At 37.1% G+C, this 109,010-nt stretch overlaps 7 protein-coding genes across 11 annotated transcripts; 3 read left to right on the plus strand and 4 right to left on the minus strand.

The window, feature by feature from the left end:
• Positions 1-1,883: 1,883 nt before the first annotated feature.
• LOC149001619 (guanylate kinase 1-like) lies at positions 1,884-6,399 on the minus strand. Of its 4 annotated transcripts, none has more exons than XM_089138259.1 (11): positions 6,139-6,399; positions 5,604-5,639; positions 5,353-5,460; positions 5,141-5,217; positions 4,930-5,059; positions 4,383-4,745; positions 4,140-4,261; positions 3,913-4,048; positions 3,768-3,813; positions 3,549-3,654; positions 1,884-3,458 (listed from the first exon to the last, which is right to left on the minus strand). In XM_089138259.1, exons 2-11 carry the CDS (start codon positions 5,604-5,606, stop codon positions 3,272-3,274), a joined length of 1,278 nt encoding a protein of 425 aa, XP_088994385.1. In that variant the 5' UTR covers positions 5,607-5,639; positions 6,139-6,399; the 3' UTR covers positions 1,884-3,271. The 4 variants fall into 4 exon arrangements, with proteins under 4 accessions (XP_088994385.1, XP_088994387.1, XP_088994386.1 ...); XM_089138261.1 differs by lacking the exon at positions 6,139-6,399 and adding an exon at positions 5,765-6,132; XM_089138260.1 differs by having other exon boundaries at positions 1,885-3,458; positions 6,239-6,399.
• A 7,787-nt stretch (positions 6,400-14,186) lies between these two features.
• Positions 14,187-28,439, minus strand: LOC149001620 (translocation protein SEC62-like). 2 transcript variants are annotated; one of them, XM_089137950.1, is made up of 5 exons: positions 28,220-28,309; positions 24,998-25,312; positions 18,877-19,078; positions 15,480-15,708; positions 14,187-15,062 (listed from the first exon to the last, which is right to left on the minus strand). In XM_089137950.1, exons 1-5 carry the CDS (start codon positions 28,220-28,222, stop codon positions 14,834-14,836), a joined length of 978 nt encoding a protein of 325 aa, XP_088994076.1. In that variant the 5' UTR covers positions 28,223-28,309; the 3' UTR covers positions 14,187-14,833. The 2 variants fall into 2 exon arrangements, with proteins under 2 accessions (XP_088994076.1, XP_088994075.1); XM_089137949.1 differs by having other exon boundaries at positions 14,188-15,062; positions 28,206-28,439.
• A 2,761-nt stretch (positions 28,440-31,200) lies between these two features.
• LOC149001621 (translocation protein sec62-like) lies at positions 31,201-48,932 on the minus strand. The gene is made up of 5 exons (XM_089137993.1): positions 48,137-48,932; positions 46,388-46,702; positions 45,314-45,506; positions 31,914-32,142; positions 31,201-31,588 (listed from the first exon to the last, which is right to left on the minus strand). The coding sequence occupies exons 1-5, from the start codon at positions 48,215-48,217 to the stop codon at positions 31,516-31,518; spliced, it is 891 nt and encodes a 296-aa protein (XP_088994119.1). The 5' UTR covers positions 48,218-48,932; the 3' UTR covers positions 31,201-31,515.
• A 1,439-nt stretch (positions 48,933-50,371) lies between these two features.
• LOC149001622 (remorin 4.1-like) lies at positions 50,372-52,014 on the minus strand. Its single transcript, XM_089137426.1, has 2 exons — positions 51,191-52,014; positions 50,372-51,071 (listed from the first exon to the last, which is right to left on the minus strand). Exons 1-2 carry the CDS (start codon positions 51,824-51,826, stop codon positions 50,880-50,882), a joined length of 828 nt encoding a protein of 275 aa, XP_088993552.1. The 5' UTR covers positions 51,827-52,014; the 3' UTR covers positions 50,372-50,879.
• A 6,819-nt stretch (positions 52,015-58,833) lies between these two features.
• SVR3 (elongation factor family protein) lies at positions 58,834-80,757 on the plus strand. The gene is made up of 14 exons (XM_089136143.1): positions 58,834-59,224; positions 60,690-60,796; positions 61,428-61,631; positions 64,493-64,669; positions 64,767-64,919; positions 66,268-66,357; positions 68,669-68,803; positions 68,940-69,056; positions 69,287-69,438; positions 69,517-69,601; positions 69,813-69,907; positions 73,931-74,096; positions 74,211-74,406; positions 80,079-80,757. The coding sequence occupies exons 1-14, from the start codon at positions 58,972-58,974 to the stop codon at positions 80,210-80,212; spliced, it is 2,064 nt and encodes a 687-aa protein (XP_088992269.1). The 5' UTR covers positions 58,834-58,971; the 3' UTR covers positions 80,213-80,757.
• A 3,187-nt stretch (positions 80,758-83,944) lies between these two features.
• On the plus strand, positions 83,945-87,006 carry LOC149001624 (uncharacterized). Its single transcript, XM_089138997.1, has 2 exons — positions 83,945-84,397; positions 86,550-87,006. Exons 1-2 carry the CDS (start codon positions 84,094-84,096, stop codon positions 86,711-86,713), a joined length of 468 nt encoding a protein of 155 aa, XP_088995123.1. The 5' UTR covers positions 83,945-84,093; the 3' UTR covers positions 86,714-87,006.
• Positions 87,007-92,594: 5,588 nt separating this feature from the next.
• On the plus strand, positions 92,595-96,757 carry LOC149001625 (calcium-dependent protein kinase 8-like). The gene is made up of 8 exons (XM_089136961.1): positions 92,595-93,653; positions 94,566-94,689; positions 94,779-94,922; positions 95,183-95,335; positions 95,472-95,587; positions 95,672-95,839; positions 96,058-96,288; positions 96,379-96,757. The coding sequence occupies exons 1-8, from the start codon at positions 93,156-93,158 to the stop codon at positions 96,532-96,534; spliced, it is 1,590 nt and encodes a 529-aa protein (XP_088993087.1). The 5' UTR covers positions 92,595-93,155; the 3' UTR covers positions 96,535-96,757.
• Positions 96,758-109,010: the final 12,253 nt, after the last annotated feature.

Genomic DNA, 109,010 nt, shown 5'->3' on the forward strand with positions numbered 1-109,010 from the left:
CTAACTTTCCTTAGATCTTCGAATAAGGATGAAGAAGCAAGATAGCTTGACGGGAGTCGGATTCCATTTCAATAAGTCTACCCCATATTGAGAGCAATGTCCAATCCTTCCTTCAATGCCAAAAGTTAAGCTTCTAGAACTTCATTACATCGAGATTCTTTGAATTCTAGTTATATTTTAAGTCCTAATTTTAATTATTTTATAATTTAAACAAGTAAAATAATGGCAATTTTTCTATGGTTTTTTTTGAACCCCTCATTTATATGTTTCTTCCTTAACTTTTTTTTCTCATGTACTTACTGTGAATACAGCATTGTTCCTAGTGGAATTTATGATTTAGTAAAATAAAACAAATAATTAGAGATCTTCATTTCACCACAAGTTGAGTGTAATAATGGATATGTGGTGATTGTTTCTAGACAATAGTGGCAGTCTAGCCTTAAGACCAACAATGTCTCATGTTGAATCCCTATCCATACACATCTTCTCCTCTCCTCTCTTGAGCTTATGGGTTTCGAGTCTTGTGACGGACCAATATCAAGTCCATTTTCTTGCATATGGGTGCCATGTGTTTCAACATTACATCAGATAGTTGAAACTCATTTATCAATCACATCAATCAAAATGGACTTGATAAATTTCTGTCTTGTGACTGGGCAGATGACCCAAAATAAAAAAAAAAGTGAAAATAGATTAGTGTTATAATCAAAGAAATAATGTTGTCATGTTGGTTTGGCCCATGGGATTTAATTACTCTCAAGCTATTTATTGTGCCCCAAAAGCTCAAATCTATTCAAACCGTCGGCCCAAACCAATTCAATTCAACCCAAAACTTTGTTAATGATCCGTGTTTGAGTTAGACTGGAAGGTGGGGTGGGAAAATTCTTGAAAAAAACAAAATTTTCTTATTTTTCTTTTTCCAAAAGTGTAAATTGTTTGGTTGTTTGGGATAGAAAAGTGAGAAATCTAGGAAACTGGTAACAACCCAACTTTTCAACCCCAAGTCTTTTCAAAACTCTACAAATTTGATCGGACTTTGTGGAAAAGTAAAAAGTGAGACTCACCATTATCATTTTTTCGCAAAACCCTTTCATTTCCTTTCGTTCTCCATCACCCCGCTGCACAACTCACATATTTTTTTTCCACCCATTTTTTCGCACCACACTTCTGCAAACAAACGCAGCCTTAAGTGTTTTTGAGAAAATCGAGAAAGTGCAAACTAAAACCTCTTAGAGCAGCCTATTGACACGCAAAGGGCTGGGGTTTGAGATTTTCTTCAAATCTTTCCTTCCTACCCTATCTCTTTTCTGAACAGAGGCTTCCTCAGTACTTTAAAATGACTAACAAGTGATGACACATGATTGATATTCTTGTTCTTCAGAATCTTCTTTTCAAGAAAAATGATTTTGTCAGTGAGCCACTTACCCACTAAATTGCAGTCACGGAGGGGTGAACATTTCAATTTTTTCAGCATAACCAAACAACTTGAAACAAACAATTACTATTTGACAAGGACTTCTCACATCCAACTTGCCCATCTGAGCATCAAAACTCAACCGTTGAGGCAAGATAAAGCCATAACACACTATGGGCTGACACCACATATGAAAAAGGGCTACTGGTTGGAAGTTGGAACAGGCTTTATAAGAGAAGTGCAACTTGGAAGGGGAATATGCTTTTGCAGTTGCAACTTGTAAGTAAGAACAACTTGACAAGGTTACTGTTTTCTTTAGGCTCTGAAACTTGTAGGCCCTGTTTGGCAATATGTAAATTCAATCAAGTTAGGGACCTCCAAATGTTCCCTTGTTGCAAAAGATTTCTTTTTTTTTTCTTTTTTTTTTTCTTCTTGATGAAGGGAGGAGTGGTGGTATGAAGACTTTCATTCAAAAACCTGAGAAGAACACATGGAGACCCTGCCAAATCATCCAACCACGGACCACGGAGTGGTGTTGGCTAAGTTGTCTTACATGGGACTTTTTCTCCGTTGTACAATCCTACATGGGACCGACAAGTCCACCTTTGCTAGATTATCAGCCATAACATTGGCCTTTATAGAGACATGAAAAAATACAACTTGTAAAGTTAGAAATTAGGTACAGATCAAAGAGAGAAATTAAAGGAAGGAAACTGAGATCAGATCCAACTAACTTTTCATAATTATTACCTTATATGACTGAACTAGCAACCAAACTTGTGTCTGGTTGGATGGGGGAGAAGCCTGGCTCCCTCTGTGATCCTCTCAGAATCTCTCATATTACAGCTCATCTTGGTACATTTTTTCTTAGTCCAATGCTTCAACACCCCCAATAAATAGCTGTAAATTTTGACTTGGTTGTGTGTAGCACAGCATACCCCAGCTCTACCCCAGCTGTGTGTGTGTGTCTTCCCCTCTCTAAAACAAGGAGGAGCCATGCTTCCAGGACAGAAATCATTTCTCCTTCTAACTGGTCTTAATTTTCTTTTTCATGTCCTTTCAGATATAGAATTTTTATCTTCTTGGTCACCATGTTTAACCTCTTATGGAAACATCCTGTTTCTCAAATAATACAGCTCATCTTGAGTTTCACATGATATAGTGTCCTCAAATGCTTCAATATCCATATGAACATTGCTAGGCCAAGAAAAGCAAATGCATTATTCTCTGTTTTGCTTTATAAAGATCACAGACCAATAATCACCACAACCCTCCTCAACACCTTATGGCAAGACTGCTACTAATCTTTATCTACTGTTAGAGGTTTCTCACACCCACAAGGATGCGTGATCAGTTTTTGGCGAAAGCAACTAAACCCCAATTCGATTTATCGCTTCTCTGGAAATCGCAACTATTTTAGGCAGAGATGTCCACAGACCAAATAAAAGGATCTCAGAACCAGGTAGCAGGGTAGGCTAGCACCTTTCTGACTTTTTCCTTCATATGAGAAATGACCTCACTGCTCTCTTATGTACAATTCCATTTCGCTGCAACTCGTTGGTGAGCATGCTCAGAGAATGCTCTCCCATAAACCAAATATACATGATTATAGCCCGAAACTACGAGGGAACACAGGTACCCCTTGATCCTTTCAAAGTATCAAATTGTTTCTCTTCTAAAGATGAATGAATAATCATGGCTTCTCTTTTTCACATCAGCAAATAAATAAAGAATGGATTCCTCATATCTATTCATCATGAATCATCAATACAAGAGCAGAATAATATAAGAGTTCCAGCCAATGGAAAATAATAAGAAAGAGCTTTTGTCCACCATTCTTCTCTCCTATGCTAAGAATCAAAAATTGGGACAACAGGCCGGGTTAGTTGTGGTAAGGCAACGGGCTCGATTTGCTGAATAAACTGGATTTTGGAGCTGTTTAATCCCATTTAAACCATCTGCAAATGGGTCAATGGTATACATGTTAAGTCCTCTAGTCCGGCCAGGAGCCCCTCCTTTAATTGAAGACACATCGAGTATCAACCTGCTTAAGAAGAAATTATTGCATGAGATCATATGTTTTTTTCTGTCATCAAGTAATTTGTTGGACAATATAGAGATACAAAACACTTACAAGATCTTTGAAGTTTTTCCTTGTTCAGAAGTTTCACATTCTATCCAGACCTTCTGATCCATATCTGACACCAAATGGTCTATGGGAAGTTCCAAGGTTTTTGGAGCTGGATGACATATTTAACATGTCAATCAATTTTTTACCTTCAAGAAGATTATGCAGAGCAAAAATGAATAACTAAAATATGATGGATCTTAGTGAAGGAGGAAGACAGTTTACATGATTGATATGTGGTCTCCATGCTTTCATTGAGACCCAGGAGTTTCTACAGCGGAGAATTGTAGTATAAGGACAAATATTCAGAAACCACAGTATCATCACATGGCAAGCATAGATGAATGAAGAGGAAATTTTGAACAGTTACCTTAAGACTCTCATAGCATGCCTCGAGGTCATCATTTATCAATATATGATCAAAAAGGCCTGGTGACTTTCCTTGCTCAAGCTCCCCTTTTGCATTTCTCAGTCTCTTTTGGATCTGTTCCTCTGTTTCAGTTCCCCTGTTCAACAAAACAAGGCTTTGATTTGATTCCAGTGCACCAAAACCATCAGGAACTTAATGAAGCAGGAAATCAGAGAACTCGTGCTTACCGTGCACGAAGCCGCTGTTCAAGCTCCTCAAATGAGGGTGGGCAGATGAAGATGAAAATTGCTTCAAGAGAACTAGCTCTCACAGACCTGGCACCTTGAACGTCTATGTCAAGAATACATCTCTGCAACAAGATCATAAGGAACCAAATCAACCTGTCCACTCATAGTGATGCAAGTGGTCTAACTTATTGAGACAGTTGACAGATACTAGAAGGAATATATGTGATATAAAATTCCTTTTACCTTCCCTGCATCTGTGACCACTTCAACAGCTTCTATACTGGTCCCATAAAGATTTCCATGGACAGATGCAAATTCGAGGAACTTGCCCCCTTGTATTGCCTTCTCCATCACACCTCTTTCCGTGAAGTGGTAATGGATTCCATCCTTCTCCTTCTCCCTTGGAGCCCTAGTTGTGTGGCTCACAGAGAACCCAAAAGTGGAGGGAAATTCCTTCATCAACTTAGCTATCAGCGTGCCTTTGCCAACTCCAGAGGGGCCACTGATTACTATTGGTTTAGGACCTTCACCTTTCACACCTTTGCTCCAAGCAACCACCTCAGTTTCCAATATTTTCTTCTGTTCTCTAACAAATGGGGTGTCCACCTAACAGTGAAAGAGAAGAACAGTGGGTCACAAATGACATTGGCCTTTAAGTTAGAAGGGAATGAAACAAGACCACAGAATAGCCAACAAGATGACAAATATATGGGATCAAAATGGGGACAACATTGTGGAATTGATGGTTCTAAGGATTCTATAGAAGCACCTGAAATCAACTGATACCAACCTCAAGAAACCAGGTGCAGTCATCTGGGGTGGAGTCCCTCTTAAGAATCAAAATCCTTTCTTTATTTAGAAGTACTGAAGAGTGACCCTTGCATGGTGTAGGTTTTGTACCCAAAACAGTTGGAACATCCCTGTCAATCCCACCATGATTAAGGGATGAACATAAATTGGAACCAACACAAATAAAGCAATGCAAAGGTCAAGAAACTCACCATTTACCCGTAGACTTGTCAAAAATCCGGATGCTAATCGACAAGTTGGATCCTTCATCCGAACTCCCGATCACAAACTAAAAAAATCACAGGCGCTACTGCTAAGAAGATGGTTTGCATAGATATTCATTTTTAACAAGAACCCAGAAGGAGAGAAATAAATAAATTCGAAAGGAAATGCCGGAAGAAGATATAAATCTGAATCTGCTTACAATCTTCTCGCCAAGTTTGGTAATTGTTTGGTAGCCTTTGGATTCTGAATCAAGCCCAACCGGAAAGAATCCTTGCGACCCATTATGAAACATCTCTTGATCTTCACCCTGAATGCCAAATTCATATTCCAAACAAATTAAAACCCTCAAAGAATAGGATTCCAGCAGAATTACATTTGTTCCAAGATTAGCATTTCCTTCTATCCATTTCCCCACTACTGAGACTGGAAGTAAATAAACAAGCATCCTACCATGGAGAAATCCAGCTCCAATATTCAAGCTTCAACCTGAAGAACGAAAGATATGCAAGAAAAAGTATATTAGAACATTGACGCCATAGCTGTACCTGGATCTAGAAACAATATCGAAAGGGAATAACGAAAAATAAACAGAGTATTCATGGAATAGCCACCCAATAAAAACAAAATGTAGATCCTGAGCAACGTAGAAAGAAAACACAAAAATCCTCGGGAAAGAAGGAAGCCCAGAAAAATAAATGTAAATTAACCAGAGAAAAGTTACACCAGAGGATCACTGAGAAAAAAAAACAACAAAAGGAGGGAAACAGAGAAGAGGAGAGTGCTCGATGCCATGTCTGTAAATAAATAAGCGATTGACTTAAAGCAAAATCCAATAACAAAATTAAAAAAATAAGAAAGAACAGATCAAAGGAGCAACAGAGACCAAAACAACGCAACTAGATGGAAGAAAGTCAAAAAAAAAAAAATCAAGTAATCAGAAAGAAACAAGAACATTTAAGAAGGGAAAAAAAGGAAAAATGGAAACCTCTGCCATCTGGGTGTGATTTTAGATTCAAGAATTTGAAACAAAAAACAAATACCCTGTATTCAGACAGAATCTCTCGAAGGGTTGTATTGAAAATTACGATATGGGTTATTTGATATAACAGGACTCCTCTAGTCAGTCTTCAGACTCGCTCAAGAGTTAAGCCTTCATTGGAATAGAGGAATTGGGTTTTGGGTTGTCATTTAAACGTCGATGAGTTAGAGAAAGAATAAGAACTGGTCTCAAAGGTGTAAGAGAAAACGTAATATGCATTCATATATATATAATAGGGACAGACAGAGAGAGAGAGAGAGAGAGAGAGAGAGAGAGAGAGAGAGAGAGAGAGAGAGAGAGAAAGACTAGAGACCAAGAGAGACAGAAAGGGTAGAGGGTAGAAAGCTAGTTGGTGCCTTCCTGGCCACTTTTGGGTCGCATTCAACTCTCTCCAAACCAGAAAAAACTGGCACATTCATTCACTTGGACAAAGAACCGTACACAAGGTAGCTTCTCTTCCACTCTCCTTTTTAGTTCATGGGTACCCAAGATCATAAAAGAAATTACAAGAAGAATCATAGAAACAAAACCCCACATTGAATTGAAAACTGAATGCAACCCAGTCGAAATTAGCTGCCAAATTTAGTTTCCTTTCTTAATTTCTAGTTCATCATTAGTTTCCTAACTCCGAATTCCAGTTGGGAAATCGGATCTCAGTACAATTTTTGTCAGGGTTAGTATTCTATTTATAGTAATTTGACACAAATAATTGTACAGATCTTTAGGTTGGTTAATAGGGGTATTGTTTGGTTTAAAGACCCATCTTTGCCATTTGTTTATTGATGACTGGTTAGCAAATTCATCATCGTTACTCTTATTGTTTTAGGGCTTGAAAAGAATATGAAAGTTTTGCATTAAATTTCTTAATTAATCGAAGGTAGAGAATTGTGTTTTTCTCACATTCATTTGTATATTTAAATGGAGGTTCACCTTTAAAATTTAATGAGTTGAACCAAACGAATGAACAAGAAAGTGTGAGGAAAGCACAATCTGAGATTTAATACTTGAAAGTTTCAGACTCCCTAGTGCATATTCCCTCATTAGTTGAAGCAAATCTTGTGTGATGTTTTTGGCTTTTATGCCATTACATTCTTGAAAATAGAGAGTTTACATATAGTAGAATTTCATTTATATGAAAGTATAAATGTCAAGCTCATGAGCTCTATTCGGCATTAATGGTAACTTTATAGCAAACAATATCTAAGCTTAGCATCAATGTAGCCAGAAAAATCAAAACCATCAATTAAGGTGGAGCTACCCCATGGCCAAAGGACCCTGTGACTTCCCTCCCCAAACTCTTCGGATTTTTTAATGAAGGCCTCTTTAGTAAGGGTGTCGATTGTGTACCGAAACCGTTTAATCATACAAAACCCCACAGTCTAAAACCGCACCGTATTGCACCTTTCAAAATTCGGTACAGTACGGTACCAGTTTTCAGTACTCATACTGTTGGTATGTACAAAAACCATACCGAATTGGTACCGTACGTCCATACCAAATTAAGGGATATAAATATAATTTTACAATTAAAACAATTTACCTTTACCCTATTCCTAATTCCCTCTTTCAATCTTTCATTCGTCCTTCACTCCTCTTCTTCGACTCAAAGAGAGCAATAAGAGGCAGAGCGCCGGAACCCAAAGAGAGAATTATGTTTACAATTTATTTCCCAATTTTCTTGTCATCTGAAGCCACACATGAGATTTGCAATTGACTAGCCAACATATTCTTCTTTGTTGACACCTTGACGGGTTCAATCATCGATGGTTACAGGTAGATGATGGTTCATTTTGTTTTAAGTCCTTAACCATTAATGAAAAATAAATAATAATAATAATAATAATAAATTCATTTGTAGTCCAATTTCTATGATTCTACCCTTTTTTCTTTTAGTATATGTACTTGCATCTATAGAATGTGACTCTATATCTTTTACAATGCTAAATCTATGTGGAAAACGCTATATACTATTGACATATTTTACATTCCAATTGACAAATCGAGTAAATGATGTTTACTGCTTACTGATGGACATCCTAAAAGGAATTGATGATGCTTCTATAAACTAGAATTCTAAGCCAACTTGTTTGTCTATAAAGACATCCTTAAAAAAGATCCTACAAACTTCAATTTTCTTTTTTATTGAAAATTAACAGAGAAAGATCTCGAAAACTACTCTTCCGTGCTCATAAATGTCTATTCTATTTTTGCCCTAAGAATCTATCTGAAATTAGGATAGTGGAGTGGTTGTGAACCTCACCTCTCAGTGGAGAGTTTGTGGGTTCAATCTTTATTGGCAGCATATGTAATATCTCATCCCCAATTTCTCTATACATAAAGCACCTTTGTTACCCAAAAAAACCTATCTGAAATTAAGATTCGAGCATGGATTTGGATGATTCTATATATTAGAATTATCATTAAATTAACATAGGCGTGTTTGTTTCGTTGCTTACTTTTTCATATCAATCTTAAGCACAAAAAAGGAAGAATTTGCCTACACGGTCGTTCTTCTTTTCATGCTTCTATCAGAGCTTGGAGAGCTTTAAATTTCTAAATTTCTGTTAATTAGATTTACTTGTTTTGTCTCTGTTAATATTAGATTCTATTTATTGTTTGATCGCAATTTCATTAAGATCTTAATGAACTAGTAACAATAAGTGTCATGGGTTCGTTCGTACAAAAATTGTACCGCACTAGATACCATGTTTAAACAGTTTTTTCAACCGATTTAATACCAAAACTGTATTGAACCGTTTCTGCAAACATAAAAAACCGTACCGTACAGTGTAAATTCGGTATGGTAAGATTCTGGTTTTCAGTATTCAAAATTGATACCGTATTGAAATACAGAAACCATACCAATTGAAACTCTTACTCTTGCCCCTCCCCCCACCCTTTCTTAGGGTTACCGGGCTTTTTTTAAGTATAAAATATTAGTACTTGACTCTCCCTATTAGAGAAACTTTTAAAATAAAGACAATAATTAAAAGGTTATTGTGATCCCATGTTAAATCCTTGCAGTCCCTGACCATAGAAACCAAAACTAGAGTGACCTTCTAACACCTCTAAGTTGAGTAGGTTCTCAATTATTTCATTTTTTTATTTTGTCTTTGCTGGTGAGGCTTTCAATGATGAATACCAACAAATCCTGTTAGGGTTCTCTCTGTTGTCCAAGAGAGAATCTCTTTCATTAAGGGAACCTAACTTTGATTGGATAAGAGTATATCTAACATTTAATATAAGAGAAGACAACCAATAATGAGACCCACTATTTTAAGATTCTAATCATCACGACAAATGATCATGAAAGAAGAGATTCTCCCTTTACATGTAAATATGTAATTCCCCAAAACAAGTTGCCCTCTGACCTACAAACCTTAGCAATATTGTCTTTAATTATTTGTTATCAAACCAAATATGTGCTCTTTAGATTAAGATATCCATAAAAATAACTAGTGGAAAAGAAATTGATATAAAAAAAGAAGAAGAAAAGAGCTATGGCTCCTTATGGGACCTAAAATCATGGGTTTGATGTCAAGACATAAAACACCTTAGTAGTTGAAGGCCATGAGAGCCATGCTAGGTCAGTCTATATTCATATCATTGAAGGATTGATTCTATTATGTTGTGTCTCGAATTCTTATACCCAATTTTGAAGATGGACCCTGTACTGACATTTTGGTGGACGACCTGAACGATCTGTTTTTGAAGATCTATGGTGGAAGCAAAAGGCTTGGTACGATAAGACCCAACTCGATAGATTGACCTGTTTAGCTGATTGGACTCTATATATGTGTGTCTTATGTTTGCATACAGCATTATTGAAAGATTTTGGATTTTCAATTAGGGTTTTAGGTGAGAGTTCTTGTAATGCATTTATTAGCGATTAGTTGTAAGATCTCTTTCTGTTCTTCTTCTATATGATGAAAAACTCTTCCTCTTTGCCCGTGGCATAGTATACTAAAATGGTGAGTGATCCCGAGATCTTTTTACTAAGAAGTGTTTATTACTACCAATTGAATCTATTAAATCAAATATCACGAAATAGTAAATAGAAACAGAACGAAAATACACAAGGTCAACTAAGTAGGACTTGGTTAAACCCAATAACCCTACACATTGGCTCTATATAATGACCGATCAATATACTTTATTATTTTCATTTTCTTTTCACTAGTTCTCCTCATGTTATTGTGAGTGTGCTTTTAATTCTTTTATTTAGGTCTTGAATGCAAGCTACAAAAGAGATTAATTATTCCAAAAATTAGATCTTAACATAAACAATAAAAAAAAATACAAGTCCCAACATAACTTCAACAAATCAAAAAATAATATAATCTTTATTTACATGTAACTCTCCCAAAATATGTGATTGTTATGATACATTATAGTATCATCATAATATTTAAATAGTTAGGGGGAAAGAATCAACAATGAACATCTAAAATATTAATAACACAGACATGCTTCTGCATAGAAGTGATAGCTTTCTATATAAAGACAGGGACAATAAGATCTTTTAAAAGAAAGAAAAAAAAAAAAAAAAGTAAGATCAAAGAGGTCTTGAGTTTGAACCTACATCTCTTCACATCTTTCTCCGTTATCTTTTCCATCTTTTGGGCCTATGGACCTCAAGTCTTTCAGTTTAAGCATGAGACTCGTTTAGAGAGATGAGGTGTTCTGAGGGTGGTTGCCCCTCTTTGAGATTTGGATTTTTCTCAAATCAGATCCGATGATTCTGAAACTTAACAACCCTTCTCTCTTCTACCTCAGGAAGGTTCCTCTTCCTATGGTTTTTGGTTGATTTGTAAACTTGGAATTGGATCCATCTTTTTCTCCTGCCCACTGAATCTTTCTCTAATGGTTTCTTTCCTGTCTACCATTCTAAATATTTGATTTAAACTTTATAAAATAATTTTAGCAAACATTATGCTAACACCCACTTGTTTTAGAGAATAGCATAAAATGGAAAAGGTTTGCTTGTTATACCAAAAAGAAAGAATAAAGATTACTTGTTAGCATGGGAGGATTTGTTTTAGTGAAAAAGCTGGGTGCTAGAAGCTCCATTCTTGTGCCACCATTGACCACTTGTCTTCAACTTTTTCAAAACCTAGAATGGCCTAGCTTCCCTCAAATGATGCCATGATCCTAAGAATTTTCTAGGCTCAATTTGTATACTAGAAGTCAAAATGACCTAGTCCAATTTCTATATTTTATGCACCTACTATGTGGGTATTTATTTTCTATGATTAAAAAATTGATATTATATATCTAATACACATCAAATAACATTTTTATTTTATTTTAATAATGAAATTTATCATTCAAGGGTTATCTTAGCAATAATCAATATTTCTTAGTGAAGAGATAGAGTTTGAGTCTCTTCGATAGTACATGGAATAGTCCCCACCCCTGATATATATATATATATAAAATTGTCGATTTGCCATTGACGTAGCTACAAATAGAGACAAATCTGTTATTTTTAGAATTTGAAGGGTCATGTCCCCTACACGGAAACTTCCTATTAAGAGTATAACTAAAGTAGGTTGAGACAGGCTTTGAAAGCTTTGATTCTACTTACAAGACTGAGCTAGACTAAGTTAAACACTTAATCCGAAGTCTGACCTTAACTATACAGTAATAAAATAATGTATAATTTCATATTGTTGTCTTAATTTTATCGAAAGTATACTACCAAGAGGCAAAGTCGGGCTAAGTTCAACGGCATGTTTAGGTCGAACATTCAATCCTAATCCCTCTAAAATCGGACTTTGCTTCAGTCCTGCACATTAAATGAGTAGGACCGTCAAGCGAAACACCTTAGGTCATCAAATCAAAATCTTGACCATTGAAATTCAACAGTCGAGATTTCACGTAAGTCAAGGCTAGATTAGGGTTACTTTAGACAAAATTGCTTCAGTCATGCAAGATCTTGGTCAAGATTTCAATCTTAGGTCCATTTTCTTCTATCATATTAAATTGAATTAGGGATTCACCTGTTCTACACACATGATGGAAGAATTTTCTTTTTCTTTTTTGGGTAAACATGGAAGAATTCTTCCCCCATTGGTGAAGTGATCCTGCAATTTCTTGACCCAAAAAAAAAAAAGTGATCCTGCAATTAAGGTTTTGGGTTTTTCACCAAATCTGCACCTGATTGATTGGAAAAGTAAGAACAACTCGAAAGACCCATGGAGAGAGAGACAGAAAAGGACACCCCACTTTGATTCGAAAAGTGAAACCAAATCCATTTCCACCAAATTTAGGGTTCCTTTCACTTTCTTAATTTTTATTTCTTCATTAGTACCCATTGGATTGCAATTTGAAAATCAAATCCTACTAGATGTTTGGTTAAAGTTGGAAGAAATCTATTTATGGCAATGTGACACAAATAATTGAAGTTCACCCAATAAAAGATACAAATAATTGAACACCTTTTAGGGTTTTTAGGTTGGGTTATGGGGATATTGCTTGGTCTCAAGGAAGCCATATTAGCCATGTGTCTCTTTATGATTGAAGCAATTCTCACCATTATTGTCTATTCCTTATATAGCTTTAGGACTTGAAGAAATATGAAAATTTCAAATTTTACTTGAAGACTATAAATAAATAAAATTACAATCACTAGTGCTTCATAGTAAATCTCATTGGTTGTAGGGGGAAGAGAGCCCTAGAAGATATTTTGAAAATATATTAAAATTATAATTGGTTGGTGAACTGTAGTGTGATGGATGAACTATGGACTCTCTATAGATGGAGGTAAATTTTTTTTCCTGAAATATTATTTGGACAAAATACTTCTTTAAGAGAAATAAATTATTATTTAAGAAAGGTAGCAAGTTGGGCACAAGTCACCTTGTGATGTCTCTCATTTTCTAATAATCAAATATAAAAATCTAAATACAAATAATAATAATAAAACTCGTTGGTCAAAAGTTTCAAACAAAATAAGCAAGGAAATCCTAAAAGAGCAAAAGAAAACACGAAAGCAATTTATGGTAGGAAAAAGGGAAACTTGGTTGTTATTCTCATTATCTTTTGGCTATATAAAAAAAGCTCAAGTGGTTGGATTTGAAATTTTCTATCCATAAGATTAGAGATTTGTATTCTCCTCACACTTCTTCATCAAATGTTTGGAACAATAACACACTTGCAGTCGATTTTATCGATGCTCAAGAGTATCTCCTACTCAGAGTAGAAGATCTAAACTCCTTACTTATCAAATTAGTGCAAGCACCTCTTAGAAAAAATAAAAGAAACTAAAAACAATTGGAGACCTAACTTTTAATGGTTTTTGGCATGGTATGCATTGAATAAAAAAAATTAAGACATTAAATTAAAATGATAATTACTATTGAACTTTCAAACACTCTATAGGAGAAACATCAATAAACTAGTTCTTTATGTTGACATCATATGATTCAAGGTGAGAAGAAGAATTTTTCTTGAGTATGAATTTAATATAAGAACCCACTACCATTAAATAAGTGGAGGGAAAAGAAGAATGTGGAGACCAGGTCCATTTTCATCAACACCCATGTTCTGGCATTCATGATTACATATAGCTTTTCTTTTCTTCCACTCAATTAGAGAGCTTAGATGATTCATCACTGAAGGAAAGTTTGATCCTTTAGTTCTTATTGGAGATCATTAATGGTGTTGTTCTCCACCAAATTTGTTTGAAGTAATAATGATAATTAATTAAACTTCCATTTCCCACTAAGGTGTTCTATACCACACCATGTTTTCTATGACAGAAGTTCTCTTTTTTTTGTTGGGAGGGAGGGGGAGAGAGAAAGAAGAATCAGAAAGTTCTTATATGTCAGGGCTTCACAAGAGGTTAAATGGGTTCTTTTTTTTATCACCAAGAACAAGGTAGGGGTCAACCATCTATTATTATTATGTTGAATTAAGTCTCTGATAATTAATTTATGGTTGTAATGGCTTCAAAACTGCCACATCGCATCAGCATGCATGAAACCATGCTCATTGCTCAGCTTGGATTGTGAAAAGAAACTGGGTCAAATTTTGAACTATTCAAAGCACCTTAGGGTTTAAAACACAGATCATTTGGTCACTAATTTTTATACTAATCTAAATGCTAAATTCTTTCTGACATAATCACTTCCCTGAAGTCCTTTTAGTAATCAAGTTTTAGAAGACAGATCAGGGAAAGTTTGTGGTCCTCCCCATCTCAAATTTGAACTTTAAACCTCAATCACTATGTTCTACCACAACAACCAAAAGAAAAGGAAGATAGGAAACTCACCCAAGTAAGAAGAGATTATGAAATTTCAACTAAAGGGGTATTACCTAGCTCAGTAGCAAAGCCTTGTTTTGGCTGTTGATTATCAAATTAAGGATGTTGAGATTCACACTGTGTATCCCACCAGATGCAAGTGTGTCAGATTAAACCAATAAAGCAATTGTAAAAGTTGGGACCAGTAGCTTTACCAAGGAAAAAGAAAAGAAAAGAGAGAGAGGAGAGGGGGGGGGGGGGGTGTGTGGAGGAAATCAAAACAAGTATCTTAAAATGCTCATATATAGTTAGTTGAATTACAAATTCTACAGGCAGAAAACAGGCCCAATGTGAATATTTCATGTTGAACAACTTCGTATGTCATGGCTTGGGGAATTATACATGCTCATCTTGTTCACTAGGAATAATTTCTTCGTCTTCATGTTGGGCTGAACTTGTCTCCGTGCCTTCATGTTGGGTTGAACTAGTCTCCGCTCCTGTAGAGTGGTTGGTCTCAGTTGTTGCATTAACCACAGTCGGTTGTTTCTCCATCATTCCTGACAAAGCCAATCTCGGGGACCACTCCAAAACATCATCAATAATATTGGAGACCCGCTTTTGGTACCTGCAAAATTAGTATATTTGGTAAAGTGAACCACAAAAACTTCAAAAAAGAAAGCAAGCATTCAATTTATGTTCAGAAAATGTATAGGTGTAGACAGCCTAGGGGTTGCGACAGGGCTGAAGCACAAGGAAGAATGTGGAAATAGGACAATAATTTGCCTCTCTCTGATCTGGGCATGAAAGAAGATACAATTTGGTCATATTATACAGGCATTGATTGATTTCTTGGAACAACTCCATCAAATGTTCATGCCAGCAATCATGATTTCAAACATTTTTCTTTTTCTTTTTTTTCCTTTTTTTTGGTGGGCCTGGGGGGGTGTTCATAAACTCAATCATTCAGTGGCCTTGATAGGCTAGTTCAACAGGGAACCAAATTCACAAGTGCCTGGGAAATGGGATTTCAGAAGATACTGACCTGGCTCTGGCAGCCTCATCAGGAGCATGATGCCTAAGCAGTAATATGACCAGCACTCCCACCAGTGCATAAAAAAGCCTTGCAGTCCACTTAGGCTTTTCCTCTTCATCCTTCTTGGGCCAAAACCGGAATAATTCTTGCAACGTGGCTTCTTCAGCAAGGATATTTGGAAAAAACCAGACACGTTTCCCAAGAATGATCCACATTGTGCCAAAGATTAATGATCTAACTGCAAATAAATGAATGACCATAAGAAATGGAAACACATCAAACAAGCAGAACCAATTGAACAAAGTTTCCGCCTACTGCAAACTAAATATAAGAAACAATTGCAACTATAGAATGAACATTCGGGTTTGGTGAAATTGGGCTTCACCAATAACAATATGTACACCAAAATAAGTAATGGGTTGGCTTGGTAAGGAATAATTTGCATTAAGTTCTTTCAGGATGACAGGTGTTCTTTCTTGTCTTCTAGAAGTTCTGCCACAGCTCTAGAGAAGCCAAGAAACAAAAATGGTTGTTACTTTATACAATATGGGAGGGGCTGAACTTCCTGTCATTGTCTATTGGCTCAAATTACATTCATAATATCAATTCTGAAGCGACGGCAGAGTCCCATAATTTTCCACTGTAGATGGGTTGGATGCTAATGAAGGTACCCTGGCTAGGGATGCGAGAGGAAGTCCAAATGAACCCCCCCCCCCCGCCCCCACTTTTTAAGCCAACTGTCCAAGTAGTTGGCAGTCTCACACTTTTTTTCCTCCCTCGGTACTGTTAATTTTTGGTTAGTAATAAGAGTCATTAATTTCTGCCAAATTAAGCCGGCTGGAATGTCCTTTCAGCCTTTATTTATTTGTTTCTTCAGTCTGCATAACGGTCTCCACAATTTAGAGATTTTGATATTAGTCTCCAGTGTCCAAGTTTTGTCTAAAGTATAAGTACTAAAGTTCTCTATTCAAGTGCTATTGTACTCAACTTCAGTTGTCTACTCAAGTGGTACAAGCATTTACACCTTCCAACACCCCCCCCCCCCCAAAAAAAAAAAAAACACACACGCACACACACCAAAAAAAATGAAGAATTAGTAAGAAAGAAAGAAAAAAAAAGAAAGAAGAAGAAAGAAAACCAAAGCAGAAAAAACAAATTGATGGGAACAATACACACTGAACTAAGGTTGGTTGGCATAATAAACAATATCCAAAATGGTCATTTTTCAGATTCTTGGCGGGAGGCTGTGGTTTTTTATTAAACCTACACTAATCATTTCATCCTTTTCCACTCTTGAAGGCTCAGCTTCCCATCAAAGAAAGTTTGAAGCCAGCTGACACAAAATTCACCACCAAGAATCAGATTTACCCCCCCCCCCCCCACCCCAAAAATAAATAAATAAAAAAGTCTGGGATTGGATCATAAATGTATTTGGCCTTGCTTCCACAGGTCTACTTTGTAATTGGCCAACTTGAAGGGACTCGAACAAAACTAATGAAATGATCCCCTTTTCCTACTTTCCTAGTTAGTTTAGGTCAGTCAATAGGTTAAGGATTGGGTTAGTCCTTTCCTTTTCAGTATGTAAGTCAATTTCTGATTCCTTCTCTTCTTTTCTTCTCCTCGCTTCCTCCTAAGAATATATTTCGTCATTCAATCTGCTGTTCAAGAATGTCCTCAACAACAATAAGTTCAATTATCACCAACTCCAATACCAGTCCCTTCTAATCTTCAAACCCAAAACAATATTTATCCTTTTTCTATTCTTTTATTTTATTTTCATAGTACCTTAAAAATCCCAAAATTCATAACAAGGTCTAATCTTCCTATCAGCAATTTAACCTGCTGTTTTCTTCTAAAACTGTAAGTTGTATCACCCCCATCCCCAGTTGTTCTTCTTACCTTCTAAATTCCCCAACCCAAAAATTCCTTTTTTCCCCTTTCTTTTTTGGGAAAATTACTTGATTAGCTAGTTTTAAGTTTTTATTTACAAAAATAACCACTCCAAGTTTCACTTAACAAAACTATCTAAAACTGAGTTTAGGTTTACAAAACTAGCCAAAATAGTGAATTTTCATCCATTTGGACATTTTTACCCCTAAATTAATCATACCAATATGGGGGTAAACATGTCCAAAGAGAATGAAAAATTAGTGATTTTCCCCTTTTGAACAAAATAGTGATTTTCCCTTTTTAATGTGGTTAGTTTTAGGGGTTAAAAATGTCAAAGGAATGAAAAATCACTATTTTGGCTAGTTTTGTAAACCCGAACTTAGTTTTAGCTAATTTTGTTAAGTGAAACATTGAGTGGTTATTTTTGTAAATGAAAACCTAAAAGTGGCTAATCACATAATTTTCCCTTCTTTTTTCGTACTCCTGAAGAAACCCAAAATTCAAACTAGATCTACAGCAATCTGACCATTAGCAGTCCTAAACTTCATGGATCATCCCCATATATCATTACCTCAGTTCTTCGCAAGTTCCACCCTATTACCATAACTTTTTAATCCATATCTCAAAAGCCTGCCCCATCCATCAATACACTCCATTAATCCAAATCTCTCCAGAGCCATCCGACCACTATAAACTATGTCCTTATGTATCTCAATTCTCAATCAACTACCCAAAATAAAAGCCTAAACCCTTACTTTTTGAGTTGAGATAGTCATAAAACCGACTTCAATTCACAATTCTATCTGGTTTAGAGATATTCTTTCTCAACCATGGAATATTCAGATCCAAATCATATCCCACAACCTTGCTGAGCTAGCTTTGGGGCTTGTTCCAGTGGATACATATAGACATGTTACCTGCATCAAGAAATTTCAAAAATTTCATCTAGTCCGTCTATTATGGATTTAGCTTAGATTAGTAATATCTGGTTTTTTGTTCAGACATTCATTTGTTCTTTAATTTCTAGGAATCTCTGTTAGTTGTTATCCACAGCTTAGTATGACTTTAGTTTGAAATTTTACTGTTATTACTACATCCAATGGCTGTTTGATCATCTACATACAGTTTTGGTTATTTGTAGAATCAACCTCTAGTGGTAGTACACTATCATGACTTCAGATCAGACATTTAGATTGGACTCCATTAATAGTCCATTGACCAGTACTGCTTTCAAGTTTTTAAGAATTTCTCAAATGTGGTCTTTCTTCCATTCACTGCTATTCTGGTTTTCAAGAAAGAACCTAATCCTTTAGGATTTTCTAGAAACCCAACATTTACAAATGAAACAAATGAACAAAGCCATATTTGAGCAACTTTGTCCTTCATAGAAATGCATTTCATACTAGAAGTCTACAATGATACCTATGCAAGATGGCAGAATTTTCTCAAGGTTATGAGCTATAGAAACGAAGTCATCAACAATGTTATGAAAATTTTTAGAAAAACCAAAACTTACCAAACAGCAAGGTGAATATAAGTAGAAGAGCCCCAGCACAGGTGTAGAGTACTAGAATCTTGCACCCGTGAGGAAATACAGGAAACAAGCAAATTGCAAGTGTCAAAACAGGCCACAGAAATGAGAGAATTGTCTGCCACAGGGGCCGTCGTTTCACAAATGTCCATGCAAAGAAAGCATCATTATCTGAGAAAACTTGATCCTGCAAAAAGGATCCAATGAGAAGAACAAGTTACAAATCAAAATTTGATCCGCACACAAAAACCCCCCCCCCCCAACAACACAGACACTGGGGGGGGGGGGGAACACTGTTGATCTAGACAGAAATTTGGAATTACAGAAAGAGGCACATCAACAATGCCAGAAATAACTTAATATGTAACCTTTACATGTGTTACATACAATATAGGGAGAATATGAAGTTCTTGAATTGAATAAAGCTTCCAACTGCTTACATAAATTATTGATATCATCAATATCTTAGTTCACTAGTTTATACCCATGTAAAGGCAAGCGTTTACTGCAGTGACTGTAGGAATGGACCCAGCACGATTTTGTTTCTCCCGCCCTCTTTTTTTTTTCCACTTCACTCATGCAATGATTTCAATTCTCATGTCAACACAACCATAGTTATCAAAGCAGTAAAGTAACAGCGTTTGAGGTCTCCCCAAAGCACCATGGCAATTAGGCACTGCTTTGGCAAATAACATATTCTAGTTTACATTTATTTTATATGATCATTTTATGTGCCACAAATAGCTCATTAGAACATATACAGTTCTACTTATAAGCTAAAACAATATTAAAGTCGTAAAAATGCAAGATTATCATTTAAAAAAAAAGATTAACTCATCATAATACAATAGCAACATAGCATAATAACATATGATTATGATTTATCATTTATTTAAATAAGAAAATAGTATTATACTTATACTTGCCTCTATGATGTCAAATAAGTGTTGTGCGCCTAGGCCATACGACCATTCTACAGATGACCTCAGCCCTCAGTTGACCAAATTTCTTTAATATTAAAATGATCCCATGCTTCTCATTTCATGGTAATAAAATGAACCACCAAAACTAAGTGGTACTATGGATTAAATTTTGATTATTTAAAACCCCCAAGAAATTGAAATCCAAATATACATGTCAAAAAAAGGGACTTCCCAACCACAAGGCATACAAGGCGTTAGCTTGGTGTCGCTCAGAGACACAAAGCATGCATTTTTTTGCATACACAAGAAGTGGACCAGCCATGACCTTGGACCTCCTCAAGCACCAAGCTTTAACTATGAACCTGACCTCTCCCACAAGGACATGTGCAAGTCTACAACCCATCATCCATTTGTAACATGGAAAGTCTGGCCATCTTTTTGCATGTTAATAGATGTTTACAAATTTCCATAGGGATGGTAAGGTTAAAAAAAGATGACTAGCTTTTTTCCCATCTGGCCAAGGCCAAGGGGACTAATTGGGCACAAGGATTCAAAGTAAGATATCATGGAGGCTATTTACCTAATTAGGAGACTTATGAAAAGGTATAGAGAGTGTAGGAAAGACCTTTATATGGTATTTATTGACCTAGAAAAAGCTTATGGAGTTCCTAGAGCATTAATTCGGCAAATACTAGAGAAAAGAAGTGTTGCAAGTACATATGAGGACATAGTTAGGGATATGTATGATGCTTCAGTGGCAAGTAAGAACATTGGGAGGACAAAGTAATGAATTCCCATTATAGTTGAACTACATCAAGGATCAACTTTAAGTCCATATTTATTTGCACGTATAATGGATGAATTAACCAAAGACATCCAAGACGAGGTTCCTTGGTATATGCTTTTTGCTAATGATATTGTGTTGATAGATAAGGCTCAAGTAGGGATTAATACCAAGTTAGAATCATGGAGAGCAGCTTTAAGACTTTAAACTAAGTAGAACGAAGACAGAACGTCTAGTTCGTAACTTTGGTCATGATGGGCAAACGGTGAGTTAGTGAAACTTGAAGAAAATGAGATTACTCAGAGTGTTTGTTTTAGGTACCTTGGTTTGATCATAAATAAAAAATGTGATATATAAGATGATGTTTCCCAAAGAATTATGGATGAAGTGGAGAGGTGCGCCCAGGGTCTTATGTGATCGACGTTTTCCTCTAAAGCTTGAAGGTAAACTCTATAGGACCGTCGTTCAACCAACTATAATGTGTGGTGCATAGTGTTGGGCTGTTTAAAAAAATAATGTACATAGACTCAATGTAGCAGAAATGAGGATGCTAAGATGGATGAGTGGCAAAACCAGGAAGGATAAGATAAGGAGCAATATGAGTTTTGTCCACAAGGCTTATAGATGTGATCACAACTTGGACCCCTAGCCAAAACCTTAAGTGGGGCCACAAGAGGCTCTACGAAGCCCCCTAGGCTGGCCAAACCCCGCAGGAGGGGTATTTTGGGCTTTTTCCGCCCTAAGTAGTTGCTGGAATCATGGAACAAAATTCGATCAAAACCCTCAAAATTTCAGGCGAGCATTTCCAGGAGCTCGAAACAAAACCATGAGGGAATTGAAAAAAACCCAAATTTTGATCGAAACCATGCGAAACTGGGAAATTTCCCCCAACTAGGTCAAAAACTAGTTCAACCCAGCTGGACCAGCTGATTCATGAGAAAAAATTCGAGGGAAACCTGGGACTTTTTCCTACAAGTTTCACGGTTTCCCCAAATTTTCAATTTTTTTTTTCTTTTATGTTTCCCCAAATACCACGACCAATACCCCCTTCATTAGAACTTCCCTATCCAAATTGTGTATTCCCTCAAACCGGTTATCTTAGGCATGTTGATAACTAGGATTATAGAACTGCAGTTGTCAATTACCTTGACAACCATTGGCATAACATGTTATAGGATATCTAAATTCGTTGGTCAAAGGAGAGGATGTTGTAGGCACAGTACTACTCGACTCACAGAATGGATCCACCGAAGCACTCCTTTTGGCACTAAGTTGTACTTCCCTTTTATTTGATGTTTTGAACTTAGAACTTATATATTGAATGTTATGTACTTAACTTTATAGTGTACTTCTCGAACAACTCTACATTGATATTATGTACATTAAATGACACATCTACATTGATTTTTTTTTACCAAAAATGCATGTGCCAATGAGTTCTTCATACTCTAATTAGCTTAAATGCATAATCCCACCCCAAAATACTCCCTAAAACCTATTGAAACTTGACGTCAAAAATTGCACAAAAAATCTCAAGTTTCCTCGAAATTTCCCAGGTTTCCACCTAAGTTTTCCATTTTCACCTAGTCAAAACTTGAGTTTCCCTCAAACTTTTTCTATGGCTGGAATTTAATTCCAGTTCAATTACAGAGTCCAGTTTGCTAAGGAAGTCTATTTTGAGTTAGTAGTTGAGTTAGTTATTGAGTACTTGGTTCTTTCAAACTCTAGCACATGTGGCAATTGTAGTTTTAATTAAAATAGAATTCAAACATGTACCTATTAGAGTTTAAGTTAATTTAAAGTTTTATTTCAGCATGTGTCCGTTAGGGACCTTTAAATGTTTCGAATTTTATATTTCAATTGTCAAGATTATGTGGTGGGGTCCTAATCTAAAAGGGCCTGTTTGGTTACATGAATCCAAAGATTCCAAATCTCTAGATTCATGAATGCGAGATTTATACCTGTTTGGTTGTGAAAATCTCTGGATTCATGAAATCTAGAGATTCATCTTTTTATACTAAAAACGTGAATCTGTAGATTTATGGGCATAGGGTGAAATCCAGATTTCACCCCTACTATAAAAGCACTAAACATTTGTGCATTCACAAAAATCATGTCGACCAAACATTTTTTCAGGATGAATCCACAAGATTTCATTCCACAGATTCTGGTCAGCCAAATAGTTAATTTTATGAATTATGACTCCATAGATTTGAAATCTCGGGACTCATTTAACCAAACAGGCCCTAAAGGAATCCCACTTAGAGTCTAGTTCTTTTAGTAGGCTATAAATAGCCTATTCTTTCTTTGTAATTCTTCAAGTTTAATTGAATAAAATTAAAGTGTTAAAGAGAAACTAGGTCGTGGTTCTCTTTTGGAGGGCCACGGCAGATTCTAAAACCTTCTTCATCAACAATCAACAACTATTCTAAAACTCCAGCAGCCTTTAATCATCACAGCAGCCTCCACCAAGTAAACACCATAGCCCCCATCCCCCTCTCTTCCCTACCCACGCAAGGATCCCCCACCCCTCCCCTGCCCCTGCGCACCCTCTCTTCTCTTTCCCCCCTCCCCCTTGCTTCTTCTTTCCTGCGGCAGCAGGGTACCCCTTCCCTGTTAAACCCCTAATCCCCACCCCCTTTGCCTCCCCTTTCCCTCCTATTTGGACAACCCATCCCTACCCTTAATTTCATCTAAAACCTGAAACCATAACTCTTTTAAAAATTTCTGCAATTCCTCTTCTTCCCTAAATTTCTGCAATTCATCTTCAACCTCTTGAACTAAACCCTAGTTCATCCTAAACCCTCACTTACACTCTAATTCAATTAGAATTAGATCTGAAATTACAAAACAACAATAATAGTCCATTCTCCCATCTAGCCGAAATCCCAAAACCTTAGTTTTCAATCCCTCCTTGTTAAAAATCAGATCAGAAATCAACATTACAGCAAGATTTTAATTGTTTAAACCCACCCTAACACATCCTAGAATAATAATTCTCTTTGCTGGAAGATTCTGGGCAGCCCTTAGTTTTAGGGGAAATTCACAAAAACTCTTAACCCTAAAACTAGGTTTACATCACTTCTGTTCCAAGTATTTGGTAAGACAGCACTTTCCCGTCCCCCTCCCATCTCACCCTTTATTTTTATTTTTCATGAATTAACAGACTCCCTAAAACACCCCAAAACAAGCCATCCCTCATATCTTCTAATTTCACCATCCAAACCCAACCAAATTTTGGAGATCATATCTCTAGATCAATACCTACATTCGACTCAAGATTCAGCCCATTCGAACACTTGTAATACAACTATGATGTTCTATTTTATTAGAAACTAGTATATGTTAGGCTATAAATAGCCATCCATCACATGTAAAAGCCACAGTTTGCATATTAACTAAATCAGCTATTGAAGCCTATGTGTTTGTTATTCATGGAGAATAACATGCTCCAGCAATGGAAAAGTAGCTCCAGGTGCTCAAGGGAAAGGGTCTCTAATGAAGTCAAGCTGAGATTCCTCTACAGCTATGAATTCAACCATCCTTCAGTTTTGTCCGTCTTCATCGCAGCTGACCACAAGGCTTCTACAGTAATTTCCCATCCCCCTTCCATCTCACCCTTTATTTTTATTTTCATTTTTCACAAATTTTCAGACTCCCTAAAACATCCCAAACAAACCGTCCCTCGTATCTTCTAACTTCACCATCCAAACCCAACCAAACTTGGGGGATCATATCCTTAATCATTACCTACATTCCATCCAAGTTTCAGCCCATTCAAACACTTGTAGACCCCAATTCCTCATCCCTAAAATATTCAACCCATATCCCAAGATCAAGACACCCTTTCTTGGTCCCATTTGAGTTGGTTCTCCTAAAGATCTTGGAAGAACTGACCATCATTCAATTGAAGCTACACCGAAGAATGTCAGACAAGCTCCAATCTAGCCTGACCTCTAAAGGTTGAGGATCAAAAAACAAATCATACAATTTATTCAGAAAAGAGCTTGATTTCATTAATAATGTTTCAATTGTAAAGTCTCTTTGAAGAGAGACCACCAACAGAAAATACTGGGCAGGAAACATAGAGAATGGAGTAAAACAAGCAAAATACATGTGATACATCATAAGTCAAATATGTAAAAATAAATAAAAACCCCATCCAGTCATCAATCAATCAACCTAACAAAAATAACACTACCACTTGGATCAATAGAGGTCAAAATATTAAAAACTTCCTATCCAAAGAAGCAACATAAGTTGGAACTGGACTAAGTCAAGGAAAGTCCAACAAGAAGGCTGAATCAGTAAAATCAGGATCTCTAGAGCTCCAGATGCTAATGCTACTTGGATGAAGAAACACTTAAACAAAAGCAGCAATATAGAGAAGAGAACGTACGGGGTATAACTCTAAATGAGCTGGCCATGTTGATAACTTCTTCTTCCCAGGCCGTACAGTTTTCACTACACGATCACATCTCACTAAAAGACTCTTTCTCAGAAGAACGTTGACAATCTCATCCACTTCCAAATTTTTATCAGACTCCAGTATTTCTCTTAGCTCTGGATGGGCTTTCAAGAAGCTAACAAAACCCTTCCCTCTGAAATACTCCACCCGTGTTTCCTGTAAAACCGCCCATCTAGATTCTAGCTCCTTATGGTCCCTCACCTTCTCAGCAAACAACTGAAATAAATCCTTCCCAGCAGCTTGTTTCTGAAACATAAACATCATGAAGAAATCAGAAGGGGAGAAATTCAATACAAATTAATAATTAAAATAAAAAATAAAAAAAACTTAGAGAAGTGTTTATACTAAACATATGATGAGTATCAAAGACTAAGACAAGGACCTGATTTCAGTCTTACTGATGGTGTTCTCCTTTGCTGTTAGGAGTTCATTCATTGCTCAGGTGGTGGATTAGTTATTTTTGGATGCGCAATACCTATAACAGTGATTTAGTTTTATCTGCTATGATTTTTAGTGAGTTCAGTACAGCCCTAGTTATACTCATAAGCTGGGGAATAGCAAAGCAAGCACAGTTTTGGTTTTAGTTTGCCTATGACTTTGGAAAAGGTTCTGAGTCCAACGCAGTAATATACTCGGACAATCAACTCAGTAATATACACTTGATGCAAAAGTCGACCATAGTGAGGGATACCAGTGGGAGATCGACTGCAGCCCAGATAAACAAAATTAGGATAAACATATTACATAAATGAAACTTTTAATGCTTTGTTTTCTGTTAAGATATAAAAGAAGAATATCAAAATATATAGGACAAAAAAGAAGGGGTATGGAAGAAAAGGGGATAGGGACAATAGGCTATTTCAGCCACAGGCCTCTCACCTGCAGCTCTATCTGCTGCTGAAACAAGTCCTCTCACACCAAATACTTGCAAAGCAATAACATTTTCCAATAAGTTAAGGTACAACCGATGGGGCTATTTATAGCTTAGCCTAAGCTTCTCAACATTGAAACTTAAGAAAATAAAGACTTCTAAACAAAAGCAAAGCAACTAAAATAGAGACTCTGACTAGCTAAGCAACTAAACTATAAACTTCCTATAGATCTAACTACCACATATCAACAAAGAAACTCGTAAAAATGGTAACAAACTGCAATTAAACAGTACCAAAGTTTCTACTCCAATGAAATAAAATTGGACTTTCCAAAACTGAAAACAGAAACTAAACTTCGGCAGCATTATGGTAGATGTTTTCTCCACCTGTTAGGGACACAAGATTTTTCTAAAAAGAAAGCCCAGTCAAAACAATCATGGTTGTGCTACTGCTATCTGGATAAAGTCCATGAACAGCATTTTGGGCTTTCTTCTTCATATTTTGATCTACAAACACTTTTCTGTTTCATTAATCAAATTTCTGTTCAATACTTGCCCCTATTACAAGACTGAAATTAAACTCCTAACTAAAAAGGTAACATCTAATCCAATCCTTAACTTATTAAGTATCTTAAACTGCATAGGAAGCTGAAATTGACTCACTGAGTTCTTAGAAGATTCCATTAGTCTAGCAAAAGAAATTATCTTATGACTTACACTGGGCCACTGGTAGAAACTAGCAAAAACGGTTCAATCTTAAAAAATAAAGGAGAAAAAAAAAAGCATACAAGCTAATTTCATAATCACCCAACTATCCCTACTTTAGGCCCTCAGAGTGACCTATTACATTGGAAACCAGTAGGATCATGCCCAATTTGATAATGAATCTGCATCAAAGTTTGGGTGGTACGCTTTGGTTATTTTGTTTCTCTGTTACTGTTCTATACACAAGCTATCTGATCTCAAAGTTTATTCATCATCAAGAAGTTCAGATCCCCAAACCTTTAGAATGGCAAAAAGATGGAACGGGAAGCTCTTTACAAAGACGGGAAACTTCAGGAATACTTACCATTTCTTTCCCCATCCATACCCTAATATATTTGATTAATCATTGTTCTCTCAGTTCCCTCATATGAATTCTTTGCCCATCCATAACCTAATATATTTGGTTTCCTCATGATTTATTACCCCATCCTCCATAACCTAAATACCATGAAATCCTATCCTTTAAAAAGCCTTTTTTACCCTGTTTTAACCCAGAAAGAGATTCATGTTTTGGAAAAAGACCCCAGTCTGTCTTCTGGTTTGACTATTTAAATCTAAGACCACATCACTAGGATTCCTAGCTTGTAGCCTTATGCCAATAGGCCAATACGATCAACATTTAAATACGTAGGCATGATCAATTCAAAATAGATAGGCAACAAACAGTGAACCACCTATTAAGAGAGGATAACTACAACACGGAATGACAAGACCGGTTAACAAGATGCAATACCCCATACTTATATCGGTGGTGGCCTTTCCAAGTGAAGAACCTTTTTCCTTGAAAACTCAGGAACAATAGCCGATGAAAAAAGAGGCAAACCTAATGCTTCCTTATGATAAAGATTGAGAAACTTTACATTGGATATTTTCTAGCTTTACTAGTACAAGAATGTCAAGAATCTCAAAGAAACCAAAGCACAATCAAACTTTTGAAAATTTAAAACCAAACGCCCCCCACCCCTACACACACACAAGAAAAAGTCCCTTTGAAGAGAGACACCTCAGCATTATTGCCATTCTCCCATTAATGAAAACCCATTATTGTACATCAGTTACGTTCTTACTTCTTTTACATCCTCAGTTCAGTAAAATTATCGTCTCAATTCAAACCAACCACCAAACCCACTCCTCCTGTGTTGAACAGAAACGCAAAGGTTGGCATGGGAAACCCAACGGATTTGCATTCTCTTGCATAATTAATCAGACATTATCAAGAAATCAAGCAAAATTGTCAAAAGCAACAAGAAACAAAACAACCAATAGTCAAAGAAGCATAATTGAAAATTTCAGTAATTTGCGCATTTCATTTCGCAGATTTCTTTCAGCATGCAATGAAACAGAGCTCCATTACAGATCACTAAGGCCTAAGGAAACAAACCCAAAACCAGTACCCATTCAAAATGTGGAGTTGGATTACGATTGCTTCTATTTGAAACCAGAGAGTAAAGTAAATCTAAGATCGTGAGATCGAATGAGATTGAGAAAGACAAAGAGACAAACCCTGGGTGGAGTACCATTGTTGGAATCTCTGGGGCTGTTTTGAACGGCTGCAACTCGTCGGGCCCTTTTTTTCTCTGCGCCCGATTTCGTCATCTCGCTCCAGCTCTCTCTCTCTCTCTCTCTCTCTTCTCTGTTTCTATGTTTTCTCAAACCTAAAAAAGGCCTGTTTTTTTCTGAAAACCCTCTCACCAATTTTCCCCTAAAGTGTGCACAGAGAGCTCACACCCTGAGCACCAACGTTCCCGTCTTTTCAGCCGATTAAAACCGTTTTTTTTTTTTTTTAAATAATTATTTTCCTGTCTGTTTCCATCTTCTCGCTCGAACAGCTGTGTTTGGATGCAAGAAAATTATATATGTAACAATATAAAATAATGATGAAGACCCTTAAATCCAAAGTTAACTAGTTTTCCAAATTCTTTTCCGGTATCCAAACATAGCCTTCTTCATCTCATGTTATTTGTCTACCTCAACTAATTTGATGTATTTGTTTTAGGTTCTACCATTGATGTTTGCATTTTTGTAAAAAGTTCAAAGGCTTCAGATTATTGTATTGATGCCCTGGCTTGGAAGGACATGTCCACGCCGTATAGGACATTTTGGTCACATTTCATTCCCTAGTTGCAGGATCTTTCTCAACCAGGTATATAACATGATTTGCTTAATATACATTTATATTTACCAAAAAAATTGATGAGTCAAATAATCATAATTCTTTTTGATAAAAAACTATTATCTAAGAAACCATAAATTTATTTTTAGGTTTTTTTTTTGGTAAATAAAAGAGGGGATGCAGTAGCGGGGGCGCCGCAACCTAGCGGCCCCCCGCTACGCAATGTTTGAACTTTTTATCGAGTGCGACCTATGCAAGCATTAGCCCTGTGTTGAATTGTAAACAAGTTACACATTTTAAAAAGACAATAATACCTACTCTCAACTCGTTTACATCTTCTTCTACGGTTTGCAAGCATTCTTTTTTTCTATCCTTGCATCTTTATGATTTTTATTCTTAAATAGATTTTTTTTCTCCTCTTTTTTCATTTTTCTTTAAAATGTGGAAATAATATTGAAAGCAAATAAATAAAAATTCACTGAGACTATAAATATTAATAATATAGGGTTGAATTGATAAATCAGATAACACAATAGTGCCATTAATATTAATATTAAGAGAAACTCAGGGGTGACTCTGAAAATTCCTTGTTTTAGTGTTATAGAGTGTAAGGATGACAACTAGTTTGATTCTAATTACTCAACTTAGTTCCATTGCATAATGGCATATGATTCAAGTTTGATCTAAGAATCGAACCAAATCTAAAATTGGATACAATTTCAATTATTAATTCAATCCGATTTTAGATATTGTTTACTTAGCTACAAATCCCCATTTAATATAATACTAAAAATATTTACTACCATTGGCAAAAATATTTTGCGAGAATAATAAGGTATCAAAATGAATTAATGGGATTTCTCAATTGGCGAAAACCAGCACTTCATAAAATGATATACAGATTACAAAGTTTGAATATCTGATTCAAATCCATAAAATACTTAAGCTGTTTGTTTGCAAATGTGGGGTGGGAAAAAAACATGTGGATCCCATGTGTAGTGGTGTGAGGGAGAAGGAAAGGAAATGAAAGGATTTTGTGGAAAAGTGATAGGAATGGGTCCTACTTTTTACTTTTCCCAACTTTACCACAAAATTCCACCAAATATGTGGGGTTTTAAAATGGAATGGGGTGGGAAAGTTGGGCTGCCACATCAGCAGACAAGTTTCCTTGATTCAAGGAAACTTGCCTCCGACTTTCCCACGCCCCAAGCAACCAAACAATCTACCATTTTGGGATTTAAAGGAAAGTAAAAAATCTACACTTCTTTCAAGAATTTTCCCACCTCTTTTTTCCCACCCCACCTTTATTCCAGCAAACAAACGCAGCCTTAAGGTGCGTCTAGTAGAATACTTCTTTCATTCTCAAAACATCGTAGAAAGCCAAAAAGCATTTGATAAAATGGACTATTCTTTCATTTTCAGGAAACGAACTGACCCAAATTTTCATTTGAGAAGGCTTTTTGCAAGACAATTTTGATTTGTTTCGTCGTTCTTAAAAATAAAAAACCCATCAGAATTACGTTAAAAAATAATATTCAACCCAAACTTCATTCACGTGCAACTTTTAACTTATTCCCGCCTTCATAAGAATTTCTCTCCTTTTTTTTTTAAATATTCATCGCCTCAAGTGTTCTCAGCACAAATTTTACCAAATAGTCAAAATTGTGCTCAGACCACCGTTCTTTAATAAAAACATTAAATCACAATTGTCAGGCCCAAATCTTAATCACATTCATTTGGTTTGATCCGGTCTGGTTAATTTAACCCGCTTTTTGATTCAGTATTCAGTTGGTGTTACATTTTAGAGATAAATATTGTTGCTCCCTGTAGTTTGATTTTATTACTAATAAAACCCTGTTCTTTACGAAATTACTATTGCCCCCTTCCTTATAACGGTGTTAAGTAGCCGTTAAGTTTGAATATGTAATGTCTAATTTGCCATTCATTAAAATTAAGAAATCAAAAAACGATGCTACTCCATTTATAAAAACCAGATTAAATGTAAATTTTACCTTAAACTTCTATTTTGAATTAATGAAATGGACAAAAAATCCAAATCTGATTTGGTTTCCCACATTTACTAAACTTCATTTATTTTGAATTAAAAAAATGAGCAAAATCCAAATCCAATTTGGTTTCTCACATTCACTAAACTTCATTTATTTTAAAATATTTTAGGTGATATTCAATTTATAATTTGAGTTGAATTCGATTTTCCTTCCTTTTCGGTTTCTATTTGAGCTTTATTCAACCATTCTTTATTTGGTGATTTTTTTTAGAATAAAATGGATTATAAATATTTTTTTCTCCACAGTTAATTAAGGGTACTACTGTAACTTGACAAAATGGTAAATAAGTAAATAGATAAGTATATAAGGTATTTTGGGATTTTTGAGAAAATATAACGATGTCACATCATCAGCAAACTAACGGAACTTAACGGTAGAGGGCAATAGTAATTGTAGACAAAGTTAAAGGTTTGATTAGTAATTTTGAAAAGTACAGAGGATATAGTAGTAATAAAATCAAAGTACAAGGGGCAATAGTAATTATCCCTACATTTTAACACCCTTAGGATGAATGATTGGAATGGAAGAAAAGAATTAAAAAAGAAAGCAAAAACAAATTCAGAATCTTCTTCTTTCTCTCAAATTCTTCTTTGCCTTTATTTCATTCGTCATATTCTTATATCCATACCCATCAATCCAGAAACTGAACAAGGTTTGGAACGGACCTGCTGAGCTGCCACTCGTATGATACGCAGATTGCATACCTACAAAAGCAGTGAAGTTGGTTAATTAAGACGACAGTTCCAACAAAACAGAGCATCCAACTAAGATATAGCCATAAAAAAGCTGAGATTTTTTGCTGAGGAGATTGAATGATGATATTTTATGGCCTCTCACTGAATTGGGCAATAAAGAGAAACATTTTGACAAATTTTTACAGCAATTTGATGATTTCCTTGGGGACCATCTGAGACTCAGATTTTTGGACCAGCTCAATCAAGTGTTCATGGTAGCAATCCTGATTTCAAATATTTAGCTGCTTCTTTCTTTTTCTTAAGGCATGGATATTTCAGAAGATTAAGGACTTACTCGTTGCCAAAAGCCTCATGAGGAGCATCATTCCTTAGCAGTAAGATGACCAGCACTGCCACTATTGCATAAAAAAGTCTTGCTGTCCACTTAGGCTTTTCCTCTTCATCCTTCTTGGGCCAAAACCTGAATAATTCTTGCAGTGTTGCCTCTTTTCCAAAGATATTTGGGAGAAACCAGACACGTTTTCCAGTGATAATCCACAATGTGCCAAAGATTAATGGTCTAACTGCAAATGAAGGAATGAGCTTAAGAAAACAGAAACAAATAAGACAACCATAGTTTCATCTACTTCACACACCCCCCCCCACCAAAAAAAAAAAAAAAAAAAAACATCGAACAAAGTTTCAACATACTGTGAACATAAGATAAGAAAGCAATTGCAACTATGGACTAAAATCACTCTGAAAATAACATAATAGAACAAAATAATAATTTTCTTATGGTGAGAACAGTTCACAAAAAAAGAGAATGTCCAAAAGAAAAATAGTTTAACAGGAAAAATATGGAGTTGGGGATAATAATGGGGGTAGGGGGGATTACATGAGGAGAGAAGGAAACAACACAACCTGAGAAAACAATTTTACCACAATGGTCAACAAAAATTCAGGTTACCGGCTTAGCAGATCCATACAATACAAACATTAAAAAGGGGAGTAATTTTCTCTAAAATGGAGACATTTTTCCTTTCCTTCTGTGGACAAACAAAGATGTTAAAGTAACCTAGAAGGGGGGGTGTGTGAATAGGTTACCTTTAGTGGATTATATAAATTCTTCGATTAATAGAAAATTCAATATTGGCAAATCTAAAAATAACTTTAGGGCCTGTATGGTTACGTGAATCCAGAGATTTCAAATCTCTGGATTCACAATTGGAAGATTGTTACCCGTTTGGTTGTGTGAATCCCTAGATTCATGAAATCTAGAGATCGACCTTTTTACACTAAAAACGTGAATCTGTAGATTTATGGGTATGAGGTGAAATCCACACATACTATCAAAGTGTTAAACATTTGAACCATAATTCAATAAATGTTTTTTTTAGGATAAATCTACAAATTTCATTCCAAAAACTCAAGCTAACCAAACAGTTAATTTTATGAACCATGGCTCCAGAGATTTGAAGTCTATAGATTTGAAATCTCTAGATTTTTTAAATCTCTAGATTTTTGAAATCTACAGACTCAAGTAACCAAACAGGCCCTAGAGAATTGCAATAAATCCACAACACAAAAATTTGCAAAAAATTGTTGGACTTATCAAGTCTGTGTCCACTCCTCTCTTGGGCTCAAAAGAGATTTCCACTAATGATCTCTTTCAATACAACGGATAGAAAATCAAACCCTTACAAATCTTTGTTAGTCAAGGGCAATAACACCATTTAAATCTTTGTTCTAATAGGGCAAGAGCACTTTCTACAATCTTTGTTTATCCTAGGGCAAGAGCACCCTCAACAATTATAATTCACCTAGATTATAATTAATAATACAACAATTATAGAGTCAAGGTAAGATATCACCTATCAAGGGGTGTGACACTTTACCCCTTGAGTGAGTGATGCAAATGAGAATGGAATTCTCAAATGAATGCATGCACCATGTCACTATGTGAAACCCAGCGCTAACCTAACCTTGACCTTGACCCGGTAACCCGGTTGGTTTTAGGTCCGAAGACCCGGAGTAAAGGAAGAAGCCAACTATGGGCCATCTCAGTAGAAGACATGGTGTTTGACTTTGAACCCATGGATGTTGTTGATGGAGTTCCATACTTGGATGTCTGTGTAGATTTGGAAAGGAAGCTGCAGCTGTCTGAAGATGAGATTAGTTGAAGGACTTGGAGTATTATCTAACTTGGTTTGGAGGTATTTCCTTACACTTGACATGTCACTTGATGTGTATGCAAAAGCCCATAAGGTTTAAAGCCCATTTGATCCTCCAAATCCCTGTTTATTCCTTACTGTCTGCCTTGGTTGACTCCTTGGTCGAGTGGGCCACTCGACCAAGCACTCGACCAAAGGAGTGTGAAATCCGAGAATTTGTAATTTTAGGGTTTTTCACTTTTATTTAAACCCTACTTCGTATTTCTTTGTTACGGCTGCCTCCTAAACACTTTGTGAACGTGAGAACACCTCTCCGAAACTCTCTCTGGTGATTTCGAAAACTCCTCTGCAGATCTGAAGCCTCTCATCCCTGTTCTTACAATTCAAGGTTAGTAATCGCTTCAACATTGCGAATTTCTTTTCTTCGATCTTGTTCTTGATTGAGATCAAGAAGTAGATGCTGCATCCTTGCAACCATCCCTTCGTGATCTCCTTCGTTTCTTTGAGATCTATGATCATCATCATGATCTCAACCCTAGCCGTATATTTTTCTGGAAACCCTAACCCTTGCTTGATTTCTGGAAAACTTTGGTGACCTCCCATGCGAGGGAAACCTCATGGGTAATATTTCTAGTAACCTAAACTATAATTTCTATGATTTTCTTGTTATAATTGGCAAATCATTAATTCCCTTTCATTCTGTGATCATAACCTTTCCTGGGGAGCCATAAAGGTTGAAACCCTAATTTCTTGGGTTAAATCAAGAACCCATATTTTTACCATGACTTAATGATTTTATCTTCCCATATGATTCTAATACATCCTAGGAAGTTCCCCTTCGAATTTCGGATCAATCCGACTTCAAACGAGGAAGTTATGGCCAAAGTAGTCTGTACAATTCCGTATTGACTTGCTTGGTCGACTGGGCCAGTCTACCAAGCACTCGACCAAAGGAGTCAGTAGCTTCGTTTTTCGCCCGATTTGATTCGTTTGCTCTATGATCTTTTAGGCATCTTTCCTAATGTTGTATCTATGGTTATTAGGAGTTTATTTGCTAAGTTTGGAGTTGCTCACTTTGATCTTTGGATCACCTTCTTCGATAATCAAGGTAAGGACAGTTATTTCCTTAACTACATAGATTGCTTGTTCTCTGGTTTCTACCTTATGAAACTATGAGATTACTTACTGTTATTGTAATTTAATTCTGATCTCTTACTGTGAGAACAGTAGCACTTGTTTATATTATCTTTTTCATTATTCATGTTATATGAATTACTTATTATTACCTAATCTGATTTTGCTTTTACATTCTCTTGTATATGATGAACTATTGGTTGTATATGTCATGACTGATCTGAGAATGTGTTTGCTTAAGTTTGGTTTGGGATTGGGGAGTGTCCTTGGACATCGGAGGGAATAGTATGGGATGTTCTCCGAAGATGCCCATCGACGCTTTCCCGAATCATTGGTTGTCATACCTAGGGATGTCTAGCAGTGTTTGGCTAGGATATACCCCTGTTATATCAGACCCGAATCGGAAGGGTATTGAGGCCGAACGACCCGTGGTAGCAATGTGATTCACGGGCGCTCAAGACCGGTAACCAACCCGTGAGAGGACGGGAATCATATTGTGGGGGCCATTTATTGGAGGGTTGCATATGGCTAGACTTGGGCTCATGGGCGCTCAAGACCGGTAACCAACCCGTGAGAGGACATGAGAGCTTGACGTTTACCATATGTGGATAACCGATAGGGTTGATGAGTCCGTATTCCGAGTTGGTTGGTGCCATATGATACGCTGACTCTAGTACGAAGGATAGCGGAAAGGATCGTCAGGGACGAGGAATGGACGTATCTGGAACTGAGATGATATAACTGACTAGATGACTTGCATTGGGCTAGGCTTTTCCTTGACATGCGCCGGTACTTATGCCAAATGGTTGTGAGAGAGTGTGTTGACTAAATCCCCTACCATGGTTTGATGAGAACTTTACCCAATTACCCGGCAGACCCAAGATGCCAGGATGGCTGAGGGGGAGTGACTGACCTACCCGAAGAAGTACGGTGCTATGACTTAAAGCATGTCTACCATAGAGACCAGCATACATAGAGTTTAGATGCATTCATACTTTACCTGTTTCATATTGCATTGCATCATGTTATGTTTTGTCACATGTTATCTATGCTGTTATGGATTAACTTGCCTTACTGAGTTTCTTCGAAACTCATTCCTTTTTGTATATTTTCCTATTAGATTATCCTGCAAGTACAGATTATTATGACGAGCAGTACAGTGAAGCGCAAGCAGATGAAGCGTATTACACGCAAAGTACTGGCGACGATCAAGATTACTCTGATGATACCCCGGCGGATCAAGCTGTGTACTACTTTTGAAAACAGCATAGAGTTAGAAAGGATTCATTGGGTTGATGAAGTCCACACTTATGAAGACGTTATCTATAGACTAAAAGACTATTGTTCCTAGTTTATTTCTTAGTACATTTGTTTCAGTTGTTATTTCCTTTTTGACTTTCATACTGCATTCCGCTACGTTTGTGGAGTGAGTTTCCGCCTCACTTTACTTCTTTTGATATCTTCGGATATCTGGTATCATTTTTCCGCACTCTGATTATATTATTTATTCATTTCTTGAGTTAAACCTTTTGTTTATAATATTTAAACCTTGATTATTTCCTGTTTATGATTATGTTATTGTATATGTGGGAGGATGATTTCCTCGATACTTGATCTTCGGGGCTGTGGATCACACTCCCGGGTATGCCAGTTAGGGTACCGGCTGGGGGGATGTGACAGACTATGCCCAAAATGCCTTCAATCACCTCAATTTTGATTCTCGATGTTCGCTTTCTCTCCTTGGAATGACCTTCAAGGAGTAGATATGAGTGAGAGGCAATAACACAAGGGATTTTGTTGGTTGAGTTCTGTTAGGAGTTCAATTATATTAGGAGTTTTGGTTCATGTAATTTTCTATTTTCTATTGTTCAAGTAAGGGTATTTATATAATAATGTTATTTCCACTTTATTATAAAAAGAGGGCTTGGGATCACGCTAATCAATCCAAGCTATTCTACCACAATTGTCTTTCTAAACATGGTATCAAAGCCAAAGATCGATTAGGGAAGAAAAAAAGAGAAGAGAGGGAAAACAGAGAGATTGACTCTACCTAAGGAAGATCTTCCACCACCATTGCTACTACATCTACAACCAAAACTCATCGTTGCACTCTATCACATATTCTTCTTCACCAGAACCTTATCGCAAAGACTTGCTCTTCTGGCACAGTCAGAACCCATCTCAGAGATCCCATCGAGCTGCATTTCCATTGCCTGACCTGCGTAACACCTTTCCATCTATCACCTCAACCAGAACCATCACACCAGAAAAAACCACAAAAAAAAAAAAAAAAAAAAAAAAAAAGAAGAGAAAAAAGGAGGAAAGAACACTCTGCTACCGCCCATCACCATGCTTCCGCCTTCCTCTGCCTCTTTTAAAACCATCGATTGAACCCCCATTGAACTGAACCCATTGACCCAACGAACCAAACCCAATAGATGGTGAATTTAAGAGATGTCCATTTGACACTGGTATAATACACCCAGACTAATTGTGTTGATACAGTTGCCCAAAATGGGGTTACCGAAAGGAAGAACTGGCATCTATTAAAGATAGTCCGTTCTATTATGATTGCTATGAATGTCCCTGACCAATATTGAAGTGATGTTATTCTCACTGTCTCTTACCTTATGAATAGGATGCCTAGTAGGATACTTGGTTTTAAATGTCCTAATGAGATTTTCTAGCAAAACTCTTCCTTTTTTATTCCATGCCAAAATCACAACCCATCAGAGTAAGCTAGCTTCCCATAGCCTACACTACATGTTTTTGGGTATTCTGCTACTCAGAAGAGGTACAAATGTTATCATCCCCCTTTTAAGAAAACCTTTGTGTCCATAGATGTGATTTTTAATGAGTTTTGCCCTCACTATACACTTCTCCAGGGGGGAAATCCTAGAGGAGAGGCGTTCTTTCCAACTCTGAATTTTCCTACCATACCATAGACTGTCACACACCACCACAACACAACTTAGGAGTTCAGAAAGAGTTTCCTGACCAAGGCGAGACTTTCAACTAGTATACCTAAGGACTCTAATTCTCCCCCTCCGTTTTTTGAACCATGTGAAGAACCTAGTCAGGGGGAGACCACTCCTGTGAGGCACATTGTTGAGGTCTTTTAAAATAAGATTGAATAGAATTTCAAAGGAAGAATTAAAATCGATCAATGTAGGTGGAGCAAGGTGACATATTACCACTTCAGTCCCTTGCTCCAAAATCAGATTCTATTATTCCCCCTGAGGTATCTTCTTTCAATCTTCCTATTACTATTAGAAAAGGAGTTAGATCTTGTACTCAGCATCTCACAGTTAAACATGTTTCTTATAGCTCTTTGTCTGACTCTTACCGTGTTTTTATGTCATCTCTATCATCTGTTTCTGTTCCTAAAAGTTGGCAGGAAGCCTATGCTGATAAGAGATGGAAGGCAGTTATAATAAAGAAATGCAGGTAATGAAGAAAAATGATATTTGGAAGTTAGTTACACTTCCTTTAGGAATAAAAACCTAGGTTGTAAATGGGTATTTGTGGTTAAACAAAATATCTATGGATCGGTCAATAGGTTGAATGCCAGACTAGTTGTAAAGGGTTTTACCCAAACCTATGGGATTGGTTATCAGGAGACTTTTGCCTTTGCTACAAAATTGAACATGGTTAAAGTTTTGTTGTCTATAGCTATGAACAAAGACTAGAACTTGCACCAACTAGATGTAAAGAATGCCTTCTTGCATGGGGAGTTGGAGGAGAAAGTTTATATAAAGATCACACATAGTTTCTCTGATGCGAATACTGCAAGGGAAGTTTATCAACTGAACAGGTCAATTTATGGGTTGAAATAATCTCATAGATGCTAGTTTGGATGCCTTCAGAAGGCAATGACCTCTATTGAGTACAAGCAAAGTAATGTTGATCATTCACCGGTTGTGAAGAAGTCAGCGACTAATATCGCACTTGTCATTTTTTATGTAGATGATATTGTCATCAAAGAGAATGATGGTGAGGCAATACAAGGTTAAAGGACTTCCTTAGCAAAGAGTTTGAGATTAAAGATCTGGGGTAGTTACAGTACTTCCTAGGAATTGAGGTAGCTCGATTAAAGAAAGGTATATACCTATCCCTCAGGAAGTATGTTCTAAATTATTATTAGAAGTGGGAATGTTGGGGTGTAAAGTAATTAACACCCCTATTGAGCCTGGAGATAAATTTAAGGAGGAGGGAGAACCAATGGATAAAGGAAGATATCAAAGGCTGGTAGGGAAGCTTATTTACTTGTCTCACACCAGGCCAAACATTGCTTATGTCGTGGGGATAGTGAGCTAGTTCATGCATGATCCAAATTCAGCTCATATGAAGACTATCACAAGAATATTGCAGTATTTGAAGGGAACTCCTGGAAAAAGAATACTTTTGTCACCCATTGATAATCTATGGGTAAAAGCATACACTAATGCAGACTAGGTTGGGTCTCTTGACAGGAAGTCAATTTTCAAGTTACTATACCTTTGTTGGAGGGGAATCTCATTACTTTGAGGAGTGAGAAACATAATGTGGTAGCTTTATCTAGTACAGAAGTTGAGTATATAACTATGGCTCGTGGAGTTTGTGAGCTACTATGGTTGAAAAGTCTGCTAGAAGATATTGGAGTTCAAGTTCCAAGCCCTATAATGTTATATTGTAACAACAAGGCTGCCATTACTATTGCCAATAATCTTGTGCAACATGATCTAACTAAGCACATTGAAATTTATATATTTTTTGTCAAAGGAAAGCTAGAAGAAGGGCTGATTTGCATACCTTTTGTGAGGTCTGGAGACCAAGTGGCTGATGTTTTCACCAAGGGTTTGAAGGAATTCCTATTGTCGGCAAGTTGGGCATATATCTGTGCCTCAACTTAAGGGGGAGTGTTGGTTCAATTCTATTAGGACTTGTCGTTTATGTAATTTTCTATTTCCTATTGCCCCAAGTAAGGGTATTTATGTAATAGTGTTATTTTCACTTTATTATAAATAGAAGGCTTGGGATCACATTGATCAATCCAAGCTATTTTACCACAATCAACTTTCTCAACAGATTTTGCGAGCTTGAGAATGTATGTGAGTGTATAATTAGTTGCACTTCGTAGAGTAGCTCAAATGGGCGTAATTAGGCTTAAATAGAGTGCGTTAAAGCCCCTTGGTCCAAGTCCTAATGGCTAGAAAACAATCATATTCTGATTGAAATGGTGCGTTGGTTGGGCATATATAGCCATTGGAATATAACTGTTGGGCTATGGGTGGTCCAAACAGTGCATTGTTTGGGACAAGATGGTGTGCCGTTTCAGGATGGTGCACCATTTGGCCAAATGGACTGGTTTGTTTGGTCACTGTGACTGCATCAATTGCAATCTGTTCTCAGGACAACAAGCCTATTCTTGCATTTTCCAAGGGATTTTGGTCCTCCTAACCAATCCTATATCCACATAGACTCTGTTAGCATGTCCTAGGCCATCTAATGACATGACACACATGTTTTATATATGAGCAAATTGCATTGGCACCCAAAATGGAGGCCTTAAAGCACTGACCCACTTTATATTTAAAAAGCACAGAGACCCCAAAATTGGATTTTCATTGGATATATTTGTCCAATTTGTCACTGAAAACCTTTCAGACACTGTTTATTATAGGAATATTTTTGAAAATAAACAGTGATTTAACTATTTCAATGATAAATTTGACAAATATATCCAATGAAAATCCAATTTTGGGGTCTCTGTGCTTTTTAAACATAAAGTCGGGTGTCAGTGCTTTAAGGCCTCCATTTTGGGGTGTCAGTTCAATTTGCTCTTTATATATTTATGTGCATATAAGGTGTCCTCGACCCTAAGTGTGTCCTATCTTCATCTTGAGCTTAACTTGATCTTCATCTTCTTTCTTGAATCTTCTTATGATTTAAGCATCAAGTCCTTATGTCCAACTTGGCTCTGTCCTCATGTTTGACTTGACTTGGTCTTCACTTGGGCTTGGACATCCAATGTTGAGTTGGGCTTGTTCCGTTGCACTTGGCTTCGTCTAAGGATGCACAATTCAATGTAAAATTAGTACTTTGTGTTTGTTATCGTCAAAACCAATGAAGGCTGCTGATGTGACAATGATGGGGCAATGCTGATATGGCATTTCCAACAAAAGACTTCATTGCCGAAGGAAAGAGAGGGGGAGGAACAGGAAGGAAATATGAGCAAAAGCAAGGGTTAACCCAAACAAAGCCAACAAGTTACCTACCTAAGCAACAAAACTAAAAAGGAATAAACTGCCAATGCCAAAAGGGCTAGACCGGAAACTAATTTTTGCCCCTAGCGTTTTCTTCTTTTTTCGATGAGACTTGAACTCAACAATGACATCTCCATCCAAATTGTGGCATCCCTTAGTGGAGCGATTGCTTTCCTGCAACCGACACGATCAGGATCCACACTTTCCAAAATAAAGCCCGAATCTTCCATGGTTGGAGTGGGAAAGCAAGCCCTCCAAGGACCTCCAGATTAGTGGGCCCACCACTTGCAAACGACAAAGGAGAATCAAGAGTAGTCACTTAATGCTCAATAGAAGTCAAGGGGACGGGGAAAGAGAGGCCGAATGGTGCTCAACAAGGACGACCGGGGAGTAGGGGAACAAGTGGAGACAATTCGGCTGACCAAACTTGTAAGGAATTTAGAAATCCCTAGATTGGAGGGAAGGATAAAAGAGGAAGAGGGATTAAGGTTTGGAGTGGAGGGAGACCCATTAGAAGGGTTGGGCTCAGAAGGAGGAAAGGGGGGAGAAGAGATAAGGATTGGGCCTTGTGTGGAAGAAGGGGGAGGTTAGGTTGAGCAGGGGGGCCCATGTAGGTGGGCCCAAGAGAGATGAGCGAGAGGAGAAGAGGATTCAGGGAGATTTGAACCGGGGGGGGGGGTGAAGGGGCCAAGGAGGGAAGAAAAAGGAGAGAAAATAGAAGGATTAGAGGCGGGGTCCATGTGAGAGAGACAAATGATTCTGTTTAACCAGATGAAACAAAAATATTCATCTATATTATAACTGTCAAATATGTACTACATAGGTGATGAGTTATAATTTGCATTTCTCTCCTGATGACAGATCTTCTTTCTTGACATCTTGAATTTCTGCTAGAGCCCTAGAGACGCTAAGAAACAAAAGTTGCTTTGTGTTGCCATATAAACTATGAGAGAGGCCGAATTCCTTTCCTTGTCTATAGGCTCATTCAAAACATCAATTCTGTAAGTGATAGCAGTGTCTTGCAATTTCCACCAATGATAGGTTGGATGACGAGGAAGCCCCTGGCTAGGGATGTAGAAACAGATATGAAAATCTGAATTTTATTTCGGTTTGTACTCGTTCAGGCGTATCTGGGGGAAAAAACTCAAATAATCAGCGAAAAGATTTATCTGATCCAAATAGATATCCAATTCAAAAGGTCATACCCGGCGCACAAGGCTCCAGCATTTAGCAAGTTATGGGGAGGGTCAGATTTATGCAGCCTTACCCCTGTTACCAGAAAGGCTATTTCCAAGACTTAAACCCGTGATCAAACGTTCAACAAGTCACTACTTGATCGACGTGCTGAGACAACCTTCCGAATAGTTATCCAAATAATAATAGAAAATTGACCATTTAAGGGAGGAATGAGGAAATAAGAATTATAAGACTGTGACAATAGAGAGAGATGGATTAATGAGAGTGAATCCCATCACCTAAGGGAGGAAGTTCTAGGTTACACAAATGACGTAAGCAAACTCAAAAATCCAAATTAAATTCATATCCGCACCCACTTAAGGATATCCATAACCAGTAATGGAATAATTGAATCACATTTTATTCGTGTACAATCCATACTCAGTCCATCAATAACCCTAGCATTACACATTGTCAGAAAGGATGAATATTTGGCAGCCAATATGTACCTCAAATAATGGTGGCATGTTGAACAAAAATAAGAGGGAGATGATTATTCCATGGAAAGACAAGTTCCATAATTAATATTGGTGGTTATAAATTGCAATTTCTTACACATCCTTTTATAAGCTTTGTGTACAACAAGCATAACTATCATTCATGTTATCTATGGTTGCTTTCCAGTTTCAAGAACCAGTGGAATGGACTGGTTTTTCTGGTGAAGTAAAGGTGAGTTATTTAGCATTTGTGGATAATAAAAATAGCAGAGGAAGAAGCCAGGGCTTGGGACTGGGAAGGTTAGAAACAGTATCAAGATTAATTCATTGTAGTTGCACTGGAAGAACTAGAACAAGTACTTGAATCTTTATCAAAAACTTGAAGGTGTTATTCAACTGAGTTAAAGCAGCAACTTTAATTCAAACTTAACAGAGTAATGGGACTCACAGCATCAACAAGTTGGTTGGATCTCACAGGATGCCAACCAAACTTAGATCAAACACTAGTGGTGCAGTTCAGAATGTCCAAGTGGGTCAATTTGGCCTTAGAATACTTTATTTTAGCCTATGGTTGGGATCTACAGATATTAGGCTTCTTATTTTTGGATTTACTAATGTAATGGACCTAATTTATAAGCCCATAAAGTGTTGGTAATGTTAGTAAACGGGATTAGTAGTTAATTTCAATATTTGAGTTAGTGTTTGAGCAAGATTAGGATAACTAATAATTATATAGAAGTCTGTTTTGATTCTATTTACCTTTTTGAGTCTTTCAGAATGACTGGGAGTCCTTTGATGAGCCAAATTAGGAGTTCTTAAAGGTCTATATATATAATGCATTCCCCACCAATTAGAGATGATTTGAATTAATAATGTCTTTTTTTATAAAAATTTTGGTGCTGTGTGGCAGTACAAATGGGATTGCTATCCCAATTCTGATTTCTTCTCTTCTTCTCTTCTCTTTCCCAAGAGCTCCTTCTAATCATCTAACCCAAATCCTTCTTCTAACCTTTGGATCGAGATCCTAGAAGACTGGCCCCTAGTTGATCCTATTCAATCTAGGGCTACTTTAACTAGCTTTCAGTCTCCAGGATAGAACAATGTCAGCAGCAGCAGCAACTTGCAAGGGCAAATTTTAAATATGCGAGGGTGCCTCCTCTCACAATTCTAGGCTTCATTCATGATAGGTCTTAGAACGTAGTCTGGTTACACTAAGAAAACAAGACAGCAAGTAAGCACAACCTCCCTTGACAAATCATGGGGCAGGTCCAGTGTCCTAATTACCCACAAATAGGTAATTTGAGGCCATGAGGATCACATGATCACTTAAATTGAACACTGCTTCAGACAACCAAATCCAGTTCAATGAAACAACCAAAGCAAAAGACAGTCTTACCAAAAACTAGAGAAAATGGTGCATAGTATCATACTTAAACTACTTTCTGTTCTTCTTCTTGCAGATGTAGTAGATCTTCAGATCTGCATCACCTCCATTATATGACCATTTGTAACTCCCTCATCTAATTCCTCTTTTCAGTTAAACATTTATGATTTTGTTTTAGCTTGATAGCTTACTGTGTAGCTATTACTTGATTTGGTAGCTGTTGATCACTCTCATTTGATACTATATTATATATCATAAACTGAGGTTGTTTCTGTTCTGGAACCCTAATTTAGTAACCTATCTCTAATAGAATATTATAAATGTCAGATCATACCATTGGATCTGAGCCAAACTTCAGAAATTAGTTTCCTTTTCTTGGGAACTAGGGGCATTATGGTCTAAGTTTGGTATCTTGGGTTTCTTTGTGATTTTTTATCTTCTTCTTTTTGATCTTTTTGTGTATAGTTGTAATTTGTGATAAGTTGGGTAGTTAGGAGTACTATTATAAACTCCTACTACTGAATCTTCTAATTAACTTAGGTTTATAAAAAGGAGACTGCCTGCAATAGGACTCATTATTTGACTATAACTCAACCGGACATTGCTTTCCCTGTTAGTGTTCTAACGCAATTTCTATGTGCTCCTCGAACATCTCATTGGGATGATAAATGCATTTTAAGGTAGAACTTCCCAATTTGAGGCTTTGTCTTGTTTCCTTGCTGCCTACTCAACACATATATAGATATATGTATGTTGAAGGAGTCCATCTAATCAACTGAATGCTCTATTAGGGCATCAAGTTCTCCTCCTCTTCTTTTTCTTGTCTTTTGCTTCCTAGTTACATGTTACAATACTAAACTACACAAACAATAGGCTAGACTAGAGAAGTAAACAACCCGGTATAGCAGACACCAGTACACTACCAACCTAAGGTACAAACAAAATCGGTGTGTCATCTTACAATCCAAAGGTTCATGTAGATAAGAAATGCTTCATTATGATTTTCCTCAATTTTAGGCCAAAATAAGGCAATTTGACAACCAAAATGGCCAAGCAAAACATGCAACCATGTTCGTCATTTTTTCATCAAAACATGAAATAATGCAAAAGTCAACCTCAAAATTTCTAGAAACTCCAAAACTTACCAAAGAGCAAGAGTAGAAGAGCCCCAGCGTAGGTGTAGACAATTAGAATCTGGCACCAACGAGGAAATGTGGGAAACAAGCCTAGTACTAGAATCAACACAGCCCCGGAAAATGAAAGAATTGTCTGCCGCAGAGGTTGTCGTTTCATAAATGTCCATGCAAAGAAAACATCATTATCGGAAAAAACTTGATCCTGAGCAAAGAACAATTGAGAAGAATAAGTTACAAGTAAAAATATGATCCATTCAGACATCCAACCAACATCGGCATGTGTAACATACAAATAGAGAGAATGTGAAGCTCTTGAATTGAATTAAGTTGACAATAACTCACTTGAACAATTATTGACAACATCTTAGTTCATTAGTTTGTACACATGTAGAGGCAACTCAGGCAAGAGTTAACCATACGCAGACTGCATCAATGGGAGCCTGCAACGTTTTTGTTTTCCCCCCTTTTTTCTTCACATCGCCACTCTAAGCAGTAATCTTAGTTCACAAGTTGTGCAACCCCAACCACTCCCACGTGGACAACCATGAGTCTGCATCCTAGCATTTATTAGTAACATGGAAAGTCTGACCATCTTTTTGCACGTCTAATAGAGACATGGTCAGTGACGTTCCAAAATTATCCCAACCTAAAAAGGTATAGAATCAAAAAATAAATCATACAATCTGCATAGAGAAGAGCATGATTTATTTGGATTTATGTAATAGGTACACCGTCTCTTCAAAAACAGAAACATTAGAAAATGCAGACCAGAAAACATAGACAGTGGGCTCAAGCAGCCAAACACATATGCCCATGTGATGAATATGTTAAGATGAAAAAAAATTCATCAAGTTACAAACCTAACAAAAAACCCAGATCCACTTGGGTCAACAGAGGTCAAAATACTACAGACTTCCTATCTGTTAAGAAGCAACATGAGGTGTATCTGAACTAAGTCTCCCTAGGAAAGTCCAACAAGAAGGCTGAATCAGTAAAATCAGGATCTCTAGAGCTCCAGATGGTAAGGCCACTTGGATGACGAAACACTTAAACAAAAGCAGCAATATAGAGAAGAGAACATACGAGGTGTAACTCTAAATGAGCTGGCCAGGTTGATAACTTCTTCATCCCAGGCCGTACAGTTTTCACTACACGATCACATCTCACTAAAAGACTCTTTCTCAGAAGAACGTTGACAATCTCATCCACTTCCAAATTTTTATCAGACTCCAGTATTTCTCTTAGCTCTGGATGGGCTTTCAAGAAGCTAACAAAACCCTTCCCTCTGAAATACTCCACCCGCGTTTCCTGTAAAACAGCCCATCTAGATTCTAGATCCTTATGGTCCCTCAACTTCTCAGCAAACAACTGAAATACATCCTTCCCAGCAGATTGTTTCTGAAACATAAACATCATGAAGAAATCAGAAAGGAAGAATTTAAATATAAGTAAATAAAAATGTTAAAAAAGAAAAAAAACTTAGAGAAGTGTTATACTAAAAGAATAAAGCTGACGCTGTCTCAAAGAACAAGACAAGGACTTCATTTCAGTCTTAGACCTATTTCCTTCACAAATAATATGACTTGTTATTACTTGGACTTCCCTAGGGAGGTAAAAGGAAAACAGGAAAATTATATGCAAGACACTAAGTAATATGCCTGTCCTAAAATACCCTTAGTACATAATTCTAAAAATACCCCTTAAGCTAGAGAATAAATGTTATACACTTTGCAAAACAAAGTACTAAACTGATGAGGAAGAAGACCCCTGGTAAAGAAGTAAGCAGCTTTATCAACTATGAACAAAAGTAGTACAAATGGAACCAAAGTCAATCTTCTCCTCTATGAAATGCTGGCTGTGTTTTGTCCTGTCATGATGCACTGGGGGAGTGTAATTGATGTTCTTTGTGTTAAATAACTCAGTTAAGTAGCTAACTAGATTATTGCCCAGGGTTCCTAACTTGCACTTCATGCAAATAGGCTCAATCAAAATTTAGATACAGAGGCATAACAAGTTCAAATAGGTAAGCAACACACTGAGAACCGCCTATTAAGGAGATGATAACCATAAAGCAGGCTGATAAAACGAGCTCATATGCATCAGCTTCTTGAAAGGATGCAATACCAGATACCAATACTGGTCCTGGATTTCTGAGGCAAGAACCTTTTTCCTTGATAACTCATGAACAGTAGCCGATGAAAAAAGGCAAACTTACTGCTTCCTTATGGTAGAAATAAAAGGACTTGCTGCCCTACATTATTGGCTTAAAATTTCTTATCATTTGCATTGAAAAAACACTAGCTTCACTACCACAAAATTCTCAAAAGACCAAAGCTTACTCAAAATTTTGAAAAATTATAGCCCACAAAACCCCTTTCAAGAGAGACCCCTCAATAAACATTTCCATTCCGTATGAATGGAAACCCATTGTTCTGCATGAGTTACACTCTTAGCAACAAATATGCACCCCTCATGAGTTGAAAATAAGCAAAAACACAGTGTCAGCGGTAGTTTAGAGTTGGGATGGAGAACATTATGGATAATTCATCAGATACCATCACAGAAATCATCCGAGGATGATGACTGTCAAAGTTAAATATGACCAAGTTGACAGATTTGTGCCATTTCATTTTATAAATTTCTAATGGCATGCATCCTTTCTACTCTCTATACTAAAAAAAATCCATCTCATCAGAAAGGCCTAATGTAAAGGATCAAACCAGTATTCATTCCATTGACAATTAAAATGAGGAGTCAGATTGTCATTGCTTCCATTTGAAAACGAAAAGTAAATCTAAGATACTGAATCAGATGAGTGAGCTAGAAACAAACCCAGGGCAGAGTATCGTTGTCGGAATCACTGGAACCGTTTTCAACCATCTCAAACTGTTCCTCTGCGTCTGATTCTTCCATCACCTTTTCTATCTTCTCTTGTCTCTGTCCTAAACCTTAAAGAGACGTGTAATTTTAAGTCAACCCGGTTCTAGCCTCCCCAGCTGCCGCTGAAACCTGTAATTTGAAGTCAATGTTTGACTTATCCCCAGGGACCCCATAATTCCTTGTATGACTTGCTTTCTTTGAAGGATCATTGTGGATAAATTTATTCTACTACTATTGCTTCTCTTTCCAGAAACCAATGGAGGAATAACTGTACAATAACTCATTCAACGAGACCAGTTTTTTCTCCTCCAACTTCTTATTCTTAAATTCTTCTTCCACCACTCTGCCCAGCCATGTAATTTCATCCCAACCTCCCCTGGAACTCCACCCATCCAATGTGTTGTGCAACATTGCGATCCCCTTTCTCAGGAAATTTTTAGGCCCTATAGAATGAACAAGAAAAGGACTCTTTGGCACACAAATCAGAAGAGTTTCTCAGCGATGATTCTGGTACATTGGCAATAAGGGATTGCAGTATTAGGGATTCACTTCAAGTGGGTTTGAAGGTGTAGGGGCCTCAAGGTGGGAGGTTAAGGTACTGGTGAGAGGTCGATTTGCAGGGTAGAAGTAGGCTCAGATCCAGACTCCAGACATCTAGGTAGAGGTCTTTGAAGGAAGGGTGGTGGAGGTGAATGGTGATGGCTCTGAAGGTAAGGTAGGGGAAACAGGGAAACAGGGTGAAGGGTAAAGTGTCTAATAAAATGACTGAAAGAAAGGTCAAAATAAAATTCATTTACTGAAATGGTTGAGAATCTCACTTCTCACCACGATAGGGCGGGGCCTCGTGGATTCAACCTTTGTCGGTGTCATGTGCGATATCATCATCCCCAATTTCCCTGTATATAAAAAAAGCCGAACCAATGAGCTCTATACTAAGAGGTGTCTGTCATCATTGACTCTGAGCAACTCTTCGATGATCAAAAAATACATTTCTAATATCGATTTACTAAACTACCATTGTATCTCATCCCATACCTAACCTTCACATGTGAATGCAGAATCTCTCTACCCACCTAAGGATTGGGTATGAGATGTGATACAAGGATAGTTCAGTAAATTAATATTAGGAGAGTATTTTTATTATTTTATTTTGAGATTTAATTGAAACTAACTAAGATTAATTTTACGTTACATGTAATACTGAATTGAATTGAATGTAATGTAATCTTGTTAAAGGAGACAACAAAAGTTTTACCCCAACTTAAGTGAGTTACACGTAAAAAGTTCTTTTATTTGCAAGCTTGGCCATTACTCGTGTGTTCCAATTGGAGGTGGTAAGTCTAAAAAAAGGAGGTTCAGCTACATTGTTTAGAAGGTGAAGGACCGGCTGGCTTCGTGGAAGGTGAACACTCTCTCCTTTGTGGGTTGGTTACTCTTGCTGAGTCAGTGTTTATGTCTATTCCCTATTATTCTATGCAAGTTTGCCCTATCCTAAAGAGGCATCTCGCAAAAGGTGGAGAAGCTTGCTCGCGGTTTTGTGAGGAGACAAGGCAAGTCACAAGAAATTACACCTTGTTATGTGGGATATGCTTTGTGCTCCTAAGGAAGAGGGAGGGCTGGGCTTAGAAATTTAGAGTTGCTTAATGAAGCTTGTGTTGGGATTTCGGTTTCTCCCTAAAGACTTTTTGTGGGCTAAGGTGTTTTTGCCCAGATACATGACAGTAATGATGAATGCTTTTTTTTTTCGTCCAAAAATGATGAATGCTATTGCAACTACTTCTGTTGACACTCAATTATAGAGGGGTATGAGCAGTGTTGTAGGTTAAGTGTCAATAATTGCAGGTGTATTATTGGTAATTAATGGCCGATCGATGCTTTTCTGGAGGCATTAATGGCTCGAGGATGGTTTGAGACTTGATGAGGTAGTTCTCCATTCGAGTGGTGTCAGCTTCAAGAATGGCTCCCAGCATTCTGGGGTAGAAGTGTGGGGGCAGTGAAAGTTGGATAGGTTGGTTGGAAAAAAAAGTCTAAGCAAAGTGGGTACACAATTCATTCTTAAATCGGAAGTCATGACTAGAGTTTAGGTTGGATAGCCCTTGTCATCGATCTTCACATTGTATACACCTGGTCACAATACAAGGCATGTTCCAGACCATCTAGCAAAACCGGATTTTAATATTTTAAAGTCAGCTTTACCCTGTAATTAAGTCATTAAATCACTGAGCAGCTAATCATCAGAAAACCCAGTTCAGATCCATCTCCACAAGTCATGGAATCTGATAATAACTGGTCCAGGATCGACTTGATTAGGCTAGTGACCACTAGTTAGTCACTTAAAGCTGCTTTAACAGCAATTCTGTGATCCAACTTCCATTAATGATAATCATATTTCAAGAGAGAAACTAGGCTTCTGCAACTTTACACTCTTGAAAATCTCAAACCCAGAAATTTAACTCAAAACAAGTATTTATTAAGCTAAAGAAATGTACATGCATCATGATGTAACAAAAATGTCCATCAACTTGAAAGTTTTGAACGAAAATCCTACATCTACCAACACACATAAAATCAGTCACAAACATTTTGTCACGAAACTGATAAGGGCACCCTTCAAAAATCAAAAGCAGCAGGTGCTCCATATGAAATTTAATCTTTGAAAATCTATGGACATAAGTTTATGTAATTAAGGACTTAATCAGAAGAAGGAACGTTTGGTAGGAGCCCTTCCAATGGCCCTCATCAAATTAGCTATCTCAAGGATCTTTGCCACTTTTGTTCCTCTCCTAGCTTCAGCTGAAGCCCTCTTCTCCTCTGCCTTTCTATGTGCCTTTGCCACCTCGTTTCTCATTTTCTCTACAGCTTTAGCCCTCTTCTCCTCCAGCTTCCTCTGCAAAAAGAGAAATCAAGAACCAAAAGCATCAAATATGGCAAAATCTTCACTTGGGTACCAATCTTTTAAACCCAGAACTAATGGGTTAAGTTTGAAATTAACAGGCTTGTTCATACCTCAACTTTCTTCAAACTAGATTGAGCCTTCTGCACTTGTTCATTCTCACAACCATTGATGATGGCATCTTCTCTCTTGAATCTGTTGTTGATCTTTGCAACCTTAGCCGTCTGCCATGCTGATATCTTTGATTCAATCTCCCCTTTCTTCACCATTTGCAGAGATGCTATTTCTTCAATAAGCCCACCATTTGCAGAAGAAGAAGACCCATTATTGAACCCAGCAGCAGAAGAAGAAGCATGATTTAATGGAGTATTAGAGTTATCTGGGACAATAGCTAATGGGTTTGTTTCCTCTGTTGGATTCTCATCATCTTCTCTAATCCTGGCAAGAAGGGTGTTGCTGGAGCTGTGACCACCTTGATGATCAAATTCACTGTTAGAATCGCCGATCGTCGCTCCTGCAAGTACTAAAGCATTGAATTCTCGACTCATGGTGGTGAAATTCTCGCCGGAGATGTTGCTACCAATTTCCCAAGAATCGGTTCTGTGAGCTCTGTTTGGCGGTGGTGGCAGTGGCGGCTGCGGCGGAGGTGTCAAGGGGTGGATGTCTCTGATAACCATATCATCACCTTCATCTTCTTCTCTTCTTCCATTAATGCTTGTCAAAGCTCTCTGGTTATTAACACTTGACATCTCAAGCTCTCAGGTGAGTAATACTTGAACAACTACAAGGAATTGATGAGACTGAAGAAGTCGTGTTTGTATGTAAACTGCAAAACTGAACCTGAAATTTTGATAGAGAAAGGCATTGATGAGAATTTTTAGCCACACAAACAAACAAATCTCTGTTTAACACATAATTAGAATCCAGTCCAAAAAGAAGAAATTTCAAAAGTAGGGATTTTGATCAAAAACGAGATTGACAGTGACAACCATATTATTTAACGATCCGGATAAAAGTCTAAAGTTGAGATTTTCAATTAAAGATTTTTCTTTGTTTATTGTCGGCGAGAAAGTGGATTGGGGAATCCAACCGGGTTTAGGTACTGGAACGGACCAATGTAGGGTTACAGTGATGAACCGGAACCGGAACCGGATCAGCTCAATTAGACGAGGAGACTGGATCCTCCACTTGTGGACAGAGAGGTATTTGCTTCTCTCATACTTCTCCACCACATAGGGTCAACTCTTGAGTGTTGATAAATGAATTCAAAAGTCAATCCTCCAAAAGACCTGAGATTGAGCTCATCGGACTTCTGCATTTGATTGAGAATCAAATCGATCGAGCATCATTATGTTTTCCTAAATGAGGGTTGAATCTAAGGTTCTTTTTTTTTTGTGGTAGAAAGTAAATTCATTCAAATGGTACAAAAGACGTGGCCAAGCTGGTCTCTAATAATCATTGATCGAATCTAAAGTTCCCTGTAACAAATTTGACAATAACTAATTCAATCACCAATTATGTGACGTGGCCATAATCAAGATTCAATCTCGGATGATTCCAATTTATAATGGTGGATTCTTTATCAATTACAATTAGCAAGAGTTGGGATTGAGCTCATCCGACTCTAACATCTAATCGAGAATCTTTATGTTTTCCTAAACATGGCTAAATCTTAAAAAAGGGTTTTTCTTCGTAGAAAACAAATTCATTTATATAGTGGAAAAGACATGACTGAACAGGGCTCTAATAACCAATCAAAGGAACATGACTGAATATAAAGTTCTCTGTATCGAATTTGACATAACCACACCCTTGTAGTCTAAGTCAAAGTGAACATTTTGGTTGACTTAGATCAAAACCGACTTGATGCCCTAATTCGATTTTGCAACCCGGTGGGTTTTGGTTCAAATTGGCAAATTCAGCCGGTCTGATTTCAACTTTTAAAACCTTAATCTCATACCTAATATCTCTCATTAATGATGATGAAGAATGAGACGTGGCATGTTACCACAATATATGGTGGGTCCGATGTGGACGTCACGTCAATTTTTCCCATGCACTTTGGTTGTTATGTCGATTAGATTATTGATGTAATAATGTAATTATATATTAAATGCAACTAAACATAATTGTTTTATACTAATCAGTATTATCTTTCCCTCTTCTTTAGCGTAAGAGATCTTTATTTTAGCTTTTGACTACTAATTAAGGTGGAACACGAGGGTCATACCTCTTTTGGACTTATCAAGTGATGAACAGATGAAACCACACGTGTACCACTATCTATAACAAAATTTTGTTTTCAATCCACGTGTTACCTTTGGGTTTGACACGTAAACCTTTGCCACAGTTGGGGTTATGTCATGTAGACAATGATGTTTCTTTTTGAATAAAAAAAGAAAACGAAAAAGAAAAAAGACAAAGATGGTTCAACTTCGGCTCACCATTATTGACCAATGAGAAATAAATTTATCACGTGAGACCGGTTCGATTGAACCGTTGGATTAATTTGTCTAGATCCAATCATCCAACTAGCTATTGGTCATTTTTTTTTTTTTTTTTTGGTACGAAGCTATTGGTCATTATTAGCTCATATAAGTTAGAATAAAAATTGGAATCTTTTTGACCATTAGGCATTGTTCAATGATCCTTTTAGATATTGATGTTGCATGATTTTTGGCTTTACTTGGGTTAACCTATGGTGAGAAAGAATTTTCCTTCACCCTGATTTTAAGGATAACATTGTTTTTAATTTTTTTTTTCTGTTCTTGATAGTAACAACCAAAAAACCAAAAAGGTATATTCCTTGCGTTAAAACTCCTAACTTTTCTAAAAGAAAAACGGGGGAGAAAAAGGTATGGTTCTCACATTGAAATCCTAATTTAATTAGCAGAGAAAAGTTGAACTTGTTAAAGATTGCTTTTCTTATTAAATTAAACGATCTAAAAGTAATTCTAAGAGATCAAGTGATAAGGATGCTGGTCGGTTGTGTTGTCTATAGCATCAATTTTAGTTTGGGTCTCATCTCTAATCCCAAAAGAATTTCATAAAAGGCAAATTTTTTTAGTGATCCAACGTAGGGAGTGTAAGTGAATCAATAATAAAGGTAGATCTTTTCTCCTCCGTAAGGAGCGTCTTCTCTTCAACACGAGTGTTCATCTTTTCGAAACCCTAAACCCTCGCCACCAACATCTCCCATACCACTTACTGCTTGTTTATCTTCTCACATATTCCCCTGTTTCAACCCTCTTGCATAGCCTTGCCATACTAATCGTAACCTGCTTCCCTTGTATCAATGGCTTCTTCCTCTAAACACCCTAAATCAATCCCCCGTCGATGGAACCTGGAATAGACACCTTAATCCTAGAAGCCAGTAGCACAACGAAGATTCGCTTCTCCCCTGTAACACTTTAGCTGGGAAGGTGATGGATGGTAAGAGATATCACTTACAAGTTGTATCCGAAGGCCTCATCAAAGGTTGGAATACCAAGAAACCGGTGTCTGTAATTGTTCAGGTGAAAGAAATTTTCCTATTCAAATTCAAATATGCCCTAGACCTTAGAAATGTTTTGGAAGAAAGCCCACAAACAGTGAATAGTAATCTGATAGAACTTGAGCACTGGAATGCTGGGAGCGATGGGAGTTTAATACTATGGATATATGGGTTCAAATATTTGATATCCCACACGACTTCACGCCTTTGGACATGGCGCTGCAATTAGGACAAATACTAGGAGCCTCCAAGAAAGCTATGTTGATAAATGGTATGTAGTTTGGTGAGTTGGTTCAATTTTGTAAAGTCTGAATAACTATAAATATTCAATGAGCTCTAAAGACTCAAATGCATATTCAACGTCCAGATGGGCCATTAGTGAATGTCACATTGAAGTATGAGTGTCTGCCATTATATTGTACATATTGTGGCTTTTGGAGACATGAGGAGTTCGTTGCCAACAACTGTTCATTGATGAAGAAGCACACCGAGAAATCCATGGTTGCTCATATGAAGGTTATTGTGAGGCATTTGACATCCCTCAATTTGGAGCACAGATTCGAGGCACCACACCACAAGTGCAATTATTGGAAACAACATTAGTCCAGTATCCTATTGCCAATCGAGAAGACGAAAGGAGACCAACTTTGCTAACCTCTGCACCACCTACTCCACGTGGCACGCGCCCACATGCTACCACGCATACATTGGGGTCAATTTATAGTCCGAACCGTTAAAACCGAACAACACCGGCCCGAACAGAACTTTAATGGGCCGTAATTGGGCTGAGGGTTGTGGAGCTTGCACCAACCCGAAACCAAACCGCAACCCGTTATAACCCGTTTTGTAATTTTACATTAAATAGTATTTGAATCATTATATTACCATTAGGTAGTTGGTATAGACAATTAAAAAAAAATTAAGCATGAATTCAATGATCAAATAGTCATTTTACTATTTAATATATAGGTTATTGATTTCTATAGAAAATTGACCAATAGCAACTTTGCTTTCCGTATAATTTTCGCTTTTGTTGTAGGATGCTCAATTGTTTCTTTTTGTTTTTTTTCTTATACACCATAAACCGTTAGTCAACCCGAATCTAAACCATTAGCCCAAACCGTTAGTTAGCCCGAACCCAAACCGCACCAAATTGAAATCGGCCCGAAACCATTATTTTGCTAATGGGCCGTGTTTGGGCTAGGTGTTTTTCAGCCCGAAACCGCACCGTTGACACCCCTACCTATACACCTTGCCCAACGATAGGTATAAACATGCACGTACAAAATATTCCATCACCTTTGCCACTTACAAATCCCCAAAATACCCAAATAACAACCTCATCCGCCCTAACCATCATTGATTCACAAATCCCTACTACTGCGCCAAATCACACTTTTCAATAGTTGCCATGTCAAAAACCTACCCAACTGTACCCATAGTACCCCTTTTACCCTTTTGCACCTCCTTTTCTAGTAACCACGAACCACAATCTTTCCCATCAGCCAACTGTGAACTCTTTCCCATACGTCTATCCTTCGTTTACCATTCTTGCTGAGGGGCAACCTGGTTTTCCTTATCCATTTTATACCTCACTGCTAAATCATCATGTAATGGCTTATTACCTCAATTCTCCAACGTGGCCATTACCCAAAACCCTAATCACCTGATTTCCCCTCATCATCCACCAAACTTGTTGACAATCTCTTACCCTCCTGCCCCCATGGAAACGACACCTACACAGTCACCTTCAACCCAAAAATGGGCTAAGTTTAAAAGGGTAGGACCTGCAGAGCTTGATACTACACCTTATATCCCTATACACATCATTACCTCCTTACCAAGTCAACCATCACCTTCCCACTCAACCTCACCAATGGACCATGGACCATGACAACCAACATTTTTTATCGATTGAGCCCGTGGATGTAGAAGAGGAACTCAACAGGCTTCTTTCAAGCTATTGAGCTGGAATATTCAGGGGGTCGGTAATCTTGTAACGAAGAAAGTGCTAAGGCGACTCAGTAAAAAGGATAACCCTGATGGAGACTAAAAATATCCAAGCAACTATGGAAAAAATAGGTGATTGTCTCATAATGGATTTCTCATATCATGTGCCACCGACAGGGGGGCCGCTAGAGGCCTGTCACTCTTCTGGAAAAGCAGTATCTCACTATCCTTTCGACAGAAGCGGATATTATCAATACCATTATGCAACTTCCTGTTGATACTCCTTTCCATGTCACTTGTTTTATGGAGCATCTGAAAAATCTAAACGAAATGAAGTGTGGGAACATTTGGAATGTATCAGACATGGGCGAACATCTGCTTGGATGTGTATCAAAGATTTTAATGCCTTCTTGGGATGGAGAGAAAAGAGTGGTGAATTCGCAAAAATAGGGCATGATTGTCTTTGCTTTCGAACACTGATGAATAAATGCGGTCTCGTGGACTTAGGTTTCAAGGGATCTCCTTATACATGGTGCAATAAGCGTTATAGCAAAACACTAACAAAATTCGGTTAGATAGAGGTGTGTGTAATCTCATTGGAGGCATCAATTTCCCAAGGCCAACATCTTCATCAAAACCTCTATTGGATTTGACCATGCCTTTATATTACTAAATATCAATGATGGAGCAACTAAAGAGCGACAACATTTCAAATTTGAATGTGCATGGTTCCAACATGAAGAATGTAAATGGCAGGAAGAGTCTAGAAAGAGAAGACACACACAACAAGAATTGAAAATTTAAAGCAAAAAATGGAGTCTACTCATGTGACTTTCAGATAATGGAATAAGCTGACATTTGGAAGAATCGAGACCAATATTCATAATTTAGAGTCTGAACTGGAAATGCTACAATGTCTTCCTACTGATTTATACTCCTAGGCAAAAATCACTGAAATCACAAAGAAATTAGAAGGTGAACTATATAAGGAAGAGTTACTGTGGCTCCAGAAATCACGAATCAGCTAGTTACAAGGGGGTGACAGAAACACTTCGTTTTTTACGCTACAGCCCTTCAAAGGAGGAAGCATAATAAGATTCTTCAAATCAAGGATAATGATGGGAATTGGACTTCAGATACACCAGCAATTTCCCTCATACCCACTTCATTGAAGCATTTACCTCTACCCCTGTTGATCTTGTGGCTTTCAATCTCATTCTCGATACCATCAAGCCTATCATTGATCAAGAGATGAACAGTCTGTTGTGTGAGAAATCATCCAGTGAGGAAGTGCGATTTGCCTTATTCTCTATGGCACCACTTAAATCACCAGGATTCGACAGACTACCACCTACATTCTTTCATAATTTTGGCAACTTGTTTCTAATGATCTTATTGCTTTCACACATGACTTTTTTGATACAGGTATCATGGACCCAGATCTGAACTACTCGTATATATGTCTCTTACCTAAGATCCTAGCTCTAGAGACTACTGATCAATATTGTAAAATCCAGCCCTATCCTAACCCTGACCCTAACCCGGATCTACTGTTGTTTATATGTCCGAAGCAGGTTAAGTATCGGACGAGATCGATCGGCGGGATTTTAAGAGATGTATCGTCTTGTATCGAGTATTGTATCGCTCTAGCTACTGTATTTTAGTGTAATTCAATGGAGAGCCGTATTGAGATGTATCGTATCGGTTGGGTCAAATATGGATACGTATCGGCTAGTATCGTATGGTATCGTGGGATACTTTAAACCTTGGTCCGAAGACTCGAAGCGGTGGTAGAAGAGACTTGTGGACCCTTTTGATTGATAATTATGAGTCGGACTCCGAGCCCATAGACATTGACGATGATACCCCTTACTTGAGTGCATTGTCGGTGTTTAATGAAAATCTGCGCATCGAAGAAGAGTGAATTAGTTGAAGAACCTAATTGACTCTCGTGCACAATCCCGAAGGTATTTCTTGAAACTAGACTTCTTAACTTAATTGTAGAAGAAAACCCCATTCTCCTTGCAACCAAACTAAGCCTATGTGAGTATTTTGGTGGATGCAAATCAAGGGTATACAGGTCTAGATAACAATTTCTTGCTTGGGTTTGCTAAAATCTCAGCCCATCTCAGCCCATCCCATAGGAGCCCAAATATCAGCCCAACTTAGCCCATTTAAAATTCAACAGGCCCATTGCCGGAGAAGTCGAGGGACTCTACCACGAAAAAACTAATAATCGGAGCCTATTGAATTCCTGTTGTTGAGCCTCTCCAAAGTCCAAACACACACAGCGAGAGAGAGAGAGAGAGAGAGAGAGAGAGCATATTCGTTGGTCGACATCAAAACCTATAAATGAGTCTGTTTTCTATATCTGCTCTTCTTGAGGTTCAATAACAGCCTCATTTGCCAAATCCCTATTCGGCTAGCTTGCTCACTCGAGAGCATTGAGCAATGGAGATGGCTAGTGGCTTCCACGGAACTCTCAGTCTCAAACAATCCCTTCTCACTGACCAATCTCGCCGAACTTGTAACACCAACTCTTGTAGAAGCTCCTCTTCTCTTCTTCTCCCTAAACAAATCCTCGGCCGGAGCTTCCCTTTAGCTCTAACAACTAAAACAGCTCTGAAATATTGCCATTCTTCGAGTACTTCGAATCGCTCTGCAATCAAATGTTCTGTTTCCGAGGTCACGGAAACTGCTACTGGTATTGTTTCTCTTGATGGTTTTAGAATTAAAAATTGCATTCTAATTTTTGTTGGTTGCTGCTGATTTAGAGCTGTAGCTGCGTTTTTTTTTATACTGGGTTGGTTTTTGATTTATTTGGTCTCTTTTGGGGCTATGTGATGTATAGTACTTTGTTTACCACCTTCTTAAAAGGTTTCACCATGTCATTGACTGAATTCTTTGGCCTGTCATATCTGAAAGTTCGAACCTTTGCAAGTTCTTCTTTTAAATATACTCTTGAATTTAATGGAAACAAGAAGCAATTGGTAGATAGAGTTGTACTCAATATGCAGACTTCTTTTAAGAGAAATAGTGTAGGAGACATTTGTAAGAGCGGTTGGAGCCAGTCTCGCTGTATGCTCTTTAAGGAAAAAGCAAATGGTTGGCGGTCATACTTGGTATGTCAATTTCTTTTTAAAGAATTAGTTCAGGCACCACTCCATTATTAAGTTCTGAAGTCTTGCCACTGCCACATGCCAAAGGTGCTCAACTGACGCTTGGATATGTTGGTGGGGGGACACATTTTGAATTTGTTCTTCACTTTACATTGGTCCTTTGTTGCTGTCAACAACTGTTTTCTCATGGGATATTTATTATGAGATTATCAGCATCTGCTATGTAAGCACGTGGAAGTTCTTCCAATTGAAACTTTGATTTTCTTTCTAACTCAAGCATTTCCAGAAACAGATGATCCCACTGCTCTTGCTCCATAGTTTCCTGCAATGCAGTTGGAAAAACCCCAACAAGTGGTCTTTCTCTGTCAGAAACATGGTCTTATAGGAATACCACACCCCCAGATGGTTCTACTAATAAAGGGTATCTCTTCGGATTGTTTTTTTTGTTATATAACCAAATCTTAGACAAGTAGCTAGGAGGTAACCATATCTTTTGTTTGAATATCTAGAAAATAAATTGCATTTTCATTTTTTATTTAAAATTTTTCTGGATTTTTTTGGGTGGGATTAATACTTTTTCTTACTCTACACGAAAATTGAAATTTAGCCGGAAGTTTGGAAACACAATAAAATTCAGAAACAAGGTTAAACCTATACTGACAAGACCAACCAATATGAATAGGAATTAGAAAACACGATATATGCAAAATCAATTCATTTGTAGTGCTCCCTAATTTGCTGTTTGTGTTGTTTGGTGTTTGTTGGTGCTAGTTAAGCATGTTATTGAGTATGGGGGGCTGTCCTTTTCGTTGGCTGATTTTCTTACACACCAGCTAAGCGTGTTATTAAGGGAGGCTGTCTTTTGCATTGGTAGATTTCCCAATACACATTCATTGTATCTTGCAGGTTTAGCACTGTTTTGCTTTGTGCCACCTGCCTTCCCCAGAACCCAAAAAAGAAAAGTCAAAAGATCTCTAGCTATTTTGATCAGTATTTGTTATGCATGAACTAATGAAAATGTGCAACTCTAAAGCTTTTCTGCATATGCAGGCAAGAAGCAGTTGATGAGGAGACGAGATATAAGGAATATAGCAATTGTTGCTCATGTAGATCATGGGAAAACTACTTTGGTGGATGCTATGTTGAAACAATCAAAGGTAGCCTCAGAAATCTCATGTCCCTAAGCTCATTTTTCAAGGTTTTAAGGAACTGCAGATCCTTGGGGGTGGTATAAAAACTAAATAGATAAATAAACAATTTTTTTTTTCAGACGAGTCCCTTCTGAACAACCTGGATTGGGATCTCTTTGGACTGATTGGATCCATGATCCTTGCCAGTTTATATTGGTTTGTCAAAGGAAGTTGCCGGGTTACTTATTTTTCATTATTCTTTCCTGTTTCTCTGTCTCTTTTGGTTTTAGAAGCAAGAACTTCAACTCTAGTAAATCTAGCATGGAATTTTTCATGTTTCCATTATGTTACTTCATAGTTTTTTTTCCTCACTAGTAGAGGCCAGAGATAGCAATTTATGGGTTAAGTTGGAGACCTACTGCCCTTCCTGATTGGGCAGTTTCACCTCCCACTCCCCACTTTATTTTTATTTTATTTATTGGGTTTTGGATGGTCTTTATTTCTAACTAGAAGTCATCAGAAATATAAATCCATGGACCATTGCAATCGTGCATCTTTTCTTTTATTGGACCTTTTGTACTTCATAATGGCTACGTCTAATGCTGATTGTTGTGGTGGTATATTTGGTTAATAACCAAGACTTGTCCGTTCTCTGCAGGTTTTTCGTGACAACCAGTTTGTTCAGGAAAGGATAATGGATTCAAACGATCTAGAACGTGAAAGGGGAATTACAATACTGAGTAAAAATACATCCATCTCCTATAAGGATATGAAGATAAACATTATTGATACTCCAGGGCACTCTGACTTTGGCGGCGAAGTGGAGCGTGTCCTTAACATGGTGGAGGGAGTTCTTCTAGTGGTAAGTGTTATTGAAACTCCTGTTTCCTTTTATTTTGTTCTTGTTGTTTTGATATCCTTCTGACTTTTAACTAATGGTTAAATTGTTTTGGTGGTATGTTTAACACCAGCACCTAACCATGACATTATTTCACAATTTTACTTCTAGGATTCATTGAATGAGAGAGAAGGAAGTAAGATGTGCTAAGATATGCTCATATTTCTTTATTTCATCATTTCACTAAGAGGATCATCAAAGGGGTGAAAAAGGAATTATGATATTCTTATAGTTCTTAAATCTCGGTTTTGACAAAAATGTAGGTAGAACCTTGAGTTTTTTTTTTTGGATGAATAATTAATTAAAATATTGAAAGCAAGCAAGAACACATATACAAAGGGGATAGAGAGGGGGGGGGGGGAAAGAAGACCATTCAAGGAAGGGATTGGATAGAAGAAGTGAGACTCCAAGAACTAACAATCAGTCTATTTCTTGGAGAGTCAACAACAGGGGTATGGGGAATAGAGCGAAGTCTCGAAGAAACATCAAAATAGATGGCATTCCAAATCATATCTCGAGATTGGAATTTGGAAGTCCATCTTCTCATGTTACGCTCCCACCAAAGATGGTGGACAATGGTGGCAAAGACAGGCTTACTCACTTGGTTGTAGATAGTGGCACCAACATAGTTTCTCAGGATCCATTTCCAATCTCGGGCAAAGCCAAATGAACGTCGCAATCTGGGCCAAATGGAGGCCAGGGCTAAGGTCCAAACAGAGCTGGCAGTAGAAAAATAGATGGTTAATGTCCTTTGAACTATTCCAACAAAGGGTACAACTGGGGCTGGCAGGGATGTGGTGGCTAATGAGGAATGCTTGGGTAGGGAGGGCGAGGTTAAGGGCTCTCCAAAGGGTTAGGGAGTGGCAAGGGATGTGACCTTTGAACTAGACAAGAGGAGTCCATGGGATAGGGGGGAGGGGGTTCTGAGGAGGTTCCAAGCCGAGGCAATAGAAAAGGTTGTAGAATGGGAATGAAGCCATGTAATGTGGTCATCAGTATGGGATACTGACTTTTACAAATTTTGACCAATTTCAACCATGTTTTTCACATTTTGGTTTTCAACCAGCTAGTTTCAACAACCCCATATCAAAAGACCCTCAAACTCTTTGATATATTTGAAAGATCTAATTCTAGAGATCATCCATAGTCTATATGTCATTGATGAGGCTTCATTACCCTCAAACTCTTTCACATTCTATAGTTTACAATGGATTTTTCATCTTCCACCTAAATGATAAAATTTTCATCTCTACATATGTAAGTAATGGTTGTTGAAAAAAATAGGCAAATGAAATTAGATTTTTCATTGTTGTATGCTTGTTAGATGAAGCTTGTAAATGTATCTTTGAAGGCTATATTATTGTTTTGCTAGTTGATATCATTTGACTGTAATGGAAAGTCTAAATTTTGGGGAAGTTGATTTTCCCAAGTAATTTGAACAAAGCATCATGGGGAAATAATTTTAGACTTAGGAAAAGTGTTTAAGGAAATCACTTTTATAGTGTTATGTGGGAAGTATAACCTTGAGGAAAAGAATGTCCCCTCAACCCCCCCCCCCCAAAAAAAAAAGCGAGATAGATAAGGAAAAAAATTTCTAGGGAGTAATCCAGGGACTTGAAAATGGTGTCAGTACATATTTCTTGCCAAGGAAACAATCAGTAAAAAGTCTCAGGATGTGATATCCGAAATTTCTATTAATGTCTTTGATTTAGCCTCACGTGAATGAGGGGCTAGTTCTTCTAAGATCTTTAAAGAGAACCAACTTGTACAGGTCCTACAGACCAAGAAAGGGTTTCTTGAAATTTGTTAAGGATATCGGGGGTTCTTTGTGATATGGGTTGTGATGGGATGATTTTTTTGTTTTTGTTTTGGGAAAAAGGTTAAGGTGTTTTGTGTTTAATGACCATACACTAATGATATTTAGGATCTCAAGGGTATATAGGCCATCCCATGGTAGATTGATAAATTCCTTGAGATGGGAAACTTGGGTCCGTATGTGTCAAAATGAGTTGAAACTTGGAGGGAATGTAGGTAATAGAATAAAGATATAATACCTGAAGTCTGGCTGGGTTTGGATGGCTGAATTGGAATATCTAACGGTTCTTGTTTTGGGGTTTTAGGGAGCACGAAAATTCAAGAAAGTATTTATATCTTCAAATCAGACTATTAGCATGGTGTCAAATTAGGTCTGGTCGCTAGGGTTGGGGGAAATGATGAACCTAAAGTTTGGAGATATCCAACGATTAGATTGGTGGAGATCCAACCTTAAATTTAGGGTCTGCAGAAAAGTCCAAAATTTCAAGAAAATTCAAGAAAAATAAAAAAGTGGGTGATATGAGAAGGGGAATGGGATTAAATGCTGACTTGTTAAGTATTCATGTTTTTTAACTGTTTGAAAAATGTTAAATTGCTTGTGACTGTAAGAAGAACAAGGAACTAAGTATCTCTTCCTTTAAGAAATCTAACTAAATTTGTATGAGGAGCCAACAGGCCAATTAGGAAACTGCAAATTTCTGTCATTCCACTTGAGCCCTTGATATAGAAAACATTATTTTAGAAGGTTACATAAATTTAGAGTTACAAGGATTTGAGTGGAAGGATTGATTAAATAAATTTTGCAAACATATGGCATACCCAATCCTAAAAAAGTCACTGGATGTCAATCTGAGTCAGGTTTACCTTATCAGTACTTCCCTGAGCATTTTTCCTTGGATGAATCATTCCCATTCTTGGCTTTATTCTCCTTTTAAAAAAGAAGCAGCTAATTTTGATCTAGAATATTCTTTGGTTTAATTATGCTTACATATAATTGTACTGTCTTCTAGGTAGATTCTGTTGAGGGCCCAATGCCACAGACAAGATTTGTTCTAAAGAAGGCTCTTGAGTTTGGGCATGCTGTTGTTGTCGTTGTCAATAAGATTGATAGACCTTCAGCTCGTCCAGATTTTGTGATCAATTCGACTTTTGAATTATTTATAGAATTAAATGCAACAGATGAACAGGTATTTCCATTTAATGAAGTGTTTCCTAGTATTTAGCTCATCTAAGCAGTAATCAGACTTTGGTTTCTAACCTTAGCAAACTTTATTGCATGCACAGTGTGACTTTCAAGCAATATATGCGAGTGGTATCAAGGGGAAGGCTGGACTCAATCCAGATGATCTGGCTGATGATCTTGGACCACTTTTTGAGGCTATTAGCAGATGCATACCTGGGCCAATTATTGACAAAGATGGTGCACTGCAGATGCTTGTTAGTGGTTGCTCTTCATTGCACTAATTGATTTAGACATCTAACAGTATGATATAATACTTAATCATTTATATGCTAAAAAATTTAGTTTCTATTTCTATCTCCAAAATGTATGCCTATTCTTGGGGTCCTTTTATTTGTCCTCAGCTTGGCCATTTTTGACTTAATGGCAGTGTAGACTGCAGATGGAGAAAATGTTAGACCTGCAGGAATGCTAGGGATGGCAGTGTGAGAGCCAAACATGATATCCAAATTTACTTATGTAGTGATGCAGGCTGACCACGTCAAAAGGAACACATAGAAAAGACAACAAATACAATAATTTTGATGAGAGATTATGAGTAGTAGATGGCTTGAAAGCCTCACCTTCCAGCCTTTCATTATGAGCTCTTCATTTACAATTTTAAAAGTAACCAGACTAGCAGACTCAAAATGTTAAATTTCTGTAGTGAAAAACTAAGAATAATTAATCAATATTTCCTCGATCACTGTTTAGCAGATTGAAATCATTGTGATTAATCAAGAGATCATTGTAGACACAGTCAATGGACTTTGATGTTAGCAAGATTTTAGGTAGACTTCCCTTTTAAGGAGAAATTCTGAGCACATTTTTTGCCAAAAGGTACTGTGGTATTGATATTTGGATTATCTTACTTCCAGACTATAGCTGATCTTGAATTGCTTGGTTGTTGTCATTAATCAGCAATTAGAATACTAGAGGTCTGATGTAATGTTTGATAGTATTGGAACAAAGAAGGAAACAAAAGTTGGTTTTGTTTGACAGTTGCAACTCTCAGGACTCAGTTACATTTAGTAAACAAAATGGTTCTTATGTCCTGGCAGAATTGAGTAAGTACAGACAGACTGATGAGTTTAATACGTTAGCAATGTTCTTTTGGATCTTTGGAACAATTGAAGTTCATGTATTTGAATTATTTTTGTTGTCTGCCAATGGCCTTAAGGATACTCATAAATTCAGGAGATTAGAGAGTTACATGCTTAGGTTTTATGTTTTTTTTTTCAGCCTACTTAACTCCAAACAGTTCAGATCCCTTAAAGGTTCTGACCTGAGAGTGCAGAGGCTTATAGGTTCTGGGAATGAAGTGACCAAACCAAAAGGGGGGGGGGTTGCTTTCGGGGAAAAGGAAGCTGTAATAGGAATTGCCTTAGGTTCAATAATTTAGCAATGTTAGTGAGATCTTTGGCACAGTTAATGTTCAGGTATTTCATATTTGTTAGGTCTACTAAAAATATCTCAATTGATTTTTCAAGGTGGAGGATTTTATTTATTTTTGTTTTGTATTTTTATATATCATTATGTTGATGCTGATAAGTCTTCCATGTTAAGGTAACAAGTACTGAGTATGATGATCATAAAGGACGAATAGCCATTGGGCGCTTGCATGCTGGGGTTCTGGAGAGGGGGATGGATGTGAAGGTGAGGTCTTTTGGCTGCATAGTGAATTTTCAGCTAAATTTTCTTAATCAATCCTTCTGAAACTGCATTCGGATTTAATACTTAATGCAAGTATATGGTATACTAATTTTTTTCTTAAGTTAGTTAAAAGAGTTATGAGTTTGTCAACTGAGCTTGATGGTTACTAGTTTGATTCTATGTCTCGAAGCAGAATTGTAATTACTTATTTCTGATACAAACAATTTACTTGTTCAGATTTTTCTGAACTTTTGATCTTAATGGACATCAGTTCAATAAAATTATGGTAGGTCTTGTTAGGATTTTAATAGAAAGGTGGAAGTCATCCGGAATGCATAATACTGTTTTTTCAATCTATTTGAACCTCTTTCCAGATTACCTGTTGAGGTTCAAAATGCTGCTCAGTTTTCATTTCTCATCCTACTTTCTATAGTATTTGTGCCTCACAAGATAGATATGGAGACACCATTGTCATCATGCTTGTTCTGTACAACTTACCTAAAAAGCCAAAAAATTATGTCTTTCTAAGTTTGATATATGACCTTAGAAGCAAATGAAGAAATCCCCTCCACAACTACACCCTGAACAACCCAACCCCCAACCCCCCACCCCCACCCCCCCAAAAAAAAAAGAATGCCAAGAAATTGTATATTGAATCCTAAAATGTGCTTAGGTTGAGGCCTGAAAAGCTCATAGGTCATGGACTTGGATAGTTAATTAGATGCTTTAAAAAATAATGGAAATAGAAGGGATTGGGTGATTTAATGTTAATTACTTTTCTTTGATGATCATACGTATATCAATCTGACTTTCTATTTTGGGGAAAAATATCCCTTATTATGCTGTCAATTAAGTTTAGATTTCCTCTATTGGGAGTGGGAATGCTGGTTGGTAGTATACTTATGGTAAATTGGTAATGACACAATTTTGATCAGACTTCTATGGTTCTACCTATTAACATCGGTACTTCACTATTGACTTCTTTTCTCTCTAATGATCGTAAGTAGGGCTTCGGCCAGCTAATCCTGCAGGGCATATGACCTCATAACCACTTGGACTGGGTCATACCAAGGTTGAATGAGAAGCACTTGACTTTTGCCAAAAACAGTGAAGAACACTAAACGCCCCTATTTGAGTGGCATCAACAGTATGAGAAGTCGAACTCAGGACCTCATGCTACCTTTAGGCGATACTCCCTTGCCATCTCAACTACCCCCTTGGGATTAACTTTACCATCAAGGCATCAACTTAACAAGCTGGAGTGTTGGATTCTTTTAGCTTTGCTTCTATTTTTTTGGTTTAATTTTTTCTTCAAATTGGAATTTTTGAAATTATTGGTTTGCAGCATTCCCCGTAGCCCCTTCTCCTTCTTCCCCAGCTGTTGGTGTTCGGACAACGCTCAGAAAGGCCCTACGGGGTCCTTCACTTGTTTGAACTATCCTTCCTCTCATGTTTCTTACCAACAATCCGGCACTTCACTGGAACTATAATTGTCAAGGTGTTGCTTTAGTGGTCTCCTTGGCATCCAAGCTTCATGACATCTAGTATTACGTTGGTTGCCCTAATGGTGTCACCTAGTGTTCAAGTACCTCCCCGTGTCTTGGTTCACAGGCATCCTCTGTGCCCTTGGTTCACCTAGACTTTATGACTACTGCAGCTGGAACACATCACAAGTTGGTTCAACAACCAGTTGGCTCCTTGCTGCTGCACATCAAGAGAAAAGAAGTGGGTGAATAGTCAGCTCCGTTCAAGTTTCTCAATTGGTTTCCTTTTAAATGAACTGAGTGTGTTCCCAACTAGCTTTTTCCACAATTTGATAAAAAGAAGAGTTAGAGATAAGATGGAACATTCATTGGACTCCCTTAACTAACCAAAAATAGAAATTCACTTATTTTTTATTGGAATTAAAGGCTAAAACAGAATAAAACAAAACCTGTGGTGATACTATGATTGAATTTTCTCTCCATCTTCCCCCTCAAATTCAAAATTTTTCTGTTCATGGCATCCAAACAGCCCTACAGATTTTCCTTTCAGTTCTTTGAGAATCATCCAACTTGAGTTATAGGTGAAAATGATTACTTTTTCCTTTTTCCTGAAAGAGAGAATAAAAGAACTACTCAAATTTGTAAAGATGTTAATTTCTTTTGTCACTGTGTTGTTTTCCATGTGGTGGGAAGGTCAAATGACTCAAATCCATTTTGTTGACTTATAGTATTAGAAATCTTTTTGTGGATATCTTTCTCTTCTTGGCTAAATCAACTAGGAGATTGATGGTCTCCTACGTGACACAACTTGAAATTTTGAAAATTTTCAGGTATGTACTGCAGATGAAGCATGCAGATATGGAAAAGTTAGCGAGCTGTTTGTGTATGAGAACTTCGGTAGGGTTCCTGTGGAGGGTGTAGAAGCTGGTGATATTTGTGCTCTTTGTGGTATTGGTGATATTATGGTGAGCATTTTTCAGCATTCCATCGTATGGCATAAAGTCATCACAGCAATATTGAGTTTTGAAAAAATCCCTGAACAATAGGAGCCAATGTCTTTTTCTTTTAAGATCTGATTACTGCTTGATACCTTTTATGCAGATTGGGGAGACTATTGCTGATAAAACTTATGGGAAACCTTTACCTGCCATTAAGGTGGAGGAACCAACGGTGAAAATGGCTTTCTCTATCAACACTTCACCTTTTGTAGGCCGCGAGGTATTCATGCTACATGTCCAACTTTAATGGCTCTCTGTTGTCAAACTGGAGATGCTTACCTTGTAATATGTATTCTCATATCTTATACTTTGCTGCTGATCCAGTGAAGGGCATCCATGTTCAATGAGTTTTGGTTCATGCTTGTACTTAGAATTAAGATGTACTTACCATCACATTGGTTCTGCCACTGGATATCAAGTTTTTCACTTTATGAACATTTTTTCCCACAGGGAAAGTATGTAACTAGTCGAAATCTGAGAGATCGACTATATCGTGAACTAGAGAGGAACTTAGCTATGAAAGTTGAAGATGGTGAAACTGCAGATACATTCATTGTTAGTGGGAGGGGTACTTTGCATATTACCATACTCATAGAGAACATGTGAGTCAAAATCTGGGTTATTTCACTGCTCTTGATCTTTAAGTTTGCAAGTTTTTCTAGAATAGTAGTTTCTTTCAGGAGAAGGGAAGGCTATGAGTTCATGGTGGGGCCACCGAGGGTGATCAACAAAAGGGTGAACGACAAGTTGCTGGAACCTTTTGAGGTGATTAATTGAGATATTTTATGCTCAAAACATGTTGAATTCGAGTAGCCTTTTTCTTCCACTTTTTCTTCACTTTGTTGGGTTTTATAATAATTTTCATGGCCACCTAATTGATAGTGAAAAGAAAATTTAATATTTGAACTTGATATAACCATATTTTCCAATCTCCATGGTTTCTGACTTCAATCCCCTTTGTGCAAATTCATTGCAGATTGCTACTGTTGAAATACCAGAAGAATTTATGGGATCTGTGGTTGAACTTCTAGGGAGAAGGCGTGGACAAATGATTGATATGCAGGGACTAGGGTTAGTAAGAACTCTTTGCTTCTCATTTTGCAGGAAAAAGTATCATGCTCCTTCTAGGATCCCAAATTTGTTTCATTTCTGCTAGTTTGCTTCTCGTGGATTTGAAAAGGAACAAGGTTGATATTTGGCCTCTACTCTTCGCATTTTCATTTGGTAGTCCCCTTCTTTTGGAGAGCGTCATTTTTTTTGGGGATAAATGTCAGTATGGCGCGTTGAATCAGTATTTTAGAAATTAAGATCATAAATACCTAAACTTGCCATGTCACAGCATATACCCAGCCAATATAATAATAGTTCATTTCAATATTCTGCAAAATATGTGAAATGTGAATGCTATCAGTAATTCCCTAAATTCGTTAGTGCCTATGTCATTTATTTTAGTGATCGAGACTGAAGGAAAGCTTGTTGAATACAGTATTTTCCTTTTCTTTTGACTTTATAGTATATATAAACATAAATTTGGGGAATTAAACAGTAAATATAAGAGTATAAGCAAGTTTTATGGGTACTCAACGGGGTATGAATTAATTTTGGTGTTGCATTTAGTCAACCTGAATCCGTCACTGAACCAGTCCGACTTGCGGACGATGTGAGATGGGGAGGCTATGAGACTACTCTTTTTTTTTTTTTTTAAATTATTATTATTTTTTTGGGAGGCTGGGTGCACTAATAAAACAAAAGCATTTCAAAATTGGATATTAGTACTTTTTTGAATGTAAAGTAAATTCTGCTCTATTGAAAGTAAGGAGCAGAAAGCCAAGGCCTTGCTGTGTCAGTCTTTGCATACTGTAAAATCAAGAGTTTCTTTCTGTTTATGCCTGATGTGATTGAAAACTAGATGTCCTAATAATTCTGAGTGTTGCTGATATATTAACTGTGCTGTTACACATCCCCATTTTGGTAGGACTTCCTTAATGGGCTACCATTTTGAGCCATGTAGGCAGACGGTATGGCAATTCTGATGATTGGATAGAAAGGACATGATCTGGTTAGCCAGTTGTCAAATTTGAGAGCTTAATTCAATCAAATATCCTCCTGTATGTTGGCAGGTATCCCAATGTATGTGTATGCACTCCTACTGATCTGTCCTAGATTGATAGGAGATCACCTTGGAGCCCGTTCTTCCAGGATTTTGTATGAAACAGCCAAAGTCCGAGTAGGCCAAAACTAAGCATGTGCCCCACTTAAGGGCTAGGTTTAGGTTGACGGTAGGGGAATAATGTCAAACTGATTAGCCATGTGGTGTAGAATATATGTTAGGATCACAACTAAGTCAGGTTGTTAAATCAGGAGTTTTGGAGAATTCCTACTAGAAATAGAGGACTGACGGGTAAAACCAGAACTTTGAGGCAATTGGCTGGGTGGGTATGAAACTTGGATCCAGTCTCACTTATGGTTGGGAGAAGTTTTGTTGAAAATTTCAGCAGGTTTTAATGGTTATTCGGGCTAGGCAGAATCCTTGCGAGAAACACCTTGCTTATGATCTTCTAGAATGTGGTTGCAGGTATTTAAAGCAGCAGCTTGTTTGGATTTGAAACTTGAATAAAATTGTATCTGTGGGGTTTTAATGGAATCCTTGGGCAGTAAAGGGGGTTGAGTATGGGGGATGATATATGGGGGCTTTGGGTTGATTTTGGATAGTCTCTGATTTTGAATTTTGACAGTGGGTAGGTTTTATTAAGATAGGGTCTTTCAATAGGAAAATAACCAGAGGGGGGGGGGGGGTTGGCTTGGGAATTAGAAGTTTATGATAGAAGTTGGGGACGGGGATCAATTTTTAATTTCTGGTTGTTGATGTTAAGGCTGGAGAGTAGGTAATCAATGAAATGGATAACTTTCAACCAATTCGGAACTTGAACTGTGTTGTTCTTTAGTTTATTGTAGAGGAAGCTTTGATAGATCCTCCAGGGCTTCACACCATCAAGATTTCGAGTGGTCCAACCAGTCTCATTAGCAAACCTCCTGTGCATATCCCAGTGCAAGGAGTCAGCTTGTATATTACTCACCAATCCCGCCTCAGTTTAGATATTACTCACTCAACAAGATGGCGGCAGCAGCCTGCTTGCAATACCAATTTCATTACTCAATAATAGACCCTGTTTGACCTAATGTAAAAGACTTAAAATAGAGTCCCATACTAAAATGGGGACGCCTATCCAATACTTTATCTGTTAGAGAACTAAAACTAACTAGGAAACTGAAAGTAGACTCAAAATAAAGTCCTAACTAACTACACTTAAAATTTCAGTCATGTGTTAGTAACATGCTAACTTGAATTGAACCATTGGTTCAACCGGTTCAATCTTTAAAACATTCTAACTTGAATTGAACAATTGGTTCAACCGGTTCAATCTTTAAAACATAAAACTAAACTAAGTATTAAAGCCATGTTTGTACTTAACCTAATACCCATTTTCAAGTTCATTAAGTTGCCAATTACTTGGATGGTTAGACCTAGGAGATCGAAGGTCCAATACATATGTAACCCAATCCTAGACTTGCTCCTAAGAAAAGAATCCCAAGTATTACCTATAGTACTCTGACCACACTACTGTGCACTTCTGCATGGTCCTGCATTTTCAGAGCTCTAATTTTTTCCACTTAGCAAATTTCAATTTGGCTGAAATCTGACATGTGAACAGGTGACTTAGGGATCTACCGTGTCCATTTTTTGGGCCCCAATCAATCTGCCATGTGGCAGATTTTTACTACTGTTTAGGTAAGGCTTCCTTATTGAAACATATTGGAAACCTTTGGCAGGACAAGTCAGATTCAATTTGTGGTTCTGTCTCCTAGTATTGCAAAATTAAATGTTGAAGTACTCCTATTTTATGTGTGGAGAGTCCAAACCTTATAGCTGGGTTTCCTTGTCTTACAAAAGTTTTGGTGGTAAGATATCTGTTGTACTAGTAGAAGTGATCATTACGTATTAATTATTACATCTTCTGGGTTGACTAATTATTATGGTTGATTCCTTCAGTGTCTTGAATCATGTTTCTGACAGCTAACATTATTCTTTTTCTTTCTTTCTTCTTTTTCTCCTTGCTGACTGATTTCATTTTGCTTTTGGAATTCATATTGGCATTATTCTTCGAACCGGGAGCTGATCATTTGAATCAGCTAATTCTGATCCCTATTCGAAATGGTCAACTCTTTGGTTTTTTTCAAGGTTCAGATGATTCTTGTAGGATCTGGCTGGATCAGAAATGGATTTGGCTCCTTTGACTTGAGCCATGCTTGTTGGAGAAAAGTGAAATTTGTTGGTGTTTGAAGGCTTTACCTTGGGGCCTGGGGCTACACAGACCTTGACAAAGATCAAGTAGAAATCCTAATTAACTAAAGATGATCAAAGTTGAATACATTTTCTCTATGGATATTGGATAACGCACATAAACTATAGAGAAAATGGAGACACATTTTATGAGTTTTGGAATAGAAGAAACATCACTCTGTTTGGATTTGGAGGAGGTTAATTTAAATACTGCTATGCATTTCATAGGACTTCAGTGGTGTCTTCAGAAAGTGGCAATGGAGAAAATTTGGCTGCATTGGGAGTCTGAAACTAAATGTAGCTAGAAAAAGCCATCATATGCAGTTTCCTTGAATTCCCTGTATTCTGTTAATGATAATGACTTATGAGAGAGAATTTGCTTACTGGAATATTCATGCATCACATGCTTGATACTGTGATCGAATTTCATTGTTAGTTTAAGAGGGAACTGGGGGGGGGGGGGGAATGCGGTAACAATTAGCAAGTCATTACTGATATGAGCCTTCAGTACTATAGGTCTTTTAGTACGGGTGAATGAAGGCTTTGCATGCTGCTGATTACTTATTATGCCTACTGTTTATGGTTTGATCCCTCTGATGGTGGAACAAGTTTGATTTGATATCTCATCTGTGTGTTTTATCTTTATCCATTATATTTCCTGATATCTGTGGGTAAATTTAATCTTTTACCTCAGTTTACACCCCTGGCCCTCCTTTGGTCAGGCTGAGTATCTTAATCCATTTGTTGACCAGGTCAGAGGGCACATCATTGGTCAAATATAAGATTCCAACTCGTGGGCTTCTTGGATTGCGAAATGCAATTCTAACAGCTTCTCGTGGAACTGCAATCCTCAACACAATATTTGATGCCTATGGACCATGGGCAGGAGATATTAACACCAGAGATCAGGGTTCACTGGTAATAATCACAAGGAAACTTTTTAAACTCTTATAAATACCTGATCATTTTTTACACATAAATGTCTCCATCGTACCTCATTACAATTAAGGTTCGGTGAAAACTGATTTTCAGGTTGCATTTGAGGATGGAACCACTACATCTTATGCGCTTTCAAGTGCACAAGAGAGAGGTCAGATGTTTGTCAAACCTGGTGAGGAAGTCTATAAAGGTCAAATTGTGGGCATCCACCAACGTCCTGGTGACCTGTCCCTTAATGTTTGCAAGAGGAAGGCAGCAACCAATGTACGTTCCAATAAAGAACAAACGGGTAAGAAAAAGCTCTAGAACTCATTCAAAATTTGAAGCCTGTTTCTTCTTATTAGACTGCAGCTGATAAGTGATGAGAATTTTATTTGACTAAGAGTCCCTATCACTCCATTTTGTCCCAGAGTTCCTCCTTTTCATGGTTGATTAGAGTGAGACAGATGGTGTCACATCCACCTAGCCGGAATCTAACCACCCTAATACTTGAGGGAGTGATCCACAGTCACAAGACCCAGTTTCATGTCACATCACACACCATTCCACATAATAACACATTCATGAGCTAGAATAAATCAAGTGTCTAATGTTTAAAGTAAAATGTAACAACGTAATTAGAGGATCTCAGAAGGATCTTAAAACAAAAGCGGAAGCAAAGACAAAGTGTTTAAATACTAATCCTCAAAGGAAAAGTAAAGGTTAATTTTGAAAGGAATAAGTCATATCTCCTAAGGAATTAGATCAAAGAGTGTTTTTAACTAAATGATAGAAATAAATCTTAACCGTTCTAGTTCCACTAGTAATCTCTATCTTCTCAAGAGTGGGACTACTCTCGGTAAGCACAGTTCGTGACATGCACATGAGTCACTGTGTACGTTGTCACTCTTGTAATCCGGTACATTGTACGTCGAGGCATTTGGATCTGCAATAAAATCTAAAACAATATACCACGAGGGATGAGTTCCAAAGAACTTAGCGAGTAATGCAAATAAATATGCATATCCATCATTTGAACATGGGATAATAATAATTATATGCTGATATGATATGAAGTGTCATGCTTATGCAATGCGATGAGATAATTCTCATACTCTAACCAATGTAGGTCCCTATCTAGGTAGACACGCATTAAGATATGACACCAGCCTCCTCTGGGTAGTCTCACACAAACCTCTCACAGAGTCTCATCGATCTTGAGCATCACCATTGAGGTATAGGGATAACAGTGTCTCATCAACCATGGCTAGGAATTAGGTCACCACTCGTTCACCACGACCATTGGTATAAGTATTGGCGCATGTGAGGGAGAAGCCTTATAATAAATAATGCAAGTATCATAAGTAAACCAAAAATATAAGATGATTCAAGCTCATACAAAATGATAAAATAGTCAATAAGTTGATAATGTTGTTCTAAACATAAATAAATTCGTACTCCATAATTCTATATTGATCTTTGAAAGTCTCTCATTGCTTTGATGATGGAAATTGAAAACCTCTCCCATTACTTTGGTGATGGAAATTGAAAACCCTTCCCATTGATATCTTTGTTTAACAAAAAAAAAAAAAAAAAATCATATTCAAAACTTTGTTAACAAGTAAATTAACGATAATATAGTATTGATATTTTTTTCGTAGTTAAAGAACATTATATTTTAGTTACAAACATAGTTATCTATCCTTGATAAGTTTTTTTTTTTCTTTCTCTGAAATATCACATTGGAGGCAAAAGAAAGATGTCAATATTCATGATGAGAAGTTGGGGTGTAGATTTGTTAGACATTAATTCTCTATATACTAGCTTTTATTATTTATAATATATTATCTCGCCTTAGTCCAAAAATATAAAATCAATGATTTTTTGGAACTAAAAATGACTTAATTCGAAAAATAAAAATTATCTTAAAAATAATATAAAAAGTGAACTCATAGTCTAATATTATCAAAATGACTGAAGGTCAAAGTCGAAACTTATAGTTATATCAATGTTAATGTGAAGATTAGGGTAAAAATCTAATACATGATCAGGGTCAAATTAACATTAAGACTAGAGCCAATTTTAGAGTCAGGATCGGACCAAAATCAGGTGGATGCTTACTACATTGGTAATGAAGATATAATTTATTGTTATTAATTTTTTACAAAACATGATCATGTTTTTAAAATTTGACAGGTGTCAAATATTCACCCATGTGGATTATAATTAATTCCTCTCCATATAGGTGGAGGGTCCAGACTCAAATCACGGCCAAAATCATGGGCCTAGATCAAGGCCAAGATTAGGGCCAATATTAAGGCCAAGATCAGGGCTAGGATTAGGGCCAAGACCAAGGTCAGAATCAGGGCCAGATTCAGGGCCAAGATCGGGCCAAGATTATGGCCAAAATAAGGGCTAAAATCAGGGACGGGCCGGGATGGGCTGGGCGGGCCAAAGAGTAATCCTAGGCCCGTCCTTGGCCGTAGTTTAGGGCCAGAATATTTTGGCCCTAACCTGCCCTTAGGGCCAAAATCTTTAGCCCAAGCCCTATTCGGGCTTAGGGCGGGTCAGGGCCGCTAGGGCCAAACTTGCACCCCTAGGGGGTATAGGTCGCTTGAATAGTAACCCCCCATGGGTTGCTCGGGGAGACCCATGTCCTATTACAAACAAAATCTGATCCAACACTCAGACAACTTCGGGATTTGGTTCCAAAACGAAAAGGAAGTTCTAAAAACACCTAAGAACAAGATCTATCAACAACAAACATTCACAAACTCAAATCAAATCGAAAACCTAATGAATCACAAATAGGTCTTCTCCAAAATTTATCTGGAAAGAAAAACGTATAATAGAGTGGTTGTGGAATCACTCTATAACAATAACAAAGATAGGGTTTAGATCTCCTTTAATTATGGATCTCTCCACAAGGATCCATAAATGGCGAAGTATCAAAAGGAGATGAACAAAACAAACGAAGGAGTAAACTAACCATTGTGCGGAAAGTTCTCCGGACGATCTCCGCAATATTCTCCCTCTTAGCAATGAACTCTTTGACGTTCTTTGATGGCTAAGGAGTGAAATTACACGTTTTAGGTAAAAAAAAAATTCATTAAATAGGGGTTTGAAACTCTAAAATACCAAAACTGCCATTTTTCATCCGCGAGCACCTGTATGGGTTGCCTGGTAGGATCTCCCGGGGAGACCCATACCTAGTTGATCCATACCCCTGGAATCGCTCCAGGAGCAATTTCAAGGGTGGTTCTTCCATTGGCTCTTCTTCAACATGAACCCACATTTTGGGGGGGGGGGGTCTTACGTGATCTTTGGGATTTTCCAAAAGTTTCGTCAATGAACTCTTAATCCACTTTCCTTATCCGTCAGTGTTTGAGTGAGATCTTCTTCCGAACTTCAACAACTCTCCAGCTTCATCATCTTCACCATCCACTTCCATTGGTTCAGGTTCCAATTCAATGGTCTCTATCTGGATGGCCCACAATTGCCTTCTACGCACGCTCCAGGTTCTCGGACTTGCAATATGGATTTCCGGGTTAGGACCATAAGGGATTTCACAAATGGTATATAGTATGTTACTCTTTTACCCCCTTTATTAAATGTAAAAGCACGCTTGGCCCTACAAATATGAAATTCTTTGCTTTGGTTCCTCTTGGCAGAGATACGTACTCATCTGGAAATAGTTGCATTTCTTGTCATGTAGGAAACATCTTCATTAAAGGATTGATGAACCTCCACCATAAACTTGATGAGAGTCCTGGAGCATCTTTCTTTGACTTTTGAGCAATTCGGATGGATCTCTATCATTAATTGCTGGGCAAACTAAAGAAGAATGCTTTCCTGACCAAAGCATGGGACATTTACACATTGCAAGAAAGTTCATCCTTAAGCATAACTGGAAACCTGGTTTTTAGTTGGGTGATTCACCCAAATTGAGATACAAATTAGCAAAACTTAGTTAGAAGTCATGTAGACTTGTCCAGTATAAAAATGACCAACTTGTATGAGTTTGTGCAAGCAGTTAGTTATTTTTTTGTTATACCCACGTGACATGAAACTTGCTGCGTTTGGTGACTAGCCCAGTTCTGCACTCCTGCTGTTTTGTGTGCTTGATGCGTATAAAACACAGAAATTGGGGTTATATTGGTAGAAATAAGCCTTGTGTTATTTATCTATGTGGTGGAACTTTAGTCGTAGGGGTTTTCTTTGTAATAGGTTTCATAAATTGGGTCACTTTAGTGTGCCTAAATGATGGGTAAGAAGTAGGAACACGGGGTTTATTTTATTAAGTTCATTTGAGGTATTTTATTTCATTAGATAAATGTTTTCTTTCTTGGTTTTCAACAAAATAGTCTTTCCTGAATATAACTTCTATTCCTATTTTGGGTAAAGTTTTAATTATATTGGACTACCTGTTGTAACTAATTAAGAATTTTAAGGTAAACTTTTTTAGCCGTAAGGGACATCTTTTCATGTTATGGATAAAATTCCCTAATTCATGTACCCCTTTGAAGGATTAAATTATGGATAAGAAGTAGGAACACGGGGTTTATTTGAGATATTTTATTTCATTAAATAAATGAAAAACAAGATAGTCTTGCCCAAATAGAACTTCTATTCCTATTTTGGGTAGAGTTTTAAATATGTTGGAAACCTATTGTAACTAGTTAAGAATTTAAGGTAAACTTTTAGTTGTAAGGGACATCTTTTCATACTATGGATAAAATTCCCTAATTCATGTACCCCTTTGAAGGATTAAATTATGGATAAAGCAGGAACAGGGGTTTTATTTGAAATTTTTGATTTCATTAAATAAATTGTTTTTTTTTTTCCCTGGTTGTCAACAATAAGAGTCTTACCTGAATGGAACTTCTATTCCTATTTCGGGTAGAGTTTTAATTATGTGGGACACTTATTCTAATGAATTAAGAATTTAAGGTAAATTTTTAGTTGTAAGGAACATTTTCTCATATTATGGATAGAATTCCCTAATTCATGTACCCCTTTGGTTCCTTCTGCAAGTTGTAATTGCACTTTTAGTTTCTTTATATTGATGTAAGAGCCATAGAGCACTATATGTTTTTCCTGTTGGATCAAACTGACTTTTTCTGCTTCTATGTTCTTTCCCTCTTTGAGACTCTGTTGTTAAGGATGTTCAATGAGATGTCATCCTAGTTCCAGGTGGTTTTCCATTTCTTTATCTTATTAAATGTGCACCTCTTTGGAACTTGGGACTTGGGACTTGCAAGTAATTTGGATGGACAAAACTAATTTGATGAATGATGACCTGTAATTTTTGTTAGCATTGTCTTACGTGCCACTCTTCTGCCACGGAGACTTTTAAATATGGGACCCCTTGATAGGCCACTTGTCAATATAGTGTATGTTTCAACCATATAGTCCACCATGTATGGGAACTCTCCATTAAATTTTCGAAGTTCTTTGTTGTGCTTTTGTTGAAGTTGCATTCCTAAACTTTTCATACTTATTCTACCCTCTTTTATGGATCTTGGCAATGCCAAAATTGTTTAGAATTTTGAACATGGTTAGATGATTGTGGACAATATTTTCTACTGAATGTGTTCCAACTGAACTGTATGGGAGTCATTTTGGCATAAGGTGATCCTTCGGACTCACGGATGATGGAACCCTGGCTTCTTTTATAATTATCTGTCTTTAATGTAACAAATTTCACAACTATGAGTAATCTGCATACGGTAAATCAAAGAGTGCATTGGCCTTGTAGTTCAGAATATGTCTCGTGTACTTGATACAAACTGCAAACACGTTGTATAACATCTTGTGTCTTTTCTACCTAGGCATTGTTGACCAGATTGATATTTGCCTTTGTTTTGTAGTTTAGATACTGTACTGGAGTCTACCCATCTGTTAATTTTGCTTGCTTGTTTGTGGCAGCTGGGATTTGTCCCTTAAATTGAATGCTTAAGAACTTCTTATCTGTCTTTGCAGTAATGCTTGATACACCCTTGGATTATAGTCTGGATGACTGCATAGAGTACATTCAGGAAGATGAGATGGTAGAGGTGACTCCACCAAGTATCAGAATGTGCAAAAACCCTAAGCTTGCAAAGAAAAAGTATTAATTACAAGAGAACCCAGTGATCTGTGAACGTGTGATGTGATACACAAAACCGATTTGACTGGGGCAATCAAATGGACTCCAGCTGGGGCAAGTCCATATTTGAGGATTTATCCCCACAGAGATTACGAAGTAGCCCCGGATATAGATTTTCCATTGTAGAATTAAAGTGGTGAGGGATTTACAGGCAATGAGTAAGGTCCCCTTCTGATCCTGTATATAATGATTCAGAACCATAGTCTTGTAGAACTCAGGCTATCAAATGTCACTCATGTTTGCAGACTAATTCCTGAGCCACAAAATCATGCTTTCACTTCATTCATTCAATTACAGGTGATTGCTACTATAAGTATAGAAATTTTCTAAGGTTCTTGTTATAATTTTTGTGTGTAGAGGTACTTGTTTCATGAAGACTGTCTGTATCTTAATCTGAATGTCTGTTACATAATGTAGTTATGACAGTTTTCCTTACTTCCTGAATATGAACTCGTAAAAGGTTAACGATATCCGCCATGAACAGGCATTCATGCATGAAACATTCTTATTTTCAGATAACTTCTTTAATTTGGTGGCACTGAGCCTGCTGACTCTAAACTTCAAATGAATGCAGTGGGTCTTCTCTAAATAACAGTTAAAAGTGCGAGAGGAATACTCTTCCTGCTTCTCAATCTCATGCAAGACGTTTGTTCGTAATGATCTTTTTTTCCGTGGTGGGTGGTTTCAGCGGTTGGGTGGTTGTAGGTGATTTTTGGCTGGGTGAAGGAAGAAGATGCCCTCTCATGCGAGATAAGGGTATAGGGGGCATTTCAGTCATTTTAACACAAAAAGGGATAATTAATTTGATCAAGTTTTGAATTTTATTTGAATTTCATTAAATGGTCTTCAATGGTCATTAAGGAGTGGATCCCCAGTAAAGCACACTTGGGGGGTTACAACTTTCAACTTACGAGTTCCATGACCAATTTGGGGGTGTGCACTTTAAAACTCTATAAATATAAATTAGAGCAAATTGCACTCGCATCCCAAAATGGAAGCATTAAAGCACTGACACCCCACTTTATGTTTAAAAAACACAGACGCCTGAATTCAATAAACACACTAGTCCATTATGTTAATGAAACTGGAAATCTACTGTTAAAATTTTTTTAATTCCAAAAATACCCTTGCTATGAAACCCTACCGTCAAAGTCAAGTCTAGGTCGCCGGATTGCAGCAGTGATACATCATCATCGATGGTCTTCCTCTTGTTGGAAGTGATGGTGTGGGAACCGAGATTTCGCCGACGCCGTAGTAGCACTTGCAGCCTTGCGATGTCAAACCCAAATCAGTAGCCGTAATCGGACTGATGTGCCAGCAAAGCCCATATCTCCTTCGACTTCAAGCACTGAGCAATCCATCGGCAGGAGCAAGAGCAAAAGTAGCAATTTAGGCAGCACCGATTCTATCAACAAGGGTTCATCCAGATCTTTTTTTCGTTTCTGTTTCTTCCACTTCCAGCAGTAGGCTAACTGCCAAACCCTTCTCTTTGTCAGCTTGCTTCTTCATCTTCTTCTTCTTCTTCTTCTTCTTTTTTTTTTTTTTCTTCTCTTCTCTTCTCTTCTCTAACCACCGCTGCTACTGCTTCTCTTTTTCTTTTCTGTTTCTTCCTCTTCCAGCAGCGGCGGTGCTACTGCTTCTCTTTTCTTTCTCTTTTCTTTCTCTTTCTTTCTTTCTTCTTCTTCTCCTTCAACCATTTTCGTTTGATTTTCCAGAGAAATTTAAAGATTTTCGTTTCGATCAGTTTACCGAAAATTCGATAAATAATGTTCCATGGCTCTAAGAATGTAATTTTTTATGACAGCATACAAGAAATTGAAGCATTGGATGATGGGCGAGAAGCCTGCTTTGTGGTTTCGGATTGGCATTTCCCATGACTGGAATGCTGATGTTCTTCCGGTGGGATCGAATAGATTTCTTGAAAAATAAGTCAAGGGTATAATAGTCTTTACAAAAATAAGACTAACCAAGTAATAACCATTCTAATAGAATTAGACCTATGTGTTTTTTAAACATAAAGTGGGGTGTCAATGCTTTCGTTGAAGAAAATATGTATTCACTCAAGAAAATGAAAAAAAAAAAGATAAAGTAAGTTATTCTATGAAATAAACCATTATAATAGCATTACGATGAGTCGTCTCGAGGATGCACAGGGATCCAACCTAATTGATAGAGGAGTTCTACACAAAAATATTATCTTAGTGTTATATGTAATGATCCTGGCTAAGGGTAGGGCCTCATATAGGGTTTACTACAAGGAAGTGTGGGTTGGAATGTTTTAATGGAAAATAGATCATGGTTAGTGAATGTTAGTATGGTCATTATAGTAAGAGTCTTAGCATATAAATGGATTAGGGTATGTCATGAGAAGGTAATGAATAATATTATTTTCTAAATTTCTAAGTCTCTATACTCTACGTTTCTTCTTCTTCCCCAATCACCAAATCTTATGAATTCTACTCACAATCCCATCTAGAATTCCTCTGCTCTAGGTTCCTTAAAAAAATGGCTTCTCAACATTATATCAATCTTTACTTGGACCACCAAACCAATTTGGATCTTGCAGCTTGGGATGACCAGTTCTGGTTCAGATAAAAAGACCAGCTTGCTACTTACCAATGCTCACTTTCCGGATGGATGACTTCATCTATGGAACTTCCCTCACAAATCTCCACATGAAGGTTTCAACATACCAACACAAGCGTTTAACAAACTTTTCAGTTGTCATTTCTTGGCAAAAGTGGCGAGTTGATGGATAATCGATCTTATATGTCTGCACGTGTGTCAAAGCATTAAAGTCAACATTAATTGCTTTGCACCTATGTATTACATGCTTTGTGCTTATCAAAGGATGCACCAACTCATATACATCCTCTTGGAAATTGCTTCCTTACGCCTTGTTTGAAGTTCAGGAGGAAACACATCACATCCGGAGCCCACAGTAGTTAGAATCACTGACAGATCTTGGAGAAGGTGTATCAAGCCTTTGATTTCTCCCGCAAGATTGGCGCCATTCCTAATCCTAACCCTTCGTTCAAAATAGGAGGGATCCGATGGTCAAAGGTCATCTTCTCCAAGGAAAACATCCCATTCGCCTATAAGAGTAAACCTTTACTTCTGGATCCGGTAAGAAAAAGTAAACCTAGCATTGACTCTTGCAACTACCCAAGAGAACTAAGACTCTTCGAACATTTACTCCTCTCTACAAGGACTTCTATTATCTAGAATTTGACTTTACCATTAGATGTGGCTTCCTGTTCACAGAGACGGCCCGCTCTCACTATTTTGTTATTCACAAATATCTGGTTTGAGTCATCTTCAGACCAAACCATGGGCTAGAAGATTTTGAAGCAACACTTAGTTAAGGGTAGTTTGAGTTTTTTTTTTTAAAAAAAATTTAATAGTAATGTTAATTTAATTGAGAGAAAAAAGAAAGAAAGAGAGATTTTGTCATCTTTACCGGGTAAAAGAGGACAAATATTATTATCCAACTAAGAGGTGGTCTAAATGATTTGGTATATTAAAATCGAAAGTAATTAATATTTAGCCTAAAATTAGTTAACCCTTAAATTTATACAAGTAACATTTACTCACATTTGAAGATGGAAAAGGGTTAGGAAGGTTACAATCTTTGAACAGTCGGAAACCAAAACCGATGTCCAATCAAATGTGACCGATCTTGATTTGGTCCATCCGATTGAGAGCGGTTCACATGTCCGGTTTATTTTTTACGTCTCTGATCTCTGCCCAAAAGTTTCAGCTTTTCATGTTGCTCAAAATTGGGGAAGCAGATAAGCTTTTCCAGAGTTCCAGTTTGTGTGGCAGTTGAAGTCTTTATCGCTAAAGCTAATGTTTTTAGCTCATCAAATGCTTCTACAGTTTCTCTCACTTCACAAGCCACCACCATCAATCACCTCTTCTTTTCTTGTCAAGCGTACGACGATCACGTCTTCTTTACTATTCGATAACTATGGCAAGAATACGAAGAAAACAAGAACGAGCTCATCTATGAGTGCAGTGGAGAAAGATTCCCAGTTCGAGTTGGACAGTGATAAGGCCAGAGAAGCACTTGCAGAGCTCGATCAGCAGCTCGAATCACTCGCTCAGAAACAAATTACTCCTTCCAAGGATAGGGCCTCTGCTTCCAACCTGGGTACTCTGTCTTTCTCTCTTTCTTTGACCATATAGTCTTTGATTGAAGCTTTTACTCTTTGAATTCATTTGTTGCACTCTTTTCTTTTTGGTGCTTTGCCTGGTTAAAAATTTATTTTTCTTCTTCTGGGTGGAGCTGCACAGAAAATGGTTGTTTGTTGCATATTTGGTGTTTGAAAGATAAATTCCATATATCACATTTTGCAATTACTGTTGAGAACATAACTTCCTTCACTGTGGAGATTGTTAGATTGGTACACTATACTACAATATTTTTGGCCTGTTTTAGCTGCTGAGTGGACAATCAGGATGCTTTCGAGATTATTGGGTAGATTATAAATTTTCAGATTTGTGGAAACTGTTGATTGGGTTTATGGGCAAATCAGTGCATTTCATAACTTAGATAGTATTTTAATTGTGAAAGCTTGAGCAGGGTTGTGGTTGGGATTTGTGATGGGTCTCATGATTTTTCACTCACTGTTAATGCAACCAGCGGTTCATCTTGCACAACTAATTAGATGAATCAACAACCACCACCCATGAATGAGAACCTACCAGGCAACCCAAGTCTAGTTTAGAAGATCATAAGAAGACTTCGGTTGTAGAGATGTGTATGTGATCAGTTGGGATGGCCTGAGGAGAACTGTTAAAAACCACAGTCAAATGAAATTTTAAAGGAGATCCTGACTTACATCTGGTTGCTGATATGTTCAGCCTTACTGTAGTTCGAAAACAACATGATTGTCCTCAAATTGCTTGTGCTAGTATCAGAACAAGTTCAAAATTCAAGGCTTGAACCCCACATATCCTGTGAGAAATTATTTTCATGAAAACTCTGTTTGACACTGTATTACGATACCATGGCTTAAGAATTCCATAGGGCTGCCCACGATCCTGGGGTTGTAGAAAATGAAATACTCCCAACATTTTGTTTCAGTCATGTCTAATCTAAATGTTGCTTTTATTTTTTATTTTTTATTTTTTCATTTTTGGTAAAACAAGATATTGATTTTATTTAACACCAAGAGGTTTAGTTTCTTGACTAGTTGATGTCTGTGAATTACTGGACTCACACTAGGAACTCACTACAAAATGATGCAATGCACTAAAGTAAGCGAGTGGGGGAGTTTTAACTTGGTATGATTGAGATTCATGGTGATGGGTGTCTATGCTCTACAAAATTTTCAATTATCCCCTCATAGCATTAGAGGGCTTTACATAACCATCGTTCATTTATGATGCTTCTGATAGAGGACAGAATTCACTTGAAGTTTGAAGTGGAGGAGCCTTTTGCTCTGTACCCAGCAGTCATTGGATAATGGGTTTTTTCTTCTACTTTTCTCATCTTCCACTGAGGTAGTTCTATCTGATTATAATTTTTTCTAAGACACTGTTTACGAAAGTTTCGGCAAAAAACCTTAAGATTGACTGATTTGCAGGAGTTTCAGAGCTTGAACAGCTCAGCTTCGCAAAGAATATCAGGTAATCAGGCGATCAACGAGGCCTTCTCTTTGCCTTGACAAACCAAGGACTTCTAGGATGTTCTTCAATACTAATGAATGGTGAAGACTGAAGACAGAACTTTACTGAAGAGTAAAAAACTTAAACAACTGGCCATGCCAGAGAAGCTACAAGATAAAGGTGAAAATGGACAGAAGATAAAAATCAATCTGCAGCGTTTGCAAAGAATTTGAGTTTGAAGGGAGGAAAGAATTGTGATCTCTCGTTGATTGTTGAGTCAATATTTGGATTTGAACCTTGTCTTCCTGAGGTGAATGATCTTTAAATTGATCATCACCTAATTAGCATTCCAGGACATCAACTTTCCAAATTAGACTCTCAGAACTTGGGCAGGTCCAATGCGGCATGGAACAAAGCCTTAATTGATTGGACAACCAAGAAATAAAGCATTGGTCAAAAATACCTGCACATTCTCTCCCTATGTCTCATTGTAAATGTCTGATATTTTTGCTTGCCTGAATTTAAATGAACCTTTGTATATGGGATTCAAAAGTGTGCCTTAAACAAATGTTTGCATTTGTAAGCATTTGTTTTATGAATTTGGGTTCTGTTCCACTGAAAATGATCTACATAAATGTTTGAATTTGTTGTATGAAATTGGGTACTAATGTACTATTTTGAACCAAACGCAGCAGCTCCAGAGCCTGATGATGCGAGAGATCTATTTAGGGAAGAAATGCCTGAGCTTTCTGGGTCATTTCTTGGATATTCAGCATTTGTTCTTGTGATGTTCACTGTGTTTTATAATGTCATTTTCATTACTGTTATAAAACCAGCAGTGGATGGCGGCAGATAAGCAATTTCAGTTGAAGCTATAGATCCAACCATGATGCAGCAAAGACACTACGAGCACCACCACTAGCAGCAATCAGCCAAGGCTGCATTACATGTCTTTGTAATATATATTTAGTTCTAAACACTTTTCAGAAGTAATCCATTAAAGGCGTTCTCACTTGCTTTTGTAACAATTCAGAGATATTTACGTGACACATAATATCACTTTGGGAGAGAACAAATTTTAAAGCTCCATTCAGTTATCCAAAAGGAAGCTAAAGTGGCAGTTTCTCCTCAATTTGTTTGGAAATGCTTTTTCTTCTTTCTTCTTTCTTCTTCTTCTTTCTTTCTTTCTCTTTCTTCTTCTTTTTTTTTTTTTTTTTTTTTTTTTTTTTTTTTTTTTTTGGGTAATCAATTTGTTTGGAAATTTTATGCCTACGTAGTTTCTATGTATCCTTGCCAGGACGAAAGGATTTTTACGAAGGAACCCACCAGGAGGATTGGGACACCCCGCAGGGACACAGAGGACTCCAACCAACCACAAAACACGGGGCCCGGGAAAATATGGGTTTTTTCTTTTCTTTTCAAAATGTGTTTTTCACCTGTGGGCCCCACTGTTTTTGTTGTTAGAAAGCCGTCGAGGAACACTTTGTGCTTTCCTGATGGGGAGATGATCCCGACTCTCTAGTTGATGGGCGTTAGATTGAGTTAACTTAATACGGAATAAGTTAAAAGGCTTGATTCTTTTTTTTTTGCATGGCACCCCCTTAAATGGGGCCCAGATTCATAACTATCCCCTTAAGGACAATATATTTCACACTTCCTCTCTAGTCTCTGCATAAAACTCAATATTCCAAGGTACCTTTCATAATGATCAAGATGGGATTAAGGTGAGATTATTTATTCCCTTCTTTCTATTAGATATTTAATTTTAGTTTGAGGGAGAGTGGGCATTAGGGTTCGTTGAAGTCGGAGGAGGAGGAGAGAGAGCTTCATTTCAAGGGAGTTTCTTTGGGAAGATGACGGAGGTAAATAGAAGTAAATGAAAAAAGAATTACCAAAAGGGTATTTGGTATTTTACATTAACGGAGATATGATAGTCATTTTACAACCCTCACTTAACGGTCAAAACACTTGAGCGTTTTGGGGGATAACTTGAAATATTGAGTTTTATACAAATGGGGCACGGTGAGATATATCGCCTTTGAGGGGACATCATGAATTTGGACCCCACTTAATAGGCGCCATGCAAAAAACTCTATTTTTATTTGATTTTTTATGACAAAGATAAAAATAATTTATATAAGTCTTAAATTGCAGTTAGTACAATCGTTATCAAAGAACTTGACTCAACTTGTTCCATCAGCTTTAATGCTTTTGGCGCATTAATCAAATATCTAATAAATTTCAACTAGAAGACGTGCAAATTGAACCAAATTTTTTCTTCTTTTCAAGTCATTTTGTAGTACAAAAGAAAATGGCATTATAAAAGAGGAAAGGAAGGCATAACCTACAATCTAAAGCACATGTTACATACGAATGTTCTTAATAATTAAGAAAACACCAACTAGATATTAATGAGAATGATGGGTAAGACCTGATGATGAAAAAAAATACTTAAAAGTCACTCAATGAATATTGATGCGATGTGATGAACTAAAATCTTAACTTACAAGGTTTTTGTTAATGATTAGTAGTAAATGATTTAAGAGTGACAATGGATTATCATAGTAAATAATGGATGCAATTGGAAAATATGACAAAGAAACTTCCTAATGAATTGCATGTCTTCTTATACCACATCTATCTAATGGAGAGTGAGAAAGCGTTTAATTTGATATAATGTAATAGGTCTCGCGCAATAATAGAGGCTAGTTTATGGACACCTCAACTAATTCGAAAGAAAGAAATTGCACGTACAGAGGAAAGACTCCGATTTCATTGCACCACCACTTTATAGGCTGCTTCACTAATCTAAGAGGAGAGAATTATGCATATAGTTAGGAGCGTAAGTGGCTTAAGCCGTCATCCTTCCTAGTCTTTCCAAACCTTCCCTAAACCAGTTATCATTAACAAGAGCTGAAACACATTGAAGCTCAAAGCTACTCGTTCTGTCATATTTGCTTTTGTGTCTGTCAACTCTATTGAGTATGGTTCTATAATGAAAATGAAGACCACGACCCCATCGTACCGGTCCATACGTTGCTCAACAAATCTTAAGGGGAGAGTTTTTACATACAGGGTTGAAAGGCACTCATCTTATGAAGATTCAAACTCTTAATCAAGGTTTAAAGTTTTGCACGATACCATATGATACTAGCCCATATATATATCCACATTTGACCTAACCGATACGATACGTCTCTCCATTAAGTTACAATAAAATACATTAGCTAGAGCGATACAATACTCGATATAAGACACTACGTCTCTTAAAATCACCTGACCGATATGATACTCGATACCGATATTTTAAACCTTGCTCTTAATTTCTAACTTATAAAGGAATCCAAATCTACGTGTAGAGAATCATGTTCCCTTCACATCTTTTTATCACACATTTGAAAAGGGTTAGGTCCATTTGCATTGACAAGATCAACCAAAGAAAGGCCCCAAAACAAGTGGTGAAGGAATGTAAGGTGAAGACAACCCTCTAACTGATATTTGTCAATTAAATCCAAGCATAGGGATTCTTGCAATAGTTATTGATACCAATCGGACGGATAGGAAGCTGATTTCATGTGTATCAAGGTGAAATCCAAAGGCCAAGCAGAAACCTTCTAGAAACCATAATATTCCCAAATCGGAGGACAGAGTCGGTTGGTTGGTTACCTTTGATGGTTTTTTACCTTTTTTTTTCAGATTCGAAGTTCAAATGACGAAATTACCCCTATCAAGTATCAACTGCTTGGCAAATCGGAGGACAGAGTCGGTTGGTTACCTTTGATGGTTTTTTACCTTTTTTTTCAGATTCGAAGTTCAAATGACGAAATTACCCCTATCAAGTATCAACTGCTTGACAAATCGGAGGACAGAGTCGGTTGGTTATCTTTGATGGTTTTTCACTTTTTTTTTTTCAGATTCGAAGTTCAAATGACGAAATTACCCCTATCAACTGCTTGATCTCATCTCTCCTGACTCCTATTGATAAAAATATATATATAATACAGTTGAATTTGGGCGGGACGTATGCAGTGGGTCCCACGAACAGGCCGCCAAGCGCACGAGAGTAATCAACTGAACCAGATATTTTTATAATGACGTGATCACCCTTTACCATATTCCTATTACTCGCCATTGATTTGTTGTCGTTGTCGACAATGGCTAAGGGTAATTTCGGCTTCATAAAATATATTATTACCCGACAACAGAATAGTCGAGGTATAGTATTACTGTATTAGTTTCTAGAAAGACTCTTTTCCCAAGTGTATATCCACCAATAGTTAATGGACACGTAGATGGATAATTAACGTCAGCAACGAACTTTAAGCTGGCCCTTGTATAAAGTGTTAATTACCATATTGCCATTACACGCAGTCAACAATGTTATGGGGCTTCTAGCCTTCCACGCAAAAAACAAGGAAAAATCTTAGAGGGGCTGGATATTCAGATTTATTTACTAAAATGCCCCTGATATATTAATTGACGAAAGTAACCTTCCAAGTGTAGAACAGTAGAAGTAGAGAGCAATTAGCCGTCAAATCCATTATGGTTCAATGACCACCACTATTCAAACCAAAAGAAGAAAATTCCAAGTACGAGTTGACATATAATACATGTTATGTAATTAATGAATTAAACGTAGAAAAGAGTCTAAGTAAGGGTTGACCTAAAATACATGTTATATCATTAATGAATAAAGCATAGAAACTAGTCTAAATTCATAGTTCGACCCTAATGGTTTATTCTAAGTTTGAATATAGTTTGAACATAAAGTTTTGAACCTATAGGTAAGTTAGAATATTTTTGCTTTAAACTAAACTTATGGTTGAGTTAGGATTCAGTATTTAACGTGACCCGATTCTGTCTAGCCCAATCCTGCCACGTTGAGTTTTCACTTTTCGTAAATATACTGTAAAAATATACAATTATAGATTGCTCTATTATTCAGATGGTCAGAGAAAATATGGCCTCAACACAACTCTATTGCAGCCTAATTGCATGATTTCAATAAAAGCTATTTAATTGAAAAGGAAAAATGAAGAAATGATTATTAATAATAAATTGAAAATAAATATATTATTAAAAGAAGAAAATTCATGCAATACTTAATTGATCACGTAAAAGAAAATGACATATATGGCATCTTGTTGAAGCTGCATGACAACTAAAGGGTTTGGTAGAACCACTATTCTTACGTGAATGAAAAACAAGAAGAAGAAATTAATGAAAAACACTTTTAAACCATTCTAACTAGGTCACTAGTAGATTCACCACAATTCATGCTACTTTGAGGTGTGGATGCTATAACTTGTGAAAAGAGTTTGGATTCTCTATCACATACTTAGAGGGGTAGAAGACTATACTCTTCTCATATTTCTCTACCAAACATGTAGGAGAGATAATTACTTTTGAGTACTAACAAGATGGATCAACGCGAGGGTATAGCCATGATTTAACATTAGGAGGGACCAAGCACCGATATTTCACACAGAACACATTGAATTTTCTATCCATTATTTTTATAGCAAAAATTTTCTCCAATCAGAGTCCAAGTACAAATATTTTATAATTGAAAAGAGAGTCAAGGAGAAAATTCCAAAATTTTGAAAAATGAATGAAGAAAATTCACAAAATCAGGGGAAAAGCATGAATTCCTGCCCCAATGTGGCTTTGTCTATGCTAACAAAAAATGTGAAACAGTATAAATACAACGAATGTTTCCCCCTCACAACTAGATAATTCTAAGTATGAATTGAACTAGAATACTGTTAGGAATAATGGATGCACAACCACGAATAGAGAAGAACACAAACAAAGCACACAAGAGGGATTTAACGTGATTCAGCAAAATCCTGCCTACGTCCACCAGAGAGAAAAGAAATTTCACTATTTCCAAGAAAACCTCACACCACTCTCACACCCACAAAGTGTTACCCTTTGCTTGCCCATAATCCTTATCCTCATGATGAGTTCCCCAATCCCTACTGGGATTGATTCCCCAATCTTCTATAGAAATTGATGCCTATAGATTTATCCCACAGAGAATATTTATAAAGAAACCTAAAACCCTAATCCCAATGTAATTACAATTTTATCCCAGTATTGGTAATTGACCCAAATCATGTTTCAATTACAAATACAACCAAAATCATAATTATATGGACCCATAGAATACAAGACACCCAAACCCAACAATATATTTACCAAAAAAAAAAAACCCAACAATATACATGATAATGAATAAAACATAGAAAATAGTCTAAATTTATAGTTCAATCAATTGCTTTAATATTGCGTGTTGGTTTGTCATTCTTTTGTTTTAATATGTTTATGTAGTATTCTTTTTTCTTTCTCTTAGAGGTGGACATTCCTTCTAAATATGTGATGGAGGGTCGTGGAGAGCAAGTTCTCTACTTTCCGATCCAACTCTTGTGAAAGATCCAAAGATTGGGAACTAATTAGATATGGTCAAGCTTACTTAATGTATTCCACTGGGTCCTCATAAGTCTTTTTCTTTGGGTAAAGGTCCTCATAAGTCAATCAATACAAACATCAGTTTGTCAAAACCCAAGATGCCTAAAAATGGTGGATTTTTGTAATTTCATATGTACAAGAGGGGTACTATGGGAAGAAAAGTATCAATGTCATAAAAAAAAAACTATTGGGAAAAAATTAGGGGCATTTCTAGAAGGTGTCTGTTTTTGCTGTTACTGTAAACGGAACTTCAGTTAACAATTTGGGGAGCTCTCTCTCTCCTCTACTTTCTCTCTCATTCAATTCAGGACAGAAGATATAGACGAGCTCGGCAAAGAAGGAACATCCAAGGTGAAGAGAGAAATGTGTCTTCATCGCGGTTTTGACCCTTTTCACTTTCTATTTTCAACCTTTGTCGTCACATACAACTCCTCTGTTCCATTAATGTCACCACCTTAGGATCTTTAACTCATCTGGTTTTCCTTGGATATCTCTTCCTTTGTGATGCTGAAAATATTGTGGGTTTTCCATGTGTTAATCTATTGCTTTCTGGGTTTTAACTATTTTTAGGATATGAAGGTTGTTGTCCTTCCTGTGAGTTTTTATCTCTTCGTCTCTCCATCTTTTTCTTCCTCCAGAACCGGGGAATGTTCTGAGGTAACATTGGGTTCTTGAGCCTGTCCCTGAAACTGGGTTTCGGCAATTCTGCAGGTAAGAAAAAGTAGAAGTTTAAGATTTTATTTTTAATTTCTCGCTTTTGTTTGATCTGCCTTCGAAATCTTTGTTCGAAAAATTTCGAAAAGCTGGGAAAGCTTAAGCTTGTATTTATGGGGAATTGCTGTACCACACCGGCCATTTGGTCGGAGAGGAAAAAAGGTAGAAAGAAACCCAACCCTTTCTCTTTTGATTATTCTGGGCATCATGGAAATGGTGGGAGTAAGCCTGTCTTGAGCAATCCTACGGGTACTGATATTGGTGTCAGCTATGAGCTGGGTCGTGAGCTTGGTAGAGGTGAATTTGGGATTACATATCTCTGTATTGAGAAATCTACAAAGGTTCCATTTGCCTGCAAATCAATCTCCAAGAAGAAACTGAAAACTGCAGTGGATATAGAAGATGTGAGAAGAGAGGTAGAGATCATGAAGCATTTGCCTCCACACCCAAACATTGTGACCTTGAAGGATACATATGAGGATGATAAGGCTGTCCATCTTGTCATGGAATTGTGCGAAGGTGGTGAATTGTTCGATCGAATCGTTGCGAAGGGACATTACACCGAACGCGCTGCAGCCGTTGTTACCCGTACCATCGTTGAGGTTGTTCAGGTCAGTCCTCGTCTATCTCTGTTTTTCCATAGACTTATAATCGATTACTGATAATGCTTCATTTGATTTGATTTTGGGTTTTAATATGAGAGAACTCTTGTTTAAGGTTCAATCCTTTTGTCCAGGAGTTGTTTTTAATTATGGGTTTTCATGTACGATCTTGATACTTCTGCTTCTGCAGTGATCTTGATAAAAGAAGCTTTACTTCTTAGGTCTCTAGAAATTGATTTTTCTTCTTCTTCTTTTCTTTCCAGTTCTTACCTTTTGTGCATAGAATCTTCTTTCCTATTGTGTTTATGGAAATCCTTCTCCTAGTCTCTAGTCCACATCCAATGAACATTCGTCCTTATGATGTGAGATTCCTTACTGACGTGTGAATTAAAACAAAGATGGAAACTTGACTAATTTTTGTTTTTATATTACAGGTCTTTCTCATTTGTTATCCATGATTCTTTTTCTGAAGTCCCCACAAAGTTGTATCAGCTGTTATTTATACCTGGTCCTATATTTTGTCTTCTTTTGTCCTACCCAGTTTTTTAAAACTACTCTGTTTTTTTGGCATTGCTTCCATTTTTCCACTATTATTGTGCCATTTTTCTGTATCTTTGTAGTGATCAGATGGTCTATCATCGATCTTTTATTTGATGTGGAAGCGTTTGAATTGATTCATTTTGCAATTAGAAAGGTGTAAATATTTGAAACCTCACTATTAGAAAGGTATAAATATTTGAGATCCTCACAAGTTTAAATCTGTACTCCTAGTATGGAATTAGAAAGGACTGAGCAGGGTCATCAGTATCTGTTACTGCCTTTCTGTTTTCTTAAACTTGAGATATAGTTCTGTTCATGTGGTTTATTCTTTGCTCAACTTGTTCCTGGTAAATTGCAAATTGTTAACATGCTGCCTTGCAGGCTTGTCACAAACATGGGGTGATGCATAGGGACCTCAAACCTGAGAATTTTTTGTTTGCAAACAAAAAGGAAATATCTCCCTTGAAGGCAATTGACTTTGGGTTATCAGTCTTCTTTAAACCAGGTAATAGTTTTTCAGTTAAGTTATTCCTTTGTTCCTTGTCTTTTATATCATATGATTTTCCATGGCCTAAAATCACTCATTCTTCACAGGCGAAGTGTTTACGGAGATAGTCGGAAGTCCTTACTACATGGCTCCAGAGGTTCTGAAGCGAAGTTATGGCCCAGAAATTGATGTCTGGAGTGCTGGGGTGATCCTTTACATTTTATTATGTGGTGTCCCCCCTTTCTGGGCAGGTACATTTCCTCAATTCAGAGAATTTATCTGCCTGTAGTTAATTTACCTTTGCCATATGGATTATCCTACTGGACATGCTTCGGGTTTTTGAAAGATTCATGAGATCTTGCAGTGGAACTGTACATAATTTAGTTTTGTCCAAGGGGATAGGGGAAAGAGGGATATCAATCAGATCTTGCTATGTCCTATATCCTTGAGAATGAATTTGAATTTCATTATATCATTCTTTTCACCTTTGTATGCATCTAATTCCATGCAGAAACTGAGCAAGGAGTTGCACAAGCTATTATTCGCTCTGTTGTAGATTTTAGGAGAGACCCTTGGCCCAAAGTTTCCGATAATGCAAAAGACCTTGTCAAGAAAATGCTTGATCCAGACCCAAAGCGCAGATATACTGCTCAGCAAGTGCTTGGTAATGTTCCACTCTTGTTGTCTAGATCTAGTTTTAAACTTTTTGGACAAATGAGAAGTTACTTGCTGTTTTAGCACACCCCAACTGGAGTATTGTAGAAGCTTGAAGCTTTTATATCCTGAACTTATGGATGCAGATCATCCTTGGATGCAAAATGCCAATAAGGCTCCAAATGTCAACCTGGGTGAGAATGTCAGAGCAAGACTTCGACAATTTGCTGTAATGAACAAGCTCAAGAAAAGAGCCTTAAGGGTGAGATACAAAACTTGGTTGGCGTCTATACAAATCTTCAAGTCTCTTACTGTTGACATTGATCTGAAACTTTCACTTCCACAGGTGATTGCAGAACATCTTTCAGTGGAGGAAGTGGCTGGGATAAAGGATGCATTTGAAATGTTTGACACTGAAAAAACTGGAAAGATAAAACTTGAGCAGCTAAAAGCCGGAATACGAATGGTTGGACAACCATTCTCTGATTCAGAGATCGAGATTCTGATGCAGGCTGTAAGTTTGTTCCATGATCTTTCCCCTTTTTCTTTTCTCCTCGCATTTTTGTTTCATTTCCAAGATTCTAGTCTTAACCAGAACAGTGAGATGGACTGCTATTGATGGGTTTGTGAATGCAAGCAACCTCCTAAACAATTGTTGAAATTTCTTCTAGTTCATATAATGTGATGAGCCCACTTTGTTCATTTGAAAGTATTCAGAACTGGTATTTACAGGGAGATGTGGATGGTGATGGGGCTCTAGACTATGGAGAGTTTGTTGCAGTTACAGTGCACATGAAAAAGATTGGAAATGATGATCATCTTCATAAAGCTTTTGCATTCTTTGACAAGAATAAAACTGGTTTCATTGAGATTGAAGAGCTACGTGAAGCTTTATCTGATGAATTGAACACTAATGCCCAAGAAGTCATCAATGGCATTATTCTTGATGTGGACACAGATAAGGTTGGTTAGTCTCATGCTATTTTCTACATATACACATACATGAATGTGTTTCTTGTAGTCAAATCTGACTATCATTCCTCTATACTGTAGGACGGACGAATTAGTTACGAAGAATTTGCTGCGATGATGAAAGCAGGGACAGATTGGAGGAAAGCATCAAGACAATATTCTCGGGAACGTTTCAATAGTCTCAGTATGAAACTGATGAAAGATGGACCATTGCAGTTAGCATCTGAGGGTAGATGAAACATTCTTAATGAGAGAGAGAGAGAGAGAGAGAGAGAGAGAGAGAGAGGGTATTGTGAAAATGATAAGTAAAGAAAGAAGAAGTTCCTTTCACTGTATATGGCTATTGTCAGTCTTGCTAATGTTAGGAATTCCCCTCCCATTGTCATCTTCCAAAAATGAAAGAAAGAAAACAGAGAGATTCCATGATTGGGTTATAGGGACTAGTGTTAAAGATATCCAACTATTAATGGCTATTTTTATACAGATTCAGTTTACCTATATCTATCTTGAAAATGGGTTATGTGGGGGCTGGGCTGGGCAGGCATGTTTGGTGCATCTTGAAAATGATAGTCCAGCCCATATGGCCAGCTCCAAATAGAGAGTTAAGACTTTGAAAGAGGACAAAGCTGTGCAGGATGGAGGTCTTGATCAGACCATTGAGTTACAGATGCTCGCAATCAAATAAACAAATATGGCTTAAGATCCTCAAGGAATTGTTCAGTTAGCAAAAATCAATGCCTCATAATATTAATTTAAGAGTGCAAATCTTCTTGAGGCCAAGTCAAGGTTTTATTATACATTTAATTTATATATATATATAATTATCATGAGGATGTAGTCGATGTCCATGTAAGCTAGCCCAGGTAAATCTCCGATCGTAAAAAAATAAATAAAATAAAAATGAGGTGGTAGGTGGTTCATTGTCGTAGGGTTCCTTGTCAATTTTAGTGTCAATAGATCCGAATAAGAAATGGTCCTCGAAAGAGCGATCAGGTCTCATTTATTAACAAAACATTTTAAGTTCATTTTCTCAATTATTACTAGTAGGAGGAAATGTGTCAGGTCCATTTCCTTGTCAAAAATGGGCCATCCATTTCCTTTTAGATGTGTGCCATGTGTCTTAACATCACATCAAATGGTTGAAAACCATTTACAAGTCACATCAAATGAGTGATTGATGTGACTTATAAATGGATTTTAACCATTTGATGTGATGTTGGGCCACATGTCACACATCTACAAGGAAATGAACTTGATATGAGAAGTAAATTTACGGGTGTCAACGTGCTGTCTTGGGTTGGGTCAGTCTAAATCCAATCTTATCTTAGGGATCTAACCCACAAATCCAAATCCTACTAAAAACCTTATCTTATCAAGGTTCTTTTGGCTGCGTTTGTTTGCAAAGGTGGGGTGGGAAAAAAAAACATGTGGGTCCCATGTGTAGTGAGGTGAGGGAGAAGGAAAGGAAAAGCAGTGATAGGGATGGATCCCACTTTTTACTTTTCCCAACTTTCCCTCAAAGTCCCACCAAATACGTGGGGTTTTAAAATGGGATGGGGTGGGAAAGTTGGGTTGCCACATCAGCAGTCAAGTCTCCCACTTTCCCACCCCAAGCAACCAAACAATCTACCATTTTGGGATTTAAGAGAAAAGTAAGAAATCTACACTCTTTTCAAGAATTTTCCCACCCTTTTTTTCCACCCCACCTTTATTCCAGCAAACAAACGCAGCCTTAAGTCTGATCCACCATGATTTATCATGATAGGGTAGGGTTAGCCCTATTTTACCCTAATCCTACCCCTAATTTTCGAGTAAGAAAAGTTAGGCCTAGATGGCGTCGGGCTCAGTACAGGTTTCGGCTGATTTGCACCAAGAAGGTCATATGAACATGCGACCCCCTTTAGAATTAGAGGATATCTCCCGAGAAGTGCCTATTGAGTTACTATATTTTGCCATGTGTAATATTTTCATCTAAAGGTGATGGTAAAAAACATGTTTTTTTACATCAATGACAACCCATTTTCATCAATGCAGGGTTGGAGATTTATACTTTTTAGTGGAGATGTCATAGGTTGGATCCTTGCGGACAACAAAGTTCCTTTTGAGGATGTAATCGAAGTAGGGGTGTAAATGGATAATCGAAATCTACATCCGAATTCGCATCCGCATCCGTTTAGGGGTACCCGAATCCGTCCGATTATTAATAGGATGCGGATATGATATACCCCTTTCTTACCGAATATTATCCGTCTGATAAAATTATCCGATTAAGTTACTTATTTACATTTATTATTCTTATTTTTATAATTTTTGCCTATAATATGTGAACTATTTTTCTAGATTTTCTACAAAAATAGTTACCAGAGTTGTTAAATTCTTAAATTTCAAACCTGGCCCTCACAATAAAAAGGTAAAGATATAAATAGGTAGTTGAAAACTTGTATTCAATCTATATTCATGTTTGTTTAGAAGAATCTACTTAAGAAAATAACTATCCGATTATCATTTGAATCCGACAAAATCCGTCCGAAAATCGATAGGATATTATTCGAATCCGAATATAATAGGATACGGATATGGATATACTACTATCCGATCTGAATCCGATTGGTTTACACCTCAAAATTGAGGTGTGCACAAGCTGATCCGGATGAACCTCAGACAAAAAAAAAAACCCATTTTCCTTGAAAACTGGGTGTACCTTTCTTTCCGCATTTTCCCCTCGAGGTAAAATGTAAAATATAATAGCACACTAGGCACTTCGTGGTAGATATCCTCCAAAGAGATGAGCCAAACCCTAGAAGTAATCCGGTTTGGTGGACAAACGATTGATTTTTATTGTGTTTGATTTTGATTTGTGAAAGAATGCCACGTTGGATGATTCCAAACCATCCAATTTAGTAAAAGGTGGGACCAGTAGAGGGTTCCCATCTAAGTCTCAACACTCTTAACTTGACATCCTTATCCATACACACAACAATTGCCACGTGGGATGATTCAATGTATCCATTCCTATAGGTTTATCCAACCAATCCTCCACCACCACCACATGCTACGTGGAAGATGCATGATGTGGCATGTCTTATTAAACACTTTCCACCAACTATGTGACACGTTTCCACATATGGGCCATAAAACCTTTTGTAGATTGGGCCCAAACTCTTCCCTAATTCATGGGCTGACCCAGTCTCGACCACACTTTTGGTTCTGGGCCCACTACCCACAAGAAACAGACAAATCTAGCCATCAGATTGGACACACATACATAAAATCCAATAATTCTCTGTGGGCCCCCTTATCTCTCTGGACCATACAGATGGGCTTCACTGGCAGAGATAGATCCAGACCATCTGTCTAGTTCTCTGGGTCCCACAAAGAAGATATAAGTATCAATTCCATAGAATAGCACTTGTTCTCCTAGAACAGTTTATTCATTAGTTGAAATCTCTGAAAATTACAATCCTTACATTTGCTTTCCAAGTCCAAATCGTAGATCTGCTTCGAATCATCAAATTCGACACTTGTATGGCTGTTTTAATCTTGGAATAGAAACCACTTGCTCGGAAAAATATCAACAACCGATGTGTTATGTGCTTAATGAAGTTCACTTCGATGTACGAACTTCAGATGATCCAATTCGTTTCATCGTGTTTGAAACATTTAACGTATCGATTAAGTACTTAACATTTGGTATCAGAGCTAACATTAACTTTGCATCTGAATAAAAAGAATCGTCAGAACCAAAACCATATGCTTTGGATTTGGAATTGATCCTTTTAGGGTACCTTATTTGCTATTCTCGAAACTCCGGATAAGATATTCTTTCTTCACCGGGCTTGAGATGGTGATAATGCCACGTCTTAATTTTACCTTTAAAAGAAAATAGAAATTGAAAAGCCTTTTAGGCTCTTTTCGGTATCAATTATCATTGTCAATTATGAGAAATTTTCATTATTTTAAATTGTTTGGCATCTATTCTTAATTTTATTTTTATTTAAAATAATAGAAAAACCCAAAATCCAAATGAACTTTTTGTCCATTATGGATTATGATGAGAACATTATCTTCATTGTGTAAGTTTACAAGTTTAAAGTAAGAGAGGGTAAAAAGCAACAATTCTTTTATAAAACCAAATTTCCTTTTCCAGTTTACTATCATTTTTAACAATGATCTTGACACCAAACTTATTTCCATTTCAAATTATTTCGATAAAATTTACCAAACCATTTTTCATTCTTGACCAATAATGAATTCTTGTACTTATTTATTTTAAATAGGCATAATAGAGAATGAGAATTGATACCAAAAAGATCCTTAATCCGCGTTTCATTGCTGGAAATAATTTGATTTCTTGTCTGTTATTAGTCAAAAGTAGAGACATAGATCATCTTCTTTTTGGTAATGATTTATTCATTGCTTTTTTAGGACTAAAAGACGAAATTCATTTTTGCTTTCTCAACCTACTTGTCCATGTAAAGGGATTTCGTTCGATTTATTTTTGCCTAACTGAAAGTGACTCCAGTTTTCACTGTACAACTAACAAGTGAAAAGTAAAGAGAAACCAACCCCTAGACGAGGTTGACAATTGTCATCTCCCCAATAGTGAAGATTTTTTCATCATAAAATTGGGTGGGGTCAATGTAAGATTCACTAGTGGTCCCACTGTTAATTTTTTTTAAATTATTATTCGGGTGTGGCCACAATTGATTTTGTTGTGAAAAAACATTAATTGAGCACATACTCTTCTTCTAACGGAGTGGTGATACAAACTCCCCTTTGGATACAGTTTGTTTATCATCGAAGTGAAAGATAATCCTCTACCTTCTCGGGTAGAAAAAGTGTCAAGGGAAGATTATCCTCTAGTGTCGAAAGTAAATATCATGATCCAATTCCATAAGACTAGAGTGATTAGGACTGGTATTGTTGGATTTTGTTTATTTAAAATAATAATATAATATAAAATAATATAATATTTTATATAAGTTTAAAAAACGCTAAAACTCTATCTCCCTAGTTTTGTTTTAAGAACTCTTTTTTTATTCTCAAGTTTTGTTTTAGAACTCTTGTTTGATTTTCATTTATCTTATATATATAAAGATTTCAATCCAAGGATTTTAGCCATTTAGCATATACAATGTAGCATAATTTTCCATATTTGTTTAGTCTCACATCAGATGGAGTTAATGATAATGGTGATTATATATACATTGATTACTCCTAAATAGAGTATATGCCGATAGAGAGTTAAATATAGATCATGCACATGGACCGAGTCGGACTTGGTCGAAGCTATGGCTTGTGGACCCTAATCCAACCAGAGCATAGGACATATATAATATTAATAAAATATTAAATGTCTATGATTAAACTTGGATTGTGGGTTATGACCCAAAAACCCATTTTTGGATTTTCCTATGAGGAGGTGACATTATAATTAATCACAACTCTTTTCCTTCAAAGATGACTTTAGGAACATATACCACTCGCTCTCTGGTTTTTGAGTAGAAAAATTCGTATTATGAAGAAGTGAAAAAATAATAATTCTGTTTTGTTTTCTTCCCTTTCTGTGCCGTATACTACCTTTGTGTCTCTTTTACAAGTAGAATCTAAATGAGTTATTGTATCTGAAGGTGAGGATGTCAATGTCAAACTCAGTCTGCACTTAAGGGGGCTTTCAAATACCTTAAGATGTACCATATTCAATATAATCAAACTAGAGTGATTAGTACTGTTCATTTGGACCATTTTCCATTGCGATCGATTTCAGATATCCTATCAAATACTATCATGAAATGGATATAGATAGGGAAGCAGATTTGGCCTTTGATGGCCTCAACCAGACTTTTTTCCTTACATTATATTGATTATTCTCTCATAACAACTTGGAGTTAAAGAGGCATTGTCTCTCATTGAAGGTGAAGACAAGCTTTCCCTAAAGAATGTCTTGATAGTCTCCATATATCACATTGATTTTATGTGAATCACGACAAGGTTAGGTAAGTAAACATGGGAATATCCCAACAACCTTTGCATCATCCACACTACAAAAGTAGATTCTTTTATAGTGCAAAAATATCAACAACATCTATTAATTAATTGAAATTTAGTATTGCACCCACAACATAAAAAGTATTCCATCCACTTAAAAGAAAATGAGGATCTAGTGACATGGTCTTGAACAAAGCTATTCAAAACAATCCTATCACCTACTTCTTGTTGTATTAAAATGAATCTACTCATCAATGGGGTTGGTTCAAGTGGTAAGCAGCTTGATCCGTTTAAGCAAGGTTCGGTAAATAAAATCAATGAAAGGAAGAGTTCTAGATCATTTATTTTAGTGATGTTTTGCAATGGATCTAGACACTAAAAGTGTCTTTTTGCGTTCCATTTTCCTTTTTTCAGCTTGTAAACTTTATAGCTTATTTCCACGCTTTCAAATTGGCGAACCACAATGATAGAGGTTCAAGATTAACTTGGAGAATCGTAGAACATGGGAGAGTATTCTAAATCATGTGTCTTTCTGTTTGGTTTAACCTTGTGGATGCAAAAAATCCCCGCTGAGAGACTCACCCACCACAACCCGGTGTGCGACCCGGGTCGAACACCGGATTAGTCAGGGCAAAGCCTAGGAAACCGGGGTTGGCAAAAAAAAAAAATCTACTCTATGGGTTTCCAAAAAAAAAAATCTGAATTTTCCTAAGATCTCTCTATTTTACTCTCTCTTTTCTCTTCACAAAATTAGAAAAAATTTCCAAGAATCTCCGTGATTTTCTCGTCTTTCTTCTCTGCTAACAGGGGTAAATCCTAATTTCGCGACTTCATGGGAGATCTCTTTGACTCTCTCTACTCAAGGCGGCAAAAGCTTTGCAATTTTTCCATTGTGTCGAGGAAGATATCTCTGTTCTTCTATTTTTCATTCGATTCTTTTCTAACTATACTTGATAGGTATTTTAATGTATATGGAAGCATCAATACAATGAGAAAATTGTAAAACTTTTACCGCCATGAACAAAGAGAGTGAGAGAGAGCTTCCACTAGAGTCACGAAATAAAAATTTACAACGGTGAGCAGAGAAGGAAGACGAGAAAATAGCATTGATATAATATTATTTTTCCTACATGTTTCATGCATGTATTAGTTTACGTATGATAGCAATCATTCATTTTCTTTTATCTTAGAGATTAGTGGTTCATTAGCAAGACTTTGTAATGAGTTGATGTCTATAATTTTAACTGACATGTCTCAAACCTTAGTGATGGATTGTGTAATCAAGATTGTGATATATAAGAAAAACTCCTCTACATTACATTGTGAATAAAACTGTTAAATCTATAATAAATGTGTTCTCTCTAAGTATTCCAAGACTTTTACAATATTGATTAAAAAAATTTGTGCATGGGAGTGCTTTCTCATCTTTTCCTTCTCATGGGCATCTCTTCTTCTTTAACACTATTATAGTGGAACAACTTTTATGTAAGGGAATATGCTAATCCATACAAATAATGACAAATATAAAGATCTAATCTAGTTTTTTAAATACAAATCACAATTCAAAACAAACAAATGGTCCATAATTTCAATTCAAAAGATTCTACTTTCATGTGAGCCATCGAATATGGAATCATAAAAATCCATAACAATTATGAAAGGAAGAATTTGCAAGGTGGAGTATTCATCTTACAATAATTGTCATTTCTTAAATATACAATGTACAGGTGTTACCAACATGAATGAAAATCATAAAGAGCAAATTTCTAAAAAAAAGAAAATTTGAAGTGAAAGCTTTGCCCATTTCATTGAGTGGGTTGGAGAGAATTATTTTTATTAGTTTTGATAATGTAAATAATGATTTGTAAAGAAAGTGATACTAATGTGGGTTGGAAATATTGACAAATAAGTGGAGAGAATATATTTCTTATCTTATGATTTAACTCATGAGATGAAAGCAACCAAGTGTTACAAGACAGATTAATTTTCAAAAATATTATTGGGTATGACTTATGCCAACACAATCACTCATTTTAAGATATTAAATTCCTCTTATGATGTTATATTGATTCTTATGAATTCATATCTTAAATTTTGTTTAATCAATGAAAAGAATGACCCTTACATAGCTTTCGAAAAATAGGGCTAGGAATAGAGTTTGGCTAAAGAGTCATGTTGCAATCAACTAACCTTCAAGGCTAGGGTACAACAACAACAATAAGTCTTGTCACAACTAAATGTGGTTGGCTACATGGATTTTTGCCTTCCAATTAGTTATGTTCGAGGTCATGCTGGATATTAGGCCTAAGCTATGTATATCCTTTCTCACCACTTCTCTCAAGGTTATCTTAGGTCTACCCCTAGCTCTTCTAGTTTCTTCAATCTGGATTATATCACAAAATATAAGCTCAAGTGCCTAATATTTGTGATAATAGACTCCATTTGGGGTGGAGGAATAGTTGGCTTTGGGTTGGATATCTATTAAATATGAATCAAAAATAGGAGTGTCAATCAAATCCTGTGAGCCTGAATCAGCCTAAATCTACCCTGAGCCCGCCCCCAATCCAACCTAACTATTCACCCTAAATGAAGATTTGGATAACAAAATAACTAGCCTTGACAGAGTTAGGTGGGTCCGCAATTAGTTATAGGGCTAAATCAGTCATCCCAATCCGATCCTGTGTTAGTAAATTAGAATTATATATTAATTGAGTATGAATAACTATTTAACCAAGTATACCGTTATAACCAACCCAAGGGGTTCATTCAGATAGTAAAGACTCGAAACTTCATAAGTAATATAAAAGGTTAAGAATTCAAAGCTCCTTGGGGCCACAAACCCGTGCTTGTTATTTTGTTTTAATGAAGGCTAGTCAAGTTTAGGAAAAAACACTCTTACAGGGTAAGGTTTGGGTTGGGGTTTTTTAAGCCCTAATAGGGTTGAGTAGAATTGACTCGATACTATCAAGCTTAGAGAAAACCTTGATATGATAGGGGCTGAGTTGGGAGTTCTTAAGCCCTGATAGGGTTGCGCAGGGTTTGAGTTTATGGTTTAGATTCTTAGGGTAAGAATTAAATTTTGACTTGTCCGACCTAACCTGACCTACTAAAACGGTTATACCCCTACTAAAAAGATGTCTCTCACGAGAAAAGATAAAAAAAAATATTAATAAATCAATAATTTCAAGCGCAAGCCTCAAGTTCACATACGGAGTTGTGTTCTCCTGACACTTTTGAACCATATATGCGAGGTAGGACATGCATAGGACCCACCGAGCATTTTACTTTTAAGTTTCTTTTTAATATTTACAAGTGTGTCTCATTACCATGTATATTTTAAAAGTGTCAGAAAAACACATTGTATGCAAAGGTAGTCAATCCATCAATCCAGATTCCAGTCGCCTGATTCGAACCAAAGCAGTCAATTTGTCGGAAACAGAAAGAGAGAAGTAGAGATTAGTGGAGCATGAATCATCTTTTCCTTCCTCCCAGGGTAAAAGCCAACAAAACTATCTAACATGATCTTACTTTCCGTCTTCTTCGGTTCTTCCACATTTGTAATTTTGTAACAATTTAGTCCATCAAGTTGCAAACCATGTGCAGCCCTACGTAAAATAAACACGTGTCAGAAAAGGTCTGTTAAGCTGTGTCAGACGCTGACTAGGATCCACCGTCTGCATGGACCCAACCAGAAATATTTTACCAAACCGGTCCAAATTAGGTCAGAAAAAGGAGTGCACTATGCTGTGCACTACACTTTCGACCGCTCATTTTTGAAACTTGGTGGCAGTGGCGCCACTCAGTCTTATTTAATGTAATAATTGTCCGATGACGACAAAACACTTATTAAACTTCTAATTTTACAACGATTATTGATCGGAAATTTATCAGGTCCATTTCATTTTCGAAAATCAACCTGATGTTGGTCCATTATTGAGCTACGTTGATTCTGGTCGGCTTTGTGAGTTGTGACCCCGCTTTAGGGATGTCAATTTATAACCCAAACCGTTAAAACCGAATCGCACTGACCCGTTATAGCCCGAACCTTAATAGGCCGTAACTAGGTTGAGGGTTGTGGAGCCTACACGAACCCGAAACCGAACCGCAACCTGTTATAACCCGATTGATAATTTTACATTAAATGATATTTGAATCATTATATTACCATTAGGTAATTGGTATAAACAACTAAAAATTAAGCATAAATTCAAAGATCAAATAGTCATTTTATTACTCAATATCTAGGTTATTGATATCTATAGAATGAGTAGTTTTTTTTTTTTTTTTTATGGAAATTGACTAATAGCAACTTTGCTTTCCATATAATTTTCCCTTTTGTTGTAGGATGCTCAATTGTTTCTTCTTGTTTTTTTTCTTCTTATACGCTATAAGCCGTTAGTCAACCCGAATCTAAACCGTTAGTTAGCCCGAACTCAAACCACACCAAACCGAAACCAGCCATAAACCATTATTTTGCTAATGGACCGTGTTTGGACTTATGTGTTTTTCAGCTCAAAATCGCACCGTTGACACCCCTACTCCGCTCCCCCTCCTCCTCAACCATAACAAAATGTGCATGTTTCAGGTATCGATTGACATAAATCACTATTGGAATGCAAATTTAAAGGTATCGATTGATATTTTGTCTTGTACACATATGAGAAGATGTTGCTCAATTCAAAAATGATGCATGAAACTACAATCACTAGATTGATTTGCTTACCTTAGCCTTATATCAAGGGTTAGCAGTGGTTGAAGTACTACATCTCACCATCTCTTTGGTGGTTTCTATCTCAACTGAGATCAATTGTTGTTAACTTCGTCTAAGGCTATGCATCCTCAAACTATTTATGAAAAAAACTTCCATTTGCTTTTAAATACTAACTGACAAAAATCTAGTATGAAAAATGAACATCAAGTCCGCAATCAAAGAGAAAATTCCAATAAAATAAGTTATGGAGACTCACCCAAGAAAAGATATCGTGTAAGAATGGATTTGAAAAGCAACAAAATTTTCAATCTTGAATTTGACAAACATGAATATATATTACACTTGACGAAGACCTCGTCCCACATTAGACCATGCCAAGTGTCTCAAATTTTAGCCTTTGTTGTTCACTCTAATTAGAATTGGAGGAAAAGAAGTCACTCATTGTCTACATTATTCTTCTACGCATGCTAACCTTTTGATTTTTTTCTTAGTTGTTACTAGAAAAGTGGGATGATAGAATCTTATTTGTTTGTCGTTGGATAGATATTTCCTGTGCAATCTTCAATTGCAATACATTGTGTTTAAGAAATTCAACAATTGTGATTATGAGAGCAAAAGGGATCACAACAGTTAAATTTCATAATCACCACATGTTACAATGTCAACCACATAGATCATGTTCAGCTCCAACGGCTCAAAAATATGTTTTGACTCATTTTGAAGAAAAATCGATTTTGCTTTTTAAATATGTACATAATGTTTTGAGTGATTGGAATTTAACAAAATCTACATGATATGTTTTACGTCTCAGATCTTATCATGATTCCAACTCAGCCAGGTTGACTCCCGATTATTTTCTAGTTACGAAGTCAATGAAACTTGCAAGAGAGGTTAGGCGTGAGCCGGCTAGAATGTCAGGCATCCGCCTCTGATGGCTAAGTCAGTCGATGATCAGACTAAGATCCCGTGCAAGTGATACACAAGAATAGTGTTCGTGCCTTACTGAAAGGGTGAGTCTTCGTTAAATAATATGCATGTTACCTTTCTGGGAACCAACAAGATCCCCCGGCAGTTGCCTGCCTAATCATCTCTAGGGTTGACCTTTTGTTTATGATGGCGTTGCCTTATTGGCCTTAGTGTGAATGGAACCTTCCATTCGTGATACATGATCGGCTCATGTTCCAACCGTATAGTTTTTTTTTTGGAATGAGGTTCATCTGGGCCAGCTTGCGCGCACCACAATTACATCCTCAAGGCACTTTTTATATAATTAATATAGGCAGGGCTTTGCCCTTGGTCTCGATGGGATTTGCACTCTGACCTCCTATGTGGAAGCGTTGGGCTTTGCCAACTCAGTCACCTCTCGGGGTTCCCAACCGTATGGTTGGCTCGATACCCGAATGAGATTGTGATCCAGTCGGATACATTATTCCCGTATCAATATGCATCCAGTAGTAAACATCATATAACACTACTAAGTCAGATGCACCACTGAAGCACAATCTGATCATCTTCTCTCCGGATTTGTCTAGAACTAAAACCCGGGGATAAAATTTTTTACCCATCGAGGTGGAAAGATTAAAGGTAAAATATAAGATGTTACGGTCTTGCATTGAAAATTTCTCCGGTAGTTCGGTTTGGAAACGACGAGAACAGTCGAGGAATGGCGAGAAAATGCTTCCCCCAATATAGTTGATTGCTGACGTGTCAAACGATAGAAGCTCACCAGCTTGTCCTTGTAAGAACTAAGAACGAAGCTGCTGCATGCTCCCATCAACCTTGGGGCCAAGGAGCCCACCACCATTGCTGACTCAGCAGTTAGTCCAAGACATGCAGACGTGGCAAAACGTTTTACGAAACTAGATTTTAGGAAATTTTGTTTGTGGATCGACAACGTCGTGTTACGCCACTGGACCGCCCAATAATACAAGTGGGGTCATCGCCAGATAAGAACAAGCTTTCGCCTCTAGACAGCAATGCATCGTCACCCAATTCGGACACGTAATTTGTTTTC

Source organism: Hakea prostrata, chromosome 10 (genome assembly GCF_041222555.1).
Source record: "Hakea prostrata isolate BN-2017 chromosome 10, UWA_Hpros_2, whole genome shotgun sequence".
Taxonomy (NCBI): domain Eukaryota; kingdom Viridiplantae; phylum Streptophyta; class Magnoliopsida; order Proteales; family Proteaceae; genus Hakea; species Hakea prostrata.

Coding starts and splice junctions, on each gene's coding strand:
- LOC149001619 (XM_089138259.1), bottom strand. Junction 5,218..5,352: donor CCAAACTTGGCGAGAAGATT/GTAAGCAGATTC, acceptor TGATTTTTTTAG/TTTGTGATCGGGAGTTCGGA. Junction 4,049..4,139: donor GAACAGCGGCTTCGTGCACG/GTAAGCACGAGT, acceptor TTTGTTGAACAG/GGGAACTGAAACAGAGGAAC.
- LOC149001620 (XM_089137949.1), bottom strand. CDS start 28,298: ATGACGAAATCGGGCGCAGAGAAAAAAAGGGCCCGACGAGTTGCAGCC. Junction 19,079..24,997: donor CTCATTTAGAGTTATACCCC/GTACGTTCTCTT, acceptor TCCTTTTTGCAG/GATCAAGTTTTCTCAGATAA. Junction 15,063..15,479: donor GATGAGGCTGCCAGAGCCAG/GTCAGTATCTTC, acceptor CTAATTTTGCAG/GTACCAAAAGCGGGTCTCCA.
- LOC149001621 (XM_089137993.1), bottom strand. CDS start 48,217: ATGGAAGAATCAGACGCAGAGGAACAGTTTGAGATGGTTGAAAACGGT. Junction 45,507..46,387: donor CTCATTTAGAGTTACACCTC/GTATGTTCTCTT, acceptor TTCTTTGCTCAG/GATCAAGTTTTTTCCGATAA. Junction 31,589..31,913: donor CATGAGGCTTTTGGCAACGA/GTAAGTCCTTAA, acceptor CTGCTTTTGTAG/GTATGCAATCTGCGTATCAT.
- LOC149001622 (XM_089137426.1), bottom strand. CDS start 51,826: ATGTCAAGTGTTAATAACCAGAGAGCTTTGACAAGCATTAATGGAAGA. Junction 51,072..51,190: donor CTAGTTTGAAGAAAGTTGAG/GTATGAACAAGC, acceptor CTCTTTTTGCAG/AGGAAGCTGGAGGAGAAGAG.
- SVR3 (XM_089136143.1), top strand. CDS start 58,972: ATGGAGATGGCTAGTGGCTTCCACGGAACTCTCAGTCTCAAACAATCC. Junction 61,632..64,492: donor TGGAGGGAGTTCTTCTAGTG/GTAAGTGTTATT, acceptor ACTGTCTTCTAG/GTAGATTCTGTTGAGGGCCC. Junction 74,407..80,078: donor TTCCAATAAAGAACAAACGG/GTAAGAAAAAGC, acceptor CTGTCTTTGCAG/TAATGCTTGATACACCCTTG.
- LOC149001624 (XM_089138997.1), top strand. CDS start 84,094: ATGTTTTTAGCTCATCAAATGCTTCTACAGTTTCTCTCACTTCACAAG. Junction 84,398..86,549: donor GGCCTCTGCTTCCAACCTGG/GTACTCTGTCTT, acceptor AACCAAACGCAG/CAGCTCCAGAGCCTGATGAT.
- LOC149001625 (XM_089136961.1), top strand. CDS start 93,156: ATGGGGAATTGCTGTACCACACCGGCCATTTGGTCGGAGAGGAAAAAA. Junction 93,654..94,565: donor CCATCGTTGAGGTTGTTCAG/GTCAGTCCTCGT, acceptor GCTGCCTTGCAG/GCTTGTCACAAACATGGGGT. Junction 95,588..95,671: donor TCAAGAAAAGAGCCTTAAGG/GTGAGATACAAA, acceptor TCACTTCCACAG/GTGATTGCAGAACATCTTTC.